This window comes from Saccoglossus kowalevskii, chromosome 8 (genome assembly GCF_978046115.1).
Source record: "Saccoglossus kowalevskii chromosome 8, keSacKowa6.1, whole genome shotgun sequence".
Classification (NCBI taxonomy): domain Eukaryota; kingdom Metazoa; phylum Hemichordata; class Enteropneusta; family Harrimaniidae; genus Saccoglossus; species Saccoglossus kowalevskii.
Window position 1 is genome coordinate 4,422,176 of NC_140648.1, and position 119,143 is coordinate 4,541,318.

At 34.2% G+C, this 119,143-nt stretch overlaps 4 protein-coding genes across 6 annotated transcripts; 2 read left to right on the forward strand and 2 right to left on the reverse strand.

The window, feature by feature from the left end:
* Positions 1-455: 455 nt before the first annotated feature.
* LOC100377916 (RAD50-interacting protein 1-like) lies at positions 456-11,493 on the forward strand. Its single transcript, XM_085502050.1, has 13 exons — positions 456-652; positions 1,819-2,060; positions 3,188-3,361; positions 4,247-4,384; positions 5,249-5,405; positions 5,715-5,828; positions 6,236-6,461; positions 6,998-7,135; positions 7,414-7,613; positions 7,825-8,084; positions 8,470-8,650; positions 9,045-9,163; positions 9,620-11,493. Exons 1-13 carry the CDS (start codon positions 503-505, stop codon positions 9,831-9,833), a joined length of 2,313 nt encoding a protein of 770 aa, XP_085358176.1. The 5' UTR covers positions 456-502; the 3' UTR covers positions 9,834-11,493.
* A 3,678-nt stretch (positions 11,494-15,171) lies between these two features.
* LOC102808087 (cilia- and flagella-associated protein 337-like) lies at positions 15,172-73,021 on the forward strand. Of its 3 annotated transcripts, XM_085502051.1 has the most exons (22): positions 15,172-15,615; positions 26,849-26,931; positions 48,902-49,154; positions 53,274-53,420; positions 57,867-57,929; positions 60,321-60,546; positions 61,878-61,924; positions 62,078-62,215; positions 62,455-62,643; positions 63,050-63,241; positions 63,481-63,744; positions 64,226-64,390; positions 65,041-65,193; positions 65,583-65,767; positions 66,135-66,290; positions 66,676-66,812; positions 67,501-67,658; positions 68,371-68,582; positions 68,869-68,903; positions 71,206-71,621; positions 71,761-71,907; positions 72,288-73,021. In XM_085502051.1, the coding sequence occupies exons 1-22, from the start codon at positions 15,478-15,480 to the stop codon at positions 72,465-72,467; spliced, it is 3,684 nt and encodes a 1,227-aa protein (XP_085358177.1). In that variant the 5' UTR covers positions 15,172-15,477; the 3' UTR covers positions 72,468-73,021. The 3 variants fall into 3 exon arrangements, with proteins under 3 accessions (XP_085358177.1, XP_085358178.1, XP_085358179.1); XM_085502052.1 differs by lacking the exons at positions 15,172-15,615; positions 26,849-26,931 and adding an exon at positions 30,777-30,860; XM_085502053.1 differs by lacking the exons at positions 15,172-15,615; positions 26,849-26,931 and adding an exon at positions 43,635-43,676.
* Positions 72,948-96,863, reverse strand: LOC102808210 (DNA polymerase subunit gamma-2, mitochondrial-like). Its single transcript, XM_006814708.3, has 12 exons — positions 96,734-96,863; positions 89,540-89,858; positions 80,879-81,007; positions 80,040-80,086; positions 79,313-79,436; positions 78,314-78,419; positions 76,241-76,414; positions 75,919-76,059; positions 75,175-75,252; positions 74,502-74,593; positions 74,068-74,164; positions 72,948-73,519 (listed from the first exon to the last, which is right to left on the reverse strand). The coding sequence occupies exons 2-12, from the start codon at positions 89,704-89,706 to the stop codon at positions 73,460-73,462; spliced, it is 1,215 nt and encodes a 404-aa protein (XP_006814771.2). The 5' UTR covers positions 89,707-89,858; positions 96,734-96,863; the 3' UTR covers positions 72,948-73,459.
* A 4,590-nt stretch (positions 96,864-101,453) lies between these two features.
* LOC100378063 (N-acylneuraminate cytidylyltransferase-like) lies at positions 101,454-112,993 on the reverse strand. Its single transcript, XM_006814709.3, has 7 exons — positions 112,662-112,993; positions 108,021-108,173; positions 107,206-107,358; positions 106,708-106,846; positions 106,332-106,519; positions 104,121-104,348; positions 101,454-101,650 (listed from the first exon to the last, which is right to left on the reverse strand). The coding sequence occupies exons 1-7, from the start codon at positions 112,843-112,845 to the stop codon at positions 101,475-101,477; spliced, it is 1,221 nt and encodes a 406-aa protein (XP_006814772.1). The 5' UTR covers positions 112,846-112,993; the 3' UTR covers positions 101,454-101,474.
* Positions 112,994-119,143: the final 6,150 nt, after the last annotated feature.

Genomic DNA, 119,143 nt, shown 5'->3' on the forward strand with positions numbered 1-119,143 from the left:
CATATAAACATCAGACAACAAATACTAATACAAAAGTATGTGAACTTGTAGTAAATAGAGAAAAGATATAGGAACATCAACAGAACACTAACCAACTATACTTTAAGTACAGACGCCTAATTCTATCAAATCTGAATTAGTTTTTAATACCGTGGGTAGTTGTTCAAAGTAAAAACTACAGAAAAGGCGAATATGGGTTGTCAATTTTAACCAGTTTTAAGTACATGTATGTTTCATTGTGGATGCAGTACGTCCATGATGATAGAGCAATAATTAGATATCGCTATGGATTCTACAAAGTATAAAAATTAACATGTAATAACAAAAACAAACATTACAACAACAATCCATTACATCTTCCAAAGCAACTAAAGACTCTGACTTCACCAGATATTAATCAGATTGGTCTTTCCGCAACTAAACTGAAAACAAAGTCACATGGTCCCAGGGCAACCGAGGGCGTTTTCGTGAGCAGAGTATCAACCAACACACGACCAGCAAAATGGCAGCCGAAGTGGAAATAAATACCGACTTCGAAGAAGAAGTTACATATTTTATCAACACTGAAGTTGGCGACGATGTAAAATCTCTCGGAAAAGTTAACGAGATACGTCAGCAGCTGATGGAACAAAAAAAGTCATTGGAAGAACGAGTAAGTACCACAAATTGACGATTTAATGTTTGTTCGTCTGCAGCACACTGCCTGCAGTCTGTTCATTTTGCCACGATCAAGTGTGTTCTCGTAAACATTTAAACGAATGTGAAGACATCGTACGGTTCGATTCGCGTAGGATTCGCGTACAATTGACGTACGATTGAAATACCTATAATTTACACAAATGTTTATACAATGTATATAGAAATTTTGTGTAGTAAGATAGGGGTCAACCAATTTTCTTTTGGGGAAAATCATGGTTATATATAGTCCCACAGTCTCGCTCACATCGGAAGTCACGTTTGCTCAAAAATGTATAAAAAAAAACATGATATATAGAAGATAATATTTGGTAATCGTAGTCCTAAATAACTATTAAAAATAGCTAGACGTTTCGAGCAATGGCTCTTTATCGCTCGAAATGTCTAGCTATTTTTAATAGTTATTTAGGACTACGATTACCAAATATTATCATCTATATATCATATTTATCAGTCCGAGCAGCGTTTATTTATTTATAAACTACTATTAAAAAAAACATGGATCATATGTGAAAAAAAAATATAGTCTCGAATTATCACCACTCTTTGAAACAAAATGTTTTTATTTATATTCATTGCCATTTGACCTTCTTCCGCATGCGTCATGTGCACTATGAAAGTATTTATAACCTTGATTCCTATGGAAAATACTAAATTGATTCCTATTTTTTCATACAAAAATATTTTATATTCATGTGAAATATAGGTATTTCAATGGAAGTATCAATCGTACGTCAATCGGACTTGAATCGTACGAGTCAAATCAAACCAAACACTGTCTTCACACTCATGAACATTTATTAAAAATATTAACCCATGGCAGCTAACTCTGCCCCTCTAGTGCCCCTCCTCAATTTCAATTGTATATGCCCCTTCTTTGGAACATGTATAGGTATTAGGAGGGGCATAACCTATTACATTGGGGCGGAGTGGGCTTAAAGGGCGGTGGTCACCGTGCAGCACGTGTTCCGATTTCATGTAAACAATGTATTTTACATGCGTTTTATATGTCGCTATGAGTCCCATATCCACATCAAATGGGACGTTGCATGACGACCACCTTTAGAAAATTCTTTCCCTCGAAAGCTCCACAGTTGCATGGTGTCAATTCTACTGTTTCAGTTATCAGCTGCAAGTTCTGAAGTCCCACAAAGAATAAATGAAGCTTTAAATGATGCAGAGTCTGCTGTGAAACGGATGCAGGAATTGGCTATTGTTGAGAAAGAAACCAGAAATGACATCACTAGCCACCTTACAAAGGCAGAACCTATCATAAATGAGTTGTCTAAAATGACAAATCAGGTTAAGGAACTAGAGAAATACATGAATTATATGAAATGGGTAGAAGAAGTCGAGAAATTAAGGTATGATGTGTAATTTGCATGTTAGTGTAAGCATTCTGGTATTGGGAAACATTTTCCGTCTCCATGGCATTCCTACGTACTAAACACATGCATGATACAGATATAATCACATAGGTCAGTGGGTACCCTTAGTTGTTGTACACTACACATACTTGTACTACAGTTAAAAACTATTTTTATTAACAGCAGTAAAGCCAATGTTTTAGCCAGGAGTGTGATGTAATTCAGTAAATTTTCTTTATCAATGAAATGTATAGAATATCCATAAATGAGAAATAAAAGAAGATGAGCTGCGTGTGATAACAGGGTAATAATAAGGATGTAGAAAAATAAAAAAATAAAATAAAAAAATTTAATGACTTTAATGGTAGGCCTGAGAAGGGAATAATCAAATGGAACCATTTCAAACGAGGAAATTATATGGCTTGGCACGATAAAAACAAATTACAATATTTATAAATTTGTTTAAAACAATTCGTCACTTTATGGATTTTAAATGACTGGTGGATAGGGTTATCACTTGAATATAAATTATGCTTACCATAGTCCTTTTTTCGATTACAATAATTAGGTATATTACATGGAAATATTTGATAATTCAAATTTTCTATTCAAAATTGTTGCATTATTTGTTTTAATATCTTTGTATCAGCCAACAAAAGATTGCGGCTTGAACTTCTAATCTATTTATTTAGTAAAATTTCATTCACAAAATGTATTTTTGTCTGAATCAAAAGTTACCCATCTTGAGCATTTAGGCACAAGTCAAGTTATTCCCTTTTGAACTGAAAATATATCAATTATATTCTGGTCATTCTATGTCATTGAAACATGCGTCTATGACATGTGTTTGTGAAGTCGGAACTATTTTCACATACTAGTAGTTCCAGTTCTGAATATACACAGAGACAATATATGCCTACGATGATATACTGGCTATACCTGGCTACAACACTGGTTACTTTGTCATGCATGTTGTTTATTCTATCTTAACTGTAGTTATAATAAACATAGCGTTCACATTGTGTCTTGTTGTTCTCTCTTTCTTTCCCCTGTCATCTTCTCAACAGTTCTGACATCCAAGGATCTCTGTTGGTGAATTCAACACCCTTTCAATTATTCCACAGTTCAGAGATCCAACTGTCCCTCGTAGCTGGAGGAATCCCCAGTGCTGTCATACATTTTGCTGACTTAGCAGAACTCAGTGAAGCTATTCAAGGCTCATCGTGTCATAATCTGATTGATTTTGTGAGTTCCACTGTGCTGTTCTGGTACAAGATTCTCAAAGATAACATTTCAAGGTATTTCACAACATCTATTATCCTAACAAGTATATCTCTGTTACTACTACTAGACCTGTGTTCAAATCCTATCTGTGGATGAACATCACCACTTACACTTTGCATAAAAAAATAAAAACAAAGAGTACCTCGCCAGCTATATTGGTGGATGTTATTGTACATTTCCAATCCTGTGCCTACAATATTATGTTAAGACCTGTATCCTCGGGGGCGGAGCTACGTCACAAGACGTTCCACGTTGCTATGACGCGCACCACTGTACATGCATTTCTATGGGCTCTGTGCGCGTTGCTGTGGAATGCCGGTTGAGCCGGTGAAAATTCGAGAAAACAACACAAACTCAACTTTGAAGTAATCCTGAACAACCAAATTTATGTATGTTACACACGTAGGGCTAATCTTGTTACACTGTTCAGAGGAGTCTCAACAATCATCCCAAAGTACCGTTTTCTGCGAGTTTTGGGCCTTTGTTTTCACTGCCGCGGGTTGCCAGGCGGTGAAAATGCCCGGATGTCCGCCCCCGGGGATAACACAAAATTGGTAATAATAATCTGCCATATCCTATCTAACCCAGTTTGTTATATTTGGAGCTCTATTGTCTGCTGCAAGTTGATAATAGCACACGGCACAGTTCTGTTGATGAAAGGAATTGTTAAAATGATTCTTCACTTGATGCAAACAATTGAACTGATACTGCTGTGGGGAATAATTTGGAGGAAGCATCAGACAGTATAACCTTTCAGAAAATGTTGAGCATGTTTTGTTTTAACCTAGAAACTTATTATATTTTTACCATCAAGAGTTTCAGGTGCAGTGTTTACAAAGTTAAATAATCAGCCTGGTATATGTGCCTGTGTTATAACTTGATCCCATTTCATTCTGCAGTGAATTTGATGAAGTTTTGAAGATCTTAAGGTGGCCTTTCATTTCATCCACTGTTCCAGGTCCCCCATTACCAAACCATGCTGAACTCATACTCAAGATGGAGACATTATTTGGGCAACTCCTGAAGTTACAGTTACCGTATCCTTGTATACGTAATTTCGTTTATGATAATGTGATTAAATTATCATGTACATGTAGCTATTTTTGTTGGTTGAGTTTTTTTGAGCTCAACACTAGATTCCTTTTCCAGAATGCTAGTCTGTATTTGTCAAGAAACTTTGTTTTTAATTTTTACATTCAAATCAGGTAGTATTATACGTGCATATTTCATATAATTGGCCTATCAAATGTCTTTCAGCATTTATTTATTAGGTATTTTGGAGGTGATCTCATCTAGTTGACTATTACTGTATTTGCTCTGTAGGGACATATTTCCAATACTAGAGCATATAAACCAGAAATTACATTAATTGTGCGCTTGATCATTATAATTTATTTTGACCAAGACACACCTCAGTCATTTATGTAAACGTAAGTTCTACTAATAAAACAAAAAAAGATATGCACATAAATAGTTCAATCCTACACATTAGGCTGATAGGAATTAATCTGTTACTGAAATGTTTGCATCAATATAATGTTCATTATTTAGTGTCACTAGGATTGCAGTGATTAATGTTTTATATATCTATTTTGACTGCCCCAAAAATAAGGCAACAATTTGAGTTAAGAAGAGAAATGCCCATAATGCATTGTGGTTCACTGTTGAAATCAATGATGTTTATGAAGTAATAAAAACTGTTTGAACCCATTATAATTATCATTTATAATTTTAAACAAATTTTTCATTCATTATCAGAATTCCTCAAGTTTGATGATCAAAAACATGTTGATAATATATTTGAAGAACATCAGATTTTAATAGTAAAAGTGTGTGTTGGTTTTTCTACAGTTTTCATATGAGAAACCCATATTGATATGTTTTCCTTGACAGCTGTGTGGTGATAATCTGAGTAGTGATGATAAGTCCATATTAGAGTATTCTTCATTACCAGGGTGTAGGCCTATATTGTTACCATTGCAGCTACTGCTGAATCCACTTAAAAAAAGATTTAAGTACCACTTTTATGGAAAGAAACAAACTAATAATATAAGCAAGGTGAGCTAGAATATTGTATTTATTAAATTACAAGTGAATGCTATGAGGATTAATGTTTCAAAACAGACTAAACATGCATCATTTGTCTTGCATGTGCTGCTTATTGAACTATTATTGTGATGTTTAGTATGAGGGGGAACAAGTAGAAGGAGGATGTAGAAGCCACTGAAGAATGAGTTGGGGAAGTGGGGGCAGAGAATCATAACAATAAGTTAAAGTGAAAGGATGAGAAAGATAAATGTGAATGTGGTGGCAAGTTTTGATGTTTTTTCCCACTATTCACTTGATGTTATGATATATTTATTTCAGCCTGAATGGTATTTTACACAAGTATTGAACTGGATTCGTGATCACTGTACATTTTTAGATAACACTGTACAACCAATGTTAAACAAGGCAGGGTTGGCAAACCTGGATGCAAGGGTAAGATTACATGAATTGTGAATCAATCCTGAATATATGTAAATTGGACAGCATTCCAGGACATAGGATGTTCTGGAGAAAATAGATATATATACCATCACAGATAATTAGTAGTTCAAATTGTACATACCTGTGAATGAACATTGACAAATCTTGTGCAGAACTACCTTTAAATTCTTTCCTCTTGACTCATATTGAAAAAGGTGAGCAGATGTAAAATAACTAAAAAGTTAGGATTTGTACCCTTGGTGAATATACCACTCATAGGACGGGTCAAAACCACAGGCTGAATTTCATAAACACTTTCTAGATAGTAGAATGTTTTTTTTCATATGAATTGCTTATCTTACATTAAGACTTTTTTACATGGTTTGGATAAGTTGAGTTGGTGTATCTCTTCAAACTAGGTAGAGTTTATCCGTGGTTTGATGGTTATAGTTACATCCAAGCTATCCCAAGACATCCCTGACCTACTATATGATGAAAACCTGCTCTCACACACCATTGATGAAGCTTTACTGTTTGATCGTGAAGTCAGGAGTAATTTTGGTTATTCTGCCAGCCAACCTGGATGCCTGCATATACTCACAGAGCATGACTGCTATGAGAAATGGGTGAACGTGGAGAAGAAATGTAAGTCTTGTTAAATAATCATCCCCCCTTTACAGTATTTACAATATTTGTGAATACTAGTATGTATTGTTTTGATATTTGGTGTGTAATTCAGGGGTTTTTCTAGGGAGCACTGCAATTCAGTGGCGCCACCGGGGGGGGGGGGGGGGGGTTTCTCACTACCAGGTTGTGAAGTTTTTGATAATTCTAAGTTAAAATGAAACATTCTATGGCTTCCTTGGAGCCAAAATTACTATCAGACAGATAGGCCACATGTGATCCCTGGTCAATCAGAATTTCATGGTTGCCAGAGGATCTGCTCCCCAGGGTAAGGGGGCGCATGGCCATAGCATCAGGGCGCTGCCCCCCTGTTCCCTTGTTTAAAAAAATCCCTGGTAATTAACACCAGAATTAGAAAGAAAACAAGTATGCATCTCATTTCTGTTTCGGAAAAGTTTTTGTACCTGACCTAATCTGACCTCACCTTGCCAGTGAAGTATGGTGATGTATTGAATGATTACTATACCTTCACTTATGCTCCTCTTTTTGTAATTCAGTTGCTGTGGAAAAAACTGATAATCTGTTAGCATCTGCCAATGCGTGGACGTCGCAGTATAAAGACATCAGTGATGTAGATGAACTCAAAGTACCAGAATGTGCAGAGAATTTTATGACACTTTTACTAGTAATTACAGGTAAGTTGTAATAATTTGCCCAGTCTTGCAATAATGTTTACTATGTGCCATGTTATTTATTCGTTTAGTTTCACAGATCAATCTATTTAAATCCCAGCTGAACATTGAAATCACTAAAATGAAATAAATATTTCTCATTTCACAGTATAAACTGTCACTAATAACAAATTTGTTCAATCTAGCAATGTAGTATAAATACTACTGCATTTACTAGTCTTTCAAAATGTCTTATAGCATGTTTGTGATCTTTATTCTATGTACATTTATCCGACTTTCAGATCGTTACAAGAATCTGCCGTACCCAGTCCACAGATTACGATTTCTTGAACTGCAACTAGAACTGCTTGATGATTTCCGAATACGGTTGCTGCAAGTGATGAAAGAGGAATCTAAGGTTCCACTGGAGCCTAATTTTAGTGCAATATTAAATGCGTTGAACTATGTCATGGTTGTTCTTCAGGAGTGGTCGGAGCAGGTGGTAAGTTTTTGTAAATTATGTATAGCGCCCTCTTGATGCAGCAGTAAAGCCTTTTGTTTTTTTCAGAACTTTGTTTCTTGCTGCCATTATTGATGTGTAATCATCTGACTTTAGAGCTGTGTTATTAATTTCAGACGAGTTCCTAAATTGAGAACAATTTAAAAAACTTAATATTTCAATCAATAATTAACTTGTATCTTCTTCTTTTCAGTTTTTTTTACATCTTCAGTACTTTAAAATGGAGCAGGAGAGTTTTAATACAGCAGTTGAGCAGAGCCAGGGATCATCTGCCCTTGATCAGAGTATTCTTACGCAGGCATTTGATGAAAGTAAACTTGATAAAATGGAAGGGACCGTCTTTGACGAAATTATAAATCTGTATAAGATTCTACGACATGAGATGGTTAGCATCATGTCTGCTGCTGTTGTTGATGATGTCAAAGCTAAAAGTAGAAGTTATAGAGTAGATAAGTAAGTTAAAATCAATACAAAAGCTTTACATGTTATTTTTTTGATAATCCCCAAATCATTCTACTACTGAAATTTTATTTGGACTTAAAACTAGAAACTAAAGTAAATGCCAATTTGTTCAAACCTTTGTTCCATTATCACATGCATAACTTGTGTATCACAACAGTTTGATGTAAGACAGGGTAAATAAAAAACTCATGACACCAGGGTGTTATGTCCCATACTGCCAAACTATTTTCATTGTACAAGTCCTGAATGTTGTCCACAGTTTCCTGGGTTATATATGGAATTATTATTATAACAAATATCACAAAACGAACAGAATCATCATATAGTGTGCATACTTGTCACTTGTCTTACTTTCTTCTTTGTTTCTTGCGCTTAGATGGTTTTCAATGCCTTCACAGAAAAACTTCATAGTGCTTGGGTTATCTGCTTCAGCCTGTGATATGCTTCAAATGCTGAAAGACAGACTGCACCTTGTACAACAACAGGTGTGTCTTTCTATATTTAACACCATCTGGCAGAAAGTTGCTGAGTCTCTCAATAAGTTTATATATGAAGAGGTAAGCTATCGATTTTATTATTTAATTATTAAAACGGCACATTTGTATATAAATATTAATAGTATGAACTGTCAAAATCATAAATATTATCCTATGGGTCAGGAGTCAGAACACTATTACAGTGATTAAATTGTTTGTATATGTTTCACCATTATGCTCGACACTGTTTTGAAATTAACTCTCCATCTGCACGTGTGTTCTCTCTTACTAGTATGTAAATCATGAATCAATATTATGGTATATTTGCTACTGATGATGGTATATTTGCAACTTAGTGAGGGATATTTGCCATTGAATATGGTATATTTGATATGTATATCCACATTGCCAAAAGACTTGCATATATAGAGATTTGACAATGTAGCTGTAAATGTGTATGTTTTTGTATCTGTAGGTTATTTTGAGTAACAGATTCAATGAAGGTGGTGCTGCACAGCTACAGTATGATATGACACGTAATCTATTTCCAATGTTTGGTGAATATACCCAAAGACCTGATAATTATTTTAAAGAGTAAGTCAGTTATTAAGTCAAGTAGTTTTTACACATACAGACAATAAGCACATATGAATAACTAATAAAATAATGAACAGGCTTTTACATGTTTTCAAATTCCTAGTTCTTTTCGAAAGGTCATGTGTTCTTCTGAACTTGTTTTAAATTTGTTTTATTTCTGGGGAACCAAATATTCAAAATTGGATATCACTTGTATCATTTTGTTAAAACGTTTTGAATTTTACACCAACTTATGTATGGGACTAGCAGATTTTGAATAGATCTCTTGTTGACAAAGGTGGAAGGTCAATCTGGGGTCACCAGTTAATAGCTGTGTTTAAATATTTAGTTTTGTAAGGCTGCCTGATAGGCAGGTTAATTGAGTTGAACAGCCTTGTTGACTTGCATGCTTAACCGCAGCTAATAGGATTTAGACGAACAACCATCATTTGATTATTTGTATTCTTTTCACAGCGTAAAGGAAGCCTGTATTCTACTGAACCTCAACTTAGGTTCAGCCATCTTACTGCGAGATGTACTCTTCCATGCTTTGCATGAGGACACATCGGATGACAGTCCTACCACTCCAAAGCCACGACCTGCATTGAATGATATTGGAGTCTATAGGCTAACACCAGCATCGGCTGAGAGAATATTGAATTTAAGAACTGATTGGCCCAAGACATGAGAACATTTCTCAGAATGTCATTCTAATTTATTTTGTCCCTCATGGTATACACTAAATTACCGTAATCTATTTACAGACAGCGATGTTAGGTCAACTGAATAATAAGCACTATTATCTATGTGTTTCATGGCATGTTGAGATAGCAGGAAATGAGAAATCCAAGTACTCTCATAAATCACCATACCTGTGCATTGTTGTTAACAATGTAAGGGTAAACAAGTTAGTCAAGAATGTATGCACACCTTGCTTGATATGACATGGGTAGCTGTTTTGGGTTGACATCACAAAATACTGTAAAATGCAGTTATTTTCATTGCTGAGCATTATTCATTACAAATACTAGGCTTATAGCTCTTAGTACATCTTGGTTTGACCTGCAGCAGCTTTTGGAGAGGGATGGGATTACTTGACAGTATACAAAATGTATGCTTAAGATACACTTGGTGTAAATCATCCATGAACTGTCAACAAGTATGAACTTCAGGGTCATTGATGCCTGAATTTCCAGTAAAGGATCAAACAAATGCCAGGTTACATTGCATAGCTTATTTGATAGTGTAGTACATAATATGATATAACAGATTTTCTTAATCATGTACTTTTATTTATAAACTTAGATGCAATCATGTATAATAAATACATTCTATTCTAACACTTGGTAATTGCTTGCTTAGTTACAATACAGTTCCACAAGTCATCAATAATGAGATCCTTTTACCATTCCTTTTGCCTTAGAATGGGGCAAGGTATTAATTTTTTATCTGTTCTCAGATTTTTAGGCAGCAATTCTATTTAAATAAAAATGATGGTTTATTATGCATTCCATCCAACAATATGTAAGATTCAAAATTCACTTTCATAACGGCCACCACATATCATTGTTTTCAAGGGTCATCCTTGTATCCAACGTAGTGTCAGGTCATCATGAGGCTGCAGCAACATGGTCTTCATTGATTAAAAATGTCATCTAGATATATCAGGTCAATTGTACAAATAATAAATACTGTAAAATACTTTTTTTCGCTTGGAATTAATTTTCACTGAAGGAGTGATTCAGTGAAAATAAAATCCAGCGAATATACCTTTTTTCCTATATTTTACATCAACTCACCAAAAATCAGTGAAAATGAATTCAATACAAATTACCCAAAAAGTCAAAAATTAGTTCCAGTGAAAATAAATTATTTCACAGCAAGCATTTATTCACTGTTGGAAATATGTGTTGTTTAAACACAAAGGGTGTAATTATTTGTCATGCTTCTCTGTCTCAATGTTGCTGTTAATGTGTGATATACATGTAATATGAAAAACAATACTTCAGTAAATTTATTTGAATTGCATAAAATGTGCAAGTAGCTAACCATGTATTTGATATATATTTGTATTGGTGTACTAATTTGCATTTATTGTGACTTATGGATCAACCATATCTTACCAATTGCATACTTTTAGCCTCTGTGTGACTTATGTGGGTAAACCAATTTAAGCGGTCAACACCCAACTTTCCCAATACTTTAAAAGGGTTCTTTGTATTACGCATCAAAAGAATAGTACATGCTTGGTTTAAGTAGAAGAACCCCACAGAAGATCGCCCTCTTTATTTTGCTTTGTGAGTTGATTTGTGCATACTCAAACAAATAAAGCAATCGTTTTAAATCCGCCCAGTGCCATTTTACTCCCTAAATGTCTTATTTATAATATTTTTATGAACTTGGGTTAAGCTGATGGAATTTTCTTTTTAATCATAATTTGAATGTAGTAGTGAACGAATATTGTGTGTGCCAACAAGTTCCTTAGTACCATAAGTGGTTTGATGTATACAACAACCCAAGCATTCATTCCAGTCAATAAGAACCTCTTGAAAAAACGTGTTGATTACAGTGGAGAAATCCTATCCTACCCCCACAATAGACAATAGGGTTTGCAATGTACGATAGCACACATTCCAACTCTGTCAATATACTTCAGCATCGCCTTTAAATTCCGAAGAACTCTTCATATTTTCTTTTTACAAGCGTATACATTTTTCTCTGACGTTTTTTTTTTTTTTTTACATTTTTTTAAAAAAATGCTAATTTGTTTTAACGCGTACATACTTGATTACAAGGGCATGTTGATAGTGCAAACGCTTACTGAGTGCACAGTCCCTCTATCGTATAGAGGGACTGTGCTGAGTGCAAACAATACAGTACGGAAACCATTTCCGAACGCGTCAACAATCGACTGGTTTTAATTCGTGCATTTTGTGACGTTTCAAACTTTTAAGGGGCTTGGCGATAACTTTGATATTAAGAAGATGAACTTTTAGTCAGTGCGATATTTGAACATCGAAAAAACTATAACATTTTAATAATGTGCCAGTTCCTTATTGTCTATATAATAATAGGAATAAGTCAAAAAGCGATTACCTGAGTCGACAAGATAGTGCGTGCAAACTACAAAATATTGACTCTGAGCAGTATCCCATTCAAATCTGAAAAGAAGGCATTTCATGAAATGAAATGAAGACATGAAGATTTCTGGCGCCATGCATTTTTTCTCGTAGGCTAATATCAGTAACTGAGGGTTCAATCACGTACCATGCACAGACAGAGATTCTTCAACTTCATTTTTCTCTTATTTTGTTGCCAATCGCAATATGGCCGCCAATAGTATACACTAAATAGAATTAAAGACCGGCAATCAACAGAGCTATTTTTATACTAGTAAATACTAGCGAGCTGGCTCTCACTTGGACCATGGAATGCATGCATGCAATAGAGAAATCTCATTTATGGTTACAACATTGAAGGGTAGATGCCACTTTTAGGTACTAAGTTCCTGATAGAGTACATACCTCTTCCCTACATTTATTGCAACGACTAAGTCACGATAGGTTAGTAATTGTACTAAGATATCATTGATCTACTAGTATGCTGTTTCTGGGAATTAAATCTCGTATCAGCAGGTGTTTGCGTACACACTTCTTGCCACATACAGCTTCGAATGATCTTTTACTGTAGGTTTATTTTTGGCTCTTCAAATTAAGAATAAAATAAATAACGTCTCCATGATGTAGTGACGTGGTATGACTCAGTTCACGTTCCCCACTAACTCTTTACTCGAATTATGTATCTAATTGGTAAAATAACATTATTTTCACGTTTTAGAATTGTCCAGTTTTCTGATGAATATTTCGATGATAAGTTGCATATGTCTAACTGCTCGCAGTGTTCAAAGAACGCAAGAACGCATGGCGAGTCACCAACAGGTGGTCGCACATTTCGCCAAACTTGAAGTGCGTTATGAGATATGTAAATGTAACCAGAAATATTTTTTCCTGCAAAACATATTTTCATAAATAGTTTACTTGATGTTACATATTGAATTGTTATAAAGGGTTATATATACACACATTTCATACGTACGTGTATCGAAACAATCAGCAAAACCCACCTATGTGCGTTCCACAGATTCAATATATGTTGAATATCAACATATATATCGTGTATAAGAATGGAGTGACTTCGATAGACAAAAAATCACTAGACTTGAAAAGAGTATTCTGTTCAGTCATCCAGTAAATTCACACTCTTGGTATAAACCATTGACTCAATTTCAGCTTTAACCTTTGAAAATAAATATCATTACTGTGTTTCAGATAAACCATACAAACTCATGTTATCTTATCATTATAGGGTTATATGGACTTGTATGTGACAAGACACATTTATTGACTGACCTTTAATAAAAGGTCTATGCCCTTCTTTTCTTCTCTGATGCCCATGGCTGAATGATCCATATTGTAATATCTGTATGCACCCAGTCAACCGTGTGCCGGTCTAACGTTTCGTTACCTATATGGTTCACCTGTAAATACCAAATAATGACTTTTTTTTAAATTTCTAGATTGATTTCCTGTAAGTATTTAATTTATGGTAATCGTAGTATAGCAGCAGCTTTAATCTGCCTGGTAACCCCGCCACATAGGTTTAAATGAACCGTGTGTTAACACGTATGTCCCAGTAGAATTGCGATACATAGATACATTGCTTTATCTCGACAACGTAAATGAATGAATGTGTGTGGGGTATACTTTCAGTAAAGAGATGTTATTATATCCATCACCAATACATGATGCCATTCAATTCTTATTGAACTTATATTATTTAAGATATTGATTTCAAATACGTTTATCACTGAAAAACATTGAACAAATAAATGGTACATTCTTAGAGAAGCTTGTGATTGTGTTAATCAATCACCCGGCTTCACGTTATTCGTTGACTTGCACGATGTCCTGCATGTCACTTCGGCACCCAGGTAGAATGCACTAGCACTTTATTTATTGACCATGGGTTATTGACAGTGGTATATCCAAACGTAATAAGTCTGCTAAAGACGTTTATACACGACTCACCGATGAGTAATAAGCCATTAATTGCGAAGATGACCGAGGTGACCGGTTGGAATAAAGCCCCGGGGCTTACACGCGCTTGCATTCAACGTAAATGGGCATTTCATGAAACTTAACTTGACAAACTTAACTTGAAGACCTTCCCCAGCACAATGTAAAATTGGATTCCCTTTATTTGCATCCCGTGATTAATTATTTTCGAAGGCTATTAGTTGTGGTGTTAACAATAGGTGATGTGCCACGAATGAGAATGCACTTGATGCTGTACCGTGACGGCATAATACAGGATAACCACAAAGCTATCTTGGTAACAGCACATACTTGTACACCCGTAGAGGTCGTATAGGGTTGCTTAGCTCAGTGTATTGTGCTTTGTCTTGTCTCAGTCTAATTGTGCATTTGTTAGCGTTCGTTGTTTTCCTACAGATTTGATCCGATTTCTAATTCAAATCATGTTACCTGTGTAAGTATTTTGAATTTCCGAAAGTGCATAGGATAAGTTAGTTACTTTAACGCCCATCTATCTCTACGTCATATGTGTACAAACATGGTTGCTATACTAATAGTAAACGTGGTCCAGAACACAATTTTAGACTTTCCGTGATTGTACGTGCGTTTAATAGTTGATCTTTGCATCTATTTACATGTCAATTGCCCTCAATATAGGCGTTAACTGCACACGGACAGCGTATATTAAATACTCAATTCATGCCTCACTTGACAAGCTTTTCCCGTTTCTGAAAAAAAAAGACGAGTGAGCATTGTATTCGGAAGCTGTTGAATGGAAGTCCTCAAGCCACCCTGTTTGCCAGTTATTGCTACCGGTCTTTCGGTTTCACCAGCGTTTCCATGGTTACCTAGTGAATATCTCAATCGCGTTGTACTCGTATAGAGCATGTAAGTCAAACCATTAACAAGGGACATAACGTTCACTATTTGTTTTGGGGGTCTTGTGTGGATAGATGAGCGGTGTTATTTTATAGGTTTAAACTCTTTGTTGATCGCGAATTGATCCCTTTCCGGATCCCGTTATACGCCTTTGTACGGTGGTTGGAGTTAATACCACATGGGAGCAGTGTAAGTTGTCGGCCTACGATAACCATGATATATACGAGCCGTACCATCACTAATTGAGGCGAAGATTTAAAGAGAGTACGATTTCGCCGCTAAACAACGACATTTCACCATCCTAAGACATACATCGAAGTGATCTACGCGTATACACCGTGCCAAACAGCGGAGATTAAGATGACGACTACAGTTGGATCGAAGCAGATAGAAATGCGGAAACGCAGCGAGACAAGTGCAATGTGGATTGGATTGGTGAGAGGGGTTGTCGGTCCGCTCATAAGGATGAGAATGGCCAGTATGCGAACTAGTATGGCGGTAAGTTTCAATTGCAAATATTTACAGTTGGTAAACGTGTTGTATTCATAGAAGTTTAGTTCTATGGCGTACATATAGTATTATCGATTATACGAGCAAGGACCGCGACGGAATGGTTATTCTTACAAGAATCTTCTTCAAAATCAAAAGTAAATGATCAGATTACCATTAGTTTTACAATTGTTACTTTGTTATGCCCATGTTCACAAAACCCACAATTTCGTACAAAATTATCGGGTCAAACATGTTACCATAATTTATGTCACGACGGTAAAATGTTTCATCATATCTCAAAATTTAATTCCGTATAGGGTGGCAAAATATATGTTGTTATATGATGGGCACTTGTAGTTGTCACGAATTATTAGCTATTTACGATAAATAGCCCTACGGAAATTGTCCGTTTTTTGCGCAAACAGAAAGTTGATGGCATGTGTCCAAGTCAGTAAGTTATATTCCCTGGCACTCACTTGCCGGATAGTAAACCTCTAACACGTGAAATAAAACTAGTATATATAACATGGACATTAACATGTTTCAGTGTTATAATCGATGTACGAGACAAGACAAACATAATGTTGGCTTCACATAAAAACAAAGGTTCATCTGAGAATAATAATATCAAACTATGTCGCTTTCTCGTCGATATGCATGTCGTAAACCAGCATGGTTTTCATTGCACGTAAATTGAAATGTACCATACACAACCCAGCATGGTTGCTTTGTACGGGCATTGCGTAATCCCATATATATCCGATTTATGACAACACGTGTATGTAATGTGAATGAAGTTGTCTACCAACTTTCGTGTCATGGAAAGAAAGACTCGATGCGAAACGGACATAAATTATAAGTTATATTCAAAGTGTAAATGGTGTTGCCATTGGTGACCGAGACACTGAACTATATAAGCAGTCCACACACGGAATACGAAGGTCGGATTTTTGAAAATAAATCGTCATGTGATCAGAATTAAAATGCAAGATGAAGTAACAAGGGGTCTGTACAAACACGAGGGACGCAGGTGAATGTTCTGATTAGAATGTTTTGTTTTCTATCAGTCCACTCACAATTTAAACACTCGACAATCCTAAACCGACCGCCGCCAGTTTCAAGTATATTGTTGACAAAATAAAGTACCTCGATCTTGTCACGTAAAAACGGAAAGCACTATCTACTTTAATAGAAGCCGACGTCTGTCGCCACATCAAGGATGAACCAACGTGACCCATAGTGGGCGCCATTTCTGACCATTGTACCAATAACTGTATAGTCGATCAGGCGGGGGGGGGGGGGGTCATTCGTTAGGCACCTGACTTCTTACATTTTAACCAAATTGCCGGGACGCACTGGACCACGACATTGAATTAAAGAAAACTTGGGTCATTGGAATTGTAGACGACAAAACACATACGTGACCTGACTATTGGGCCCAGGGCCACTGAGATCATTGGCCAACTTTGCAAATACATTTTTTTCAGCTTGATAAATTTTGGCGTTATTCTCGAGTTCGGTTTTTTAGATCTAGACAATAACCTCTTGAACACAATCATTTTCCACCAAAAAACTGTGCAATATTTTGCATATATGATTTATTCCTTAATTTTAGAACAAATTTTCATAATGCGTGGTTTTATTTTTTTGGAAAGTGGAAAAGGTGACTTTTTACTATGTTCTAATAAATAATTTAGCAACAAAGTTTAGCAACGCCAGTGATAATCTATTCCGCTCTTACATGTACACATACACCAAGGCTGTAGACAATATAAATAATAGGGTTTGTCGCAATTCAGTTTAGAAAAATATTATCACCTTTTAAAACCACTGTGTAATCAGTGTATGAGCAACTGGTTCATGGCCATGTACACTGTTTACTATTGACTATTCTGATATTATTACTATAAAATCTGATCAGATTTTACGCACGTTTTCTTAGCACTGGCTAAGAAATTTGACCTCTTATCCCGTGCCAGGAAGCTGTGCGTGAACGAAACTATTTTCTCCATTCAGCAATCTTCTTAAGAAGCATACTTATAGTTCTATGACAAATATTTAGGTACATAGTTTACATGTAATTTAGTGTTTAAATTGGTAGATCGGTAGAGCAATAGTCAATATTTTGAATAAAATGGGCCAAAAGTTATGCAAATTCCAGATTTTAAAAATAATTAATGACAATGTGAAGTACCTGTCGGTCTATAAATGTTCAGTATATATAAGATATATGCACATTTGAGATATAAAGAACAGTCGTTGCTATAGAAACCAATAATAGAATATGTTTCCAGGATCGCACATAATTTATAATAAGTATCCTTATATTGGCTCTGAGAAATTATAATTTATGTGCAGGATTCTACCAATAAAACACCGCCAACCATCACCACAATCGTCGTACTGTGTCGTGTTTAAAATGGATCTAAAGCCGTGGGGTTCCCATGTAATGTATACAGTTTGTGTAAAATATATGTACATTGTTTATGCAAAGTTATTTGATTGTGCGATGCGTGGCAACTGTGGCGATTTAAACTGATTTCATGTCATGATGCAAACATTAATGAAGCAATGTTGTTTTTTGCAATTATTTTTTTTTGAGTTATATTATTTTTTTTAGTTTTGACCACCCTCCCAACATCCAGTGACCCGTTCTTTATATCCCGTGCCGTTCTCGTTCTACTATTTTCAGATGGTCGAATTACGTGATTGTGTCGCCTAAACAGGCACGAAATAACTAAACACAAGATCCATCTCAAAAGGTTCCGCATCTGGGCTTTGTTACAGATCCCAATGTGGTGGTTCGATAGTGTTTGTGAGTCACGGTTGACAAACACATACTTATATATGCGCCATTGCTAGTAATCGCGCACATTCATTGTCAAGGTTTTATTTGGTTCAATTTACCATTACGTTCAGCTATAATAGGTTTTCCAAGGTGCGGCAGCCCTTTGTATGAAATTGACATGAAATAATTACTGACAAATAAATAACGCGCAGAGGAGTGGTAAATATCTTATTACCAGAATGAGATGATATCAAAAAAATAACATCAAAACTTAATAGTTTATAAAAAAATGCAATACTGCCCTCCGTGGCGATATCTTATATGAAATCTATTCCTTCATTAAGCAGCTTTACAAATATGTTTTGATATTCATTATAATATGAGTGTTCAATAAACCTTTTAATATTATTACTCCAATGCCGTGTTCATTGCCTTTGAAAAAGTAAACTCACAAAAAGCCCTGCTTTGATGAATGCTTGTACGTGACATACTGTACACAAACTGAGCTATTGACAGTGGAGTTTAAGAAGGGGAAATCTTTTATTGTACATTACATACCGCCTGTAAAAATTATTTTTATCGAAATGGTTTTGATAAATTTTATGTCGTTGACCATGAAGGGGAGAATCAATATTTCTTCTGGATTGACTAGATTCACGTTGTATCATAACTTCAAAAATGTACTCATCCGCTCTCTATATGTGAAGGCTTGGGTATGGGTTATTTTGAATAACTGTTTTCTTTTCAGAGGGACTAAAGTGTTTGCTATTTTCTCATATAGACTTTCAAATCATAAACTCGCCTCATAAAAATTAAAATAGCCCATCCCTTATCTACCTGTCGTCGCCATGGAAACCTGTTCTATGTTAATGTACTAGTAGTATCTCGTTTCACATGATACAACTACACATACCATACCAACTTGAACCCTTTACGTGATTTGCAATTTTTGTAAGATCTATGACGACGTTGAATGACAGAGGAGATATATTAACTATTTTGGTATTGCCAACTGTTATATCCATGTACAAACTATGGAAATACATTTCAAAATAAATATTATACAAATGCTAACACCAAAATAATAATCAAAAGCTCTGCAACGTTTTACGTATGGGTTGAGTTTACATAAATGTTATATTTTTATTCCAATTATATGAGAATATGGATGCAATTTACTCGCGTATACTGGCAAAACCTGCTCTCACTCAGTATCATAGTCATTTTCCAGAAACGTGTTCTGTGTCTCACTTAAGTTTTAAAGTAATATTTAAGAAAACATTATCGAAACATTATAGAACATTAATCGATAGAACAACTTATAATAATACACAAAACGATCGTGACATTTCAATTTTCAGAGCATTAAGGTAGTTGGCTACCATTCAAACGGATGTATTTTGACGTTTTTACCATGATGGTTTTATTTATTTTTCACCAGATCTCAAACTTTTGTAGGGAATTGTGGTTGAAGAGAATTTTCACGACATCGCAATGATTACTCTTATCTTTTTTGATGAAATAATGCTTTACATGGCTACTTTTAGAAACTGTTAAAAAAATGTATGCATTTTTTTGCAAACAAATATTTCGTTCTGGGAAAAACATCCTGAAAGGTTGGTTGATAGTACTGTGTTCTGGAACGAGGCTATCATTTATATTAATATGTGTAAATAGTTGAATAACACGCATATCACGGTTGTTCGGGACAATCCGACGTGTGAACACAAAGCACCTTACACACTTCACAATTGAGAGAAGGAGATTTTTAATGTACATTATCCATTGTCCGTTATTAGTAATTTAATGGCTTAAAATTATTCATTAATACAAAGTAAGACATTCTATACACAGCTCTGTACAATCACGTACAAGTACTTTTAATATATAACTGATCTTCGTTAGCTTAAAATCTGAGGTAAAGGCGCTCTGTTCAGTTTGAGTCTATCGAGAAGACTTGACTATCGTAAGAGCAACTTGACTCAAGCTGTGAGCGGGGCCCGAGTGTAGTTAATCTGCAGTCAGCAATGCTTCGTACGGCGTATTTAAAACGTGAGAACGGACCTTCGTCTAAGAAGAAGCAGTTGAAACCACAGGTAGGCGTCGTTACATTTCGACAGTAACAGAAATTATGATGCGTTTGTTGAATTTGCAATTGATGGGTTACTAGTTATATGGAATAGTTTACACCATATGCTTGTTATTAACTATTTGACACGCGCAAAATAATAAGGTAGTCGTATACAATTGCGGCGGTATAGTCATAGTAACCGGAAATGTGTTTTGTCTCTGCTCTTGTAAGCATCGTCATCATGGTTATCACTTCCCATGATTTAGTCGATACATTTAGTGTCTTACTGACGAACGACTCGTATTAGGTAGAGTGTACGTGTGCAATTATATGTTGTGTGTCAAGGTGCGGAACAAAAACAGAGTAGTTTCCGTTTGTCGACACAAATAACCCAGATATTATGTATTAAGTCAAGTCATGAAGGAGTAAAAGAAGATGCTCCATTATTGAGGGAGTATAAACATCCTTAGACATTGGTTGTCAATAGATAAATGCACATACACGTACGCCTCTTACACATACGTGAGTGTGTCTTTATTAGACGAACGAACAGGCGTCCGCACGGAGTTTTGTTGAAAAAACACGGCATCATCTAATATTTTCTTCGTTTGTTTCGAGGTTAGTGGAATTTCTACAGCGGACGGCGAAACGAATTTCCCTTGTAACATTGCAATATCCTTTGGTACAATCTTTACCAAGAATGATGAGGGGTAAAATTTATATACAGTATATACTCCCCCGCACTATGTCGAGGATGAAAATTCAATTTATGACTGAATATCATGATTTTTGTTCATATTCAAATTACAACAGTTACCGTGGATAACGCCGAAATTTCAGAATCGCTTTGCAAGACGGTGCTCTGAACGGTTGATTTTGTGGGCGATGTTCCTCTGTGAAAACCGTTTTCGATTTTGAGCTAAAGAACTGCGTGAAATATTGAAATGGTGATTGTTGTAATCCTATGAGCGTTCTACACTTGAATACATTGAATCAAGCATACAATTTAATTTCAAATTCGAAAAACCTCCTCAAATAATAGTAGAACGTTTGATCTGCAATCTGTCAACGGTTGAATGCAAAGTCACACGTAACAAGGAATATTGCAATGTTTGAGAAAAATTATAGAGAAAAGCACTTTTGTTGATCTGTTTATTTCGGCACCCGCTGTAATAGTATTATGGTATCAATGAATTATAAATCATCGATTCGACGTAAAGACCATCATCTTTTCAGTTTTAGTGCATGGGTTATGCAGCACTGCAGATACATGTTAAAGGGCGTAGGTCGTCGCGCTGCGCATGTCATTTGTGTTGATAAACATTGATTTTTCCACAATCCAATGCGTTCTACTAATGGAAATCACAAGTTAGAGGTTTGACCTGGGCGCGACTTGCATCAATTACTGCCGGTGACTCCTTCGATACCTTCCAATCACCTAAAATACATAATTAAAGCTTAGCAACATCTCAGTTTGTACTCATTGATCTGCGCAACAGTCATAGTAGCCATCTTTGTTTATATGAGACCCATGTATCTCGCTCATGCGTGGCGCGACGACTACCACACTTTAAGCATGCTTAAAATAAAATTAAAATAACATAAACTTAATAAATACAATAGTTGAAAATTGTTAGTAAATTACCATAGTGCTAGTTGAGCGAATCCACCATTTTCACGACACATATTAGTCAAACATATATTTATTTTTTGCAAATATGACGGGAAATAAATTATTATTCTTAATTTGCACGTGATTATGAAAACTACAGTGTCAACCATGCATGTGATTACATCAAAATTCCGGGAATAATTTAAATCCACAAAGACAGGTTTTGTTATCGTCGTTTGAAAAATACTGTTGCTTTCAAGTTGTTTTATACAATTACTAAAATACATGCATATTCACGTGCCAACGAAGCTATATGGTTACTATGTGATTGGCTCTCAATTTGATTTTCACAAACAATGGACAACCTACTTATAGCCCCAATGAATTTAGCATTTTAAGAACGAATAAATTGATTGGATTTTCACCTGACTGCACTTAATTTATTTGGTTTATTGGCTGCAACTGCCAGACGGAGTTGTCAAATGGTGAATAACAAATTCGTATGTCACTATTTATGTAATGTTTACATAAGACTGTAATCTAACTAGTTGAACTATTAATATCTTTTTACGATTATTACTGTATTATAAATATATACATGCTACACGACTTAGTGGGAAACAAAGTGTTACACTTTAACGAGGAATATCGTTTGGGGGCGCTGGTCATTCATCGTTGGTCGTCGTGAGATTTCAACAAGGGGCAACGTCCCGCCATATACCCGGTACATGAGATGTCCATGGGTTAGTTTATTTTGGAAATGCTAATAAAACAGACGCAATAAAAGAAATAACAGCACATTAAAATAAAATATATATATATATATATATATATATATATATGTAATCATGCATGTGGGGAATACTTTTGTTAAATGGCTAGGGGGTCAAGCAGGACAAATCGTATGATAATGACAGGAAGCTATTTAAAAACAAACGACAGGTTAGTTCTTGTTTACGGTTTTATTAAAATGCATTTTCGCAAAATGTCCCGACAGGAAAGACTCTTAGTTCCACAAACTGCTGAGACCGCGGAGTCTACGTATACCAAACATTGAGCACAATTTGGGTGAGAGAAATTCGGTGAGCAAAATTCTGCGACGTCAGCAGAATATTGTCCACAAACTCAGACAAGGAATCATCATACCAGTTTGGGGAATATTATTTGCTCTTTCAAATTTCGCCAATGCCCTACTTTTATGTTACCGATATTAGTCGAAAAAATCGAGAAATTCGGAGCAGTGTGTATGGTTTTTCTAGCACAGTTGGTGGTATATGGCCTGTTAATATGCATCTATCAACTGATTGAACATGTAGAATAAATACAACTCATTGTTTCTCTGTGCTGAATATGCTCAAACATCAAAGTACTGAATATGGTAATTAATGGATTGACAGTATGTGAAAATATGGCAAGGTTATTATTTTAGTCTTCTTAGTGTATACTTTTTTTTGTTTTTTTGTGGTATTCATGACAGCTGATCTTCCGTGGAATTCCGTCCTGCTATTGGTCAGAACAAGAAATCAATTTTTCATAAAGTCTTTATTGTGTATCACCAGACATTGTTATCTTTTTATCTGCCAGTAATTTAAGAACTTATTATATATGTAAATGAAATTAAAAAAGAGAACAGCAAAAGTACTGTATTCGGTCTAATTAGGACAAAAACAATTGTGTGGTAGCTAGGGTAGGTAGAATTTTTTTCCATAGGGCATCATTTTTTTGTGCCAGTTTGCTGTTTACTTAACAAAACCCATGTTCACTGTGATATGGCCTAAAAAAAACAAGGTCTGTTTCAGGTAACGAGCTAGAAAAAAATAGGTAGGGTAGGTCAGATTTCTTTTTTTTTGCATTCAAACAATTTCGACAAGTTGAAATACAATTTGCTGAAAAAATATAATTAGCATGAATATATCTGGGTCTTTATTCAATACCCAAATATTAATTGAATTTATATTTTGAGATGATAAATCTTTATATTGGTCAAAATTGCTCACATGAGCAACTGATATTAGTTACATTTGTAGTTTCAAATTAATGACACCACCAAGATATCAAGTATCATACTCAATGGATCTTGTTGATCTCAGAATTCAAAAACAGCCATTGAGGACAATTGTTGATATCTAGTTCAACTGAGGCCAACTAAATAGAATGTGGAAAAAGACAAGTTTCAAAGATGTTCAAGTTTTATTCAAGTTTCCATGTTCAATGTTCATTTATTTTCCATAGTGTCTCGTGCAGCATGGGAGATACCCTTCACTGGTGCATGCAGCTCATCTTTCCTTGATACAAAATGTATACCTGCTGCATTCTTCACGTCCGAACTGTAAACAAATATTAAATTGACCTACAACTTGCGAGTGTGTTGTTTTTAGGATATAAAAAATATATAATTATGCTATTCTAATTTTTTACAGTTGTATAAAATCAATTAAAAAAAGACTATTTATAACATTTATTGTTATAAAACACACCGTTTTTATATTAAAATAAAGTTTGTAAATATATATAGGTACACATAAATACGTCAAATTCCCGGAATAACGAAGCCTACTTAATCTTATAATTGGACAAAATAATTTGTAGGCACTTTATATTAAAATTTAATGGATTGTCAAATTCAGTTACAAATTAAAAGTAACTCATTTATATTTCCTGAATACAGGTAAAAAATAAATACCGAACGTTATTTATAAGAGCGTCATAGTTTATACACGTACTTTGAGGTTTTGATCAATGGTAGAGACTTTTTCTTAGTCGAAGCAGACATCAGTACTTAGAATGGATTTTTCGTCTCTGGCGATGCGGGTTCTGTGCATTTATCAAGTCCCGAACACATCGTGCTGTCCGGCTCAGGGACACAAGTGAACTTTATGAATTTAGTCCCAAATGAATTGACAACGCTCGGCACGGGCGATTTGAACATCGAGTCCGTGTTTCCGATTTTTGTTCACGGCCCATGTTCGTTCTCTGCTAACGCAAACTCACAGAACGATTGTCCCGTACATGCGTACAAATCTTCTAAATCCTCAAAAGTTTCAGTTGTTAGAGAAATAAACGACCTCGATGTCCGAACATTGTGCTTTGAACATACATTTTTTATCGCACAAACGACGGCCGCACTTGCACTGGAGGCGGCCATTTTGGAATCTAAAAATAGGTAAAATGGTGGCACGTGATGTGGTATGCGATCGCTGATTGGCTAAAAGACGTATCATCGACCACACGTTTCCAAACATCATCGGAAGTCGGGACGAAACGAAACGTCATCATCAAATACATGTAGCAAGTTTTTTTTTTTTTTTTTTAAATTTAAACTGTGTAATAAATTAAAATCTTATATATGTTGAAAAAAAAATTAGGATCAGGACGTATTTTTAGGTAGGGTCGGGTTACCGGAAACACACCACTTTTTTTTAGGCCTATTTACAGTGAAGTCTTCCTGATGTGCCAAAAATCAGGACGATAAACTCAGTGTCATTGATGTCTTCTTGAAATCTTGTGTAATTTTGTACTATTTTTTTATGTTTGGTCAAAAAAAGTTTAGGGTAGGATATTAAATTTAGATAAAGCGGGGTTATTGGAACCTCACACATATTTTTGTTATTTGGTCTTTAATGTACATATGTGTACTGGCACTGCCTGTGGCCACACTAAGCGACTAGTGTACAATTACCAATATTGCAATTTTTTGTCTATTTGAGATTGCTTCTAAATGAGCAAATACAGTGAATTATATTTCAAAGAATTTATCCCTAATTAATCCTCACATTTATCATGTAACTACTAACTAGTATGTAGTTTTATTGACTGTCCTAGTTTTTATTAACAGCCTATTTCAGTTCCCAGATAGGATTTTAGAATGTCTATTTCAGTGGAAAATAAAAGACAAATTTAAAGTGCACACAACACAGACCATACAGATTTTGTTCTTCAGTCCTACCCATGGCACTGTGCATAAGCCTAAAAGCATATATGTTTTAATAAAACATTACTTCTACAAAATTGTGAATATTTCAACAGGATTAGGCCACCCATTCTTAATATGATGACAGGTGTGCATGAGAAAAAAAGTTGAAAAAAAACCCTTTATTTTCTTCTAGGCCTCGCTGACTGTTCTGAGTAATGTAATTATTGTAAAAGGTTGCGTTGAAAACACCCTGTCAATAAAGCCTCAGAGTAAATACTGTTTGATTACTCTGCATAATACCAACTTGCTAATGCCAGGCTTTATGAAATATGATGAGAATAATTATATATTCAATATTAATATGACTAGTAACTATGTATATTGAAATTGTACAGTTAGACAAAAAAACATTCATACTCAAAAAATCACTGTCATAACATTAATTCAACAAATATTTAATATTGCTTTTAATAGCATAATCAATCCATATAGATTGGGTGAAAGTGGAGAAAAAGGTACCGTATTCTTTCAGATCAATCCATGTCCCTCAATTACAAGCTAACCACCCCTATGCTCAATAATAATTTGACCCTGTCTTGAACACTTGTAGGCTAGCCTGTCTTTATTTTTGAGGCAATCTGATAATACACCTGGGTCTTGGGGCAATTAACTGATTTGCTGTCATTACTATCAGTGTGAGTACACCCCATAATTACTCAGAAAGACAGATCCTTACTTTTTACAACTCCAGGATTTTCTGAAAATGCTCGGATAAATCACACTTACTGCGGTTTTACTTAACGGGACATCTCTATTGTGAACTCACTTCTAACCTTGTATATATCCTTTTTATAGGCTGGTATAGACCCTGAACCACAATTAGATCGAAGGAGAAGAAAAAATAGTTTCTCTGATGATGATGCTGCACAGATTCAGAAGTAAGTAATTTTTTTTAAGCTTTCTGCCAAGTGATTATTATGTGTACTATACAACTGTGTACTAACTGATTACTAGTATATTGAATCGTAGAGTGTTTAACGCATTGCTGGTTTTTCCATTCATTCTGGCTATCCATGGAAGCTTTCAGCAGGCAGTGCGTCAAATGTAACCTTTATCCCAAGCTGATTTTGAAGTTATTTTGATTGTATTCCTATATCCTATATACACCAAATGAATGGAATTTTCTGCTCACCTACAGCTCAATTAAATGGTATGCCTATAAGGTGTTGGTCCTGAAATGATCTCTTAATTTGACAATGGCCTCATAAAAAGTGTTCAGATTCATTACCTTTGTGTTGTTCACTGCATATGTTTGTATAACGGCGATGCGAAAGTTTGGATTTAAAAGTCTGTAAAAGCAGTAGTGATTTTTGATACACTGTGTTGTGTGTTTCATTCATTGAATGATCCTATCATTTGCTTGTATATAGATACCAGCATGGTTAGCTTTATGTCTACTAAACAAATACTGCTACAATTGTGTCCAATTACGAACCTGGTGTTGTGTTTGCTACATTTATTGTCTCTTAACTGCTACCTTAGAACTCAATAGAGTAAACAATCACCCTGCTTACTACATAGCCGTCATATTAGACAATAACTATGTTGCCATAGTAATGACAATGCCTTGTCTTTATATCTTGGTTACACTCTGCTATAAAAATCACAAATTCAACCAGATGAAATGGTTGTCATAGTTACTAGCATTTAATGTGAATTTAAATTTAAATGGTTTTTAAAGTTTACTTGATCATTGAGTATATTTGAGAAACCATTCTTTAATTGCATCATTTTGGCTAATGGCTATGATTTATTTATCAGTTAAGTTTTTCTCATTTAGAATTACTACCCCCCTCTATAATAATGGTGGAATCCATTGAATTACATTCAGAGGTTGCCCTTATTACTGATAATGTATACAGTTTGCACTCAATAAACATGCAAATGGTGTTGCTTTACAAATTGATAGCTTTACTCAGGGCTTTCCACTGACATTGTTTTATTGAACTCACAATACAAAGCTTTAATGCTAACCATTCCAATTAAAGTAATGTCTCATTCTATTTAGGCTTTATCTTGGCGAAATTAATCCTTAGCAACTGCCATACACCTTCAGACACTGTGTTTAATTTGCACACCTACTGTAAAATACTTTATTTTTGCTTGGAATAAATTTTTGCTGAAGGAATGATTCAGTGAAAATAAAAACCAGCGAATATAACTTTTTTTTTATATTTTACATTCAACTCATCAAAAGTATGTGAAAATAAATTTCATACAATACACCCAAAACGTCTTTTTAGTGAAAATTAATTCCAGCTAAAATAAATTATTTTACAGTAGATAGATAGATAGATAGATAGAATTTTTTTTTTATTTGGAACATACCAATGAAATCTTGAGTAAAGTCCAAAAATAACGATAACAAAACAAAACATTCAGAACAACAAAAACTTACAGTATTAAAACATATCAAGAATATAGAAAATAAGTTTTGCAAAAATGCTAAGAATGAAAAAATCATTACTTGAAACAATAATAGGAAATAATTCATTCATGCTAAAATCTTCCAGCTTTGGGGCATAGATGTATAAAGCTGCAAGGAATCTAGATCTTTGTTCTTTGATTTGCCAATTATTACCGTAAAATCTGTATTAGAAGCCGCATCCCTAATAGAAGTCGCACCCATTCTTTTTGAATAATTGAGAATCAAAAAATCATCATTTCTCATATGTGTAGATGCTCTAATAGAAGCCGCATCCCCTCTGTTGCTTTGTACCATTTTAATAGAAGCCGCAGCTTCTAATACAGATTTTACAGTACAATATAAAATGTAATGTTTCTCATCCCCTACTTCATTGCATTCATGGAGATTACATAGCCTGTTTTCCTTCAAAATGCCTTTATGTCTACCGGATTCAATGGGAAGAAAATGTGCAGAAGTTCTAAATTTAGTATAAGCTATTCTATGATTTTTATTTTTAATTTTTTCCAAATAATGTTCAAATTCAAAATTTTCTTTAGCACACTTGTAAAAGTCAAGCTTACAATTGTTCAACAAATTGTTTTTCCACTTCATACGGTACAAACATTTGAGCTTCTCTTTAAAAATATCACAAAAATTGTTCTGATGTGGGTCTGAATTAGTTAGATCTGTTATGACTAGTAATTTTTGTATAAAGTTAAGCCATGGGTCATGCACAAGAGTTTTGGATTCTTCATAGGCTGCATCAATGATAGAATTGTTTTTTTTTTACATACTAGTCTTTGATAATATTTCATAACTGAAACACAGATATCCAATATAAGTGGATATTGACCTAATTCACCTCTACATGGGTCATTAGATGCCTTCCTGTGCACACCCAGAACTCTTTTACAGAATTTAATATGAAGTTTTTCTGGAATTAATTTATCTGAGAAAAGTTTTGTTTCAAAATTGCAATTGTCAACTGTACATTTATTTTTACCAGACCCCTTGTAGATGTTCAGCATAACCCCTCCCCACACATCAGCCCCATATAAAGCTGTGGGTTTGATAATAGAGTTAAATAGATTTTTAGCCAGACTAACAGAATAACATTCCTCACTGATCCAAAGCATTTTGTACATCTTGAACAGTGCTTTCTGTGCTTTGTCTTGTAGCCTAGACATAGCATTATGAAACTTACCATTTGTTTGAAAAACAATAAACAGTATATAAACACCGGTAAATACCAGCACTCGCACACACAGGCATCAGTTTGAAGGTGAAACAACATTTTATACTATACTAGTAGTTCATAACTCGGGTGGGGGTTGGGTGTGGGGGTGGGTGTAGGGATGTGGGTGGGTGTTGTCAGTCGTAAGCACTTCTTTCTTTCTCTCTGTTTTTGAAAATTACAAATCCTGAGAAATTTTTTGCAAAAACATAGTTTTGTAAAAGTCACTGTAACTGCCCTGACTCTGAGAACTTAAGTGAAAATATTCCATCCTACAATATTTTCTGCTTTTCTTTAGTTCATGAAATTCATGCAAATTTATTGCAAAATTCAAAAGATTTGTAGATCAGCTATTTTTGGAATGCATTATTATAGCATGTGTCTCAAGCAGTTCCCTACTTCCTTTCTTATAAAATTTAAAAAGAAAATACAGACATACTGATTAACCCTAATTGTCACTTATCAGTAATGGCGCCCCCAATTGTCAGGTCATATCCTTCATCACAATAGTATCAGTGGCTGTGCTTTTATACAATACGGCACAGATTCTTGCCCATACATGTAGCTGGTATCTATACAACTAATTACTTTTAACTTCTTTTTCCAGTTAAATTTATAAAACTATTATTATTATTATTATGATTATAAATTAAGTAATTATGGTAGTCATTAATTTTTCAATGATTGTCCATAAAATGCTGTCAAAATTTATCATTTTAATTGCTGTGTTGCATATAGAACTGTACGTACCATGAGTCATACCATGAGTCGAGTCAGTTATATACAATGTTAGTTGATAAACTATTACCTACACACCCTTGGGAGTGAAGGTCTGCCAATGTCAGAGATAATGAAATTTACTTATGCTCTGACTAAATCACCCTCAGTTGTGAGAATTGAGTTTTTCTACTGCATGGATAATTGAACGCACTGAATCCATTCATGCGTTCAAGAAATAAAACCTTATAACAACCAAACAAGCAGAGTATAAATGGCTAGTTTTTGTTAGAGCACTTCTTTTCAAATTGAACAATAATTGGGAAGTTGATAAATATTCAGACATTCATAGCGTTGTTCTCAATGGGCACTGTCGCACATCAATTACTTGCGCTGTAAATAAGACATACAGCCTTACAGTTAGATAACAACCGCTACTCATCAAGCTGGTAAGTACGTGAAATCTGTATCTCGCTTTCTTCTCTTAAAATAAACCAAACATTGTTTAAATTGAGCAGTCATACCTAGAGTATAGCTATTTCCTCCTGGATTTAAATCACTACATTTCTACAGTCTTATTTACTGTCACAATCAATTTTTGTTCAATCATGAAACATACTTAATGGTTGTGCTTTACACATTCCTTGGACGTGTAAAGAAACCGACTTCATAGATTGATTGGATATAATTCTCAATGTTCACCAGTCATACCCACAGTGATGATATAAAATAGGATAGGATAGGATATATAATCCCCTAAATAATCATTTATTTTTCAATGTTGTTAATGGACTTTTTATGGGTGCTACTCAACAATTGCCTTTATTATGTCTTGTTTATGTTCTGCCTGCATTTTCTTGATCAACATAACATGGTAATCAAGCCAAAAATGTGCCAGTTCACAAGGTACAAATATTGAAGTATGTAAAGAGCAGTCTCATATTTAGCTCTATTGGAACAGTTGAAACTTATAGCATAAGGCCAAAAAAAAAATTGTTTTGTTGCCCTCAGCGACCGGCCGAAAAATATGAAATATCGGGTTGCGTTTTTTTTTTATTTAATAGGCCTAAATATTAAAAACTCACCATTTTAAGCAGTAAAAAAGTGTTTCCTCTAAAAGTTAACGATCCTGGACTGTTGTTTGATCTCCAGGGTCCCCGGGGGGATAAGTGGCGACTTTGAACCTCGGGTTGATCTGTATTTAAATAAAAAAACTTTGATTTGACTTTGATTTTTGTGTTTAATATCTTGCATGCATTTGATTGATTCCCATATACATGGACTATTTACGATAACCCCAGTTTTCAAAAGTTTAAAAAAAAAAAAAAATCTACCGACAGACCAATTTTTAAATTTTCTGACTTGAGGACAACATAAGTTTTTTTGGCCTAAGGTGTTTCCCTCACTGAATACAATTTACAAAGAATGATCATGTATATCAGTATGCTGTTCACAACATACTACCATGAACGAAAAGCAAGTGAGTTCATGGCCAATCAAATCACGTTTGAAGGGTTTTTACGCAACATTTGGCATTAATTGCTCAGATGAACTTTCATAAAATAGTTCTGTATTGATAAATCCACTTGATATTTCAAAGATTTTGATCAAAATTTGTAATTTTAGATCAAATGGTACTGTACACAATACCCTATTGGATTCCTTTTGTATATATAAATTCGCCTGTGTGAGAAAAAATAATAATCTCTCAATGAAAAAAATTCATGGGCTAATTTCTTTTAAACTTGGTATTTACATTACGCATAGCTGATTACTGATGCATGTCATTTAGTTTTGTTTTTTGATATTCTTTCTCAGATTATTATTTTACAGATTATGTTTTGTATTTTGTACAATGCAAGACATATTATGGGTTGTATGTTTTCTTCACTTATTTTGGGATTTTGATGGCAGCCATTTTTGTGAATAAACTAAAATCACACAATTGTAGCACATCATCATCTGTTTCAGCATAGACCCTCTGGTTTCACTGGTGTTGCTAGGACGATTTTGTTCAAACTTGGTATGAACATCACATGTGATTGAATACTAATGCAAGTCAATTTGTATTGTGATTTGATTTAAAATGGTTGCCTGGTAACCATATAGGTTTTATTTTTATGTGTCCTTAACCAATTCTTAGGATGTAATTTTTGTTGAAAGTAGGTGCAAAAACAAGTGATAAACTTTTCACCACCAAACTTTCTTGCCCAAATCTGTCTGCACATTTTTTCTAAATTCTTCAATATTCTTCAAAGCTTTTGGACTCACAGTTACGGACTAGTTGTCGAAAATAACATTTTTTATCAAAAATAACAAAAATATTGACTAAAAATTCAAATTTGCATATTTTGAGACGAATTTAACAAATCTGACAGAGGACTTACTCAAGTACCTTTGGTACAAATATGAATGTAATTGGTCAAGTACTTTTGAAGAAGAAGTCGTTTAAAGGAAAACTTCACGGAGGACGCAGGACGGACAACGCCGAAGAGACCCCCATACCAACAGCTCCGCTGGGTCATCTGCAATGACAGCGGAGCTAATAGTAAAAGTGGATATGTTTGAATGTATTGTATGAAAAATTTTTGATAAAAAATGTTATTTTCGACAACTTGTCCGTAACCGTGAGTCCAAATGCTCTGATATTTGCAGCAATGGTACTCGGGGTGGTCCTCTGTCAGATTTGTTAAATTTGTGTCAAAATATGCAAATTTGGATTTTTAGTGAATATTTTTGTCATTTATGGTAAAAAATGTTATTTTCGACAACTAGTCTGAAACCGTCAACCACAATGCCACTGAGTTCTTGTTCCATGATAATGAAGACAGCGGAGCTATTTCGACCGTCAGGTCGCCGCTTGTTCATAATATTTAAGGCTAATTACATGTGTATTTCATTTTTAAGGACAGGGACTGTGACATGTAAATCTAAAAAATGGTAAAAAAAAATAATTAAATTTTCATGAAAAATCAAAATATTGCTTCGATGGCATTTTAAAAATAGAAATAAAAAATGCTTGTACATAAATTGACCATAAACTTTTTCATTTTTCTTTTTGCCTATTCTATGCTTGTTTCTATTTTATTTGTAGTCAGTATACACAATAAGTAAAATTTTAATGTTTATGATGACAGCGAATGTGATTTTTAGTTTATATTGGAAATGCACTTTTAAAGGAGCAAATATAGTATCGTAATTGTGCTTAAAATAGTGTTGAGTTTACTTTGTAGGCTGTAATTTACAAGTCATTATGTCGCCGGGTATTCTGTCACTTCTCATCAAATACGACTAATACTTAGATTAAAACTAGTAGAATAAATTGCCACAATTTATATCATGTCTAGCCTGCTGGAACATTTCAGATCACAAATATCAAATTAAATGTTCCATGAAAAAAAAAATCTGGTTGTATGACTACCCAAATTTTGTTGATTTGTAAAATAGGACTAATATTTTTTTGTGTGAGCGTGAACTATAAAAAATATAGTAATTATTGAATTAATTATATACCCTATATATAAAAATTTTTTTTTCACTTAATAATTTTGTCAGTTATAATGCAGTTATAGTTGCCATGGTAGCAGCAGATATTTTCACAAAAATAAATTTAATTTTTAATAGCTGTTGACTGTGAATCTTTTCAAATACACACTTAGGTTGTCATGGCAATATAAATGTTCCATTAATGTTGATAGAGATAAATTACCTTGAGTGTCTGTTATTAGAGTTGATGATGCGATAGGTTGATATATACTAGACTATATAACACTATTCGTTCTGGACTGTTTAATGATGGCATGTCAATTGCCATTTGTCGCTGATTATTTATGCAAAAGGCAGCCACATTCTTAGGATTAATTTTGCTTGTCAGTATATACTCATCAATCTAGTTTCTATCTTTAAACAGTTGACTTAAGTGGTCTACCGAGGTCATGTGGGTCAGCTTTTAAATCCAAAATAATACTACAGTAAATACATTGTATGTAGGACTTGAATATTTTGGATTTGTTGGTTCGTTTATTATTTGGTAGTGTTTATAATTACAGTACATCATACTGTGTATTGTAGAAGTGAGGGATTTGACACTGATTTATTGTCCACTGTTATCTAATAAAAGACAGGTATAAATAAATCATTTCAATGGGGGTACTTCTGTCACATTTTTTATTGTCAAGTGACAAGGACAAGTGTATTGGTGTGCTCAGCCTGCAGTGTGCTGTGATGATTGACTCTGCGGGATAAGTGCAATTAATGTGGCTGCTTGCTTTCAAGAGTGATGTTTTGAAAGTTCTATAGATATGTGTACACTATGTTGATGTGTGTGTGCAACTATAAGGTATATAGCAACAATATCATTCAAATAACCATCAAAGTGGACTTAAAACTGTTGTTGAGTGCAAGTAAAAAATCTGTTCCCAGATTGGCTTCTATAATAAGTGTCTGCTCTTATATGAAGTTATGATATAATAATGGGACAAAATGAAAGGTAGGAACACTGATCTGTACCACTATGTGTTTTCTTGAAACTTTTATACATTGCCTTTTTTCATCACTGTAAAATACTTTATTTTAGCTGGAATGAATTTTCACTGAAAAGACATTTTGGCTGTTTCGTATGAACTTTATTTTCACAGTTTTTTGTTGAATTTAATGTAAATTAGCTGATTACTAATGTGCATAATATAGTAAGTTTTGTGCTTTGATTTTCTTTCTCTTTCTCAGATACACTTTTACAGATTATTGTTATATATTTGGTACAAGACAAGACATATTTTCGTTGCTTTCGCTAGATTTTATTTTCACTGATCCATTCCTTCAGTGAAAATAAATTGCAAGCAAAAATAAAATGATTTGCAGTATTAAAAATGGCATATATACAACCCCTACCTTCAAATTGGGATGCCGAACACCACATATTGTGGTGATATCGTGCTCAGAAAAGAAGTTCAATTCTATACGCTAATTCTTTTTTTTTATTTGGTTGATTTGATAGCAATGATATAAAAAGGGTTATGTCACAGCACACCCAAACACTTGAAAATCTCAACACCTCAGATAAATCGTATGTCACAGCACATCCAAACACTTGAAGATCTCAACACCTCAGATAAATCATATGTCACAGCACATCCAAACACTTGAAGATCTCAACACCTCAGATAAATCATATGTCACAGCACATCCAAACACTTGAAGATCTCAACACCTCAGATAAATCATATGTCACAGCACACCCAAACACTTGAAGATCTCAACACCTCAGATAAATCATATGTCACAGCACACCCAAACACTTGAAGATCTCAACACCTCAGATAAATCATATGTCACAGCACATCCAAACACTTGAAGATCTCAACACCTCAGATAAATCATATGTCACAGCACATCCAAACACTTGAAGATCTCAACACCTCAGATAAATCATATGTCACAGCACATCCAAACACTTGAAGATCTCAACACCTCAGATAAATCATATGTCACAGCACATCCAAACACTTGAAGATCTCAACACCTCAGATAAATCATATGTCACAGCACACCCAAACACTTGAAGATCTCAACACCTCAGATAAATCATATGTCACAGCACATCCAAACACTTGAAGATCTCAACACCTCAGATAAATCATATGTCACAGCACATCCAAACACTTGAAGATCTCAACACCTCAGATAAATCATATGTCACAGCACATCCAAACACTTGAAGATCTCAACACCTCAGATAAATCATATGTCACAGCACATCCAAACACTTGAAGATCTCAACACCTCAGATAAATCATATGTCACAGCACATCCAAACACTTGAAGATCTCAACACCTCAGATAAATCATATGTCACAGCACATCCAAACACTTGAAAATCTCAACACCTCAGATAAATCATATGTCACAGCACATCCAAACACTTGAAGATCTCAACACCTCAGATAAATCATATGTCACAGCACATCCAAACACTTGAAGATCTCAACACCTCAGATAAATCATATGTCACAGCACATCCAAACACTTGAAGATCTCAACACCTCAGATAAATCATATGTCACAGCACACCCAAACACTTGAAAATCTCGATCAACAACTTAAATAAATCATATGTCACACACACCCAAACACTGAACACATATCACAAGAATTGATAAAAACACCTTAGATAAATCTAAGATAAATGTGATATTTCTGACATTAAAACATGCTTGACAGATCAATGATAATTTACACATTAAATTGTTAAATGATAAAGAAATGCATTGTTTACTGCCCCCCGAACTTCCATCTATTTACTACTTGTACTAAGAATGACAATATAACCACAGCAAGTATTGTTGCATTACCAAGCATAGATTTACGTATTGTGAGCGAGTGTGTATGTGTACACATATAGGTTATCTTCGTTTTTTCAGCGTATTGATTATATGTTGTATATAATACATAATAGTGGTATAGGTTTATCAGCAACCCCAGTTTACTATTGGTATTGTTGTTGGTGTTGTGACTACAATAATGCACAAATGCTAGTAAAAACAATTTTTCAAACTAAACTTTGATTGAATCTGTTGCTTTTCTTTGGTTTGTAAGTGAAATTGTGAAACAAAAATTCAGAATTACTAGCATGTTTTGTGCACTTTTGTGCATTTATAAATATAATAATGCCTCCCATTATTGTATTATATGTAAAGTTTTACTGAAGGTAATATTTAAATTGGATTCTAAATCTTTTAAAAATCACAATCTAAAAGCTAAATTGGATCTGATCTGACCTGATAGGTGTTCAAAAGTTGAGAAAATTGTTGGGTTATTGCCCAAGTTTGAGTTTTGGAATATGAAACATTGAAACAATTAAGAATCAATAAAAAAAATAAGAAAATGTTCTCTGTCAAGTTCAATGACCTAGAACTGTGCTTTATGCCTAATCCATTTAATGAGGTATTAGTTTGTAAACAAGTCAATAAAAAGAATATGATACCTAGAAATAATAACAACTATTTGTCTAATAATAATATTATCATTATGTTTATGACTTTTTATACATGATCATACAGTGTAATTCGTATGACAATTTTACTTCTGTGTAATATAGGAATGACTTCCCTTTATTGAGTGTAGGTTGCTAGGGTAATGGTACAGTCTGCTCAACTATGCCTCTATCTCATTATTGTGACCAAACTGATCAACTGGCCTAGATATTCTGTGCACGGTTTCCTTCATGCATGCTTGGTGATTCCCTGGTGGCAACCTGTTAACACTGTTGTTATTGCTTCAAGCTTGATTAAACACAATGAAAGCAGCTTCAATTCGCTATATCTAAAGTGTACTTTTCCCAAACACAATGCAAAGTAAATTGCCACAGCTGAGCCTTTGGCATGCTTGGGGCATAATACCAAAACAACTTTACTGTTAGGCTTTAGTCTCTCAAGTGGAAATGCTCTTTAATTCATTCTTGAAGCTTCAATGCATTCTTCTGGAACATCGCCCTCTAGTGGCAACCACACTGTTGTTTATAGACACCATGGTAACAGTGACATTTTTTTTTTTGTGGTATGGCAATAGTCATTATGGGATCATTATGGTACTATACTTCTATCTTAGTTTTGTCTGCCTTATATTGTACCAGTACATTGAATTTGAATTCAAAGTTTTTATATTAAAGTTTCTACATGTATTGTAATAGAATCTAAAGATTACCTACTTAGTAGCAGCAATCACCCTTGTATTGTGAGTAGTTGAAATTCATGTCTTACCTTACGGTGTTCTTGTGTATCAAAACAAATATTCAGATAACCATGAATTTTACGCTTAAAAATATATGGCTGAAAACCATAAACGGCAATGTTTAAGCCATCTAACATTGATTTCTATGGAGAAAAGATCTCTTCATATCTGAAAATATTATTTGGTGAATTATATTGAAAAAATAGTATGTTTTTATAGATGAGTGTTGTCACAAATTTTTGAAAGATTCTGGACATTACTATTTATTTTCCATGAAATAATTACATGAATTACATGGGAATTGTTTGAAAAATTCTAATAGTTGGCATTTTTTCACACGATTTTCTCTGAAAACCATGATTTGTACTGGGCGAAAACATGCAAAAGGCTATGGCATATATTCAAGTCTTTACTCAAATAGCACTTTTGAAACACAATATTGTGATAACTTTTTTACTTTAATAGATACCCATGAACAACCTTAAAATGCAGCAGATATTTGTAGTCCTCTAAATGACCTCTAGCCCATGGTTGCTTTTTACAGTATTATACCTCATAAGTATTGACAGGCGCCCTCATATGGTCTAATAAAGAAAACTCCTCAATGACTAACAAAAGTATTTTTTTGTCACATTATTCCTCAACTGTTACATTGTTTTTTTGCCTGGCTATTCACATTTTTGCTTTTTGAATATTATTCAAATATTATTTTTGTTTTTTAAATATTATTTAAAAAAAAAGGCTTATGTCTAAGTTTAACTTAAATAATACTTAAGTAATTACAAGAAACTGTAATATTCAAATCTGTCATTGCTCTATTATTGGTAAAATTGAAATCTGTGTTATAATATTGATTTATTTCATTAAAAAGTGTGCCTAATATAACCTTTTGGTATTGGTAATATGAAACCTCGCAAACATTTTTTTTGTTTTCAATGAGAATTAAAATGATCCAATGTGATGGCAGGTAGTAATAGTTGAACTGATTATTGATTTGTCTATATGTACAAGAGTTTTTAGTCATTAGTCTCTAGGATACCAACATCAAATACTGAAATGGATTACATTTAACTGGTCTATCAAGAGAAAACTATGCTTCTGTGCAGTCAGTCATACTAAATTATATACCTTAAGAAAGATGGGTGTGCTTTTATGCCATTAGTCTAATTAGGTGTGCTTTACCTTTGGTTAATACTCTATTTATTGATATGCTAATTAATGGATTTTAGGATTGAATATGATTATTGCGCTAATTAGGAAGAATGAAATAACTTAAAAGTTAAATTATAAAATATAGTACTGCATTTGCTCCATTAAAAACATATTTTTCAATAGAATTGCATGTAAGCTGCAACAGTTGTATTTATTGTACACTTGATAATTAAAATACAACTTATTTTGATTAGGATATTTAATAATAATAATACTACTAATAATAAATACTTTATTGAAATCATATCCTCCAGATAAAAATACAATAAAGTTTGTAAAGTTTGAGCCCCCCAAAAAATTATAACTTGAGAAATAATAAATATTTTTGTAAGCTACTAATAGTTCAAATATGGAAATTATAATTAATAAGTTGCCTGCTGAAAGCTTCCACATATAGCTGTGATATGAAAGAAAATATAATGGTGAACATGAACTGGTGCAGCAATATATATATTAGATAATATTTGGTAATCGTTGTCCTAAGTAACTATTAAAAATAGCTAGACGCTTTGAGCAATGGTTCTTTATCGATAGCATAGAAGTAAATGTTTTATGGTTTTTATGGTTCTTTCAGAAAATTAGAAAACAGAAATTCTGTTTTAGTATTTCAGATCCGTTGTTTCACTTATATCACCCCCTCAGGATATCACTTCACTGTAGGTTTAAAAAAAAATGTTGTGGGTAAAGGAAAAAAGCAGAAAAATTTAAAATTATCAAGTCTAAATGTCAGTAAAATATTTGCCATATATGGTCCTAAGATTTCAAGTAGGGAGAAATGGAATTTCAAATAAAAGTGCAGTAAATATATTACCCCCCCCCCCCACAGTGTTGAATGGTATACTGGTAATTCACCCATTATATTGTAATTATAAGATATACTACTCCAAACACTTAATGGTTCCTCTTCCACTTAAACTCTTGCCTAAGTGGTCTCAAGTAGTATAATTTTATAATTTTGTCACACTTGAGTGATAAACCTGACATAGCAATTAACATTTCCAGGTTGTAAAATGCATCAGTGATTAATTCTTTAATTTAGAAAATTCAAGATTAAAATTAAAATTTTCTATTCAATCATTTATAGCATTATCAAATTATATTCCATATACATTTTTTGTAATAGCTTCTTTCCCTGCTTTTATGAATAACTGATACATGAACTTGAAGCAGCTTTACTTCGCTTTGTGAAAAAAAGTTTTTTTTTTTGAATTTCACCATTATGTTTTTAATGAGTTGGCTAGTTGATTAATCCATCTTAACAACATCATCCTAGTTTGTCATATTGGCATTTGCAGTGATTTATGCCCACTGAGGCACTCCTAGTGATGGGTGCTTTATTAGCAGAAAGAACCAATTAGGCTACAGATAAAAGCCCCCTGGTTGATTTTTATAGGCGCTGCACTGTGCATGTCAAGAAAAGCCTATCAATAAAATGTTGTTATTGCATACTGGCTAGTCTGTGTTTAGAGTCGGCAAGCAGCAGGGATGCTTATACAAGTGAATGCTACATCTGTGGGCTGTACATGTCAACAAGGTTACCCACTCTGTTTTGTGTTTGTATCACATCAAATGCTGGTACATGATTCTGGAAACTATACAGGAAAACTTTTAGGCTGTGTTTTTTAACTTGAATCTCATGGATGACTACAATCTCAGGTTTGTTGTGTATTTTTATTAGAGATGTTTAGTACTATATTTGTTAGTTTTAGTCGTTTTAATGTGATCCGCTGCAGGCTATAATAGCTGAGACAACACAATTAATAAAATAAACCAAATACATGTAATATGCTTTAATAAAGTTGTCTGAGCATTCTAACCACCCTTCTTCATTAATTTACTAGACATAACATAGTCTCGTTTCAATAATATATATATAATATGATATGGGAATTATATTTTCGTTTTTTTTTTTCTTTCGAATGATATTTTAGACCGTTCGGTAAATGTGTGACATAATACGTATATAATATGATATGGGAATTATATTTTTGGTGTCTGTTTCTCGAATGATATTTTAGACCGTTCGGTAAATGTGTGACATAAGTATTCTGAGCCGTATATAAGATTTTCCTGTGATTTTTAGGGCTGTGACTAACATGATCCTCTGACTCCTAGTCAATACTCGTTATTTCCCTATTTACACTTTAACTAAATAGATTTCATATAGATTATTTTAAAAAATGAAAATGTTCAATTTTAGTTGTAATTTAGAAAAAAATTGGTAAAAAAAATCATTATATATGTTCATTCTGTGAAAAGCAATAAAGATTGGTGATGGCAATAAATTGCTATAGAAAAGATAATAAATTTGTTGATTTAACAACATAATTTTGGGGAAATTGCCATTATTGTCTCAGACAGTCTAATGTTTGCAGATCTTTGATAGACTACATTCCAACCAGGCTATTTGCCTGACTCTTTCTGTAATTTGATGCTGAGTATATACTACCCTTTCATGTAAGAATGGTTGATCCCTAAACTGGAATATCATTTTATAGTATATTTTAAAGAATTTTGGAGTTTGAAAATTCGCAAAGCTGCAATAGAGCAAATACTGTAGTTAGATTAAAGTTACAATTTTGTTATTTTCCCTAAAAAGGATATTTAATATTAATGTATTTATTTTATATACACCCGATAAAATCAGTTGCTCCGCAATAGGTCAGTTGTCTCATTAATGAAATCACTATAGTAGTTTTGTTGTTGACTGTACATGTGTATATATGCAGATTTGATACTTTTTCATTTATTAATTGCTTGTGGATACTGCATTTTGATAATTATCTGTCTATGTTGGGAGTTGCCATGACAACCACTTTAAACCTGTGGTTTCTCAACAGTTGAATAAAGGTTTAGAAATCAGAATATTGTAATTATTGCCTGATATGTATACAATATTATATGATGTTTATACATGTAGGATTGACCTAAATAGTCAATACATTTCTAAAGATGCAATAAATGTTACAGTTACATGTATCTGTGGAGATTTCCAAGTGCGTCATATTTGCAACATGCTAGTTTTCCTGCAAAACAGGTATATAGCTGAGTCACTGTTTTATGTTCATTGACAATAAGACAATTTGATTCAACTGTGATTTATATAGGGTACAGCTTCCTAAGGTAATTTGAAACTGTCGCCTCTTTGTTAAGATCTCTCAATGGGAACCAAGCCTCACTTGAGCTTTTATGAGAATAACTGTAAAAGGAACAACTTAATATACAAGATGTGTCTTGTTGCCATGTCAACATGGCTGTAATGCACATTTTTATTGGATATCACAATTTTGATGGAAAAATAGTACTATTTACTGGCTGTAATGAAAATGAATCTAATGCTTGGAGATAAAAAGAATTTTTGGGTTCATTTATGGTCTGATTTAAAGCAAGGGAAATGATTGTTTCTGCAAAGGATATTACTATTCTAAGAGTTACCATATACTAGTACTTTTTTCAATCTGTAGAAATCTTGGCCAAGGGGGTATTTTTTTATGGCAGCTCTAGTTATTAAAAAATGTGACCCACTTGGTGTGGCACCACTATTTGGGTGTTAGCTAGTGTGGAGTGAAAAGAAATTGGTTGTGTAATTAGGCTTTCAATGTTTTTTTGAAACTGTTTGAATGGGAATAATAGAGTTGTGCAACTGGGCTTTCACTGTAAACGCAGGGTGCCATGTGTCAATATTTATCCTTGTTTTATCCCTACTTGTTCACTTATGAATAGAATTCTCCATGGACCCTCCAGAAATTTTAGTCTGCATGCCATGGATTAAACTATTCTGCCCAAGGTGGGCAGGTGAACATTGTTCATGTGAATGTTTATTTTAGACTCTGTATTGTGAACAAGCATGGGTTCTTTATTTATTTATTATGCTTGTCAATGTTCGCACAACATCCTGTCCATTCACCCCTCTAGCCTATCACCCCTATCACAGAGTGGTATGTCTGTTTCTTATTCTTGACAATAGTTGTCCACACTAGTGACTTCTCTATCCCATTGGCATGTCATTGTTATACAGTGATGATATGTCAAGAGTTTCTTTAGTATACTTGTTTAAAACATAACTGAATGTATTGGAACTCTGCACATCATGCCCAACTGATTGCTAGCTGGGATATGCTGTCATCGTGCTGGTGATAAAAAATGGAGGAAAATAGTCTTAGCTCTACTGAAGATAGAAGCTCGCTAACATCTACTTCCTCAGAGTTTCAGGGATTAATTACGAACCAAAACAGTTATTTATATGACAGTGACAGTAGTTCGTGGGATGATGATGGCCAAGGCAGCAATTTCTCATTTTTTGAGGATAAAAGAACTTATAACTTGTAAGTTGTGTTTCTCTCTAACCATGTGGCCTTAATTGTTTTCATTCATATACACACTGTGTTATGTACCATTTATTTTGTGTAAAGACTCTGACCTCCCATAACACAGACTGTTAAACAGTCCATGGCATTTTACTGCATCATATCAAGAATAGCACTACATATGTCAGTGACCCTGTGCTGCCCTTGGTGGAGGTGATATGCACTCAACACATGCAGTAACGTTATTTAGACAGTTGCTAGGGATTTGAAGATTGATACTATAACCATGTAGTTCTGCAAGTTATCAGTTTCCAGATAAAGCCACATTCCAATATGGTTCTGTAGTTTTTTCTGTATTTTTTCTTTCTTTTTTGGTTTTTTTTTTACTACAATGCTCGTAAGCATATGGAATACTATAAAAAATTTGGTATACACAGACTGCATGTTTTGAATAATATGTCATAAAAATATTAATAACTAATAGAAATATTGAATAGTAATAATAATAATAAGCTATGCTACATCAATATGTAACGTTTTTTGATAATTTTGTAAACAATTTTGAATTTTGTCCTGATCCGTGACAATTCAGTTGACTTGAACAGTTTGAATAGACGTTGTTACAGTAACATTGGATTTCCAACCAGGTGTAAATCTTTGGCCTGTCAGCTTACTGTCATGTTTCACTCTAATATATACAATAGAAAAACATTTTATTTGGCTGTGCAAAGTTTTCTCAAGTCTTAAGTTACTATTTGTCATAAGTGGTTACTAACCAAGAAATCCTAGATCACTATCGGTTTATCCAGTGCACGAACTATGCATGGAGTATTTTGACTTCCACTGGAATTACCATACTCTCCCAAAATAATGTTGCGTGAGTATTCACGACCAAAGAGCAGGTCCTGTACTGGTAGTAATTTTTACACTGGTGGGAGTGGGTCTTCCAGTCGGCCTGCTACATCATCAAGTATTGGTTCTTTCAGAAGTGCTCCATCATCACTGGAGTCTGCACCGCCACATCGCAGACCGAGCTCACCGCCGGTAGATAATGAACTCACACATGTGGAGTAGTAAGTTAGCAAATTTTATACCGATCCAATCTAGAGAAAGTAATCACCTACTTGATCTGTATTCTGATGTTTGATGGTTGTAAAAAAATGTTTCCTGATTAATCTTTCTTGGAATATTAATTTTGTTTCACACACAATTTTTGTCGTATATACACACTCATGGTTCAAAATTGTAACCACATACTGTTAGCTGCAAATTATGTAGATTTAACGTTGGCTACTGTGGACAGTTTTGTCTCCATAAATCTCCACATTTACCAGGACAACAAATCACACAGGTATTGTGAAGTGAATCAGTGATAATTCATATTTTGTATACAACAAGTTGCCACAAATCAGTAAAAATAGTTATACTAATTTTAGGGGAAAATAATCATATTTTTAATTTTTTTTTCTCTCATTTTACAGGTTTTATTAAAACATTTTTTGGGAAATAGGAAAGTTAATTTAAATATAGTAATAGTACATAATAATAATAATAATAGGAAAGTAATTAAAAAAAAAGGTGTTGTACGAATAATTAGTCAGTCTCGATACCCCAATATATTATATAATGAAAACAAAATATACAACTATATATTAGTTTACATATTCAAAGTGTTAAAATGTTGAAAACACATTTTTGTAGGCAGACCCCATCTTTTCAAATACAGCTGGTTTTAAGCAGAATCATTGTGACTTTTTGAGTTGGTGTACAGAATAATACAACTGGAGGACTTTAACTTATTCCATTAATAGGGTCTTTCATGTTAAACTGTGTTCAAGCAAGGTGGTCTAGCTCTCATTGTAAAGGTCATATCTATTTAGTGTGGTAACACTTCACTATGTACAAACTGATTTATCATGGAGTTAATCTCCACTGAATCAGAACACCAGAACAGAATTAAATGCTATCGGGCATTTTCAACATACATTGAAAACTAATTCCTGTATCTTATTAAAATTAAATATTCAAATCCATGCCCTAAGGAGTTTTTTCCCCCTGCCCTGGTATCAATCATGGGTGGAGACGTTTATTGATTGCATGTTCCTTTTACAATAGCCTATACAAATGTTTACATTTTTTGTTGTTTTTCTGTTTGGTACTTGAATATGGAAAACTAAATATACCCTCAGCAGTAGTCAGCCATTGTTAATTGCTATGGCAATGATTTATATAAAACTACCATATATATTATATATATATATATATATTAGTAATATTTGTAATTTAATGAATAACTAATTACCAGTAATTATCCTTGATATGTTCTTTGCAATTTACTGATATTTATGTTTTACCAGTATAATTATTTTTTTAATTTGGAAATCCTGGTGAATGTGCTTAATGAAAGCACCAACATTTCTCTGCTACAAAATACAAACTGCGATTACTTTAATAGTAATTTCTGGTCTATATATTCATCATTTTATGGAGAAAGTTGCAGGTTTCAAGTTCATAGGGAGTTCAGTTATACTATACAAGTAAATTTAATATATCCAGATTGTAGTGAACAGACTGTACATTTTATTATCACGTTTGACACTGTCAATGACTAGCATTGTGTGTCGGTGTTATTAGGTACAGTTCCAATTTCAAAGTTAACCTATCGTATCCCGCACATTCTTACACCAGGGTGTTAATCCAATTCTATGGTTTGTGGCTGACAATTGCATAGACTTGACACATCCTATCTTCCCATATACCAGTTCATTTAGTGGTAATGACAATCCAACAAAGAGATGGAAAAGAGTTGGTTTTATTTTGACTGTTACCACGGCAACCAATGAAGGTCATGCTCAGGACATATAGCTGATGGTGATCTCCAGCCTACTAGTATTTCAACAGTGAGTGAATCAGAATCTCCTGAAAAGATTTTTTAATAAAATGTAAAACAAACTGAAACAATCATAAGCACCAAAATATTTCACAAAATAATATAATTATTTCCATACTTTTAACCTGTAACCAGTGTGAAATTATGTGTTCATTATGGTCCAAAATTATCAAAGAAACCATAAAAATGTGCAAAAAGTTGCAACCAAATTTTGAGGGAAAAATATGATGATGTTTAAATGGTTGAGAAGGATTTGTAGATTTAATCTAGGAGTCAATATATTTAACTAAATTAAACTAAATAGAGGACACAGTAGATAAAAAGAATATGATGCTATCCCATAATGCAATAATGTATTCCCAGAGATTTTAGAATCTTTGCCTTTTGAACAATTCTTCTATTTGACAACACCGCCTTTAGTTTGATGTGTAATGTAGTATACACTTCCATTGACTGCATATTTATAAACTAACATGACCGCTAATTGTTCAGATTCAGTCACTGTATAATTACAAAATTTACAATGACTTTAATCCAAAATGACAGTTACCATTGCTTTAAAAGGAGGTATTGCCAAATATGTGACCAACATATATCGAAGTGTCAAGTATTTGAAAATCTTCTTCGATCGTATATAATTAAAAATTATTGTTGACAAGTCACGTACAAGTGCAATGTAGCCTTTGTAGTGATAATATTTGATTTGAAATGTGATTTTCACTGGGTTTTCAACAAAAAAGGTTAACAGTGATGAAAGAGAATTGCAGTGACTTTAGTTTGTTGCCCGGTTGGATCTCCCATGGCAACCATGTATATGGCATAACTGAATGTTCAACAACATTCCTGCATCGTCTCTCCCTAGTGAAAAAAATCTTTTGAAGATTGTAACAATTAACACTCTATTTAGTTCTGAAAGTTTGTTTTTTTTAAATAAAAGAAAAAATTGGCAAGAATTGTAAACAAACCATTTGTGTTTCTGTGTTTCTGTGTCGTAAATGCTGTAACAATTGAGTGAGGTCATGTCACCTTCAGTTGTCCTGCTGCTATGTATTTTAACTATAACAGCACTCTGCTACTTACATGTTCTAAAGCCTTGTGGTAATTGGAACTTCCTTTGTTCAAGCACTTGAAAACATCGCAAACATGCTACAATTCAAACCAACATCTTTTGAATGACAATGTCTGTTAACAATGCTCAATAAATATTTTGCCATGATTTGTTCAGATCCTGAATATTGTTATACTGCCAAGGCTCGATTTCAAATTAAATAGCAGTGTCAAATTTTGTTACTTTTCAAGTCTTAAGACTCTGCATATCCACACTGACACCTCATTATTAACCAGACTTATGTGTAAAAAAACTCACGTTGAACATTTAGGGATTACTTGATTCTGTTTTTTTTTTTTTGGGGGGGGGGGGTATCCTAGATTGACTGGCATATAGCAAATATGGCAGTGATCCATACTACCTTTACAGTAACTTGTTTTCTTCTTAAAGAATATTTATGTACAATACTTTCTAGCAATTGGCTTGTGTGTATAATTCTGTCTTTAGGTGTGTATACCAAACAAAATTCTGCTTTTTACAAGTTTTAGGTGAATATTGCTTCAAACTATCATATTTGCTCTGACAGAAGTGTATCTCCAATAGAAGTGTATGTAAACCACAAATTGCACATACATGTATGTATGTAGTGTTGACCATAGACTTATCTCTGTCTTTTAAGGAAGTGCATATGCGCTATTATTTACAGACTCACTAATCTGCACAAGAATATCTCTGGATGTTCATGCTGATTGCTGATTTTGTGATCATATCGCAATTAAAATCGACTCCTTCAATTTGTGTGAGATCTTCATCGCACACCTGGCAGCCTCATTTGATAAATCCTTGATTATGTATATATCGAGGTTCTTATAAAAGTATTATGCAGGAACCAAGGACTGGGAAATAAAGTAACACACATCATTTGTATTATCAAAATTCAATTATAGTAAAAAAGTCTAAAATGTTAATCTCAAAATTGAGATTATCAGCAACATATTATATTAGCAGCTGTGAACAGATTAGTTCAACATTTGTTGAAGATTAATGTTAGGATATTTAATATCAAAAGGCATGGTCCTAAGAGACAATTTACAGGAAATAAAGGGCAGTCTGAAATCTACCAGTGTGTGTGGTTTCTCATGACCTCAAATAACCCCTAAATTAAATTGCATCCTGAATAGGATACTCTTGAATGTTTTCTAGCTTGTGTGAGAGAAGAGCGCGAGACTGTGCTTTAGAGCTTAAACAATTGTGTAGAAGTCTTTGTTATTAATTCCTGTGCAATCTCTTCATCTTATTTTCCAGTTTCCAAGACCAGAACATCCGATTTGAAGAACACATTAATCTTCATCATCTTGAGACATTAATGCAAAAGTTTGCTGAACACAGACCAAAAAATGACATGTCAGGACAAGTGGGCAGACATGATCACAGAATTGCTGGTAAGGCTGAGAAACGAGAACCTGGCAACATGACGCTAGAAGAATTTAAAGAGACCATTGCTAGTATGCTTGGTACTGATGCCTGGGATGATCAGATGGAATCTCTCTTTGCTAAGGTAACCAACATGAATTAATCACTTTCATTTCCATGGTAAACTTTCATCTCAAATATAATCCTGGTAAAATTTTGTGTGTTTCAACAAAATCTGTTTATCAGAATCAGTTAGCAATATCATAATCTCACTTTCTGGTTAAAATTAAACTTGAATTCTCAACATTAAAAAAAATGTAAATTGCAGAAAAATTGCAAACATTTGCATAAAAAATGTGGCGGGAATTTGTATGTAGGGAAAAGTCAGTAAATAACAGTGCAAGGGTTGTTGCAAAATTTATTGCCATTTATGAAAATAATATTGAAATTAAGACTCTTTGTATTCCAAATCCTGGAATTTCTCTTGGATTTATTTTTTGTGCTGGAGATATAGGTTAGCGTAATAATATCCAGCTAAATTACATTTCATCAGTTACTTGTCACACCAGCTATTATATACTCTTAGTAGTTGTACATATAATTATAAAATAAAGCTGAATTGATTGCACCAGTATAGTCATGGCTATTCTGCTTGCCAGGTTTTCCAAAAATCTTTTTATGTAAAGTTGCAAGTCTCATCATGTGACGTTTAATTCCCCCTAGTTATTTGTTTATAAAATGTTTGCGTATATTGCATGTAACATCATTTATATCCCCTTATTGACAGTGATTTAAAATGTTTCATTTATATCCCCTTATTGACAGTGATTTAAATGTAAAATATATACATTATTTTCAATAGCGTTTAAGGTAGAGATGCAGGTTCGTGGGCACTTTTCGTGAATTTTTTGTTGTTGGCCTTTTCTTACCTAGACAGTCTTGGCTAGATAGTGTTAAAATTTCGGAGCATTGTCATTGTTAGAACATACACAAAAATCAATTTTAAAATATAGGGAACCGAGGCACGCGTATGTGATTAAAAGTCCCGGAAAGTTTGTTTGCGTTGTTCTTTGATTGACAAGTCACTGTTGATGTTATATGCAAATGATTGCTGGCCTCAGTTACGGAGCAGCCGGTGTGCGACTTCCTGTCCTGGCTCTCTGTTTACTTACCTCAAGCGCGATCAACTAGCAAACTACAAAAACAGACAAGACGTAGACGCTTCCAGCATGCAAGCGGAATGAAACAAAACATACACTTGTAACTGATAAGTAAACTTTTTCACCCTTAAATAAATTGATTTTTCATTTATTTTTATGTAGGTGGTAGCGTCAATAGGGCGATTTAATTTTCGCGCAAAACAAGGCCACAATTTCTTTTGCATAGATTTCAAGCTTTTTTGCATTGTGGGCGAAACTAAAAAATGTTTCCACAATTTTTTACTCCAACAGCATTTTAACACTGAAGTAAACATTTTTCGTTTCGCTGTAATGATTATCGTGCTGATAGAATTGCGATGCAATTGACAAACAACACAGTTGTTGTCATCGCTAACTTTTCAGTGTTAAAATACACAAACATAAAATGCTTGGTTAATTAAAAATAAAAAAAATACCCTGGAAATTATCGAAAAATCGGCAATGAGATGCCGTTTTTAAACACCGCGGAAAAATCATGCACTGTGCGATGCCATCTTGGTTACCTTAATCGGGAACCCACTTGTCAGCTAGCATGCACCGGTAGCGATGTCGCAAACTACATTGTATAGTCGTGATCGGCGACCTCTGGTACTAAGGAACTCTATGAATGAGGTATTTCCAGGTCAGGGTTTGTTTAATTTGCATCGACCCGTCTCGTCTGTAGTTGAATGAAACCTGCATCGATTTACAATAGTTCTCTTTCCAATGTGACTTTATTTCGAATTTGTTTCACCGGCGTTTGGGTGATTGAGTAGTAGAAACTGCGAATAGCCGTTGTGTAGTAAATATTAGGGCCCATTTCAACCTGGTCGTCTAACTTCGCACGGTCCACGGAAACTGCGTCATACAAAGTATTTTTTAAAGGTTTGAGGGAAGGTAAATTTAGACTCAACCCACCCAATGGCGATCGCTATGTTTATATAACTGTATGAATATGTCATCGGCTTTACGTAATCCATTGTGTCCCTTCCTCAGTGGAATTGATAACACAACGCCATGACAGTTTTCACGCAAGGTTGAGACTTTGTGGACGATTTTTGGTTCGTTTCCCTCGAATTGTAAATATTTTTATTTTATTTTTTTTACCTGACGATTTAACATTGGCAAATTACAGTGTATGGTGTATTTCTAGCAGTTTCTGTTACACATATAAAGCGAATGATTCGTTTTAAAACTTTTTTTTACAAAATGGCGATTATCTCAGTTTCATTTTTTACTCAAAATTTCAACTTTAAAATTATTTAACGTCTAGACGGTTCATTTGTTTTCAATGAAATTTTCAGGGGTCATTATTCAGGTCTATCCTAAGTAAATGGCTTCGTATGGTTTCACTGTCTTCACTGGAACAGAAACAATAGAGCTACCAATTAGCGGCTCTGTTAACTGTGAACGATTTATAAAATGTGAATGTTTCAAAGAGCACTGTGTAAAAACTTTTCAATGCAAACACTAATAAATAAGCCATTATGTTCCTAGTAAACAGAAGTTTTAAATAAGTGTTCTTAAATTAAAATCAGGGTATGCATTCAAAAGTTAAATAGTTTTAAGTGCACTTTCACCTAAAATGCATGATTTTAACCCAAAATCAATACCACTTAATATGGTATCATTGTACATTATTGTAAACCATAAAACTCAAAAATTTAAATAAAACTCTTTCAAATGATATATAACTTGATTGGTAAAAAGTATATTTTACTCATGTAATTACAGTAATTAGAGGCAATTAGAAATATAGTCTCCCAACCTGCATCTCTACCTTAATTTAATTTCCAAGTAAAAAAAAAATTCTCACCAAAAATATTTCCAACTACAAAATCAATTCTGTATTTGTTAGCAGTGCATGAGTAAATACTGTAGAATACTTTATTTTCGCTTGAAATTTATTTTCGCTATTTTTGCTGAAGGGATGATTCCGTGAAAATAAAATCTAGCGAATATACTTCTTTACTTTGGCAAAAAAGGGGGCACACAACGAAATCCATTGGCTTACAAGAAATATACCAGGATGGACATGTCATGAGCCCCCACCATGTGAACGCAAGAACTCTGAAATAATACACAACTCAAAAATCTGTGTTAGTAATGAAGCTTCAGTCGCTGAGGCTGTAGTGTAATGAGAGATTGCAGCATGACTGCAATTTGAGGTATAGGCAGCGAAGGCTGCGGCTATACTGTGGAGCAGCAGCGTTGGCTGCAAGAAGTTAGTAGTTATGGTAGATGCAGCGTGGCTGCGAACTACCGAAGTTAGCTGTTTTAAGCAGCATGGTTGCAAATGGATGGTTAATGAGGTATTAATAAAATACATAAATCTCTATCTAGATAAAAGTACAACTATTGATAACAGTACAAAATAAGTACCGGTAGTATTTTAATAAACCAGCATACAATAAATGCAATGTGTACTTTTAATAGAGCAAATATGTTAACTGCATCTCACAATCTCAGAAATCCTTTTTACAAATTCCAGTATATCAGTAAATCCCCATACCCTGTTTTAATATGTATAGTATTCAGTGTCAAATGCCATCTACTTTCTCCTTATTTACAACCAGTTAGGTGCTCTGTAGTTATTAATTTCAATTCTCAATACCATACCCATATTGGATGTTAGAATGCTCCAGGCTGTATACGGAAAAATTACTTTGATAGATTTATTTTTATCCATAAAATGTACCTTGAATTGTAATTTCGCCTTTATATTACTTGTCAACTTTCTTCTTGCTTGTTATTATTTAAATATTATGTTCTTAGCAATCATCTACAGTGTATATTTATTTTTAATAGTAAACCTCCACTGTATATTAACAAAAAAAAGTACAATTTTTATAAATTTTGTTTTAATATCAGCGTTGCTACAAGAGTACATAACCTGAATTGATCATGTAGAATTTTAAATAAATTTAATTCTTCAGTGACTATTTTTTACAAAATATGTATTCTGGGAATTTCAAGCACTCTATTTCAGACTATCCATGACACAATTGTATCAGAATAGAATTTCATTCTTATAATGAATGTCACATATATATATTTATTTATCATGACTGGTGTGTTCTTCACAGGTGGATACTTCTGCCGATGGATTGGTGGACTGGAATGAATTCTGCACATATATGCTGATGCAGTACAGAGAAAACGACTTCCTACGGACAAAGAAAGACATTCCGTTTATCAATGAACCTAGGGTCCGACATATTGTGCACAACAGGGTAAGATTCTGTTCAATCCACCCTTCAAAAGTGTAAAGTAAAGCACATGCGGGTATTTTAAACTTTGTAAGTTTGAGGAACTCAGGTAACAATTTTGTGTATAGCGCCCTTTAAAAAAAACATGTGTTCTGTACAATCATCTCACTCAACTACCGTATTTATCCGGGTATAAGCCCAGGGTCTTGAACATGGAAAATTGCCAAAAAGAAGGGGTGGGCGTTTGCCAGGAGATCCCCGGCAAAAAAAACGAAAATTTGCGAAAATCGGCAACACACAGTTCGATCGAACTGCGGCAGGGAATAGAACGGCAAATGAAAACATGCAACGGAAATAAATGAACAATATGCAACACTAGAAGTAGAACAAAATTAATGTATTGCTTATAATGTGACAAAAAACCAGAAATAATAAAAATCGACAGTGAGGAATCATTTGAATTAGGATTTTCCCGCCGACAAACATGCGTGAACTCAAAATTAATTAAAATGTCAGGGGTTAAACTGCGTAAAATGATTTCCGGTCTCGACAAATTACGCATCAACCGTCATACAAGATCAATAATAATTTACAAATTTACACAGTAAAAATTATAAAAATTCATAGCTGTTTGAAAAAAACTTTTCAGATCTTTATTTGTACGTTCATTGCCATCTTCGTCAAACTCAAAGCCCTCAAATGTCCACTGTAGCCGTCAAACAAAATCCCTACAACTTATTCCTGAAGTTCGTCGATATCATCCCACACAATTTGGACTTAGCACTTTTAATCCACGGATTTTGCAGTCTGTCAGCTTGGCACTTTTCATTCATGTCTAATCATAATAAAGAGACAAGAAAAATCAGCTGGTATCTAGTGTAAGAAATAGACAAGGGATGAAGGCTCCAGCCAGCTCATATTTTTTAAACTCGAAAAAACAGGCGAAAAGAATGAAAAATAAAATCTATAAAAAATACCAGGTTGAAGAATATTAGTTGCTGCTTCACATTTCGCCTAAGCCTTACCTACATTTTACCTATATCTGCAGAATAAATCAAGAAAACTACACAAATTGACTCCATTTAGGAATTCCTAACGGTTTGCCCGAACGCACGGCACAGTTGGAGGCGTGGCCTGTTCCGCATTTTGTCAACAACCAATCACAAGACTGGTTACGAACCACATCGAGGTCACAATACGTCATTAACTGTATTATGGGAGTGCATTTACATAGGAGCCGGAATGTTGCATAACTGTATTATGGGAGTGCATTTACATAGGAGCCGGAATGTTGCATAACTGTATTATGGGAGTGCATTTACATAGGAGCCGGAATGTTGCATGACTGTATTATGGGAGTGCATTTACATAGGAGCCGGAATGTTGCATAACTGTATTATGGGAGTGCATTTACATAGGAGCCGGAATGTTGCATAACTGTATTATGGGAGTGCATTTACATAGGAGCCGGAATGTTGCATAACTGTATTATGGGAGTGCATTTACATAGGAGCCGGAATGTTGCATAACTGTATTATGGGAGTGCATTTACATAGGAGCCGGAATGTTGCATAACTGTATTATGGGAGTGCATTTACATAGGAGCTGGAATGTTGCATGACTGTATTATGGGAGGAGTGCATTTACATAGGAGCCGGAATGTTGCATAATTGTATTATGGGAGTGCATTTACATAGGAGCCGGAATGTTGCATAACTGTAGTATGGGAGTGCATTTACATAGGAGCCGGAATGTTGCATAACTGTATTATGGGAGTGCATTTACATAGGAGCCGGAATGTTGCATAACTGTATTATGGGAGTGCATTTACATAGGAGCCGGAATGTTGCATAACTGTATTATGGGAGTGCATTTACATAGGAGCCGGAATGTTGCATGACTGTATTATGGGAGTGCATTTACATAGGAGCCGGAATGTTGCATAACTGTATTATGGGAGTGCATTTACATAGGAGCCGGAATGTTGCATAACTGTATTATGGGAGTGCATTTACATAGGAGCCGGAATGTTGCATAACTGTATTATGGGAGTGCATTTACATAGGAGCCGGAATGTTGCATGACTGTATTATGGGAGTGCATTTACATAGGAGCTGGAATGTTGCATGACTGTATTATGGGAGGAGTGCATTTACATAGGAGCCGGAATGTTGCATGACTGTATTATGGGAGTGCATTTACATAGGAGCCGGAATGTTGCATAACTGTATTATGGGAGTGCATTTACATAGGAGCCGGAATGTTGCATAACTGTATTATGGGAGGAGTGCATTTACATAGGAGCCGGAATGTTGCATAACTGTATTATGGGAGGAGTGCATTTACATAGGAGCCGGAATGTTGCATAACTGTATTATGGGAGTGCATTTACATAGGAGCCGGAATGTTGCATAACTGTATTATGGGAGTGCATTTACATAGGAGCCGGAATGTTGCATAACTGTATTATGGGAGTGCATTTACATAGGAGCCGGAATGTTGCATGACTGTATTATGGGAGTGCATTTACATAGGAGCTGGAATGTTGCATGACTGTATTATGGGAGGAGTGCATTTACATAGGAGCCGGAATGTTGCATGACTGTATTATGGGAGTGCATTTACATAGGAGCCGGAATGTTGCATAACTGTATTATGGGAGTGCATTTACATAGGAGCCGGAATGTTGCATAACTGTATTATGGGAGTGCATTTACATAGGAGCCGGAATGTTGCATAACTGTATTATGGGAGTGCATTTACATAGGAGCCGGAATGTTGCATAACTGTATTATGGGAGTGCATTTACATAGGAGCCGGAATGTTGCATAACTGTATTATGGGAGTGCATTTACATAGGAGCCGGAATGTTGCATGACTGTATTATGGGAGTGCATTTACATAGGAGCCGGAATGTTGCATAACTGTATTATGGGAGGAGTGCATTTACATAGGAGCCGGAATGTTGCATAACTGTATTATGGGAGGAGTGCATTTACATAGGAGCCGGAATGTTGCATAACTGTATTATGGGAGTGCATTTACATAGGAGCCGGAATGTTGCATAACTGTATTATGGGAGTGCATTTACATAGGAGCCGGAATGTTGCATAACTGTATTATGGGAGTGCATTTACATAGGAGCCGGAATGTTGCATGACTGTATTATGGGAGTGCATTTACATAGGAGCTGGAATGTTGCATGACTGTATTATGGGAGGAGTGCATTTACATAGGAGCCGGAATGTTGCATGACTGTATTATGGGAGTGCATTTACATAGGAGCCGGAATGTTGCATAACTGTATTATGGGAGTGCATTTACATAGGAGCCGGAATGTTGCATAACTGTATTATGGGAGTGCATTTACATAGGAGCCGGAATGTTGCATAACTGTATTATGGGAGTGCATTTACATAGGAGCCGGAATGTTGCATAACTGTATTATGGGAGTGCATTTACATAGGAGCCGGAATGTTGCATAACTGTATTATGGGAGTGCATTTACATAGGAGCCGGAATGTTGCATGACTGTATTATGGGAGTGCATTTACATAGGAGCCGGAATGTTGCATAACTGTATTATGGGAGTACATTTACATAGGAGCCGGAATGTTGCATAACTGTATTATGGGAGTGCATTTACATAGGAGCCGGAATGTTGCATAACTGTATTATGGGAGTGCATTTACATAGTTGCATAACTGTATTATGGGAGTGCATTTACATAGGAGCCGGAATGTTGCATAACTGTATTATGGGAGTGCATTTACATAGGAGCCGGAATGTTGCATGACTGTATTATGGGAGTACATTTACATAGGAGCCGGAATGTTGCATAACTGTATTATGGGAGTGCATTTACATAGGAGCCGGAATGTTGCATAACTGTATTATGGGAGTGCATTTACATAGGAGCCGGAATGTTGCATGACTGTATTATGGGAGTGCATTTACATAGGAGCCGGAATGTTGCATAACTGTATTATGGGAGTGCATTTACATAGGAGCCGGAATGTTGCATGACTGTATTATGGGAGTGCATTTACATAGGAGCCGGAATGTTGCATGATAACTGAGATGCTTTTCACTACGATCTGTCACTTGCAAAGGTTTTAAATTGATTGATGGCATGACTCATTGGTTCAGGGGAATGTTTAGGGCAGTGAGAGTGGGGGGATGTCATTTATTGGCATGATGGTTCTCTGATATGTTTAAAGTAGGTGAAGTGATGGAAATTTTAGAGTTTTTATGGTACGTTTAGAGCAGTGGAGAGGGATTCATTAAATCAGTACTCTGCTCAGATATGTTATGTGCATTGTTATCCTAATTTAAATTCCCTATAACTAGTCCAATTTTCAGATATTTGTATTTTCTATTACTGAATGTCTACAAATTATTATTTCCCATTGACTGATATTTGAAGAATGATTTTTAAATTAGATTCCCAATTTGTTCTATTCAATGCAGCAAGAATGTACCATCAGAATACTGGCAACTGACAATCCAATACGATATGTAAACTTAAGCAAGGTAAGCAGATTTCACTGTTTGATCTCATAGTGATTGATGAGAATCATCTATGGATGGATGGAGAATTGTTTTAATCTTAATTAATCTATCACATGGCTTACTGTAACACCTCAGGTGTGCTTTGTAAAGGTCAAAGGTTAGATATATTTTATGATGATTATTGATTAATTCTACTGTGTGACAATTTTCATCTGCAATTTTTTTTTATCGTTTAGACATCATAAGAATATAATATCTGATATATTTAATTGATATGAATTATAGTCATAATATAAATATAGCAAAGGAGATCATATTCGGCTATAATATTTTTACATATGCCTCTCAGATGATATATATGAATTTTAATCTCAAAAACTTCCACATACTTATTAACAAACTCCAGTTGCACATTTTGTGAGGGCCGCCATCTTGGACAAGCGTTGCCTGCAAACACCAATCCATACAAATACCAATGAATGGTGAATGCCAATGTTCAATACATGCTTCACTAGACCACAAAAAAGCCTAGATGTTCCTATTCTAAACCATGTATGGAATTTGTGTGAAAGTGAAGGCATCTGTGTTGAACATCCAACTTTACTGAGCCAACATACGTTATAATAAGTATCCAGCAATGAATCCAAAGGTCATCGTTCCATGTTGTATGTTTGGATAGCTGTGAATCTGATACAAAGAAACATTGTACCTATTCACCTCTTTGTGTTACTCATACCTGATTAAAGCATTACACTAGATATCTTCTGCTTCTATTTTGAAACTATCAATGATATGTGCTGTATAGGGCCTTAATTATTCTCTGCATTTTATTTTCACTGACAATACTCTATAAAGCTTAATTATAAAAAAATACTGCAGACTCAAATATTATTATCGCTTATTTGGCTTATGACCAAATTGAGCTAAATTGAAACACCATAATCATTCAAATTTAACAATAGAATGTATTAATTGTTCTCTCTATCTAGTGAATTTAAAACCAAGTAAATATCCCTGTGACATCAAATTTGCTAAAATTAAATCGAGTGACTTTTTCTCCCTTTACAGTATATTGCCAGTTGTTAAGGCAGGTGGTGCATGTTGGTGGTGCATGTTTCGAGGCCATAGAAGTTTGGTCTATTATATACATTGCATGTTTTGCACACTGTTGAACCACCTCTATACTGGCAATAAAAACTTCAATAATCATCAATCATTTGCTCTACATTTAGCGTAATTTGGAGTTCTGCATGATGGATGTGACTTTAGGAAATTCTGAATACATTTAATGTAATTCATCTTATATATATATGTTGCTTTTTTGAACTTTTGACATGCCTTGCAGCTGTATCATTATCTCAGCCTACAGTTAACTTTAGGCCGACAACATCAATCTGGCTACTGAATTTTAATATTGAATTATTTAATTGAAACATACATAAATATTTTTAAAAACAATATTTTAGTTATTGCATGTGATTCATAAGGTGTCAAATGTTATAACTTGATGTATCCCTATCCCTTCAATCTTGCCTTCAACCAAAAGGTATATTATTCAGGATGGGGAGGGGTTGTATGTGGTGGAGTGACATAGTGATTGGTTGTAAATAATATTTATGTGTGATTAATTCACCATTATCATTTGTATTACAGTTTAGATTTGAGGCTATAAATGTCTTAGATTCAGTCTAGATACAACTACAGACCTGTATTTATATTTTAAGAGCCTGTAAAATCATTTGTTTTGAGAAAATCTTCGTTTTATGAGCACTCTTCATTCAGAAATATTGATCAGTGTTGACATGCATGGTTGCTATAGTGATAGAACTATTGTGAGAACACGTAGCAAGTTGGTTTAATTCTTTAGTAAACAAAGGAGCCCCCACACCGTTGCTAGAGAGACCTTATCACAGCTATGTACTTAATTGCACTATTTATTCCACAAGGATTACTTGCTGGGTTAGGGCATCTTAACGGTCGTCTAGGCGAGTTGTATTTTGACCTACATTGTTGTCAACACAATATAGAGTGTAGAGTACTTTTTTTTTAGAATGGTCGTACATTGTGAGAATGTTAATGAAGAATAAAACTTTGTTTTAAAACTCGATAGCATCATGTTTTAAAACTGTCAAACAATTTCAGAATTTATTGAGAAATATGTAGTTACATCAACTATTTGGTGCATGGCAAATTCTAGTTGAGATCTAGTCTCAGATTTATCTAAAATGTATATTTGTAATCAACATTACATGTATGTAATCTAAATGTGCTGTACATCCATAAAAACAAAGTAATTTTATATTGATGTAAAGAGGGCGCTTTTCTTTGAAAGTAATTGTACCGTAGATACTGCATATCTTTGAACAACATGCACTTCTATATATACACTTTATCTTATTTTCCCATTTGTAGGAAGGAATGTTAGGTGTTTTTGATGTTGGTCTTCACCTTGAACGTCACTATGAAGTCAAGACAGATAACGATGATCCTAGGGGGTCAAAACGTCGTTTCAAAACCTGGTACACAGATGCTGTATACATGGCTAATGTGAACAAGCTGGCATTGTCATCCACCAGTAGAGATATCAGATTCTGGGATGTCTCAACAAATTTGTATTTTGAAGAATTTCAGATATTTGGTAGGTATCAATTTGTTGCTGACATTTACACATTTAAACCTGTATAAATTGAACCCTATGTAAAGTAAATTTATGTTTATTAAATGAAATCAAACGAATAAATTATTATCACTCATCCATATATGGGGAGGGGGGGGCAAGGTTTATTTTTCATTCAACATAAATTGAAAAAATAAATTCCGTAATTCTGTAATCACAGGCTAGACGTACAACATAATCAATCAAATATTTTTTTCGTACACTGTAAAAATGTGTCATTTTTCTCTGTACATACAAGAATTTACATCCAAATAAAAAAAGTCGTAAAGAATAATCCAGGGAAATTACATTGTCGAAACTGTAAAATGACTAGATGACACAATTCACTGCAAAATTCAATTTTCACTGTAAACTGTAAAAACATCTTTTTTTCCTTGTAAATTGTAAAAAGCCTTTTTTATTCCCTGTAATACTGTAACAGCTACCCCCCTTGCGTCCCCTCATATATGCATAATAGAAACTGGCTGCTGTTTTAATTTACGTCAAGCTGCATTCAAATCATTGTACTGTCTTAGCAATTTTCTCAAATCAGGAACAATAGTGAGATTTATAGCACTGACCATGAACTGGAAGTCTAAATTCCACACACGTTAAGGGCGTCGGCCATCATACATAAACATTACACGTGTTGCGTATTACATACATTGTATTGGATTCATATTGAACACGATGAGTCTTGACACGTCACATTCGATGTGTGTTAAATATGTTTCTTTTCATAAAATTCTTTAATATTTATACAACATTGGAACAGGCGTAACACAATTACTTTAGTCTGGACACTGGATTTGAATAATTAGACAATATTTCTAACTAATACTAGAGATAACGTGTTTCTAGTCTTGGAAATGTGGATATGCAAGAAAAGTAAATGGTAGAGGAAACACACTCATTTTAGTTAATAATACGATGTAGGATTACTGACAATTATCTTATGATTTGATTTGCCAAATTACTGACCTAAAACAGATACTAAAGTAGAAAATTCTTGGATTTCTGGCAGTGTACTGTATATCAAATTGGCAAACATTTTCAAATCCACACTCATCTAAAACGTCAAACAGAATATCCTGAAACTGTTGCCGTAGAATGTTTTAACAAGACATCATTTCGCTGACTCCACATTTTGCTGAAAATCAGTAAAATATTAGTCAGAACATAATATTTTTTGTTTATTGATAATGATCATGTTTGCTTTTTAAATTGAGGTCAAAAAATAACAAAAGGCACCGTCAAATGGCACTGATAACAGTTGCTCATAGGATACTTATAGTTAATCTTTTCTTTTCTAGCTTTAACAGATGTGCCTACATGTTTGGACTACTGGTACGATAAAAAGGTAGATATCAGATCAATTTTGCAACAAATTTTTACAGTTAATGTTCTACAATTTCTCAATACCAAAAAGGTTGATGAACATCCTAAAATACTAGTTTACTGTTCTGACCATAGAGGGCGCTCTGACTAAGCATATTTCTGGTTTTTCCAACAGAGTCCTAGCAGCAAGTCATTGTTAGTGTTTGGTGATGACATGGGAAGCATTCATTTATTTTATTTTTCAAAACCACAGAATAGTTTATTTGCACAACAATTTACAAATGCTGAGGGAGTTAAAAAGATTTGGATGCAGGTAAGGTAAACAAAAACATTTTAGAGAGTTGGAGGCCATTTTTAATATTTTAATAACTGTGCATTTATTATCATAAATCATTCATCTTGTGCCAAGTTCACTGTAAAACATACTAAAGTATCTGTCAAGCTTTCACCAGTTCCACACAAAATCTGTTTCCATTAAAGATATTGTTCACATTTTGAACCAAGTATTTATACAAGTTTTTACAACTGATCGTAAAAGTTTTTTTTCCCCAGGATCTACCTCACCATAGCCGGTTCCTTCGCCATGTCGTTCTTAGTAATGTACATACTGAAATGTTAAGAAAAGTCAAGTATTTACCAGACAATGACTTTATATTATCATCCAGTGGAAGCAGTACAACCTCTTTAGTTATGCTAGATGTGCAGGGTAAGAAGAAAACATACACATTTAAAATGAGTAAGGTAAATATACCAATGTGTTTATTTATATGTGTATTCATGTTATTTAAAAACTTCAAATTGTATCTTGAATGCGCCGTTTCTGCTCAATTTAGCAGTGATCTGATCATGTGACTTTAGAAATTTGAAAAATTATGGTAATATAATAATAATTGGCGATATTTCTGCCATCCATATGGCATGAATTAAATTTTTAAAATTTGTTGGTTTGTTGCTTTTGTTCAATACAACTGTCTTTTTTCTTGTCTTGAATTTTCCCATGATGCAAACATGAAAACATTTCCAAATCACATTATTTCATATTTTCGATTCTGAGTTACAGCAAGCACAATAAATAATTATCTATGAATAATTAATTTGCTAATAATAGATTTACTTTACAGTCTGTCTGAATATCATTTCATTTTAGGGTGTGGAGTGTTTTGATTACAATAAACATCTGAATATCATAGCTACGGGTAATGTTGATCATTACGTACGACTCTGGAATCCTTATGTGACCGAGAAACCAGTTGCTATATTACGAGGTCACCAGATGGCAGTGGCTGACATTGTCATTCATGAGGAACTTGAGATGGTGTACAGTTATTGCAAAGATGCTGTAAGTTGAAACTATTTCTATCAGCAACTCATACACATACATGTAGACTGCCATTGTTGTCTCTGTATGCGTGTTCACATTTCATCTAAACAATGTTTCACACAGTTTGTATATTTCACATCACTCGCATCAAATGTGAAACAACGTAAAAACTGTAATGCAGACATTTCTGAGAAATATGTAAATGTTAAAATTATATTTCATTATCTCAAATTTTTTATTATGTTTTATCTGTGTAGATTGTAAAAGTATGGGATATCAAGGAACACACGTGTTTGCAGACTGTCACTATTAAATTCCCCTGCATTCAGAATGCAAGGATGCCAGAGTTTGGACCGTTCTCTTTACATTTACAACCCATGCCAGTAAACAGTCTTATTGTCTGCTGTGGCGATTACATCTCTAGTCTGAAAATGGGTAAAGCAGAACCAAAGAAAACAAAACAAGCCACAACACATGCTACTCAACTATGCTGCGCTTTGTACAATTCACATTTTAAGCAGGTCAGTATGAAATTCTGTTCTCACCCACAAAATGTTACTATGACAACATGAAACATGATGTACTAATGAATTGTAATGTTATGTAATGCAATTTATCGATATATTGTAATGTTATGTACTCATGCACTGTAATGTTATGTAATGCACTGCACTGTAATGTAATGTACATGTAACTTACTAATGCATTGAAATTTTATGTAATGTAATACTAGTATACTAATGTAATGTAATGTACTCATGCATTGTAATGTAAAGTTACTTACTGATGCATTGAAATTTTATATAATGTAATGTAATGTACTGATGAAATGTAATGTACTACTGCACTGTAATATTATGTACCGGTAATGTACTAATGCTTTGTAATGTAATGTAACTTACTGATGCATTGAAATTTTATGTAATGTTATGTAACTTTCTAATGCATTGATATTTTATGTAATGTAATGTACTAATGAAATGTAATGTATTTGCATTACAGGTTGTAACAGGGGCTGATGATTCCTCCATAGCTGTGTGGGATATTGACACAGGTAGTAAAAATCATGTATTATCAAATGCGCATGGAGATGAGGAAATCACTTGTATGGCATTTGACTCTGGTCTCAGAAGACTCATATCAGGAGCAAGAAATGGATCAATAAAGGTAATTAGTCATTAGTAATGTATTACAGTAGTGCTGGGGTAATAGACCACAATTTCTTTTTTCTAATTTGATTGTGAAAGAAAAAGGGAACAGAACAGCTTAAAAGATCTGTGTTCTAATCCAGTGCATGCATGCATATAATAAATAATCCATTGCAATTATACTGTAGAATACTTTATTTTCGCTTGGAATTTATTTTTGCTATTTTCGCTGAAGGGATGCTTCAGTGAAAATAAAATCCAGTAAATATAACTTTTTTAACTTTATTTTACATTCAACTCATATAAAATCAGTGAAAATAAATTCCATACAAAACACCCTAAAAAGTCTTTTCAGAGAAAATTGATTCCAACTAAAATAAAGTATTTTACAATATATTATCAATTTGACACTTTTACTTTAAGAAACTTGTCTAAATTCCTATAAGAATGGTTTTTGTTTCATCTTTCCTTAAGTTTGTTTTGGTGTCATGAAAATATTTTGCATTTAATATTGGATAAAAATGTTGTATCTTATTATTCATAAAAATTCAACTAATAATATATCAAACAATCTTTTTAGTGAGTTGAATAATAACAGCCATATTCAAATATTTTGGTATCAGTAATAGTCTCATGAGTAATAATGGTTGCTGTACTATTTCCTTTAAGGTGTGGAATTTTCAGAATGGTCACAATATTCATCAATGTGAGGCCGTAGCAGAAGCTGAAGTTACTGGTATTGTGTCATTCAGAGAAAAACGATCCATGCTATCAGTGGGTTGGAGTAGAAAAATTGTTGTCTATGATGACACAGATGGTGATGTAAGTACTGGGCTTGCTTTATTTTAATTATGCTCAGGAATATTAAAATAATAATGAGGGACTACATTTTGTGACATTAGCATCCAAACTACGATACAATGGATTCTTAAAATTATTTCACTCATTATTGTTATTATACCATTGTGGTGGATTAAGTATGGGTTTCTTTGGACACAGCTTTAATGCTATAGTAAAAAAGTCCCAGTGACACCATTGAACACCATTGAACCATCAAACCTGGAAAATTGAGCGACTTGCAGTACTTTTGTTAATTTTGTGCATTTAAAAATAATTGTGATGATTTGTGATTTAAAAATAATTGATGTAAATGATTTTATCTATTACCGGTAAACCCCATATCAAATCTACCATAAATTATTTGTTTATAGAATGCATTCATCAAAGCTGACATTTCATGGAGAGGAGGACAAGTACACAAAGATGACATCTTATCAGTGGATTACTGCTCTCCCAATCTCCTAGCAACCGCTAGTTTTGATGGAGAAATCATAGTCTGGAGTGTAGAGACAGAAAAGATGTTTAAAAGGCTCAGGAGAGGACAACCAAGTAAAATGTAAGTTTTTTTTTTCTCACTCACACTTCTGATGTTGTAAGGCTATCCAAACTGATAACATTTAGTTTTATTCACTTTATGAACTCTTGTTCATTGCAATTAAATTAACATACTGTAAAATGACTAATTTTCGCTGGGTTTAAATTTCACTGATTTACCATTTCAGGCATGTTCAGTTGGTTTTAAATTCATGGTTTTATCATTTAGATAATGTGTTATATGCTAAATTTTACATATTCATATTCCAGTCAGCGAAATAAGCAAAATTATAACTCAGTGAATAATTAACCCCTTTACAGTAATAACAATGCCAATTATGTATTGCGTAACAGTAATTTTATTGTCACCATGATGTTTTTTCTTTTAGGACGCGGAAATTGAAGCAAGCATTGTCTCATTTAGAAGGTGGCAGCCGTCCAGCCACTGGCAGCAGTACTCAGGGGTCACGACCTCTTAGCAGGTTCAGCAGTATGAATTCCCGTCCTAATTCCCGGCATCGGCAGCAGCATAAACCACCTAAAGGGTAAGGCTACTATCAGATTATTAACTGATAATGCCTGATGGTACCAAAAAACATTTATTTTTTAACATAGTTACACTTATGTCATTTATGTACATGCGCATGCTGGTACAATATGGTATTTTATTAGGAATGTATGACATTATGAAGATGGTGCACTTCTCATAGAACCCCAAAATTCATTGCTTTACACATAAACTTTGATTGGAGATTCTGAGTAAATACAGTTACATTTATTTGTTTTAAAGCAGGGAGTCCCAAGCGAAGATAACAACACGCGCTAAAAACGCAAAGGCTCATGGGTAGATGTTTGCGCAGGTTATCACATCCTCACTACTCATAAACTACATTGTATAGTAATACAAGTCATATTTACATTTGGTCCTAGTTTCACAGCACCAGTAGACAAGCTGTTGTTTCTACAACACCGGGTTACACAGGGGCAAACTGACAGTGCTGTACTCATATCAAGTGAAGCTGGCTATTTACATTTTTGGAGTGTCTATGGGTCACAACAAGACATGGGTAAGAGGATGTCTCATTTCCAAGCAGTTTGTGGGTAAACCTGCAGACTGGGCTAGATAGGAAAGAAAACTGTGTCTAAACTGAGATTTACAAAATGAGGGTACCGGTACATGTATTGTGTAATATATGCAGTGAAGATTTTGTGCGATTTGGATAGCTTACATGAATTACAAGATGATCTCAAAGTTGCAATACAAATATACATTTATTCAATACTAATGCAAATGAGCGAATCTGTGAAAGAACTGGTTCGTGTTTATCTTTGTCATTTTTTGCTGGTTTCCTTGCTTATTTTCAAAACATGAATGTGTTTTGTGTTTTTGTATATAGTGATAATCTCACTTTCTTCTGTGTTTGATGGACACTGTACATACATCTTTTAAATCCTTAATAATTAATTCATGATGAATAATTGGAAAACCACGTCATCAGTAGAACTGCCTTCTTTATACCATTTAGTGTACTTTATTAATGATGTACATATAATTGGAAAACCACGTCATCAGTAGAACCGCCTTCTTTATACCATTTAGTGTACTTTATTAATGATGTACATATAATTACCGATAATTAAAAACAAGGATGTGATATGTGACAAAGACCCCATTCGATTTTGTTACATCATTTCTGTTTATTGGAATTATATAAACTTTACACACATTAAAGTGGTATGTTGTATCTTCTATAGGGTTCTTTTATGCCAGTGATTGTAAAGACGAAGAAGAGTCTGTATTAGCGCTATGTACAAATAAAGACAACAGTGTATTGATTAGTGGAGATACAAAGGGTTATATTTATATCTGGAATATTGAGCAGTACTGTATTCAACCAGCAGAGGAAACTAAGGTAAAATTGAAAGGATTTACAAATTTCCTAGGTAATATTTGTGGAACTATTATTATTACTGGTATATATTTTTACTTTTACTATACTGCTATAATTGTTTTATTATTATTTGAAATATAGTTCATTTTACTTTTAATCCAGCGATTAAATAATAGAAGAAAAATGTATTAAATCAATATTGTGAACCAGAGTCAATGAGGATTTAACCCTTTGAGAGCCAGATATTTTTCCTACCCAAATTCAGTGTAAATATTTACACAATTTGTAAAATTTTCAGTAAATTTCATTATCATTTTGGATCATACAGACAGTTTCAGATATTCCTTTTAGTTTTTGATCAAATGGTTTAACAACATTTCATGTAGGGAGGAGCAGACTACAAAATCATTTTGTAGAAGGTGCCAAAAGTTGACAATGGTGATCATTTTAACTCTTTGAATGCCATAATAAACTTTTGTCATCTTTCACAAAATAAACCAACATAATGTGCCCAGTTTTTTTGTTGTTGAAGATCAAAGGGAAAAAATGTCCAATTGATTCAAAAGCAAAAAAGAATTTACAGATAACTACGCACAAATGTGCAAAATGGTGCACATTGATGGCACCTCAAAGTGTTAAGCCGAGATAGCGATGAGAAGATATGTATATCTTCCTGTTTGTAGCACATCAAATCTGTTGCAAATAATTGCATTGGTGTTTTTTGATATTTCAGAGAGAAAGGCCTCCATTGTTATGTTCATGGCGTGCCCATGAAAAAGCAGTCGTGAGTGTGGACTACATAATCTATGATGAACAATCTTTTATCTTGAGTGCATCCACTGACCAGACAGCTAGACTTTGGACATTGAAAGGTCATTTTGTTGGAACATTTGGTCAAGATGACAAGTGGATTCTTAAGAATCCCTCCACTTGGCAACATCCCAGGTAAGAATCATCTTTTGTTAAAAGTAAAATTACTGGAAATAACACTTAAATTCCTTTTAACTTAGTACAATGAATGGTGTGGTAAATGCTAAAGTATTTTATACTTGTATTTTTTTATCTTTTTATTTCAATTTTGGGCATGTACCCAATCAATTAACGAATTGTCAGATTGAGGAACATATGAAGAAACAGTTATTTATGTGAAAATTGTACAAAAACTAAATTCACATCAAGTGGTTTTGAAGAAACAAATACACTTAAATATGTTTATGTTTTCTGTTTGTAGGACACCCTGGGGCTACGCTGATGAAGGTGGAGTTGGTAAGCAGTAATATGTGTTTATTGGAGGATGTGATGTGGGGGTTATTAGTCCCCGTTCGGACGAAGTCCGAAAACGGGGACTTATAATTCGATCTCCGTCCGTCCGTGTGGAGTCATATCTCAGAATCCCTTGGACCGATCCCGTTCATTCTTTGCATGTGCCTAGTACTTTATGTGGGACATATGCACATGCAGTGGTTTAGCGATTTGATTCAAAATGGTTGACTGGCAGCCATCTTGTTTTTTGAAAATGTTGTATTTTGGACATGCTTTGTCAGTTTTCATTCAAACTTGGTACATAGATTATACATGTTAGGATACATGTCCATGATGATTTATTTCACAATTGGATCAAAGATGGCCGACTGGCAGCCATCTTGTTTTTTGAAAATGTAATATTTTGGACATGCTTTGTCAGTTTTCATTCAAACTTGGTACATAGATTATACATGTTAGGATACATGTCCATGATGATTTATTTCACAATTGGATCAAAGATGGCCGACTTGCAGCCATCTTGTTTTTTGAAAATGTAATATTTTGGACATGCTTTGTCAGTTTTCATTCAAATTTAGTACATAGATCATACATGTTAGGATACATGTCCCCGACCGTCCGTGTGTCCGTCTGTCCATGCGTCAGTCTGTCCGTCATATTTTAGAATCCTGTGGACCGATTCCGTTCATTCTTTTCATGTGCCTAGTACCTTATGTGGGACATATGCACATGCAGTAGTTTAGCGATTCGATTCAAAATGGCCGACTGGCAGCCATCTTGTTTTTTGAAAATGTTGTATTTTGGACATGCTTTGTCAGTTGTCATTCAAACTTGGTACACAGATTATACATGTTAGGATACATGTCCATGACGATTTATTTCACAATTGGATCAAAGATGGTCGACTGGCAGGCATCTTGTTTTTGTTTTTTTATGCGGTATCTTGGACGTGCTCTGTCAGTTTTCATTTAAATTTGGCACATACATGTACTTTATACATGTTAGGATGCATGTCCATGACAATTTGTTTCAAAATCTGGTCAAGGATGGCCGATTGACAGCCATCTAACTTTTTGGCCTTACTACTATATTTCCACAATTTATGTACCATTTTCATTCGTATTTGGCAACATCATACATATCAGTGTGTTTCATAATCAGATCAAAGATGGCCGAATAACGACTGTTTTTATTTTGGCCATATTACTATGACACGAAACACGTGTTTTGATGTAAATAAACAATCTGTTGTATACGCCACGTGGAACTCAAGTTTCAAGGACACACTCGCGACAACCCCTCCGCTTTAATATGACGAGCACAAAGAGAACTTAACGGGGACTGTGTCATTTTCAATGACTTGTTTATATATACCAACACTTAAAAAAATTAGCATGATCATTTCATTAAAAACACACATGTTTTTATGCAGCAACCCCCATTAAGTTTAGCTCTTTAGGTGGACATGAAGAAATAATTATATTTGGAATGGCTGAATTACTGGCAAAAAACAAACAAATTAGTCTAAGATTACCCGGTAGTCTTTATAGCAGTTTATAAATCAATAGAAGTGAAACTGATGAATTGCACTATTGCAGCAAGTTGTTTTCACTAACTGATATGCATGATGAATGTCATTAGTCTGCACGTTCTCAGTTCAGAAAGAAAACCATATCTTATTTTTATCTCTGCATTATGAGCATTTCTGATTGAATAACAACAATACTTTAGGTAATTTTACGTTCACTGCGTATTGCCTGAACCAAATGTCTGTCGCAAAAATCAAATGATTTGATTTTAATCTATATCATTGTCGAACTGCCATTCTTTCAGAAGGGAATGTGGTTTTGAGTTACCCTTACTTCATCAAAATTGACCATATCCTCAAATGTGTAGAAAAACCCCAAAATACTTTCGTGTTTATGTTTTGAGCTAGCTACTATGATCTTTGTTTGTCCTGCTTTTATGTTCAATCTCACACATAATGCAGGATCTTGCAGTGAACATAAAATGGTATGTTGCTTGCATGGTGCAAGGTCAAACAAGTTTATTTTGAAAAAAACATTGTTGAGAAGGGTGGTATTTCTGACGATTTTTAAAACATTCCAGTTCGTGTATAATATTACCCCATAATGCCACCAGTAAGTATCAACCAGCTCTATGAACAGCAAGTGATATCAGTTGATGATAACTTCAGCTTGTAGAATGTAATATACATTATGCATGTCAGTTTGTTCATCAATGTATTTTCTTTTTCAAACACTGGATCTGTGACATTTATGTGGTGTTTATTTTTTGTTGGTAGTTGCCAGTATTGTTGTTCCGGATATTGTTGAAAACGGTATGAAAAGTGATGCAGAAAACTTGCCTAATAATTCTGAAGGTAATGAAAAGGATGATTCATCAATGTCCTCTTCAAGTCCCATTCAGAAAGAAGATACTACCAAACATCCTGTAACAAAGTTCAATGGACGACGACAGTCACCTGACAGAATCTCATCACCATCGCTGTCACCCAGGGACGAACGTCCAATCAGTGCAGACATAAAAAGAATACAGATACAATCAGCACCAAATTTAGTGAACGGCACTGAAAACAGAAATGGATCGGGAAATTCCCAGCGGGCAAAATTCTTCACAAATGATGAATATTCCTGGAGATCCAAGAGATCGGTTACGTTTGCCAACTTTGGACAGCCAAGACGGTCAATACACATGAAGGTACATGCATAGTACACAGAAAGTTTTGATAAAAAAGAATTAATTGTGGATTTGCTCTGATGAAAATGCTGACACTATTATTTCAAAAAAGGTGGTGTCTGTGTATAAACACTTGACTAATTTCTTACTGATCTTTCAGAGTTTACTTGGACACAGAGTGGAGGAAGACATAGCACGACGAACGTACAGCCGACAAGAAAGGCGTCATAAATTTGGAGATGTTGACATGACATTGACATCAAGATTTGGTAAAATCTGTTCACCATTCCAGGCCTTGGCTACCCCTGTAAGTCAGTGTTGATGCATTCAGCTAGGAATTTCATAATAGTATAATGTTATACATATTAGTGGAAGACACTGAATACATGTCGCATGGATTTGGTTATTATACATACAATGTCATTTTTTTATTTGAAAGCTGGTCTTCAGTCTTAGACAATTTGATTATCCAGCATTTACACATATTGCAGATGAAGAGACTGATTGTATGGTCATGTGACCTAAAAAAATGCATAAGTATTATATATGGAACCCTATTGCAAATATACATTCAACCAGTGCTTGTATGTTTTAGATTTTCAAGAACTGATAGAGAATACATTTTGTAGATTTGTGGAACATCAACAATTGTTGTGATAAATTTATGCTCTGTATTTTTGTTCTCAGCAAACTGAAGAAGTTCGTTTTCCATACAACCTGCCGATGACACCTAGAATGGTGAGCAGGGGATTGACAATCACGACTGAATCTGAATTAAACGAGTTTGCATTGACGCCACCACCAGGAACTCCAGAGGAGAAGAAGGAACCCTATTTATTATTACCCACAATTCCTGGTTCCAGGTAGCGATGCACGCTTTGTCTCACTGAAATGTTTATGTGGTCATTTCCCACAAATTGTGCAACCAATGCATAATTTTTTTTCTAATATTCATATTAATATGCAAGCAATGTCTCATTATGTATGCTATGCCGACTTATCAAAATCAAGGAACTAGAAAAAAAAAAATTTAAAATTAGGTAAATGCTCAATAAATATTTCTGCAAGCACGATCATAACCCTTGTATTTTTATAACGCTGTAAAAGCTCATGTAAATTTTACTAAATTATTGCCATTTTGTTGAAACTTATTTGTATATATATGTATATATCAATAAAACCTCATGAGGGCGCCATTGCAGTACATAATACTGCTAGAATCTTACACTGGTAGTTTATTAATGTAGCTGAACAATGATATATATGCCTGTCACTTGTAAATTTGTACAGACCCAAATCATTACTCTGTATTTATAGCTGTGAAATAACTTTTCCAGAAATGCCAAATAGTTTTGAATTTATTTTATTTTTTATCTAAGCCATGTATAATGTAAATAAATACTGACAATGTATCTAAACAACTAGTGGTTGTGTGTTGAATAGAAAGTAGGACAAGTATTCCTGGATGCAAGAAAATACAAGATAAAGCAGACTAAACTTGAAATGGACAGTCGAACCATTTTAATTTTTAATGCTTGTACCTGTGATTATAGATATATTGCAAAATGTAATGGCCCTTCGGTGCAACACTTTCTTTATGATAAATGATGCCTTAAAATATAGTTGTCATGAAAGATACAGCTGAATTTCAGCTCATTATATCACCAGGTTTGATTTTCTGACATAAATTACAAAATTGGTAATTGGTAATGCAGGAAAAATGGTTAAATGTGAATGTCGTACGTGCCCCGGACTCGCATAATTACCGGTAAAAGTGGTTTACAGTGATATATTACTGATTGAGTAGTATTCACAACATTCAATGTATACTTCCAAATGGGTAGTGATCACATGCTAACTCATTCTTTCTTCAGGTGTTCCAGTAATAATGTTTTGACTTCTGTGATGTGCATTTGTTCCTGTAATGAATGAACCACTATTAATCAAGGAGTGCACTTATCTGGGCAAAGCTTTTACCTGTGTAGTCAATTGATTTGTTACGCTAAGGTGTGGTAAGCCAGCCTGCTGCTGCTAGAAAATGATCAACAATGACTGACTGTTATAAAATTAGCAATTATGCACAACAAATAATTTCATTCAAAAAGGGCTTTTAGCACCTCATAGGAAAGATCAGTTGCCAACACAGAGATGTGTATAACATGCACCAAGTTGATCCCACCACAACAGTGAACACTATTGTTGTATTTTTTTTTATGTACTGCATTTCATAATATACCGTACTTGCAACAACTTCTGATCGCCAAATAATTAAGCGCTGATAAATTTTAATGCGTTTCATACTTTATACTACTAATAGAGGGCCCTGGGGAAGATAACCAATCCTGATTGATGCTTATCTTGGTCAAATAAATAAACAAACTATGACAATGTAAAAGAATATATAATTTGTGAAAACTCATTTTTTGAGGACAGTTTTTGCAGATAGCAAGAGCTAACAGATTCCTACCCTTAGTGCAGTATCTCTACTTCTCATGCCAATCACACCAGTCTTTAAAGTGCCTTCATTGATTATTACAGTAAATGGCACACCCATCTCATCAAACCTATCAAGGAAAAAAAAATATTTGCAGACTGAAATTTTGACATTAAACCCTCAGTCCAACTACATGTATATCAAACATATGAGATAAAGGAAACATGCATGTACATATTTCACTGGCAGGAGCACACAGTATTTTTCAACTATGAATATTATACCTGACAGTATACCAAATTTATAATAATTACATGTGCATGTGTCAAGATTTCTTTGAAAACCTAGCCATATTAAAAGGCAGAGAAGATACTTAAATTGCCATGAAATCTTTGACAAACAATTACATGTATGCTATGTTCATTGTGGGATTGAGAGCGCCCTCAGTGGTAAGACTTATTAATTACCTGACAAGATGTTGGTCCAAGGTCATTGCATCACACACATAGAGCGTGTTTACACCAGACAGACGCAATTCTTTGGCAAGATGCTCAGAAATCTGAAAAAAAACAGTAATTATGTAAATGAGTGATATTGATTGTTTTGTGACTTTACTAAAGTGTGCCACGAAATGCCGCAATATAGCTGTGTTGCTTGAAATCAGAATCTGTAAAGCAATGTTGTCAAAACAAAATTGAAAATGAAGACAATTTTTCATGGAATGTCTTGGGTACCAAACAGAAAGCGAAAAGTTATTTAGCAATATCAATATTCCAGAAGAATTAAAAAGTGGTATTTAAATAAATTATGAGTTTAATTTGAATATTTATACAAAATATCAGAAATAGCAATAACTGACAGTTTATTTATGTATTGATTTTATTACTAACATTTTATTGCTATCAACCAATAGAAAGTATTTCTAAGGATGCAATAAATTTACTATTAATGCTATATACATTTACAGTTGATTGAAGTACAAAAAAATACTCCATGCAACAAACGATTATAAAAAAAATTAATTTAAAATAAAAAAAATAGGTAAATGAACTTACAACCACCCCATCAAATATCTACAATAATCAGATTGATGTCCGAGTGGTTGTCCATAGACATGACAGTGTACATATGGTATCTCACCTCTCTTAGTTCTCTGGTGTTCTTAATAGGATGAACCACAACTTTGATAGGTGTAATCTTCATGTGTAACCGCAAAATCTACAAATGTCAAATTATGAATACGTGACAAGAATATGTGACATAGGAATGCATGTCACATTGAAAATGACATAAGAATAAGTGACACATAAATACATGTCACATTGAGAAGTGACAAGTGAATACATGTCACATTGAGAATAGACACAAATAAATACATGACAAGAATATGTGACACAGGAATAAATGTCACATTGAGAAATGACACATGAATGAATACATGACAAGAATATGTGACACAGGAATACATGTCACATGAAAACATGTCACATTGAGAATAGACACGAATAAATACATGAGAAGAATATATGACACATGAATACATGTCACATTGAGAATTGACACATGAATACATGTCACATTGAGAATTGACACATGAATGAATACATGATAAGAATATGTGACACAGGAATACATGTCACATTGAGAAGTGACACGTGACACATGTGAAACATGAATATGTGACACATGAATACACGTCATATGAAAAGTGACACATATTGAGAAATGACATTTCTGTGTCACATTGATACAATGACAAGTGACACATTACACTGAGTGAAACATGAATATGTGACACATTGACCAGTGACATGTAACCCATATATCGATGAATGACACATTGATACGTTATACACAGATAAGATAGTGACACTTATTAATAACCTTTCGTTCCTTTAGTTTGCCCCTTGTATCTGATCTCTCTTTTTCTTGATACGCATCCAAGAGATATGCTAACATTCCTCGATCTAGTCCAGCAGTGGTTTCTATGACTACCGGTGTTACAACCTTCCTCCCATATCTTCCCTATGAGAGAAAGAGTAACAACATCACAGATGATATATTTTCCATTCAGTAAATCACGTTTAAACTTATTCTATTCAACATGAGGTTTTAAATATAGTTATTATCCAAGATTAATATCTGTATTGTTCAAAGAAAGATCCTGACAAAATGGCCGACAGCCCCTTTCCACCTTACTGCATACCTGCATATTTATTCCACTCTGTCTCTCCAGTTCCACTAAATCAACATCACCCCTATTTGTGATTCTTTCTACTGTATCCACTCCCCATGGGAATTCATACTGTATATCGACTGTCTGTTGTGTCTCTGTCATTTTAATGTCAGTTAGGTGAAACTTGGAAGGATAACCAGCAAACTGTTAGAAATAAAATAATAATAATGTGATGTTTCTTTTCTTCAATTGAATAAGTTCATAATAACATGTAACAAATTGATAAATTACTAAAAACTTTTTAAGAGCTTTTTAAGGTAGAGATGCAGTTTACCTGACAGGTATTTTAAATAGTTAATTAGGAAACCAAGATGACCTCCCTTGTCCACAAAACTTTATATTTTACAGCTTATTGTATGAATTTTAAAATTTTGTTAGTATTTTTTTTTTTATGGACAATGTACATGTAGTTTGAAATATGCACAAAAATGTGCTTTTTTGGTCAAAAGTGATTTAAAAAAAATTAGCTTCTAAACCATGCTTCTGTTTCCTGTCAAAATTGGTTTATGGGTACATCTGTTTACTATGAAGAAAGTGCCGTCTTGAAAACTGTCTACCAGTTTTCAATTTTGCAGGGCAGTAGCTCAAATTTCACTACTTCAAGTTTATGCATAAATTAACATCCAGGCTAGTTGTCTGTACGATTGTTGTAACACTGTTCAACCAAAAACAATGCCCCAACGGCGTTTTGAAGATAAACACATTGTCAATCATTTGTAAAAATTTCAAAACAAAAGGTCAAAGCGTCTAGGAGCTATTTTTTTTTAAAGTTCTGGGATGTGCACTAAAAAGAAGCTGAGATAATTGCTAATTTGCATACCAATTCACTCAGTAAGAAGTTTGCTAATGCTCATAATGAAAATGGCTGTAACAGTTACAATTTAAATGCATTATCGTTTTGTTAAAAGTTAAATATAGTGCATAATATGGAAATCCTGTTATTTCTTTTTTTCACCATGTTTCTTTTTTATTATTTATGAACAGCCTTGCTAAATCTTGCTAAGCATTCAAAAGAGAGAATGTGTGCACCTGTCATCTATATTTTAAAATCGTTTTTTGAGTACTGTAGAATACTTTATTTTCGCTTGGAATTTATTTTCGCTATTTTCGCTGAAGGGATGATTCCGTGAAAATAAAATCCAGCGAATATACTTTTTTTCCTATATTTCACATTAAACTCATCAGAAATCAGTGAAAATAAATTCCATACAAAACGCCCAAAAAGCCTTTTCAGCGAAAATTAATTCCAGCAAAAATAAAGTATTCCACAGTATGTTCCACTATTCACAATTCTACAAAATTTTAACAGTCTATAGCCAAGAATGTTTGGATAATAAAAAGCAAAAATATTTTTCACTCCCAAGTGCCCACAAATCTGCATCTTTACTTGAAGAGAATAATTATTTGACTTGTGTTTTAATGAGAATGTTAATCATTACAATTTCTATTTTCAATAATTATGCAAATATTATGCAAATTAGTAAGTAAATTTTAATCTGCAAGGATTATATTTCTTAGGAGAAATGTCATACGTGTGCACTACTCAATCCAAACTGATATCAGAGATTAGAATCAATTATCATAAATATCAATATAATCATATTATTATACATCTGTCACCGTAAAGCCATAAATTACAGCGTGCAGTAATTTTGCGGTATTTTAAGGGGTATTTTCATCCTACCATATAAGGAAATGTGAATTCCAAATATGAAATGATTACGCGCATAAGCGTCCTCTAATAATAAAAACAAACATGGCTGCCACCAGGGTTTGACCGGACTCCACACAAAGAAGTTCGCTGATTCTGTTCTAAACTTTTTGGATTTTGACATTCCCATGATGTATTCTTGGAAGGAAAAGATGTATAATACATTTAATACCGTAAGGTTATTACGAGGATACCACAAAGTATGCAATCAGACAGTATGCCATCGCATCGATCTCCACTGTGCATCGGTTGATACTTCCGTTATACTGTCTTCGTGCATACTTTGAGGTATCCTCGTGATAACCTAATATTATTACGGCACTCCGTGTTACCTTTCTCCACCATATAATTCTTTCACGCTGCCATACATTCATCCATTTTGTTGCCACGCTTGGCGGTGAGTAGAACTGCATAGACATCTGGGTAAATTCAGGTAAACTGACAAAGAGTACATGTAAAAGGAGACATTTATATAAATTACACTTATATTTTGAAAAATCACCTTTTAGCTCCGCTGTCGACTTAGTCGAGCGAAGTTTACCATATGAGTGATTGTCCACCGTCGTCCGTGTCAACTTTTTAGTTTTTCAACTTCTTCTTGAAAACTACAACTGTTATTTCTTTGATACAAATCTCTAATTTTGATGAATATTTTTGTTATTTTTGGAGAAAAGTGATATTTTTGACTTCTTGTTGAAAACCGCAAGTCCAAAGGCTTTGATATTACATATAGGTACTACATGTAGACCTCCCTCAGATTTGTTCATTTCGTGATGATATCTTCAATTCTCTAATTTTGATGAATATTTTTGTCGTTTTGGTGAAAAGTGATATTTTTGACTTCTTGTTAAAAACCACAAGTCCAATTGCTTTGATGTTATACATGTGGACCTCTTTAAGATTTGTTCATTTTTTAATGATATCTTCAGTTCTTTAATTGAAATGTGCATTGCTAACAGTGGAGCTATCTCAGGCGAGAGGTTGCTTGTTTATTTCCATACAAAGGGTGCATTTGTTAGTTATTTACCCGTAGTATTAATACATGGAGTACAAACATCACATTAAAGTTAATTAATAACAACATCATTATTACTACACCCTTTATTAAGAGTTCTAATGATTAGTGTTCTAAACAAACATTTAAAAAGTTCACCTAACCTTCAAAATTCATGTCAATAAAAACAAATAAATTCAATAAAAAAATGTCAATAAGCACCATTGAGTTTGTATAGCAAAGTATTATTGCCAAAAAACACTAAAATTTTCCTTTCATCCGCGCAACCATATACATATACACATTTGGTCAGTAGTATGTACCATAGAACACTAACTTGAATAAAAATTTGTCCGAATTGTCATGTATATTCTTCCTGAAGCAGCGAGCAATTTCAGCGAGACCGAATGGAAGTTTTTGATTCAGTAACTTCAAAACTGCAGGGTAGTTATACAGTATACCTAGAGAGACAAGACAGTTAATAAAGTCAGCACATGGTCAGATGGATAGGAATCAAGTTTTAAAATGTTCATTGTATGCTTACTATGAGATTACTGTAAAACATTTTTTTTCGCGAGCATGTCTTTTTAGCAAATTTAGCGAGAGAAGTGATTCGCTAATTCAAGATGCCGCTAATGACTTTATTATAAATTCAAAATGGCCAAGGCTTGGGGATTTGTGTACAGTAATCTGGATTATAAAAATCTGTGGCGCTTCTTAATTACACTTTTTCTTTGTTTTTATGGAGGTGATAACTGCCCATTTGTTTTGGCACGCGACAGAAAAGTATTGTGAAAACAGGAAATCATCAATGACAAGAGAGATTCGCTAAATCAACATTTCGCTATTACGTCATTTTATCACAATTTGCTAAAATTGCATGTCAATTTTTCAACATGTTTTTTACAGTAATTCATTCTCTCACAAGTCTTAACATCAGGTAATTACAGGCATTACAATTTGTCGATAAGGGAGACCCAATAACACACCTCTCCTTATGTTCATGACCCATTTAACTGAATGCTACCATTCTTGTAAATAACAACATGTTAACTAAACTTTACCTTTTTCACATGATGGCTGTAAATATACATTCTGCTGTTGAGAGTTTCTAGAAATAATCAAATATGTATAATATTTATAGTTTACATCACATTTATTACAACATAATTAAATGTCAACTAGAAATGTTGAATACAAACAGATTCACCAAACACAGAAAAATAGTATTACCCGGTAGTATAAATATATACCCTTGATTAGTATAAATATATACCCTTGATTAGTATAGATATACCCTTGATTAGTATAGATATACCCTTGATTAGTATAAATATACCCCTGATTAGTATAGATATACCCTTGATTAGTATAAATATACCCTTGATTAGTATAGATATACCCTTGATTAGTATAAATATACCCTTGATTAGTATAAATATACCCTTGATTAGTATAGATATACCCTTGATTAGTATAGATATACCCTTGATTAGTATAGATATACCCTTGATTAGTATAGATATACCCTTGATTAGTATAGATATACCCTTGAATAGTATAAATATACCCTTGATTAGTATAAATATACACTTGATTAGTATAGATATACCCTTGATTAGTATAGATATACCCTTGATTAGTATAGATATACCCTTGATTAGTATAGATATACTCTTGATTAGTATAGATATACCCTTGATTAGTATAATTATACCCTTGTACAATATAAATAGTATAGCATAGTATATTTTATTTGACACTAAATAAGATATTTAGATACATTATCTGTGGTCAAAAGATAATAAATATAATAAAACACAAATATGGTTCAAATTCATATGTAGGTTTGAACTGAAATATACCCTTAAATAGTACAAATGTACCTTTGCATACCACTCACCCATCATGACCTGTATCAGAAAACGGATCCATAATTTTCATGGCATTATTTTCACATTCATCACTGAAGAGTACCTGTGGACTGTGTACTCCAAATATGATTCCATGCGATGTCACTACACTACGCCACCTGAATTACAAAACAGTGAAATATTACAATTTCCAACTAAGATATCACCATACATAGTGTGATCATCCATATACTGCACCACTCATCTAGGATATCACCATACGCCATCACATGGTGCGCCCTTTCCACCTCACACTAGATATTTTTAATGAATGCAATGTTTTTCAGTAACTGAGTTTCTCTTAGTATATGCACATTTCTAAAATCTTAATTCTGATAAATGACATATCTAACTCTGAATTGAATCTGTACTTCAATGGTGTATCAAACAGATAGCCACGCCTATCACAGTGTATCAAAAAGATAGCCACTCCTATTACAGTGTATCAAAAAGATATCCACTCCTATTACAGTGTATCAAAAAGATATCCACTCCTATTACAGTGTATCAAAAAGATAGCCACTCCTATTACAGTGTATCAAAAAGATAGCCACTCCTATTACAGTGTATCAAAAAGATAGCCACTCCTATTACAGTGTATCAAAAAGATATCCACTCCTATTAGTGTATCAAAAAGATAGCCACTCCTATTACAGTGTATCAAAAAGATAGTCACTCCTATTACAGTGTATCAAAAAGATAGCCACTCCTATTATACAGTGTATCAAAAAGATAGCCACTCCTATTACAGTGTATCAAAAAGATAGCCACTCCTATTACAGTGTATCAAAAGATAGCCACTCATATTACAGTGTATCAAAAAGATAGCCACTCCTATTATACAGTGTATCAAAAAGATAGCCACTCCTATTATACAGTGTATCAAAAAGATAGCCACTCCTATTACAGTGTATCAAAAAGATAGCCACTCCTATTACAGTGTATCAAAAAGATAGCCACTCCTATTACAGTGTATCAAAAAGATAGCCACTCGTATTACAGTGTATCAAAAAGATAGCCACTCCTATTACAGTGTATCAAAAAGATAGCCACTCCTATTATAGTGTATCAAAAAGATAGCCACTCCTATTACAGTGTATCAAAAAGATAGCCACTCCTATTATACAGTGTGTCAAAAAGATAGCCACTCCTATTACAGTGTATCAAAAGATAGCCACTCATATTACAGTGTATCAAAAAGATAGCCACTCCTATTATACAGTGTATCAAAAAGATAGCCACTCCTATTATACAGTGTATCAAAAAGATAGCCACTCCTATTACAGTGTATCAAAAAGATAGCCACTCCTATTACAGTGTATCAAAAAGATAGCCACTCCTATTAGTGTATCAAAAAGATAGCCACTCCTATTACAGTATCAAAAAGATAGCCACTCCTATTACAGTGTATCAAAAAGATAGCCACTCCTATTACAGTGTATCAAAAAGATAGCCACTCCTATTACAGTATCAAAAAGATAGCCACTCCTATTACAGTGTATCAAAAAGATAGCCACTCCTATTACAGTGTATCAAAAAGATAGCCACTCCTATTACAGTATCAAAAAGATAGCCACTCCTATTACAGTGTATCAAAAAGATAGCCACTCCTATCACAGTGTATCAAAAAGATAGTCACTCCTATTACAGTGTATCAAAAAGATAGCCACTCCTATTACAGTGTATCAAAAAGATAGGCACTCCTATTACAGTGTATCAAAAAGATAGGCACTCCTATTACAGTGTATCAAAAAGATAGGCACTCCTATTACAGTGTATCAAAAAGATAGGCACTCCTATTACAGTGTATCAAAAAGATATCCACTCCTATCAGTGTATCAAAAAGATATCCACTCCTATTACAGTGTATCAAAAGATAGCCACTCATATTACAGTGTATCAAAAAGATAGCCACTCCTATTATACAGTGTATCAAAAAGATAGCCACTCCTATTATACAGTGTATCAAAAAGATAGCCACTCCTATTACAGTGTATCAAAAAGATAGCCACTCCTATTACAGTGTATCAAAAAGATAGCCACTCCTATTACAGTGTATCAAAAAGACAGCCACTCGTATTACAGTGTATCAAAAAGATAGCCACTCCTATTACAGTGTATCAAAAAGATAGCCACTCCTATTATAGTGTATCAAAAAGATAGCCACTCCTATTACAGTGTATCAAAAAGATAGCCACTCCTATTATACAGTGTATCAAAAAGATAGCCACTCCTATTACAGTGTATCAAAAGATAGCCACTCATATTACAGTGTATCAAAAAGATAGCCACTCCTATTATACAGTGTATCAAAAAGATAGCCACTCCTATTATACAGTGTATCAAAAAGATAGCCACTCCTATTACAGTGTATCAAAAAGATAGCCACTCCTATTACAGTGTATCAAAAAGATAGCCACTCCTATTAGTGTATCAAAAAGATAGCCACTCCTATTACAGTATATCAAAAAGATAGCCACTCCTATTACAGTATCAAAAAGATAGCCACTCCTATTACAGTGTATCAAAAAGATAGCCACTCCTATTACAGTGTATCAAAAAGATAGCCACTCCTATTACAGTATCAAAAAGATAGCCACTCCTATTACAGTGTATCAAAAAGATAGCCACTCCTATCACAGTGTATCAAAAAGATAGTCACTCCTATTAGTGTATCAAAAAGATAGCCACTCCTATTACAGTGTATCAAAAAGATAGGCACTCCTATTACAGTGTATCAAAAAGATAGGCACTCCTATTACAGTGTATCAAAAAGATAGGCACTCCTATTACAGTGTATCAAAAAGATAGCCACTCCTATTACAGTATCAAAAAGATAGCCACTCCTATTACAGTGTATCAAAAAGATAGCCACTCCTATTACAGTGTATCAAAAAGATAGCCACTCCTATTACAGTATCAAAAAGATAGCCACTCCTATTACAGTGTATCAAAAAGATAGCCACTCCTATCACAGTGTATCAAAAAGATAGTCACTCCTATTACAGTGTATCAAAAAGATAGCCACTCCTATTACAGTGTATCAAAAAGATATCCACTCCTATTAGTGTATCAAAAAGATAGCCACTCCTATTACAGTGTATCAAAAAGATAGTCACTCCTATTACAGTGTATCAAAAAGATAGCCACTCCTATTATACAGTGTATCAAAAAGATAGCCACTCCTATTACAGTGTATCAAAAGATAGCCACTCATATTACAGTGTATCAAAAAGATAGCCACTCCTATTATACAGTGTATCAAAAAGATAGCCACTCCTATTATACAGTGTATCAAAAAGATAGCCACTCCTATTACAGTGTATCAAAAAGATAGCCACTCCTATTACAGTGTATCAAAAAGATAGCCACTCCTATTAGTGTATCAAAAAGATAGCCACTCCTATTACAGTATCAAAAAGATAGCCACTCCTATTACAGTGTATCAAAAAGATAGCCACTCCTATTACAGTGTATCAAAAAGATAGCCACTCCTATTACAGTGTATCAAAAAGATAGCCACTCCTATTACAGTGTATCAAAAAGATATCCACTCCTATTACAGTGTATCAAAAAGATAGCCACTCCTATTACAGTATCAAAAAGATAGCCACTCCTATTACAGTGTATCAAAAAGATAGCCACTCCTATCACAGTGTATCAAAAAGATAGTCACTCCTATTAGTGTATCAAAAAGATAGGCACTCCTATTACAGTGTATCAAAAAGATAGGCACTCCTATTACAGTGTATCAAAAAGATAGGCACTCCTATTAGTGTATCAAAAAGATAGCCACTCCTATTACAGTGTATCAAAAAGATAGCCACTCCTATTACAGTGTATCAAAAAGATATCCACTCCTATTACAGTGTATCAAAAGATAGCCACTCATATTACAGTGTATCAAAAAGATAGCCACTCCTATTATACAGTGTATCAAAAAGATAGCCACTCCTATTATACAGTGTATCAAAAAGATAGCCACTCCTATTACAGTGTATCAAAAAGATAGCCACTCCTATTACAGTGTATCAAAAAGATAGCCACTCCTATTACAGTGTATCAAAAAGACAGCCACTCGTATTACAGTGTATCAAAAAGATAGCCACTCCTATTACAGTGTATCAAAAAGATAGCCACTCCTATTATAGTGTATCAAAAAGATAGCCACTCCTATTACAGTGTATCAAAAAGATAGCCACTCCTATTATACAGTGTATCAAAAAGATAGCCACTCCTATTACAGTGTATCAAAAGATAGCCACTCATATTACAGTGTATCAAAAAGATAGCCACTCCTATTATACAGTGTATCAAAAAGATAGCCACTCCTATTATACAGTGTATCAAAAAGATAGCCACTCCTATTACAGTGTATCAAAAAGATAGCCACTCCTATTACAGTGTATCAAAAAGATAGCCACTCCTATTAGTGTATCAAAAAGATAGCCACTCCTATTACAGTATATCAAAAAGATAGCCACTCCTATTACAGTATCAAAAAGATAGCCACTCCTATTACAGTGTATCAAAAAGATAGCCACTCCTATTACAGTGTATCAAAAAGATAGCCACTCCTATTACAGTATCAAAAAGATAGCCACTCCTATTACAGTGTATCAAAAAGATAGCCACTCCTATCACAGTGTATCAAAAAGATAGTCACTCCTATTAGTGTATCAAAAAGATAGCCACTCCTATTACAGTGTATCAAAAAGATAGGCACTCCTATTACAGTGTATCAAAAAGATAGGCACTCCTATTACAGTGTATCAAAAAGATAGGCACTCCTATTACAGTGTATCAAAAAGATAGCCACTCCTATTACAGTATCAAAAAGATAGCCACTCCTATTACAGTGTATCAAAAAGATAGCCACTCCTATTACAGTGTATCAAAAAGATAGCCACTCCTATTACAGTATCAAAAAGATAGCCACTCCTATTACAGTGTATCAAAAAGATAGCCACTCCTATCACAGTGTATCAAAAAGATAGTCACTCCTATTACAGTGTATCAAAAAGATAGCCACTCCTATTACAGTGTATCAAAAAGATATCCACTCCTATTAGTGTATCAAAAAGATAGCCACTCCTATTACAGTGTATCAAAAAGATAGTCACTCCTATTACAGTGTATCAAAAAGATAGCCACTCCTATTATACAGTGTATCAAAAAGATAGCCACTCCTATTACAGTGTATCAAAAGATAGCCACTCATATTACAGTGTATCAAAAAGATAGCCACTCCTATTATACAGTGTATCAAAAAGATAGCCACTCCTATTATACAGTGTATCAAAAAGATAGCCACTCCTATTACAGTGTATCAAAAAGATAGCCACTCCTATTACAGTGTATCAAAAAGATAGCCACTCCTATTAGTGTATCAAAAAGATAGCCACTCCTATTACAGTATCAAAAAGATAGCCACTCCTATTACAGTGTATCAAAAAGATAGCCACTCCTATTACAGTGTATCAAAAAGATAGCCACTCCTATTACAGTGTATCAAAAAGATAGCCACTCCTATTACAGTGTATCAAAAAGATATCCACTCCTATTACAGTGTATCAAAAAGATAGCCACTCCTATTACAGTATCAAAAAGATAGCCACTCCTATTACAGTGTATCAAAAAGATAGCCACTCCTATCACAGTGTATCAAAAAGATAGTCACTCCTATTAGTGTATCAAAAAGATAGGCACTCCTATTACAGTGTATCAAAAAGATAGGCACTCCTATTACAGTGTATCAAAAAGATAGGCACTCCTATTACAGTGTATCAAAAAGATAGGCACTCCTATTACAGTGTATCAAAAAGATAGGCACTCCTATTACAGTGTATCAAAAAGATAGCCACTCCTATTATACAGTGTATCAAAAAGATAGCCACTCCTATTACAGTGTATCAAAAGATAGCCACTCATATTACAGTGTATCAAAAAGATAGCCACTCCTATTATACAGTGTATCAAAAAGATAGCCACTCCTATTATACAGTGTATCAAAAAGATAGCCACTCCTATTATACAGTGTATCAAAAAGATAGCCACTCCTATTACAGTGTATCAAAAAGATAGCCACTCCTATTACAGTGTATCAAAAAGATAGCCACTCCTATTAGTGTATCAAAAAGATAGCCACTCCTATTACAGTATATCAAAAAGATAGCCACTCCTATTACAGTATCAAAAAGATAGCCACTCCTATTACAGTGTATCAAAAAGATAGCCACTCCTATTACAGTGTATCAAAAAGATAGCCACTCCTATTACAGTATCAAAAAGATAGCCACTCCTATTACAGTGTATCAAAAAGATAGCCACTCCTATTACAGTGTATCAAAAAGATAGCCACTCCTATTACAGTGTATCAAAAAGATAGCCACTCCTATTACAGTATCAAAAAGATAGCCACTCCTATTACAGTGTATCAAAAAGATAGCCACTCCTATCACAGTGTATCAAAAAGATAGTCACTCCTATTAGTGTATCAAAAAGATAGCCACTCCTATTACAGTGTATCAAAAAGATAGGCACTCCTATTACAGTGTATCAAAAAGATAGGCACTCCTATTACAGTGTATCAAAAAGATAGGCACTCCTATTACAGTGTATCAAAAAGATAGCCACTCCTATTACAGTATCAAAAAGATAGCCACTCCTATTACAGTGTATCAAAAAGATAGCCACTCCTATTACAGTGTATCAAAAAGATAGCCACTCCTATTACAGTATCAAAAAGATAGCCACTCCTATTACAGTGTATCAAAAAGATAGCCACTCCTATCACAGTGTATCAAAAAGATAGTCACTCCTATTACAGTGTATCAAAAAGATAGCCACTCCTATTACAGTGTATCAAAAAGATATCCACTCCTATTAGTGTATCAAAAAGATAGCCACTCCTATTACAGTGTATCAAAAAGATAGTCACTCCTATTACAGTGTATCAAAAAGATAGCCACTCCTATTATACAGTGTATCAAAAAGATAGCCACTCCTATTACAGTGTATCAAAAGATAGCCACTCATATTACAGTGTATCAAAAAGATAGCCACTCCTATTATACAGTGTATCAAAAAGATAGCCACTCCTATTATACAGTGTATCAAAAAGATAGCCACTCCTATTACAGTGTATCAAAAAGATAGCCACTCCTATTACAGTGTATCAAAAAGATAGCCACTCCTATTAGTGTATCAAAAAGATAGCCACTCCTATTACAGTATCAAAAAGATAGCCACTCCTATTACAGTGTATCAAAAAGATAGCCACTCCTATTACAGTGTATCAAAAAGATAGCCACTCCTATTACAGTGTATCAAAAAGATAGCCACTCCTATTACAGTGTATCAAAAAGATATCCACTCCTATTACAGTGTATCAAAAAGATAGCCACTCCTATTACAGTATCAAAAAGATAGCCACTCCTATTACAGTGTATCAAAAAGATAGCCACTCCTATCACAGTGTATCAAAAAGATAGTCACTCCTATTAGTGTATCAAAAAGATAGGCACTCCTATTACAGTGTATCAAAAAGATAGGCACTCCTATTACAGTGTATCAAAAAGATAGGCACTCCTATTACAGTGTATCAAAAAGATAGGCACTCCTATTACAGTGTATCAAAAAGATAGGCACTCCTATTACAGTGTATCAAAAAGATAGGCACTCCTATTACAGTGTATCAAAAAGATATCCACTCCTATCACAGTGTATCAAAAAGATATCCACTCCTATTACAGTGTATCAAAAAGATAGCCACTCCTATTACAGTATCAAAAAGATAGCCACTCCTATTACAGTGTATCAAAAAGATAGCCACTCCTATTACAGTGTATCAAAAAGATAGCCACTCCTATTACAGTATCAAAAAGATAGCCACTCCTATTACAGTGTATCAAAAAGATAGCCACTCCTATCACAGTGTATCAAAAAGATAGTCACTCCTATTACAGTGTATCAAAAAGATAGCCACTCCTATTACAGTGTATCAAAAAGATAGGCACTCCTATTACAGTGTATCAAAAAGATAGGCACTCCTATTACAGTGTATCAAAAAGATAGGCACTCCTATTACAGTGTATCAAAAAGATAGGCACTCCTATTACAGTGTATCAAAAAGATATCCACTCCTATCACAGTGTATCAAAAAGATATCCACTCCTATTACAGTGTATCAAAAAGATAGCCACTCCTATTATACAGTGTATCAAAAAGATAGCCACTCCTATTACAGTGTATCAAAAAGATAGCCACTCCTATTACAGTGTATCAAAAAGATAGCCACTCCTATTATACAGTGTATCAAAAAGATAGCCACTCCTATTACAGTGTATCAAAAAGATAGCCACTCCTATTACAGTGTATCAAAAAGATAGCCACTCCTATTATACAGTGTATCAAAAAGATAGCCACTCCTATTATACAGTGTATCAAAAAGATATCCACTCCTATTATATAGTGTATCAAAAAGATAGCCACTCCTATTACAGTGTATCAAAAAGATACCCACTCCTATTACAGTGTATCAAAAAGATAGCCACTCCTATTACAGTGTATCAAAAAGATAGCCACTCCTATCACAGTTTTATCAACACACTACAATATTTATACTGTAGTAATTATATTATTTTTCTTACCATTCTGTCTTAAGATTTCTTCTTAACTCTGTACCAAGCGGCCCATACACATAGCTTCCAGGTAGAACTCTACCAGGTATATCAGCAGTGGAATACACAAATCCATGGCAGGCACACAGGCATTTCAACTTCTCCAATAATCCAACAGTTTGTTGAGGTGTTGACATATTGCTGAATCAAAGCCGGCATGTCAATTTAACTCCAAAATTACTTGTAATCATAAGTCGTCTCTGCATGAAGACTGGATTCTGAATTTCAATAACAATAATATTTCCATAATACCTTTGCCTTTTTCCCCAGCATCACATTCTCAGTAAGACTGTGGAAAGATTCAGACATCATACATCACCATAGCAACAATGTAATATTCACGTAACATGCATGTAAGTAAAACATTATATGTTCTAGATATGAATCACCTTATGTTTTATTTTTATCCATAATACACTAAGGTCATTGATAGTGTCATCTCTCTATGCAAATTGGAATTACAAATGTATTAAAGTTATACATTTGGATTTTTGGTTTTTGGATTTCAGTTTGCGTGTTATTTTCCTTCTAACTGTTGTCTATCAGCAATGCAATTTAGACTTTGTTACATTGTGGCACAATAGCAGAGATTTGTATTTCCCTGACAACAGTTTCATATAAATTGCTGTACATTTAAAATCTAAAACATTTACATTGCCCTATGCCTTGTGACTTGCGAATAAATTTTCATGATTAATAAGCCAAATGTTATTGTGTTGAGAAGGTAACCCAAGGAACCATAGAAACAAAATAATAGGCAAGTTACCAGACTACAAATCCCTTGCAGTTCTAGTGAAAAAGAGATACATGTACTTACTAATACCGTAAAATCTGTATTAGAAGCTGCATCCCTAATATAAGTCACACCCATTATTTTTGAACAATTGAGAACCAAACATTCACCATTTCTAATAAGTATAGATGCTCTAATAGAAAACGCATCCCTTCTGTTGCATTGTACCATTTTAATAGAAGCTGCAGGTTCTAATACAGGTTATCACTTGTTCATGAAGCTGGTTGATACAAGTTACGTCATAGGCTAGTCTTATTTATTATGCTAATTATTCATGACATTTTGGTGGATGCATATTTGCAGTTACAGCTGCTAGTGGTTTTCAAAATTGGCACAAATATTATCCTTTTTAACAATATTTTTTCAAACTCACACATCACTCGTATGAGATGGAAAAGATCACAACAACTACCGGTATAGAAAATGTAAAATGAAGAATAAGAAATAAAACCACAATACAGAAACACCAAGACAAACACACATGCATACACACAAAACGAAGGAAAATGCCTTGGTTTTAATACCTTGCTAGATTTTCAATCCAGTTTTGATACATTTTGCTACACTGATGCAAACAAGCAGTTCGTATCAGAAATTAATTCAGTAAACTGCACCACTGGTGATTTATTATTGAAATTGTGAATGTGTGCATTGGCAATGCTGAATATATCTTTTCTGAGATCCTGGTATTTATTGCACTTGATAAGAAAATAGGTTTCATCTCCCACCTGGTTTTGATTACATGACACAGATTCTTTCATTCAGAGGGATTTGTTTGTGGTGCCACACTTCAATATTGAGAGTGTGGTCACTCAGTCAAAATTTGGAGAGACAGACTCATAAACCTGTTTTCCAGTTTTAATAATGATAATAATATTTATTAACTCAAATTATCTCCTGAAGAAGATACAAAACAAATAAAGAAAAAACAACAACAAAAACACAAAGCTCCAAACAAAACATAGTTACTGCCTGGCATTAAAACTGGTTCTAATGAACTGAGCTATGGGAAGTGACATGTGTTTGTTGCTCATAATGGAAATAAATTTATCACTCTCACAAACGGTATCAAAATTATTAATATGAATTTCTACTTTGTTGAATAAGTGTAGTCTATCAGCCTTGTATACTGAGAAATTTATAACAAATTATTTTTCATCTTCAACTTTGTTTTGTATACATACATGTTCTAGATTTAACTCCAATCTGTCTATGTCTGTCAGTTTCAATCCAACAATGCAGGCATCCTCCAATAGTGTATTTGATGAGTTACTGAATCTATTTAATTAATTGCGAACTTCAACTTGGCATCTCCCCAGTTGACCATAGATTGTCATTTTTGCTGTAAATTTAGAGAAGCCAATTTAACAGTACATTCATAAGCCCCAAACATCACTGCCATAGGTAATAACTGGTGTTATAAGTGTACCGTAATGTTCATGTTATTGTTGCGATTAAATTTGCTTTCAGAAAAAACATTGTTTTTGTCTTTTCAGTTTGTGTACACCTTCTTTAAATCTGCCTTTTGCACTAATAATTAGGCCAAGATAATTGATTTTATTGACAATATTAATTATCTTTCCTTCAAAAAAAAATGTTTTATTATTTAGAATCCTCTTTGATTTATTAAAAATAATAACATATGTTTTCAATATTTACTTGAAGGCGCCATATTGTTGTATATAAAGAAAGGTGGTGTATTGGTGAGTCACGTGTATTAATTATTAAAGTAGTCTTGAAGGTCATTCAAGAAGATATTGAACAAAGTGGGACAAATATTGCAACCTTGCTGGACTCCAACTTTGTTTTATTAATGAGTTATTGTCAGTACACTGTATAAGTAATTGTTATCTAAATGGCCATAAAAATGACTTTGTTGCATACAACATAAAAGTGTGAACTATCTTTATTGCAATGCGCATTCTGTTGATGAAAACTTTGTATACTGTAAACACAAATTGTTCACTATTTTTCGCCAATAAGAAAAATCTACTAAATTAAATCTACGTGAACATGTAAAATACCAATATAACTCATTATTTCCCTGGTATGTTCGTGAACTTAAAACCCAATGAAATTGCTCAAAGCATCAAATTAGTGAAATTAACACTGTAACACTAATGTCTCCTGATTTGATTTGAAGAAAAGCACGCGGCAGAGCTCCAGAAGGAGTACCTACATTTTATGCAAATTTTTTTAAAATTATGCTAATTTATTCATGACGTAGCAGTTTCTGTGCTCATGAATATTCATTAATTTGTGGGTCATTACATTTTAAAAGGGGCGATATATTATTTTTGGGGGAAGAGTTAGAAAGGGGGATTAGCAATCCTTAGGGGGTCAATACAAAAGAAGGGACCCATTTGGAGAGCAGCCATGCTCCTCGTGTCTGTTGTTGCACGTGACCTACAGCCGTCAACTGTGTTCGTTCTTCGACTGTGTTCGTTCTTGGACGACTTCGGCTGGCTTCCACGTGGGGTAGTATTCTTGTGTTCTGTTTTCCTGACTTGAGTTTTTGAATCCGCTGTTTATGATTTTAACGTCTTTCATGTCTTTTGTAGGAGTGTCCAATCCGTGATTCGAACTTGCGATCTTTGAGTTCCCAGCGCACTGTCTTGTCCACTGTACCACGAGTGTCTTCACACAGGAGTTAGGATTTAAGTCCTATTCATAGGACACTGTCTTCACTAGCATTCAAAAATCTAACTAAACATACTGGATTCGAACCAGCGATCGCTCACATTGCTGACATAGTACAAATCAACTGAGCTAAGTGGGTAGTCATGCAAATTAAATAATTTGTTGTCATATTTAGCTTTATTGCCAAATGGTGTTTGCGAAAAAAAGATGGGCAGGCAAGGGAATTGAACCCAGGTCCTCCTGGTCACTATGTAGAGAACTGACCCACAAGACCACAATGGATTGACTGGATGTATTTGCATTTGATAAGACTATATAGTGTGTATATATACAGAAATACAACATATTTCTATTATTGAGTTACAATTGTCCAAAAAATTGCCAATTTTGTGTTTTTACTTGTGTAAACTATATGCATGCCATAACCCGTTAGTGTACATCTTGCCAATTGGGTGTTTGCCATTTGCGTTGCCCATACCTGACCCGACCCTAACCCTAATGCCAAGACACGTTCCTGTTAATAATTCCGTTGCCCATACCTGACCCGACCCTTACCCTAATGCCAAGACACGTTCCTGTTTATAATTGCTCAACAATGATACTCTGTTGTGCACTGTCTGCGGGTAAGTTGCATTGATGTCAACTGATTAAACAAGTCGCGTTTAAGTAATTTCCACTATTAACAAGTGGTTAAATTGAGAGAATAAATGTATGGACAAATATTTTAGACTTATTTTGGTGTAGACAGCTCTCGTTTAATTATTTTACACCATTACAAGTTGTTAAATTGAGAGAATAAGTGTGCGGACAAATATTTTAGACTTATTTTGGTGTAGACAACTCTCGATTAATTATTTTACACCATTACAAGTTGTTAAATTGAGAGGATAAATGTATGGACTAATATTTGAGACTTATTTTGGTGTAAACAACTCGCGTTTGATTAATTCCCACAATTACAAGTTGTTAAATTGAGAGACTAAATGTGTGGACAAATATTTTAGACTTATTTTGGTGTAGAAAAGTCGCATTTAATTTACTTCCACAAATTACAAATTGTTAAATTGAGAGAATAAATGTGTGGACAAATATTTTAGACTGATTTTGGTGTAGACAACTCTCATTTAATAATTTTACACCATTACAAGTTGTTAAATTGAGAGAATAAATGTATGGACAAGTATTTGAAACTTATTTTGGTGTAGACAACTCTCATTTGATTAATTCCAACAATTACAAGTTCTTAAATTGACAGAATGAATGTATGGACAAATATTGACCATTATATTTGTGAGTAAATACCTGTTGTTTAATTAATTTCCACCTCTACAAGGTTGAGAGAATAAATGTGTCGACAAATATTTTAGACTTATTTTTGTGTAGACATCTCTCGTTTGATTAATTCCCACAATTACATGTTGTTAAATTGAGAGAATAAATGTGCGGACAAATATTTTAGACTTATTTTGGTGTAGACAGCTCTCGTTTAATTATTTTACACCATTCCAAGTTGTTAAATTGAGAGAATAAATGTATGGACAAATATTTTAGACTTATTTTGGTGTAGACAGCTCTCGTTTAATTATTTTACACCATTCCAAGTTGTTAAATTGAGAGAATAAATGTATGGACAAATATTTTAGACTTATTTTGGTGTAGACAGCTCTCGTTTAATTATTTTACACCATTACAAGTTGTTAAATTGAGAGAATAAGTGTGCGGACAAATATTTTAGACTTATTTTGGTGTAGACAGCTCTCGTTTAATTATTTTACACATTACAAGTTGTTAAATTGAGAGAATAAGTGTGCGGACAAATATTTTAGACTTATTTTGGTGTAGACAGCTCTCGTTTGATTAATTCCCACAATTACAAGTTGTTAAATTGAGAGAATAAATGTGCGGACAAATATTTTAGACTTATTTTGGTGTAGACAGCTCTCGTTTAATTATTTTACACCATTACAAGTTGTTAAATTGAGAGAATAAATGTGCGGACAAATATTTTAGACTTATTTTGGTGTAGACAGCTCTCGTTTAATTATTTTACACCATTACAAGTTGTTAAATTGAGAGAATAAATGTGCGGACAAATATTTTAGACTTATTTTGGTGTAGACAACTCTCGTTTAATTATTTTACACCATTACAAGTTGTTAAATTGAGAGAATAAATGTATGGACAAGTATTTGAAACTTATTTTGGTGTAGACAACTCTCATTTGATTAATTCCAACAATTACAAGTTCTTAAATTGACAGAATGAATGTATGGACAAATATTGACCATTATATTTGTGAGTAAATACCTGTTGTTTAATTAATTTCCACCTCTACAAGGTTGAGAGAATAAATGTGTCGACAAATATTTGATACTTATTTAGGTGTAAGAACTCGTGTTTGACCAACTTCCACCATTGCAAGTTGTTAAAATAATGAAATAAATATACTGGTATCATTGGATATTTGATTTAATTGTGAAACTTTCTAACAAAACGTTAACTGCTGGCTTCGAACCCTCAATCAACAATTCCGCAGACACGGTATAAATTCAACAACACCACAGAAGATATTCGTCTGTTGCCTGAATTGTTTTCGTAATATAGGGAACGCCATCGACACTTTAACAAAACTTACCTTGACTTGGGTCTTGTTTATCTCTTGTCACAATCTGGAAACTGTTGAACAAATTGCGCGTCGTCCAGTTTAAGACGTTAGTTATTTTATTATTTATTCATTCAGTTTTGTATGGTGCAGTTTTGTGAGGTTTATTATTTTTTGCGACGTTCTTTGTTTACTTGTTTACGGTTTGAGAGATTTCAGTTTATTTGATTTACGTTTTTACGGTAGCTCTGAGCGGGACTCGAACCCACTGTCTTTTCAAGCTAATTTTGTTTTATTTTGATGGCACGCTTGTGTACCACGCCACGACGTTGGTCGTTAAGTGGTGTTCATTTTTCTAACTACTCTAGTGTTCCGATGAGTTGAACGGAAAAGCCAAAACGATTGCTGGTTTCTGATTGCTTCGGTTCTGGTGAGTGTGTATCTAGTGTGATTCGAACCCATGTCGTTTGTATTGGGCGTTTTTTTATTTCCCATGTTAGCTACGCCGTAATATGCAACCACTTCCCCGTTTTATTGTGATTTTGAGTGTTTAATGATGTCTTCCTCACCCGTCACGCCATGACCCAGTTTCAACCACACGGCCATTTTGCAACACAGTTCGTGACCCTCGGCGTCACCCGACTGACTATATGAGCGTTCTCTTCAACTGTTAAGCTAGGATTTATTACCGTTATTATCATTATATTGTCACGTGATTTGTTTTACCTTATGTGTAATGTCTTAAGTATCTTTATTGTAATTTGTATATACCAATTCGTATATACCGAGGAAACGACCCCGATTGAAGGTCATGTATTTTATGACGTCACCAATTCGTGTGTAGGTACTGCTTCTAGATCTGTGCCAAGCACGCTACTACAAAAAGCCACAGTGTTTAAACCATTGCTCAATAACAAGGGCACGCAGCCATGGTGCATTCACTAATGTGATGTCATGGAAGGTAAAAAGAGCTTCCATGGTGATGTGAAGGCGAAGAGCTGACCTCACGATATACACATGGCTTGACTCTGTGATCAACAGTAATGACACAAGAGCTCTGTGCCCGAGATTCTCAGCCAACATACGGGTCTCAGCCAACATACGGGTTGAGAAACATCAAATGTCTTACCTTCTCTTATTGATGATTCAGAAATAGCGCGTTTGTATCCATCAGCTATTTGATGACCTACCTCGCTACGCCACAAGAGGGAGCTATTTAACAAGGAGGGTCCAAGCACTCTCGCACAGTCCGTCTATCCTCGGGGGCGGAGCGACGTCACAGACGTTCCACGTTGCTAGGACGCGCACCACTGTACCATGCATTTCTATGGGCTCTGTGCGCGCTGCTGTGGAACGCCGGTCGAGCCGGTGAAAATTCGAGAAAACAACACAAACTCAACTTTGAAGTAATCCCGAACAACCAAATTTATATATGTTACACACATAGGGCTAATCTTGTTACACTGTTCAGGGGAATCTCAACAATCATCCCAAAGTACCGTTTTCTGCGAGTTTTGGGCCTTTGTTTTCACCGCCGCGGGTTGCCAGGCGGTGAAAATGCCCGGATGTCCGCCCGTGGGGATAGTGGTCGAAGAAACATTTTGTAATTATTGAAGTTGCACATGTCCAGCAAAAATATGAAATAAACAACAACACTTACATGGCTTTCCTGGAGACTTGAGGCCGAAATCAACTAAATTTCGCCTTTGCACAGTGGCCTGTTGATGAAGTGATGACACCTGCGCCATGCAGTGTTAGCAAAAAAAACGCTCACTGCATCATTTTGAAAAACTGATTGACAAGAAACATTTTTTGTGAGCCCTAAAGTGGAGAAAAATGCTCAGACCTGAGTCGCCAGATTACCAGTAACGTTTTTGTCTGCGAGGCAGCGCCACCAATGTTTAAAAACTAGAACTTTTTTCGTTTTTATTTTGAATGCTCGAGTTACAGTGCCACTGACGTTCATTGTAAGACATACTTTTGTTTTTATCACCTTCTTGAACCGTTGTGTATGGCGACGCCAACGTTTGTGCTAACATTTCGTTCGTTTTAATGCGAGAGTTCGTCTGCGAGGCAGCGCCACCAATGTTTAAAAACTAGAACTTTATTCGTTTTTATTTTGAATGCTCGAGTGACAGTGCCACTGACGTTCATTGTAAGACATACTTTTGTTTTTATCATCTTCTTGAACCGTTGTGTATGGCGCCGCCAACGTTTGTGCTAACATTTCGTTCGTTTTAGTGAGAGAATTCGTCTGCGAGGCAGTGCCACCAGAGTGACAGTGCCACTGACGTTCATTGTAAGACATACTTTTGTTTTTATCACCTTCTTGAACCGTTGTGTATGGCGCCGCCAACGTTTGTGCTGACATTTCGTTCGTTTTAGTGAGAGAGTTCGTCTGCGAGGCAGCGCCACCAATGTTCAAAAACTAGAATTTTATTCGTTTTTATTTTGAATGCTTGAGTGACAGTGCACCGTCAACGTTTGTGCTAACATTTCGTTTGTTTGAGTGTGCGCGCAATGAACGTTTTACTGCCAACTGCGTTCACGAATGCATTTTTTCGTTTTTATCAAAAAATCGATATTTCACAGCAGCGTTACCAAAACTTGTTGAAACAAAAAAAAAATAAGTATCAATTTTGGTGTGCGCCACCAACGTGTCGTATATATAATGTATTTGTTTTTGCACGGCGCATTTGATCATGATTACAACGTGATTGTTTCTTGTTTTCAATCATTTCCAAGTCCATACCCCGGTCCATACGCGAGGTAAATTTGTTATTTGAAGCCTGGTAAGATTATTTAGGTCTCACATTTATTTATAGCAGGCAACTTTGCTTTTTGATAAACATTTTGCTCGAATTTAACGTTTATGCAGCAGACGACACCTCACACACTTCTGGCCAAAAAAGGCGAAGCCAACTTCATGGGGGTTTGTCATTTTTTGTGTGAGAAGTTGCTCGGTGATCATATTGTTTATCAGGATTTTGTGAACAGCAGGATAAAATGGAGCTACATGTTAGACATCACCTTCTGTGATATATTTGTGATATATTCCGTTTGCAGTCAGGTTCTTTTTTTGGAGGGGGGGGGGGAGTATTTCGGCCAAGCATTAAATAATTATATTTTAATATCAAATTATAAATAACTAAAAGTTTCGTTCTTATTGTAGCCATGGCCAATATGAGGATATTAACTGTAGTTGAGAAAACGATGTTTTATTTTCCAGTGAATGGCAGCCATTTTGTCAGTGCGTGTACGGTGGAGATAAGAAGACTAGTGAGAGCACAGGGATAGGAAATTACTGTTTTTATTACAAAATTGTTCTCACTTGATCCAAGTGGATAAACAGTACAACTTTCTCTTCTACATTTAAAAGTGGTAAATTGTTTTGAGCAACAACACAACATCCTGGATTGAAATAAATAATTTTCGGATTGATGAGCTGTGTGGATGGGATGGTCACTACAGTTACAAAACGCATGTATGCTGTGACAACACGTAACCTGTGATGGGGCTGCAGAAAAAAACACCTAAAACTTGCAAAATTTAGTTACTGAAACTTTATTAAAATAATAATTTTTTTTATTCCACATAAGCAAACTCTGCTGGTAAAATTCTACAACTATATAAAGGTAGGTATGCTTCCCCATAAATAAAAATAATCAATGAAAATAATATTAGTCTAAAATCAGCCCAACACCGTATTGTATATTGATTCATACAATATACTATGAAATTTATTATTTATAATGAAATGCAAGTACTCTCAATAGTTAGAATCAGAATTATTCTGCATATAAATGAGGTAGGATTATTGCAAATAATAAACATAATATACACAAAGTGGTTGCAACTTTGTTTACTTCTATTTATTACAGAAGAATTTCAAATCAAATAGTTTGTAAGTATACCTTAACCTCAACACATTTCAAATTTGGCATAGATATTAATTTTAGCCATAGTTGCACTCTGAGACTATTAAAAGAGCTTTATTGGGGTTAGGTATTATTATATGAAAGATTGTGGGAAATGTTTTCAATTTATTTAATTAATGAATTTCCTATGCTATTGCTTGAATATTGTTCCAGTGTGTTCCTGGACATGCAGTTTTTATCTCCTGTGCGAGGTAATGAGTTTTGTGTCAGTGTTTTAGTCTGCTTGCCTGTGTAACCAAAATTTCAAAAACCTCTGGGTGGATTTCATCAAATTTGCTATATTGGTATATACTGAACATGTGCTGGTTGTTGATCAGTATCGCTAATGCCAATGCTCTTTCACTGACTGTTGTGAATTTTCATTCATCTATTCTGTATTTACACAGGAGCCTTGCAGAGTTTAACTTGATCACATACCATAGTTCACGTTCATTTGCTCAACAGAAATATATTTTTTTATTTAATTGAATTCAAATCGTGCTACATGTATGCAATGCATTATGGGAACTTACTAAATCAAATGTCAATTCTTTGAAATTTTAATAATACCGGTATATAAAAAAAAATTGAGATATGAAGGAATAATCTCATTACAGAAACCAGTGTAAAAATGACCATTTTATATGAAGTTTAGTCGACACTAAAAGTTTATTTTACATTTTCTGTATTCTGATTACATGTACCCACAATAATGGAAGCATGTTGAATATGACAAATTATCTTCAATTCAGCAAGAACTTCCTTAAAACAAATACAGGAGAGTGCATTTTTATTGATAAACATTGTTTTGGGGTTAGATAAACCATGGCCATGGATCAACTGATTCAGTACAACAATTGACTGGAAGTAGCTGTGTAATGACTTCATGTACAGACATGCCAATTGGTTTGCAAAGTACTATTTTCAAGATAAAATATACCGATATATACAATGATCAGGACGCATAATGGTTTTGCAGGTATGCTGATATAAGATAAAGGTCTCATAGAATGCATGCATAATTAAAATAAAGAATTCTATATATAAATGTAAAAAAATAAACTGATTAAAAAATGTGCTACCTCTAATTGTGAAATCAAAAAATAACCAAATCAGGTGTGTTTATTTAATAAGTAAATGAAAAACAAGAACTACCCTCAGCTGCGATAGTTATTTAAGCATTGGCTTAAATTGGCAAATAATAAACAGAAGAAACACAACAGCATCAATCTAAAAGCAAATAATATAATTATTGAATATGATATTTAAAATATGCATGTACGGCAATAAACTGTACTAAACAAACATTTAAAAATGTTTTAATTAAAATAAAGCTATATGAACAATCTCTCCAAATTGCACCTTTAAGCAAGTGCTTTCCAAGAATTCTGAATGTATCTCTGGTTTATAATCTCTTAAATAGGTGTCATTTTTCAAATATTTCAATCTTTCCTGACACCTAGATTAAAGTCTAATGTAGGTTTTTCGTAGTCACTGACGTCTATTCAAGAGTAAGATGTTTATTGTGGCTAGCGTGAATGGGTAAACTGCATTTTGACAATGAGCTGTTATCAGCATAAAAAAAGAGTAAAATGCTTCTTCAATGCTCAGTTATCTTTTTAAAAAACAACTAATTTCTTGATTAAATGTGATTAAACTTTTTTGGAATGACTAATTTCTCAACATTTTGTGACGTCTCTTTTAGAATCAAATTAAGGCCTTTCACTCTTCCCTGATTCCTGAATTAGAGTGACGCCTATTCAAGAAATTATGTGGTATGTAACCTTTTTTTTGAACTAGCCCACTTCAGAAAAAATTATAATTTTTAAACAACATTAATGTCATGGTAAGGTTGCCCAAGAAATTATATATAGCTCAATTTTTAGCAGTACTCCAAAGTGATAAACAGATGAAAGAACAGACATAATATGTAAACACCAAAATAATCATTGATTATTTAGTTTTTCCAATGAGTCGTAAAATGTGGTCACAGAACTGTCTGACAGCACCACACCCACCACGATTAGTCGCAGTAAAACGTGCAGCATAGCGTGCTTCAGTTTGGCCATCAGCTGGTGCCGCTCCAAGACCGGATTTTCTCATAGCGGGCACATCACTCACATCATTGCCTGAAATACAATAGATGATTCACAAATCAATTTGTCACCACACTATTCTGAATGGAAACGCTAAGAAATTTATGGGAATTCTCACTGTACCACAAAGGATATTTAGTCTAGAAGATTGTTTGTATATTTTAATTTGGAAATAAATAACCTGAATACCAAAAAAGCGTCATATCATATTTTATGTAGTCAATATTGACAGTGACATGGGTTGTAATAGACTTTATATTCTAAAATAATTGAAAGATAAATTGTCATTCAGGTATAATTGCTTATAGTTTCACTTTATTCAACTATGTTGTGTGCGAGGTTATGTCGGAACTATGATCTCCAGTGTACTCCTGAATAGTGTAAAATGACTAATTTTCTCTGGGTTTAAATTTCGCTGATTAACCATTTTAGGTTAGTTTTATCATTTAGATAATGTGTTCTATGCTAAATTTTACATATTCACTGGGTTTTAGTTTAGTGCATTTTCCAGTCAGCGAAATAAGCAAAATTAAAACCAAGTGAATAATTAACCCTTTTTATAACACTGCTGAATAGTGTTACTTTGCTAGTGAAGCAGCTTGGCAATACATGTTTAATGCTTGGCAATACATGTTTAATGCTTGGCAATACATGTTTAATGCTTGGCAATACATGTTTAAAACTTGGCAATACATGTTTAAAGCTTGGCAATACATGTTTAAAGCTTGGCAATACATGTTTAAAGCTTGGCAATACATGTTTAATGCTTGGCAATACATGTTTAATGCTTGGCAATACATGTTTAAAGCTTGGCAATACATGTTTAAAGCTTGGCAATACATGTTTAATGCTTGGCAATACACGTTTAAAGCTTGGCAATACATGTTTAAAGCTTGGCAATACATGTTTAATGCTTGGCAATACATGTTTAATGCTTGGCAATACACGTTTAAAGCTTGGCAATACATGTTTAATGCTTGGCAATACACGTTTAAAGCTTGGCAATACATGTTTAAAGCTTGGCAATACATGTTTAATGCTTGGCAATACATGTTTAATGCTTGGCAATACATGTTTAAAACTTGGCAATACATGTTTAAAGCTTGGCAATACATGTTTAAAGCTTGGCAATACATGTTTAAAGCTTGGCAATACACGTTTAAAGCTTGGCAATACATGTTTAAAGCTTGGCAATACATGTTTAATGCTTGGCAATACATGTTTAATGCTTGGCAATACATGTTTAATGCTTGGCAATACATGTTTAATGCTTGGCAAGACATGTTTAATGCTTGGCAAGACATGTTTAATGCTTGGCAAAACATGTACACTTTTCCGTTTGTTCTATCAGTGACATGGTATTGATTTATTTATTTACTGCATCTGGTACATGCTAACAAATTTTAAAATTAAGAGCTGCTCGAAATAAATTAGGAGAATACAATATTAAGCAAACACACAAGACTATGCCATTATTAAAGCATGGGTGGCAACTTGCAGCAAAATACATTACAATTTGTGATAATATACAAACAACCCTGGATGGGGTGGGGTGGGGTGTGGTGGGATGGGGTAGAGTGTGATGGTAAAGGGCTACATTACAAGGATAAATGTGATCCTTCTAATTATTGTGAATGTTTTCCAATGTGGGATATAACAATGAATGTAATTATGTTCCAAGCCCAAGTGTACCACAAGTTTTAAGAAACAGGAGCTCAGGTCAGATGAACCCAAACAGATCTTTGGATCAGTTGAACCATAAGAATGATTATGTTGAACTTCAGCTCACCATGCACCATCAAATATTTTGATATTACTGTAAAATGACTAATTTTCACTGGGTTTAAATTTCGCTGATTTACCATTTCAGGCATATTCAGTGGGCTTTAAATTCACGGTTTTATCATTTAGACAATGTTCTATGCTAAATTATGTTGGGATGTACATATTTCACAAATAAGACAAGCAGCTCTTGACTAAGAATTTAAGATATTGAAGATATCATCACAAAATCAACAAATTTGCGAGAGGTCCACCTGTAGTACCTTTATGTATAACATCAAGTCAATCAGATTGAACAAATCTGAGAGGTTCACCTGTAGTACCTTTATGTATAATATCAAATCAATCAGACTTGTAGATTTTAACAAGAATTCGAAAATATCATGTTTTACCAAAAATTACAAAAATATTCATCAGAAGTAGAGATATTGAGGATATCGTCATGAAATTGACAAAACTGAGCGAGGCCCACCCAATGTACTTATATATCAATACAATCGGACTTGCGGTTTAGCAAAAATATCAATCAAAATTTATAAATTGAGGCTATCTGCCTAAAACAAACAAATCTAAAAAAAGGTCCACCCCTGGACAAGTACCAAACCAATAGGACTTGCACTTTTCAGGAAGAAGTCAAAAGTTGACGTGATGACAATAAGTAATATGACTAACTCAGGTCACCAATGGAGCTAATAAAGATTGTTTGTAAATTGACACCTACCCATAAATGTGACCTGTGACCACTTCAAACCCATCTCATCGACCCACTTAGTAAGAACTTCAAGTTTATCTTTCACATTAGTTTCAACCTGGCACCCTGTCTTCTCTGTGATAACCTTTATTCCTGCTGTGTTTTTAGCTTCTGATACAAAGCGTACTTCAATGCCTGCTTTCTTTAGTAGCTCTGTACCTTCCAGGTCACTGCAGTTATAGGAACGAAACTCTTCACCTACAGATCACAATAGTATATACTTTCTTAAAGCTTGGATATAGTAAAACACATACATACTTGGTGCCAGTGTTCGTCTAAATCTCAATTTTGAACAATTAAAAAATGATGATATCCAATCAGTCACAACTATGAATCATTGGTAAAAAAATAAAATTATAATTATTGAGTGGTTGAATTATTCAGTGGGTTTTAGTAACATGGAATTCAAAAATGTCAGCAGTGTTAATTTTAAACAGAAAAGTGTAGAACAAGTAACTAGTTTTATTTCTTGTAAATAAGAAAGCTTAAAAAGAACTCCCATATGCTGAGGGTATTGGAGGCATTGAATAGAGAAAATATTTTTGAGATATCATAGGAACAACAAAATTTTTTATGCAGATTAGGTAATTAATATGCATGGTTGCCACAAAAAAATGTATCTTGAAGAACCTATGTGCCATTTTTCATTGAAATCTTTTTAGTGGTTATGAAAAATCAGTGGAATAGCTGAAAAAATGGCTATTATGCAAATTAGGTAATTATTATGGATACAGTTCAACCAAAACATACACACCATCATACATAACGACATAACTACATACATACAGACAGACAGACAGACAGGGTAAAAAAACTCACTGTGTTCTCAGACAGGCTTCAAAAACAAAACAAATGGAATATTATGTGTAAAACAGAAAAAATAAATTAAAAGTTCTGGTCAATTTGTTTTCCCAAAAAATTTTTTGTTTGTATTTCCATGAAAATCTCAGGAAAAAATGCTATGCACACACAATAGTCAAAAACAATATTTTCTCCTTAGAATTATCTAATTGATATAGGAATATATAATTTCCCCTACTTCACAAAATACAGTGATAAATTTTTCCTACATTCGACCACCTAATTATTTTGCAAATTTTTGGAATTTATTGGTTTCTGAAATTTTGACCGATCACTGAATTGTGCTGTTTTTAGTTCTCTAAAATTTTGTACACCTCAGATCTATCTTCTGGTTCAACTCTAATTTAGGCTTTAAATAATGAAAACAGAAACCATTGAACTGACCATACTTGGTGTTGGAGACACTGGAAGAATCACACAATATCACACAAATGACCACCTACTGTTGATTACACAAAAAATAACTTACTTTTCTAAGGTTCTAGCAACATTGCATATTATTTAATCATGGTTCGTTTCAAAAAATATTTCTTTTGTTTGCTATGAAATATATGTGAACTTCATGTTCATTTTATTGTGGAAGCACGGTCGATTCTGTATAAATGCTGAAATCCGCCATTTTTTTTTACAACACAGGTTGACGTACCATGGTGTCCTCTGACCAGATATACCAAGAATTTCATTAACCAATTAGAATACTGCATGATACTACCAATCTATTCAGATGATGACAAAAAACGCATCTCGGAAGTAAATTTTGTTATTATCGATGTTGAAGTACAACCTGTTGGCATTGGTTTCACTGCCTGGTGTTTTTTAAAGAGGTTCTAAGGACTTTTTAAAATGTAAAACAAGTACTGAAAGAGAGTTAACATCTTTCATGATAAAAAATAGATTGTATTTTGCATATTCAAGCAATAAATCTTTTCTACTAACTCAGTCATATTCAAAATCTGTTTTTCTTTTAGCCATGAATATCGCGGATGTTTTGACCAACATTTTGCTTTCTGATAACAAATGTATGTAGGGGCACTAATGATTTTTACTCTAAAAATTAAACCAGTTCAAAATTTCTTACTTTTATTCTAAAAACTAATTATTTACAATTTTTATTATACTAGGGTTTCAATAAATAAAATATTTCATTCAGTTTCAGCATGTTTTGTGGCATTTTACGTATATGATGTGAAGTAATGAAATACTGTTCTAGTGTAGGATTTTGCACATACTGCATTGGACCTAATAAGAAAATGACTGAGCAAAAAAGATCTACTCTTGACATTTGAATCAACTGAAGACATTGGTAAATAAGACATGTACCTTTATCAGTAATATGCACCTGATTATCAGTGACAACACCATCAATATCAAATACCGACAGTTTGATGTCTTTTCTCTTCTCCGTTCCAAAGTAACCAAACTTTGTGACTCTCTGCTCAGCAATTGGCCAATCTAGATCAGTGTCAATATCCACGCTATACTGGGGTTCCATTTCATAATATCCAATTCTACACAGAAACAAATTGACAATTGTGGTAAGAATATTATTTATCTTGACCTCCTCAGAATATTACCGGGTAATAACCAGCCTAGAATGTATGAGGCATGCAAAAATATCAGTATTCACCTGTGGCTAATCGTGATAACAATAAGATAACACCTGACTAAGGTAGTGTGATATGATTTCTACACTTACTTTCCTCCCTGTATAAGCCCCTGATCAAGTAATTCTCTAGTGAACATATAAAATTGTCCATTTTCAAAGAGTTCACCATCCCAGTCTTGGCGTCTTGGTCGGTTCTTTGGATCTAAGTTTTCAGCCTTTGTTTCAGCACCTACAGGAATTACAGCAATGTTTGTATACGAACACCTACACGAATTAAGGTAACGTTAGTATATGAACATCTCCATGAACTACAGCAGAACATTAAACAAGCAGAATTAGAGAATTGAAGATATCATCATGAAATGAACAAATCTAAGAGAGGTCTACTCAAGGTACATATACACCAAGTATCAAAGCATTCAGGCTTGTAGTTTTCAAGAAGAAGTCGAAAAAGTAAAACATTGACACGGACGACGACGACGGACAATCATTCATATGATAAGCTCCGCTTGATAAAGTTGACAGCGGAGCTAAAAACTCCTGTATATATGAACACATCAAATACAATAAAGTTAATACTTATCTCACCGTTCTTTGCCTCTGTCCACCTAAATAAATGTTTTCTAGTAACACCAAAGACCGAATCATAGCCTTCATTTCTAATCATTCTGACTGCTTCTTGTAACATCCATGGATGTATAAGAGGAGAAGTACATTGAATAATAGATATAATATCTATATCTAGAAGAGAAAAAATCAACAAAGAGTGTTAGGTAAAATTCATACTGAAATATTTTGTTGACATTGATGTGCATTAACAACTATAAAATTATATGTATAACCAAAAAAAATGTGAAATTATTTTTTATGCTGATGAAAGTATTTATAATGCATATTTATTAAAAACATATTAACCAAAAAATGTGAAATTATTCTTTATGCTGATGAAAGTATTTATAATGCATATTTATTAAAAACATATTAACCAAAAAAATGTGAAATTATTCTTTATGCTGATGAAAGTATTTATAATGCATATTTATTAAAAGCATATTAACCAAAAAATGTGAAATTATTCTTTATGCCGATGAAAGTATTTATAATGCATATTTATTAAAAGCATATTAACCAAAAAATGTGAAATTATTCTTTATGCCGATGAAAGTATTTATAATGCATATTTATTAAAAGCATATTAACTAAAAAAAATGTGAAATTATTCTTTATGCTGATGAAAGTATTTATAATGCATATTTATTAAAAGCATATTAACCAAAAAATGTATTTATTTTATATTGGATCATTAAAATTTGTCTTATTTTGACAATGCCTAAGCACACACTTTTCAATTTTGTTAATTCATATAGTAGTATGGTATAACAAAGTTGACTATTGTCACTTACCAGGATGACGATCTGTGAACTCAAGGATTGTTTCCATAGCAGACGATGTGTCTCGTGCAGCTTCAGGGTTTCTATTGTGAATCTGTGCACCCCATTCTGAAGCAATACGTGCTATTTCTGGATGGTCTGTACTCACCCAAATACTGTCATAAACTAAGAAAATAAAGTATGCACCTAAATTAATATTTGTTTGTGTTATGCGAGAATTGATTGTACATTGCAAAAATGTTAATTATATACAGTGGAGAGAACAATCCCATGTTTCTATTTACGGCATAAGAACATTTATTAATTAATAGTTACTAGCAGCTTCACAATGCATGGCTTTTGTGCTAAGTGGATTTTGTAGCGGGTAGTTCGATTCTTTCATCTTTGTCGAGAATTAAAGTTTTATGTGTCTTTAACAATATTCTGGGAATACCATCCTTGGGAGCTGTTAATTTGCCCTTATAATTTGTGCAGTTGCTCTAGCAGGAGTTCTTAAATAAGACCCTTGCTCTGATAATGCCCCTAGTTTTTTAGAAACATTTGACATTTGACCATTTATAGAATGGTTTTGCATCATGCATTCTTTTTATACTGCTTAGAGACATACTGTATTGAGTAATGATCTTATTTGTGTTTCTGAAGAATAGTTGAATATTGTTTATTGAAATTATTAATCCTCAGAACAATTTTCCAATATAGATAAGAAATCATGGTATGAAACAAATGTATAACACATTCTCAGCAATGAAATAAAGAAATGTATATATATGTTTAGATATAACGTTTCGCCAATTTAAAACAAATATTTTTTATGAGAATTATTTGAATATCGTTTGTGTTCCCCTGTACAGACAAGCTTTAACTAAACTTCGATTCTCTAATCATAAGTTACACATTGAGACTGGTAGATATTATGGAACCCCAGTGGAAAATAGAACCTGCCAAATATGTATAGATGCTGTGGAAGATGACTCATTTTCTGGTAGTTTGTCCAGCAAATAACCATATTCGAAAACCGCTTTTTGATCGAATTAACCGCATTGAACCACAATTCGAGTTCCTCTCGCCTATCAGTAAACTTACATATATTTTTTCTCAGGATAACCATGAAATCATCCAAATTCTAGCAAGATTTGTATACACTGCTTTTCAGATTAAATATAATTTGTTAGTGCGAGTTCTCCAATAGATGAGTTGTATATGTGTGTGTGTATATATATATATATATATGTATAATACTTTATTTTATTGAGGCGATTAAAGTCACGCCTGTAAATTTCGCATTGTAACCTGTTCCCCCAGGTTAGTGGGGTATATTGCTTTAGAGAAATGGAAATAAAATAATAATAATATAACTAATTAAAAATGAAAGAAATTGCAAAATAAAATATTCCATCTCGAGGGCGTATTTTGTGGTCAGTATTATTTACGAAAACATTTGTTCACAGTTTTATAAACTGGCTTGGCAATTCCTACTACTAATTCTAGATAAAATGTGTACATATTTGCGGGCAGTGTTGTTTACAAAAATATTTGTTCACAGTTTTATAAACAGGCTTGGCAATTCCCACCACCAATTAAATAAAATACAAATGCATGTACATATTTCCATACATACAGGTACACTAACAAAAATGAAATTTTAATTAGAGGATTTATTATATAACCTGGACAAAAATCAATACTTTTCTTTGCCATAATGATGCATTTTACCTATCTGTGTAACTTTATGTGGAAATCCTAATAAATGAGATTTTAAGTTCACAACTGGCGATTTAGCAATATTAGGGATTGTCAACTTGTCCATGTTGGCTGCAGGATTTTGTAAAAAAAAATATTGTATACACTGACATTTATTTTGTAGTTACATATTATGTATACCATAGGATCCATAGTATCTTTTTCTTACTGATTTGACTACATTGTGTTAACGGCACGATTCCAGCGATGGCAACATGACAACCACCAAAACGTAATTAAAGGCAAATAAACACAGGAAGCATAAAAAACTGTTTCACATCATAGCATAAAGTACAGAACTGAACCATTGTTTATTCTTGGGGGGAATAGAAATTACTCGCTTCTGGGGCATCATAATAAGCAAGGGTGAAAACCATGTTTATGCTATGAAAAAGTGAGGACCTTAAACATACTTATATGTAACACTTGTTCTGCAAGTGAGAGTGCACATACCAAAGCGGCCGTCCCTCAGCAAATGATTTAGCCCCGTAATGATTAGTTGTTTTACAACGTGACACCCTTATTGAAACCCTCATTTTCTTTATATTTATAAATACCAATAAATTTCACACAATTCAAAGTGAAACTGCCCTATAGATTTCTATTGGCAGATTGAACAACATTGGAACGTTCATGAACAGTGTATGCGTTGATCAACTGCTTTGATTAAACTGCCATTAAAAATATGATTCATAGATATAGAAACATTAGTAGATTTAGCAATATTTGACAATTTTCCAAACACAAATAGCGCATTTTAATATACTATATCAAACTTGATTATTGCGGTTCCATTTGAGAGACATTTCATGGTGGGTCAAAAAAGGTGGGAATGAGGTGTACGTGTATGTATTAACAGTCGGAGCACAGGGGTGGACTTTACCCGATGCACTGTGGTATTAGTAAATCATTTACCGGGGGTACACATTTTATAATAATTTTGACAACGGTACTACAATTGTCAAAAGACAGCGTGTGAAATTTGAATTTGAATAAAAATCCTGAATAAAAGTATGGTGCTATAGACTTGTACAAATTTATAATCATTCAGTCGTGTTTTGTATTTAAGTACAGGCGATGTAGTGCTGTGGTCGTTGATAATTGTTCAACTAATCACAAGTGTAGTTCTTGCCTATTTTTCTCTTTCTTTGGTTTGACTATTAGGAGTACATATTCACTCCAACTTATCCAGCAGAGTTTAATCCTGTTGAACTGTTTTAACTTTACACCCTAATTTGCGAGGCAACAGTGTCATCAACTTGAATTTTGGGAGTAGGCAAAAGTCCTGCTGTCAACTGTCATTGGCATTTTGAGAAAGTATAAAACAATTAACATGCAACCAGTTTTTACCCACGACATATTGACAATCGAAACACTACTCCTTTCACTAATATGAATGTTTGATGGACAGTCAACTGATTCAGTCTTGGGAAATATTATGCTCGTTTTGAATCAAACAGAACATTAGCATTTTTATAGAAGTTCAGTTTATTCTTGTACACAAATTAGTACAACATGTTTGAGACTAATTATTATTTAGACATTATTTGAAACAATTTCGGGTTAATGGGTGGTAGTCGTTGCGCCACGCATGCGCGAGATATATGGGTCTCATATAAACAAAGATGGCGACTTTGACTGTTGCACAGATGTTGAGTACGAACTGAGACATTTCCAAGCTTTAATTATGGTAGGTATTTTTCAGGTGATTGGAAGGTATCGAAGGAGTCACTGGCGGTATTCAGTGCAAGTCACACCCAGGTCAAAACTCATACTCTTGATTTTCATTGGATTGTGGGAAAATCAATATTTATTAACACAAATGACGACCACTGCCTTTTAATATTTTATGTAAAGGACCCTTGCTGATTACCGATTACTGATCTGTAATTAGCGAAAAGAACCATTTACTGATTTAAATTCAGCCTTTTTTGGTAAATGCTTTATATAAACCGGTAGTTCATCGAATATAATCCAATAAACAACAAAAGTTCTTCAATGTTGCCAGGGATTCAACAATGCGGGGGGAGGGTCACCATTGGAAATTCCTGAAGCCCCATTGTGATGTGAGAAAGTACAGTTTCTTCCTACAAAATATTAATGTGTGGAATAGTTTATTGAGCCATGTTGTTATGGCAACATCTATGAACATGTTAGAAATAGACTGGATAGGTGGTTGCATGTAAATAATTATCGCTAAACCTTTTGGCTTTTTTGAAACAGGGTTTGTGACATGTGTAACAAAGGTCTAATTGAGGATGAAATGCATTTTCTGCTGGAATGCAACAAATATAATGAGTTGCGTGCCAAACTGTTCAATAAAGCTAAGGATATGATCCCAGCATTTGAAAATAAACTTGCAGAGAAAAAATTCATGGAATTGTTACAGAATGAAAACGTTATTATACCAGTAGCACAGTTCATAAGTAAAAGCTTTGAAGTCAGGAAGCAGGGTCTCACTTGACATCTTAATGCCTGCTGTCAATTTAGTAATTTTATATTAGTTAGTATTTTAGAGATTTTGTATTATTTAATAATTTAGTGATTGTATTTGTTATTTAGTATATTGTGTTTTTGTTTTATTTTTTATATACATTTTTCTCCTTGTACTTTGTGACCATTTTCTTTCCCTCCGGGGATTGTGTAAGAGTCAATAAGTAAATAAATAATATGGTATGGTATGTTGTTAAATACACAACTGAAAGGCGAATATACTAGTCAAGTTTTGTCAGACAGTTGTGAATATTTTATGCGTAGGACTCTTGTTTCTCTGGTTACACTTTAATAATCTTCCTATGTAGCATTTTGCGTGTTACATACGTTTGAAAATGAATGTATTTATTTAGTCTGGTAAATCATGGAGCTTATGTTAGCTCCATGTGTAAATTAAGCCACGTAGACTTTAATACTCACCATTGGCGTCAACGGCTGCCCGTAAAGCCCATGATATTAATGGCTGTCCAGCTAGAATTTTGATGTTTTTCAGCGGAATGCCTTTGCTACCGCCCCTAGCACAGATTAGTGCGGCGAAATGGCGTTTGTCCTCTCGAATGTCGTTTGACACGGACGACCGTGTCCTTTTTGGTGGGCTGCTCATAACGAAATCTGTCACTGAAAATATCCGCAATTACAATGTAAATTTAGTCGTTGTTTAATATATGGCTAAGTACAACACCAATCCACGCCCAGGTGTTGTATCTGTTCCACTCAATCTCTGACAACACACGACATGACATACGATCGCGATGAGCGAGTGTAACTGAGGTCGAAGGTGAGAGTTCATACTATAAATGTTTGTGTAGTATAAATATTAACTTTGCAAGATAAATTTGGTGATTCCCTGAATTGAAGAATGAATGTAGTCTTTATACATTTCTTCAGGAAACGGGAAAATAACAGATTGTTAACATGAAACGTGGCATCTCTTTGAATTTCTGACGATCATGCGTTTGCGCCACCAGTGAGAGTTTCGCGTCAGTTTCCTTGAAGACGACAGAGGGCGCCCAAGCAATTTGCACAGTCCTTGTCAACACGTCAAATCAGGAGCTCTGTCTTCACCACTTCCGACCAGTTAATTATTCCCATATTCGGAGCTACGTCACGATCCCCAGACGATGCCTTGACCAATCACAAACATAAACAGACAACGGTTTTCGAATTAACACCCCTGTTTCCCGAGTCTCTATCATGATGGCAGATACAAGGCGACATCAGGGATTAGAACATATTTTAACTGTGAGAAGGGAGTGAGCTAGGGCTGTCAAATTGTATCGAATATTACAATACATTTGTTTCTTTAAGATATTTGTAATAATGTTCTTTTTCCTGAAATAGACAACAAACACATTAAAACGCTGCTCGGTATAAACAATGAAAGGCTGTTCTTTAGTTTATAAACATATTTACAAAAGTTTGTCATTAGCTTTAATTATTCAATGGCAAAGAACCCGATGCAAGCGAATTGAATCTAAAATTACATTTCTGGCATACACACACACACACACACACACACACACATATATATATATATATATATATATATATATATATATATATATATATATATATATATATATATATATATATATATATATATATATATATATATATATATATATATATATATATACATGTATATGTCTATTGCAATACAATTCAACTGACAGCCAGTTTAACGCCACAATATCTTGCTGGAGTTCTTCGCGCGATTTTATTACGTTCAAAATTGTTCCATTTGAAACTGCGCATGCACACACACTGTGGTTTCTCGAAATGCATACTAATTAGGTAACTTGTCACTGACACTGACAACATTTTGAGCAATAGTACTAGAGTGAAATATAAACAAACGTGCCTCTACATTCTCCATGAATTTCGTAACTTGCTATGATCAGAGTAAAGTAAAAACCTGTGGTTACTTCAACAGTTTGCTGGAGTCTGATCGAAATCGTCTCTGAAAAAAACACCTGTACATCAGTTTTTCGATTATTCTTTCAGTTCGTAACAGTAGAATCAGTCAGTTTAGAACTATCATCCATGCTATCGGAAAGCATTTTGGCACAATTCTACTGAAAAGGCATGTTTTTCATTGCTCATGAATATCAATTTATGCAAATGAGACGATTATTTCGACCAATCGTGTCATGATGGCAGATACAAGGCGACATCAGGGATTAGAACATATTTTAACTGTGAGAAGGGAGTGCTCTGGAGCTGTCCAATTGTATCAAATATTACAATACATTTGTCTTTAAGATATTTGTAATAATGTTCTTTTTCCTGAAATAGACAACAAACACACACATTAATACATTAACATATATATATATATGGATAGGTGGGAGGGTGAAAATAACCCAAACAGAAATGACTGGGCACGAACAGCGTGCGATGTAAACAAGTGCATGTAAAGCACACGAAGCAAATGGCCTACAATAACCCACGTGACAATAACCATGAGCAATGAGCAGTGGAGAAATGAAACAAACGAACGAAGTCTATGCAAATGAAAAGTATGCAAATGATAATTAACAATTTTGAACTGCTTACAAAATACAATCATTCAAATTCAAGTACTATTCAATAATGATATAGAAACTGTGACCGTCCACCTAATTCAAAATTATAACTCGCGACGATTGTCGGAGTATTTTCTGAGTCATTTATCTGAAGCATTGTAATTGAAACATGCAATATTTGTTAATCGCTTTATTCATTACGTTTTATACAAGTTCAATAATATTCTGACTTACCATGCATTGTTTCAAAATACGGATTCTGAAGTCTTACGACCAAGCATTTTGGTACAATTTTACTGAAAAGGCAAGTTTTTCATTGAGACGATTAGTCCCATGCTGTCGAATATGGAATCAGCTGGATATCGCTGTGGATGTGCACGAGAAGAAGGCTTCAGCGGAGTAACCTTGTTATGCTATGCCGTGACATAACTATTAATTTATTTATTTGTAGCAACAATATAATTTTAAATCAGGGGCTCGCCAATAAAAGTAAATAGAGGAATAAATCAATTAGGACCAGCAAAACAAATTTCAGAAAGTACACAAATTACAAAAAATTGGTTCAACAAGTATTTAAAATTTACACATATGATTTTCTTCATTCAACTGTATCAACGAGGAATTGCTTAAACATGTTATCTATTTTCTACAGTGTTCAAGACTGTAGCCCTGGCTATTGTTCCCAAGAGAGAAAATAATAGCTCACTGCCCATCTTTCCAAGTGTTCAATTCATTATTATTAAAATGTTCCATTGTTTCAATACCTTTTCCGTAACATGGACACGTGCGATCTTCTACATCATTCTGTCAATTTCCTTTTTCCGTATGCCAGACCTAGGGTATATGATCTTGCTTTATGGCTGCTAGACAAACGGCTTCCCTGACTGAAGGATTGAATCAACCCATAACTTATATAAAGCTTCCGTGTTCCACAATAGTGTAATTGAAAAATTCAATTCTTACCCATACGTTGAACTACTTTTATCTGGCGTTGCTTCTTGGAATAGGGTAAAAATAACTCACTGAGAAAACAAGAAAAAATTGTGTTTCGCACTATCGGAAGAAACTTTTATCGGGCAATGTTTAATGTACATGTTTGTACTCTTCTGTTACTAAGCATGTTACCATAACAACGTATATTTCATCTGAATAGGCGAATACGGTACTGCACGTGCCGCGCCAATAATTGTCAAAGCAATTCCATTTTGTGACAGACGGTCAACAGTTAGCTGTGATTCCGTGGCATTCTTCAAGCCGTAACTGATTACTGCCGCAGGTAGCGTGTATTCGAGATCCCTAAGCACGCCATCAACGGCAGTAATTGGTCAAGGCTTGGACTCTATTATCACCGACAACTGACTGTTATCGTTCTTTTCACTTATCTGGCGTTTTCATGGTGGAGAATGGAGAGAAGCAAAAATACAGATGACTACATAATAACAATAATGTGGAAAACGTAAACACAAAATTAATGTCAATAAATATTTATATTTTATTCAGGTTATACTAATATTTGATGTATATTTTTGCGAGTGTACATCGGATGCACTTAAATTATACTACACCCATTAAATGCAAAGTCAACGAAAATATATCCGATTGGTGATGGGTAATAAAGGTCTATAGAATTATTATCTAATTTTCGCGAATGTGATTGATCGCGCAAATTGTCCATCGCAAATTGTCTGGTGTATTCATAACAAATAGTGTGATTATTGGTAGTGACTTTGCTGTATCAATGTAAGCAATGAACACGAAATATTAGTTTGTTGTTTGTTTATATATTTATTCATATGCCAAGTCTGATGGTATGTTCGTTTATGTTTCTGTTCTGCAATAAATTATACATATTCCCACTGGTTGTAAAAACAAAGAGACAGTAGAATTGTATCTGTCTTACACAGTTATTAAAACGACACTATTATACAGTTTTTTCAAAGGTTTTGCATAACATCACAATATACCATTTTTTTCACGGCACCGGACGTCGCGTCGCGGCACGGCACGACACCGCACAGTACAGTACAGTACAGTACAGTACAGTACAGTACAGTGCAGCACAACACAGCACCGCAGTTTTAACCCATACTACCGAATGTATAAATGAGAACACACCATGCATGTACATTGGGTGTACACACGTGAATATATTTGTTTTATAATTTAATTTATTTTTATGTATTCAAATCAATATTTGCCAAAATACTGTTTTACGAGACTGTACGCCATGGTGTCAGGTGTTGTCAATATATATGTTGGCACTCATACATTAAAAACGAGGTTCGATACACACTACAATAACATAAAATATTATTTCAAGTGGCTTTATGCACGACTACACTCTCTGGCTGTTTTTTGTCATTACAATAATAACTTCAAACAATATAAATCGTGATAGGAAATTTTGACTTCTTACAGTTTTAAGGAACATAAATAAATATATGGCTATATTTACAAGTTCAGAAACATCTTTAGTATAAAAGTAGTTACAGTTCGGGGGAACAAAATACAAATTAATAATAAGGTTCAAGGCACTGTAGGGTAACTGAATTTTGAAGAATTTACGATTTATCATAAAAAGGGACGTTTTAGAAGATGGATTCATGTAATGTCCGAAAAAAAAGGAAAGTTAACTTTCATCTTTGTCACAAAGTGGTACATTTTGAAGAAGGGAAATGGACTAGACATTTCTATTGATAGTCAAGCTGAATTTATACCTCCAAGCTCAGACGTGTAGGGGGTTATACACCCTACAGATCACATGATATCTCAAGAATTTGATTACTGTAAAACAATAAAAGCAATTAGCGTCAGCAGCATTAATTGTACGTGTACAAACCCGTGACAGTGACAAAGTCAGTAACAATGTATCTTTCGAATGACTGTGGATGTAGTAAATGGGCGCGCCAGACTCGGGAAGTAGAAACTGTACCACCGGATCAAATTTAGGGTGTATTTTACATAAAGTCATTTAATATTTTATAATCACATATACATGTACAGTGTAACAACCGTGCATATAAACTAGTGATAGTTAGCAATTAGGTTATTAAACGACCAATATATGGTTTGCGACAGCCTGTCATAATGTGCTACCATGTTAGAATTACGTACCATCCACACATCATCAAAAACTGTGGCGAAGATGGCAGTACTTCGTAGATTTCGTGAACGAGTTCACGGAATGTTCTATGTGTTTCTCGCGTTCTTAGTTGCTACTTGCGTGATACTTGTTGTTTACGAACATTCGCCTCCAGATGAGACAAACCAATCACCGATACGGCGGCGCTGGGAGCCTCGGTATCATTTCGGGATTGCTGACAATGCACGAAAGTTTGGTGCAGGAAGGGACGTGCTCGGACTTCGCGAACGAAAATATGCAGTTTCAGGCGATGGTAATAATTACGATGAGATTGGTGTATTGCCACAGACTGGGATGTTGCAGCTAGTGCCATCACTACAAGATACTATGCATAAAGTGTTCATTGGTCCATACCAGGAAGACTCTTACAACCCACACGAAATAATGTACTTGATACAGCATCCCGACGCATGTCGACTACGCCATGGTACTTTGACTGAAATCGACTTGCTTATAAACGTAATTTCAACGCCAGACAACAGAGGGTCGTTCTATCGAAACTTTATTCGTCGAACATGGGCAAGCGCAAAGTTTAGACGAGACATGTCCATCACTGTGGCCATTGTATTCTTCATGGGCAAGTCAACAACTATTCCTCTATCGTTTGATAAACTGTATTTGGAAGATAGAAAACACAAAGATCTCATCGTGGAAGATTTTGAAGATACAGAGTATAACGCCACGCTAAAGGAAGTAATGGCTTTGAAATGGGCAGTCAATTATTGTCCGTATGCCAAGTACGTCATTAAAGTCAAAGACAACACTTTCCTTCAATTTGACAACGCGTGGAGGCACTTGCAAAAGTTGCCACAAACAAGCGTTATGATTGGACAATGCTTTTCTTGGCGCAGACCAGTGAGGAACCCGTCGAAACCAATGTACGTTCCACCCGAAGACTGGCGAGATCAGTATTACCCACCCTACTGTTCGGCGTCCGGATATGTGATGTCTATGGATGTGGTCAAGAAAGTCTATGAAACATCCCTTCATACAAAACTTTTCCGATTTGAGGATGTCTATGTTGGTATTTTGCTTAATCGTCTTGACATAAAGCCTAGAAACTTCACGGCTTTTCGCCCAGAGTTCGTGACCTTCTACGCTTGTGACATGAGAAATCTGATAACATCGCACCAAAATTTTCCTGCTTACGACTTACTCAATTCTACCGGGGACGGGACTTCCTTGTACATGCGAAATCTATGGGCGGACCTGGTGCGTGTTCGGCAGGGCAGCAT

Coding starts and splice junctions, on each gene's coding strand:
- LOC100377916 (XM_085502050.1), top strand. CDS start 503: ATGGCAGCCGAAGTGGAAATAAATACCGACTTCGAAGAAGAAGTTACA. Junction 2,061..3,187: donor GAAGAAGTCGAGAAATTAAG/GTATGATGTGTA, acceptor ATTATTCCACAG/TTCAGAGATCCAACTGTCCC. Junction 8,085..8,469: donor AGAAGTTATAGAGTAGATAA/GTAAGTTAAAAT, acceptor TCTTGCGCTTAG/ATGGTTTTCAATGCCTTCAC.
- LOC102808087 (XM_085502051.1), top strand. CDS start 15,478: ATGACGACTACAGTTGGATCGAAGCAGATAGAAATGCGGAAACGCAGC. Junction 26,932..48,901: donor GATGCTGCACAGATTCAGAA/GTAAGTAATTTT, acceptor CTTATTTTCCAG/TTTCCAAGACCAGAACATCC. Junction 68,583..68,868: donor TCCACTTGGCAACATCCCAG/GTAAGAATCATC, acceptor TTCTGTTTGTAG/GACACCCTGGGGCTACGCTG.
- LOC102808210 (XM_006814708.3), bottom strand. CDS start 89,706: ATGTCAACACCTCAACAAACTGTTGGATTATTGGAGAAGTTGAAATGC. Junction 78,420..79,312: donor TCGGACAAATTTTTATTCAA/GTTAGTGTTCTA, acceptor ACTCTTTGTCAG/TTTACCTGAATTTACCCAGA. Junction 76,060..76,240: donor AGAGTGGAATAAATATGCAG/GTATGCAGTAAG, acceptor TTTCTCTCATAG/GGAAGATATGGGAGGAAGGT.
- LOC100378063 (XM_006814709.3), bottom strand. CDS start 112,845: ATGAGCAGCCCACCAAAAAGGACACGGTCGTCCGTGTCAAACGACATT. Junction 107,359..108,020: donor GTTCACAGATCGTCATCCTG/GTAAGTGACAAT, acceptor TTTCTCTTCTAG/ATATAGATATTATATCTATT. Junction 101,651..104,120: donor GTCACAGGTCACATTTATGG/GTAGGTGTCAAT, acceptor ATTGTATTTCAG/GCAATGATGTGAGTGATGTG.